The 141021-nt window shown below is 33.2% G+C and overlaps 13 protein-coding genes, 2 long non-coding RNA genes and 1 pseudogene across 34 annotated transcripts; 11 read left to right on the top strand and 5 right to left on the bottom strand.

Moving 5' to 3' along the window:
• Nucleotides 1-5621: 5621 nt before the first annotated feature.
• On the top strand, nucleotides 5622-11770 carry LOC107890903 (alpha-mannosidase I MNS5). 3 transcript variants are annotated; one of them, XM_016815506.2, is made up of 16 exons: nucleotides 5622-5897; nucleotides 6315-6357; nucleotides 6439-6504; nucleotides 6573-6634; nucleotides 6780-6879; nucleotides 7085-7267; nucleotides 7679-7727; nucleotides 7813-7992; nucleotides 8211-8331; nucleotides 9086-9167; nucleotides 9256-9341; nucleotides 9464-9564; nucleotides 9712-9853; nucleotides 9972-10122; nucleotides 10228-10472; nucleotides 11454-11770. In XM_016815506.2, the coding sequence occupies exons 1-15, from the start codon at nucleotides 5785-5787 to the stop codon at nucleotides 10450-10452; spliced, it is 1704 nt and encodes a 567-aa protein (XP_016670995.2). In that variant the 5' UTR covers nucleotides 5622-5784; the 3' UTR covers nucleotides 10453-10472; nucleotides 11454-11770. The 3 variants fall into 3 exon arrangements, with proteins under 3 accessions (XP_016670995.2, XP_016670993.2, XP_016670992.2); XM_016815504.2 differs by having other exon boundaries at nucleotides 5666-5924; XM_016815503.2 differs by lacking the exon at nucleotides 5622-5897 and adding an exon at nucleotides 6005-6201.
• Nucleotides 11771-12996: 1226 nt separating this feature from the next.
• LOC107890905 (snakin-2) lies at nucleotides 12997-13827 on the top strand. Its single transcript, XM_016815507.2, has 4 exons — nucleotides 12997-13166; nucleotides 13246-13293; nucleotides 13360-13411; nucleotides 13487-13827. The coding sequence occupies exons 1-4, from the start codon at nucleotides 13113-13115 to the stop codon at nucleotides 13669-13671; spliced, it is 339 nt and encodes a 112-aa protein (XP_016670996.1). The 5' UTR covers nucleotides 12997-13112; the 3' UTR covers nucleotides 13672-13827.
• Nucleotides 13828-18483: 4656 nt separating this feature from the next.
• LOC107890906 (uncharacterized) lies at nucleotides 18484-26610 on the top strand (annotated as a pseudogene). Its single transcript, XR_005918237.1, has 5 exons — nucleotides 18484-18996; nucleotides 21265-21636; nucleotides 21716-24347; nucleotides 24466-26186; nucleotides 26332-26610. The product of XR_005918237.1 is annotated as an uncharacterized protein (transcript).
• Nucleotides 26611-29824: 3214 nt separating this feature from the next.
• Nucleotides 29825-31195, top strand: LOC107892853 (peroxidase 31). Its single transcript, XM_016817889.2, has one exon. The coding sequence runs from the start codon at nucleotides 29856-29858 to the stop codon at nucleotides 30936-30938; it is 1083 nt and encodes a 360-aa protein (XP_016673378.2). The 5' UTR covers nucleotides 29825-29855; the 3' UTR covers nucleotides 30939-31195.
• A 12033-nt stretch (nucleotides 31196-43228) lies between these two features.
• On the top strand, nucleotides 43229-51480 carry LOC107890907 (uncharacterized). Of its 5 annotated transcripts, none has more exons than XM_041101023.1 (6): nucleotides 43229-43339; nucleotides 43455-43862; nucleotides 45627-45998; nucleotides 46078-48688; nucleotides 48824-50539; nucleotides 50702-51480. In XM_041101023.1, exons 2-5 carry the CDS (start codon nucleotides 43719-43721, stop codon nucleotides 50497-50499), a joined length of 4803 nt encoding a protein of 1600 aa, XP_040956957.1. In that variant the 5' UTR covers nucleotides 43229-43339; nucleotides 43455-43718; the 3' UTR covers nucleotides 50500-50539; nucleotides 50702-51480. The 5 variants fall into 5 exon arrangements, 2 of the variants coding, with proteins under 2 accessions (XP_040956957.1, XP_016670998.2); XR_005918236.1 differs by having other exon boundaries at nucleotides 43274-43862; nucleotides 50702-50770; nucleotides 51200-51480; XR_005918235.1 differs by having other exon boundaries at nucleotides 43274-43862; nucleotides 50702-50770; nucleotides 51146-51480.
• A 2005-nt stretch (nucleotides 51481-53485) lies between these two features.
• Nucleotides 53486-56011, top strand: LOC107890909 (two-component response regulator ARR6). Its single transcript, XM_016815512.2, has 5 exons — nucleotides 53486-54190; nucleotides 54294-54370; nucleotides 54508-54585; nucleotides 54698-54768; nucleotides 55453-56011. The coding sequence occupies exons 1-5, from the start codon at nucleotides 54073-54075 to the stop codon at nucleotides 55736-55738; spliced, it is 630 nt and encodes a 209-aa protein (XP_016671001.1). The 5' UTR covers nucleotides 53486-54072; the 3' UTR covers nucleotides 55739-56011.
• Nucleotides 56012-58947: 2936 nt separating this feature from the next.
• LOC107890911 (uncharacterized) lies at nucleotides 58948-62884 on the bottom strand. 2 transcript variants are annotated; one of them, XM_041101022.1, is made up of 4 exons: nucleotides 62607-62884; nucleotides 62461-62521; nucleotides 61433-62367; nucleotides 58948-60339 (listed from the first exon to the last, which is right to left on the bottom strand). In XM_041101022.1, the coding sequence occupies exons 1-3, from the start codon at nucleotides 62679-62681 to the stop codon at nucleotides 61460-61462; spliced, it is 1044 nt and encodes a 347-aa protein (XP_040956956.1). In that variant the 5' UTR covers nucleotides 62682-62884; the 3' UTR covers nucleotides 58948-60339; nucleotides 61433-61459. The 2 variants fall into 2 exon arrangements, with proteins under 2 accessions (XP_040956956.1, XP_040956955.1); XM_041101021.1 differs by lacking the exon at nucleotides 58948-60339 and having other exon boundaries at nucleotides 61182-62367.
• Nucleotides 62885-78469: 15585 nt separating this feature from the next.
• LOC107890913 (angio-associated migratory cell protein) lies at nucleotides 78470-83265 on the bottom strand. Of its 2 annotated transcripts, none has more exons than XM_016815516.2 (10): nucleotides 83064-83265; nucleotides 82904-82975; nucleotides 82126-82245; nucleotides 81628-81770; nucleotides 81393-81540; nucleotides 81196-81279; nucleotides 80477-80592; nucleotides 79520-79599; nucleotides 79025-79115; nucleotides 78470-78930 (listed from the first exon to the last, which is right to left on the bottom strand). In XM_016815516.2, the coding sequence occupies exons 1-10, from the start codon at nucleotides 83146-83148 to the stop codon at nucleotides 78703-78705; spliced, it is 1167 nt and encodes a 388-aa protein (XP_016671005.2). In that variant the 5' UTR covers nucleotides 83149-83265; the 3' UTR covers nucleotides 78470-78702. The 2 variants fall into 2 exon arrangements, with proteins under 2 accessions (XP_016671005.2, XP_016671006.2); XM_016815517.2 differs by having other exon boundaries at nucleotides 82126-82230; nucleotides 83064-83218.
• A 4525-nt stretch (nucleotides 83266-87790) lies between these two features.
• On the top strand, nucleotides 87791-90786 carry LOC107890914 (probable cyclic nucleotide-gated ion channel 16). Of its 3 annotated transcripts, none has more exons than XM_041101020.1 (7): nucleotides 87791-87950; nucleotides 88056-88505; nucleotides 88686-88898; nucleotides 88981-89276; nucleotides 89391-89502; nucleotides 89589-89825; nucleotides 89897-90786. In XM_041101020.1, exons 2-7 carry the CDS (start codon nucleotides 88056-88058, stop codon nucleotides 90644-90646), a joined length of 2058 nt encoding a protein of 685 aa, XP_040956954.1. In that variant the 5' UTR covers nucleotides 87791-87950; the 3' UTR covers nucleotides 90647-90786. The 3 variants fall into 3 exon arrangements, with proteins under 3 accessions (XP_040956954.1, XP_016671007.1, XP_016671008.1); XM_016815518.2 differs by having other exon boundaries at nucleotides 88981-89297; XM_016815519.2 differs by having other exon boundaries at nucleotides 87806-87934; nucleotides 88981-89297.
• Nucleotides 90787-92037: 1251 nt separating this feature from the next.
• LOC107890915 (uncharacterized) lies at nucleotides 92038-95241 on the bottom strand. Of its 3 annotated transcripts, XM_041101019.1 has the most exons (5): nucleotides 95149-95172; nucleotides 94629-95041; nucleotides 94212-94292; nucleotides 92727-92866; nucleotides 92038-92626 (listed from the first exon to the last, which is right to left on the bottom strand). In XM_041101019.1, exons 2-5 carry the CDS (start codon nucleotides 94941-94943, stop codon nucleotides 92377-92379), a joined length of 786 nt encoding a protein of 261 aa, XP_040956953.1. In that variant the 5' UTR covers nucleotides 94944-95041; nucleotides 95149-95172; the 3' UTR covers nucleotides 92038-92376. The 3 variants fall into 3 exon arrangements, with proteins under 3 accessions (XP_040956953.1, XP_016671009.2, XP_016671010.1); XM_016815520.2 differs by having other exon boundaries at nucleotides 94629-95241; XM_016815521.2 differs by lacking the exon at nucleotides 94212-94292 and having other exon boundaries at nucleotides 94629-95241.
• Nucleotides 93638-94205, bottom strand: LOC121220956 (uncharacterized). The gene is made up of 2 exons (XR_005918233.1): nucleotides 93904-94205; nucleotides 93638-93797 (listed from the first exon to the last, which is right to left on the bottom strand). It is a non-coding gene; the product is annotated as an uncharacterized lncRNA (long non-coding RNA).
• Nucleotides 95242-97132: 1891 nt separating the features above from the next.
• LOC107890916 (nucleolar GTP-binding protein 1) lies at nucleotides 97133-104887 on the top strand. Of its 3 annotated transcripts, none has more exons than XM_041101017.1 (14): nucleotides 97133-97395; nucleotides 97474-97595; nucleotides 98118-98238; nucleotides 98511-98575; nucleotides 98684-98797; nucleotides 99153-99227; nucleotides 99865-99903; nucleotides 99984-100055; nucleotides 101180-101293; nucleotides 102797-102868; nucleotides 102941-102977; nucleotides 103673-103782; nucleotides 104098-104304; nucleotides 104550-104887. In XM_041101017.1, exons 1-14 carry the CDS (start codon nucleotides 97314-97316, stop codon nucleotides 104634-104636), a joined length of 1317 nt encoding a protein of 438 aa, XP_040956951.1. In that variant the 5' UTR covers nucleotides 97133-97313; the 3' UTR covers nucleotides 104637-104887. The 3 variants fall into 3 exon arrangements, with proteins under 3 accessions (XP_040956951.1, XP_016671011.2, XP_016671012.2); XM_016815522.2 differs by having other exon boundaries at nucleotides 103670-103782; XM_016815523.2 differs by having other exon boundaries at nucleotides 97135-97395; nucleotides 98124-98238; nucleotides 103670-103782.
• A 516-nt stretch (nucleotides 104888-105403) lies between these two features.
• On the top strand, nucleotides 105404-108430 carry LOC107890918 (thiocyanate methyltransferase 1). Of its 4 annotated transcripts, XM_016815524.2 has the most exons (8): nucleotides 105404-105766; nucleotides 106058-106188; nucleotides 106343-106429; nucleotides 106550-106650; nucleotides 106724-106823; nucleotides 107051-107097; nucleotides 107270-107348; nucleotides 108064-108430. In XM_016815524.2, the coding sequence occupies exons 1-8, from the start codon at nucleotides 105592-105594 to the stop codon at nucleotides 108115-108117; spliced, it is 774 nt and encodes a 257-aa protein (XP_016671013.1). In that variant the 5' UTR covers nucleotides 105404-105591; the 3' UTR covers nucleotides 108118-108430. The 4 variants fall into 4 exon arrangements, with proteins under 4 accessions (XP_016671013.1, XP_016671014.1, XP_016671015.1 ...); XM_016815525.2 differs by lacking the exon at nucleotides 107051-107097 and having other exon boundaries at nucleotides 106550-106652; nucleotides 106725-106823; XM_041101018.1 differs by lacking the exon at nucleotides 106058-106188 and having other exon boundaries at nucleotides 105626-105766.
• Nucleotides 108431-112020: 3590 nt separating this feature from the next.
• On the top strand, nucleotides 112021-117513 carry LOC107892486 (type I inositol polyphosphate 5-phosphatase 12). 2 transcript variants are annotated; one of them, XM_041101016.1, is made up of 11 exons: nucleotides 112021-113167; nucleotides 113357-113609; nucleotides 113848-114658; nucleotides 114968-115092; nucleotides 115187-115271; nucleotides 115348-115513; nucleotides 115616-115656; nucleotides 115780-116047; nucleotides 116138-116261; nucleotides 116345-116705; nucleotides 116792-117513. In XM_041101016.1, the coding sequence occupies exons 1-11, from the start codon at nucleotides 112351-112353 to the stop codon at nucleotides 117116-117118; spliced, it is 3378 nt and encodes a 1125-aa protein (XP_040956950.1). In that variant the 5' UTR covers nucleotides 112021-112350; the 3' UTR covers nucleotides 117119-117513. The 2 variants fall into 2 exon arrangements, with proteins under 2 accessions (XP_040956950.1, XP_040956949.1); XM_041101015.1 differs by having other exon boundaries at nucleotides 112049-113167; nucleotides 115348-115656.
• A 4425-nt stretch (nucleotides 117514-121938) lies between these two features.
• LOC121220955 (uncharacterized) lies at nucleotides 121939-122550 on the bottom strand. Its single transcript, XR_005918232.1, has 2 exons — nucleotides 122339-122550; nucleotides 121939-122190 (listed from the first exon to the last, which is right to left on the bottom strand). It is a non-coding gene; the product is annotated as an uncharacterized lncRNA (long non-coding RNA).
• A 2097-nt stretch (nucleotides 122551-124647) lies between these two features.
• Nucleotides 124648-126255, top strand: LOC107890919 (polygalacturonase). The gene is made up of 3 exons (XM_016815527.2): nucleotides 124648-125169; nucleotides 125280-125798; nucleotides 125875-126255. Exons 1-3 carry the CDS (start codon nucleotides 124726-124728, stop codon nucleotides 126091-126093), a joined length of 1182 nt encoding a protein of 393 aa, XP_016671016.2. The 5' UTR covers nucleotides 124648-124725; the 3' UTR covers nucleotides 126094-126255.
• Nucleotides 126256-141021: the final 14766 nt, after the last annotated feature.

Raw genomic sequence — 141021 nt, 5'->3', positions numbered from 1 at the left:
GGGATCCAATCCAAGGGCACAAAAAAGCTTTGTCATCATATAAAAATGCTTAGACAAATCTTTTTTCTTGTAAGAGAAACATCTTCTCTTAAAGAACTCTCTTCTTTTTAGAGTTAACAGATCATTAGGATTTTCAATAAAGTGATTATGGATAATCCTTATTGCTTGAGATAAATCTGTTAACACTAAAAATTGCATCTGGTTTGCTTGGTCAATGGAATTTCACCAGTCTTTTAGCATTCCTGTTAATCGTGAAACAAATTCAAGCAGGACATTATAATGGCTGTCTTCTGTCAATTTTCTGGTTTCAAGCCATGCATGGAATTCATGTAGTCTTTCCGGCCACTTGTTTGTTGGAATGTCATCAAGAGTAAAGATAATTTTCCCTGTTGAAACATGGGATGTAGATATTACATTTGAAGGTTCTCCAGCTTCAGTGGTTTATTCTTCTGACATTTCATCAATTTTAACATCTGGATGTGTTGTGGCCATTATTTCCGGGGCTTCCAAGTCTGCCTCAGAATAACTTGTTGATGTCTTTGAATCTTCTGAAACGGATTCTGAAGATTCTGATACTTCAACTGGGGATTCTGGAGATATTCCAGTTTCATTTAGAACAGATATCTTTGGAAGTACTTCTCGACTATAATCCCTCAAAAAATTTGTCAAGGGATTATTAGTAGATTGTTTTTCTTTCTAGATCATCAAGGATTTTAATACCTGTCTAGGCAGGGATGGAGGAGGACTCTCCTGTTCATCTTCCTGGTTTTTCTACTGGTCTTTTCCCAGAGCCTTTTCTTTTTGTTTCTTTTCTTCTGCAATTTTTTGCTTTTCTTCCTCTTTTTGGGCCTTGATTTGTAAAAACAAATCATAAATACTTGGTTTCTTCTTTTCTTCAAGTGGAGGAAAATCTATCTTTACATTTCCAGATGATCTTGGCTTATCTAGCTGCCTTACCAAGGGGAATAATTCAATACCATTTTTCAGTGGTTGAGGAGATGGTATTTTTCTCGTTTCCAGGGCTTTGATATGTTCATTGAGTCTCTGAATTTCTTTTTCTCTTTGGGCAATATGAGAGAAAAAGTCTTGTCCTGGAGCAGCTGGTTCAGTTGCAACCTCTTTAAGCCTTTTTTGGAAAAGCTTAATGTGATTCTTGATCATCTCAGAGTTTGCATCAGTTGACTTTTCTATTTTTGAGACCTTGGTGTCAATCTGGCTAACTTTTTGATCTATCTTTTTCAATGCAGAATTTTGGGCCAATGCATTTTCTGTTTGCCAATTCAGAGTGGCTTCTGCTGCTGTAATCTTCACTTGTCGACCTTCTGCATCTGCTTGTAGTTTCGAAGGAATCTTTGGGGCATGAAGATATTCCTTCCTTGAGAATTCTTCTAATGGTGGAAATTCATGCTCATAAGAGAAAGTTGTCTCATACATTTGGACTTCTGGAATTTTTTATACAGGGGCAACAATTTTTTCTTCCTCTTGAACACACAACTGTAATTGGTTGTGCTTTTGGACCCATCTATTAATTCTTTTGTAACATGGTTGCTTCAAAGGCTTACCTAACCATCGTTGATCTGAGTCTTTTTTGGGTGGCGACGGCGGAGGTATAGGAGATTGGTTTTTAGGAGGCTGTGGTTTTAATTTTCCTGTAGAATAATCTACTAGGAAGACGTACTTGCCATTGTCTTCTCCTAAGGGACCAATGTTTGGATCTCCATTCATCCATCGCTCATAAAATTCTGTCTAAGTTGATTTTTTGTGGTTTTTCTTCTTTCGAGTTCTCTGGATCTCCTCATCTAAATCTTCAAAGGCTGCATCTTGACATCCATCACAAGAACAATTTATATCCTGAGGACAGTGTCCTGTAGGATCTTTGAAGAAATACAAAGACTTTCCATTAGACTGGAAGCTCTGTATGAGATGTGCTTCTGGGCCAGGTTCTGAATTGTCAGAAGGTATTGGCTGTAACATTATCTGGGTGGAGAAAATTGGAGGAGTTAGGAGTTGCTTTAAGTGGCTATGATCAAATTTGATCTCACTAGTTCCATCAGCCCTAGTGATGATCTGACTTTTTGTGGATCGGATCGGCTGGTCATGTTGGTGGATCTGCTCGTAGTTGGTTACCCACTTTTCTGGAAAAATGTAATAGCCCGATTTTAGGCTTAGTCGGAACAGTGGTTTCGGGACCACAAATCCGACGAAAAAAAAATATAATGGCTTGAATTTTCAGAGGTGTCGGAACGGTGATTCGAGATCACTAAATTCGACAAATGGGTAGAAAATATTATTAATTTAGTAAGTATAAGTTAAATATGAAGTTAGGAAAATTTTTGAAATAGTGAATAGTGCACTAGAAATAAATATTAAAATAATTAGAATCGAAATGAGGTATCAAGACCTCGGGGATTTTAAACTCAGCCATAAATATTTTTATAAATATTCATGGAGTGTTAAAAAGTTAGTATTAAAGTTTCGTTAAGAAATTTTAAAGTTCCGATAATTAATTGAACAAAAAGGACTAAATTGTAACAAATGCAAAATTTTGGGAAATGATTAAATAGCTTAAATGATAAAAGGAAGAGGGCTTTAAAGGCAAATAGACCCAAGGTCTATTTGGGCTGGACGGCAGAGGCATGAAATCAGCAAGAAAGTAAGGAGAATTAAGGGCAAAATTGGAAAATTGCAAAATTTGCTTAATAAAGTTAGGACCCAAGTGGAATTATCCAGATTTCTCTTCATTTTTCTGAATTCTCATCAGCTAAAACACCATGGAAGGGCTTCTTCAAGCTGGTTCTTCATATTTTTATTACAAGTAAGTTCAATTCTTGACTATTTCTTGAAATTTTTGTATTTTTATGACTTTTACAACTAGGCCCACTTGTTAAATCCATTAGTTTTTGATTTTATGAAAGAAGTTGAAAGTTGATATGAATATGTGCTGGAAGTATATGATGATTTAGCATGAAATTAGAGCTTTAAATTGTTCATATGCTGATTTTATTGAAAGAATTGAATAGAAAGTGAATGTTTGGGACCTAATAGTAAAAGAGTTTGAAGATAGAGTTATATGTGGAAATTCTGAATTTCAATAGTTGTGTAACAACTTATAATGTCTAGTAAAGTACTAATTGAGAAAATTAGATTAATTGAGGGGTTAATTGAGAAAGGACCGAATTGTATAAACTGTGAAATTTGGGGCAAAATGGAAATCAACATTTTGCACTAAAGCAGTTTTGGACAGCAGCAGTAGTGTAACTTTGAAAAATCACCAAAAATTGTAGAGATTGAATTAGAGGATGAATAAAATGTGAAACTAAAGCTTATTGAGTCTAGTTTCTTATAAAAGAAATGATGTGAGCAATGGAATTGTAAATCATGAGATATAATAGATTTTGTGAGACAAGGTCAGAATGAATTCGGGTTCCCCTGTTCTGACTTTGGAAAATCATTAAAAATTGTAAAAAAATGATTATGAGTTATAGTTTATATGGTTAGAATCCTTAATGAGTCTATTTTTAGAAGAAACAAGCTAAAACATCATCCGAATTCTGTACAATGAGATAATTAATTTTTAGTGAAGAGTGGTCGGAACTGTCAGACAGCGAAACAGGGGAAACTTTAAAGAATAAACTGTATTATTTGGCTGAACCAAAAATTATGAAAATTTTATGGTATGAAGATATGTGAGTCTAGTTTCAGGGAAAATTAACGGATCTTAATTCGGAGCTCTGTAGCTCCGGATAAAAATAATTTAGTGACTCTGACTCGGATAAACTGCTTTGAATATACATGTTAGTGAATATTGAAATTATGGTTAATGTTGTTTAAGTGTGTTATACACATTAAGGATGTGGAATGGAGAGGAGGAGGAGGAAATTGGGAAATATATGAATGATTCGTGTATAAATGGTCATATGTTTGATTATAACTCATAAACGATGAAATATGAATGATGCTTATTTTTGTGCATTATTGGTCATGGTTTAAGCTCATGTGTGAAAATAAAGTTTCATAGTATGTGTGTATGGTATATTCAGTATATGATTTGGCATGAAATAATACCATGAATGGTTTATGAATTAACACATGTTGGTAAGCCTGATATATGAATAAATGATCAAATTGAGCGGAACGCCGGATTTGAGTACTTCTGATCAAGTGACAAAGTGATAAGTGGTAGCTTTAGCTACACTTATCTGATCAAGTGACAAAGTGATAAGTGATAGCTTCGGCTACACTTATCTGATCAAGTGACAAGTGAAAAGTGATAAGTGATAGCTTTAGCTACACTTATCTGATCAAGAGACAGAGTGATAAGTGGCTACACTTATCTGATCAAGAAACAAAGTGATAAGTGGCTACACTTATCTGATCAAGAAACAAAGTGATAGGTGGCTACACTTATCTGATCAAGAAACAAAGTGATAAGTGGCTACACTTATCTGATCAAGAAACAAAGTGATAGGTGGCTACACTTATCTGATCAGGGACAAGTGATAAGTGATCATACGTAAGACCATAGTTATACTATGGCAAAGTGAAAGTGAAGTACTCAATTTTCCGTGACCGTTCCCTAATTTGATTAAGGATGGTAAGTGACAAATGGGCCCAAAAGAATTAAAGTAAATGGATAAGTGGTAGTGTATTTATATCAGGACGATGTTGTTATTCAAACTAAAGTGATATTTTCATTGCTAAATTGAGAATTTCATAAATGTGTTATTGAATGGTATAATCAATAAACATTGAGTTAAATGGTAAATACGTATTAGTTTTGAATTTGATGTCATTGAATTGCACGTGAATTAAATGGAAATTGCTAGTGATATGATTTAAATTATGAGCATGAGAAATTGCGAATTGAATGAAATGGAAATGAAGCATTAAATTGCATGAGTATGTATCGGGTCTCGCGGGCCCTAATTATTATGATTATAATATTTTGAGGATATATTGGGAAAAGTTATAGAAACATGTTAATTATTTTGAAAGTTTTAATTTTGATGAAATTTTATAACTCGGTTAAATACGTTTACAAGTGTATGTGTTTTGGTAATGCCTCGTACCCTATTCCGGTGTTGGATACGGGTAAGGGGTGTTACAAAAAAGCTTTAACAGCTCGTGCTTGGGTACTTGTTTTGGAACATGAACACAATATGGTTCTTCTCTTGTATTTACAGAAATGAGAAGAGAATCTTCAGATCCTTGATTTGATAGCTTGAACGCATGATCTTGGACTTGACCTTGAGAGCATCCATCAGATTCGGGTCTTGTAGAGACATGGTAAAATTAATACCATTAATACCATTAATATTATTTTATAATATTAAAATAATAATTAAAACTCACTATTAATCATAATAAACATTTGTTTTCGGAAATAATTTAATTTTATTATTTAATTTTGAAATTAATTTTATTTAACTTTAAAATCAATTCTATTAATTATATATTTTTCTTTTAAATTATTATAAATATTAATGTATCATTTTATTTTTTTCATTTACTTTTTATTACTTCAGTAAAATTTTAAATTACTATAAAACCAAAAAAAATACTGTTCAGTTGGTTAGCAAATTGTAAATGGTGAATTATTTCCAATCCATGTCATTTGCCTAATTAATTAATCTCTCAAATCTGATAAATATTCGCATTTGTTCCAACATTGATGTAATATTAGCTTCAAATAAATCCTCTCCGGATCTACAGCGACACCCACCGAGCTCATTTGCCTCTCTCACAAATTCGCTTTCTTGTCCAAATTCAACCCAAGACCAGACTATGCTGTTATCTCGCAGTTATGGAGCTTGGCTTGTCCTCTTCCTCCTCATTTCACCCGCCTTCATTGCTCCTTCCATGTCTCAGCTCGATTCCCATTGGGCTGCTAAGAAGAGGTACATGAGAGAGAAAGTTAGAAAAATGTAAGCCCAAATTCCCAATTTCTTTTATGATCAAATTCCGATGTTAATTCATGGGTGTTTGATATTTATGTGTTTGGGTTAATGGGTATTGGTCAATGGTCAATGGTCAATTTGGATCCCCCCTCTCCCTCTCCCTTTGGTTGTTTCTGTTTGGTTCCCGAGGAAATGTAGTGGAAAAGAAAATTTTATATGTTTATTCACTTTTTTTGAAATTGATACAACCAACGCATGTTTCCTTCAACTTGAGAACTTTGCATCCTGGGAATGAAATTATTTTGTAAGCAAAGGAAGATTAATTTCTGATTGAAATTGTCCAATTACCTGAACTTTGTGCTTCTGGATTTGGCATCTATTTTTTATATAATTTTTGGGCCTTTTTTTTTTTTGCAGGTTCTATCACGCATATGAAAACTACATGAAACACGCGTTCCCGGTGAGTCCGTGTTTTCATTTCAATAAGCCAGACTATATTATTTCTCGCATTTCATATTGAATTACATTTAATTCTTTACAGCATGATGAGTTGAAGCCTCTTACCAAAAGCTTCACAGACTCTCTTAGCGAGCTTGGAAATTTAAAGGTAATATATTATTAGTTGAGAATAACAGTACTTAATGGTATACTAACAATTTATTCTTTCATTTGCAGCTTCAACACTTACCGCGAAACTATAATGGATCTGCCCTTACACTTATTGAATCATTGTCCAGGTATGACCTGTTACCTAAAACAAATTTGTAGGCAACATGTTAATGCTGTGAATCAAACCACCTATATATTCGCTTGTGCATGACTGAATTTTGCCAAGTCTTATGCCGAGTCCTTGTTCTGATACAAGCTTTCTGCTCTTCTCAGCCTTGTTATCATGGGAAACAACACAGAATTTGAAAGGGCAGTTACATGGCTATCTGAAAACCTGACTTTCAACATTGATGCCAGGATAAATCTTTTTGAGGTATCTAATATGGTACCTTATGCAGAGAGAATTAAGTAGGATGGGCTTGTTTAAGATTTTCATAATCTAATTGATTATATTTGAAACTTACTGTTATGGGATCAATGGTTCTATCTTTTAGAGTTGTAGGTCACATTCTCAGAGAGATCAACTTACATGATGCATTTCTAATTACATCCCTTTTCACTTGATTTTTATTGTGTAGTGCAACATAAGAGTTCTTGGAGGACTTATTTCTGCTCATATTCTTGCAACTGATTCCACAAACAGGTTGGTTCAAGGGTGTTACAAAAATCAGCTGCTTAATCTTGCTGAAGATTTGGGGCGCCGCTTTTTACCTGCTTTCGATACACCAACTGGGTTACCATATGCCTGGGTTAACTTAAAGGTAGTACCGGAAACACACTAGTGATATCTGTAGCATGTATTGAATTCCAAAATATAAGATACATTCTGATGGTTAGTGTTGCATGAAGACATTTGGAGGTGTTAATAAACACACTAGTCGCATTGCTGTTAGGGCTTTGCCCTCCTCTTATAATTCACCAAAAAAAAAAAAAAGCAAATGTGCTTAAAAAGTGGTGCAGCTAAACCATGTAGCAAACAACCTTTAGAAACGCTAAGACACTTTGATACTGGCTGATTCTCTCTTTCTGACATGTTTGAGACTTCCCTGATCTCACATGATGTTTTAATCAGAAATGCACCTTTTAATTTCTTGGAAGTATGAATATGCTCTGTTGATTATGTTTGTTAAGAGGATATATGACTCCGCATCAATGCAAAATTCTGTGGGCAGTACGGAGTAATGGAGGATGAGACGCCTGAAACAAGCACTTCAGGGTGTGGTAAGAATCTTATTAGAACGATGTAAGCTGTGTACTTCATAGAATATCTTATCCTTAAATAGTCAAATTTTCCTTTTTTGTTTAGGTTCTCTGATTCTTGAAATGGGAGCATTGTCACGATTAACCGGTGACCCCAGATACGAATCTGCAGCTTTACGTGCTCTACGAAAATTATGGAGCATGCGCAGTTCCTTAAATCTACTAGGAACAACACTAGATGTAACAACTGGAGAATGGATTGAATATTCATCTGGCATTGGTGCTGGTATGTGCAATCTGTGCTTTGATGTCATGCAAGATCTTCTATTATGCGGTATAGAGAGTTGCTAAATATATTGGCATCATCTGGTCATATGGGTAACATTTATTTTCTATTTCAGATCTGAAACACTTCTCAATTGAATTCCATGATTTGCTTCATCAAACCTTTTCTGTTTCAGTCATCAACTTTCTGATGTTAGCTTTTGAATGGGTTTTTCTAAGGGGTTGATTCATTCTATGAGTATCTGTGCAAGGCGTATATTCTATTTGGAAAGGAGGACTATTGGAGAATGTTTCATTCTGCTTATCTTGCAGTACAGAAGTATTTCAGACATGGTCCATGGTACTGCATTGATGACACTTCTTCAACTTAGTTGAATGTTCTGTTATGCTGTTGCATATTGAATTTTTTTCTAAATGCATTGAGGCTGAGCTCTGGTACTCCCAACCTCCAAATTAAATGTGTCATTTGCTGATGCAGGAGGATCCTAAAACTCTTTATTGTTCTTGAAGCACCCATGTTCATAATGTAACCAACAGATGTGGTATAGGGAAATTTTCAAAAAAGTGAATGTACCTATATCTGTCTCTTACTCCTGCATTCGAGCAACATTCTCCCATAACCATTATATTTTGTTCATCTACACTGTCACTTAACACCCAGGATATGTGAACAATATATTTCCTAGCTTAATTCCACCGACTTGTAACTTTAAACTAGAAAACAAGTTTATGTTGTAGAATCATATTAGTTACTCGCTATTTATATTTGCAATGACATGCAATAATCAGAGAAGTGGTTGAAATCCTTAAGCGCAAAGCTTTTAGGATTTTTCCTAAGAGACCAAGGTAGTAAATTTGCAGTGATACATTACTTTCTCTTTGATATTTTTTTCTTTTGTTGTAGATCTCATTGACTTGCTCTATCACTATTTTCCATGACTCTTTGGTAGTTTGAATTTTAGAAGATTTATAATTTAAAGACACATCTCAAGTTCTTAAAGAATCAACTTCTAATAGCTGGCTATTGCAATAACTATACTTGAGAGCTTTACAAATTAGCACTAACTGGTTATGATCATTTTATTGTAATAAAGGTACCATGAAGCTGATATGAGGACAGGAAAAGCAACATATTGGCAACTTACAAGTCTTCAAGCCTTTTGGCCTGGTTTACAGGCAAGTAACTGAAGCCCCTGACATCAGGTGCCTAGTTATTTTACAATGGAAAGGCTCCTGTGATTTCATGTTTGAATTCTTGTTTTAGGTTCTTGTTGGGGATATTGGAGCTGCTAATTCATCACACCGTGAATTCTTTTATGTATGGAAGAAATTTGGAGTTATACCGGAAAGGTGTTTGACCTTTTGAAGTTTTATGAGCTTATGGTTTATGTTTTGACTAGGGACTAGTGGTTAGTTGATCATTTTCTTTTTCCATCGGAATAATAGTAACTTAAAGTATAGAATTTCTGTAGGTATTTGTTGGACCATCAGATGTTACATCCTACTGAAAAGTATTATCCCCTGCGGCCGGAGTTGGCGGAGTCCACATTCTACCTCTATCAAGCAACCAAAGGTCGGCATGGCAATCTTTTTTATCAGTTCTATCTTCTAAGTTTTTCTTCTACTTATGTTTAATATTTGATCGAGGGTTTTGATAGCTCTTGATAGTAATGAATTTACTAGTTCATTTTAAATAAAAAAAAGAACTCTTTAAATACAGATCCATGGTACATACAAGTTGGCGAATCAATTGTCAATTCTCTTAATTTGTACACCAAAGTAAAAGGTGGTTTTGCAAGTGTTAGAGATGTGACAACAATGCAATTGGAAGATCATCAACATAGCTTCTTTCTCGCTGAAACGTAAGATGACATTTTTTTTAATCTATTTCTTTCCATCTTCGGCCTTTCTACCATAATGATACAAAAATACATCCCTCAAATCTGCCGTTTTTCCTGATCTGTCTTCCATTTTCTATAGGTGTAAATATTTGTATCTTCTTTTTGATGATTCTTTTTTGGTTGATCGGAATTATATTTTCACAACCGAGGGTCATCCTCTTCCAATATTAAGTTCTTGGCATGAGAGGCTTCCGGCAGCATACATTCCTACCAATTGGACTTATGCAAAGGTCTTCCTTCTGCTTTTCTCTTAATCATTCATTCATAATATACCAAGTTTTACCATCCTAATTGGTGATATAGCAAGTAAATGTGTGCAAGTGTTTATGGTGCAGAGTGAACAGCAAACAAGACGTGCAAGTGCGATGTCTCTACAAGTCTGTCCTGCAATAGCTTTGAGATCAGGATATGGTGTCCAACAGGTTGAGAGTGCATGCCACATCCCTGATTCTCGTGCCGATCATAGGTGTTTCGGTGATGAGGAATGTGGAATTGACTCTAGTACGTGTAGAAGAAGATCATGCAGCATGGCTGGTTACTGTGGGTTGTGGATCCAATGATCACTGAAGATCAAAAGCAGGTATTCTTTCTAGCATAGACAAATACATTGAAATCACAAAACAAAAAAGTCAAAAAGTATTTCCTCAGTTTGTAAACTAGTTAGATGAAACAGAAAAAGCAAGCTTAGAAACACATGTAGCACTTGCAAGATAATATGGATACGCATTGTCACCTAATTTTCCTTCAGGAATTAGCTATTAGGCTGCCATATTGTCCCTGAATCCATTATCCAACAAATACAACCTATTGGTCGATGCTTTTTCTTTTCTTTTATTCATTTTTTGAGGTTTAATAGTGTGTAGTCAATATTGAACTGGTATCATTGTAAAAGTTTAAACATTATCAATATCGTACTCTTTTGCTCTTTGTATTGATCTGAACCGACCATAGCTGTCAATATTAGTCAATACTGAGTAAAGGATTTTGATTTTTCTTTTTTTAGTTTCACTTCTCGTTTTGATCATTTTTACTTTTAAATAACTACGTTTAAAAATAAAACATTTCATTAAATTTTGACTATTTAACCTAATCATTAATAATTTGTTATAATTTTATATATTTTTATCTAGTTGTTTAAATTTTTTGATATAAAATATATGATATTATAATATTATAAGTAAAAAAATGTGTATTGGATAGAGGTGCATTTGCATGTGTGTGTATATATATATAATATTTTATACTTAAATATTTAAATTGCCCAGTGCACAATGGAGAAATTATTTAAAAAGAAAATAATGTGAATAAATAACCAAATAAAAACTTGAAACATGTAAAAAAATATTACATTTAAAATTGATTATTTCTATTTGTGTGTTTGATTCAAATTTTAAATGTTGATATTTTATTTTTATAATAATAAAAAGAATTGCAATAAAAATAAATTATTTAAATATCATTTGATTAGAAACGTGGGGAAAAAATAGTTGTGAAGAAACATGAAAATAACGTGTGGCAGTGTCTAAAATAATGTTGGGGTTGTGATCCCAAAACAATGCAGGCCAGGGTTTGACAAGCTGGAATGGATAGGGTCATCAGGAGACTTGAAATCCAGCTGGAATAGAGACGCCGATGTTGAACAGCGCAAACTGCCTGCTCTTCCCATTCCCCAAACAAGTTTTTGTCAGTGTCCTTACTCTCGGGATTAGGATTTTGTTTATTCTCCATCCTTGTTAACGTTCAATGTTTGCTAAATTCAATCGGTGCTGGAACATGTACTTCTTCAATTAGATTAATTTAATTGATTTGTTTAAAACAAAATTGAGTCTCAATTTAGTTGTATTAAACTGTTTTTCGAATTAATATTTTAATTACTTATCTCTCGAGTTCGATTTAAATATTTTTAATTAATATGGAATAAATCTTAAATTTCTACATTCAATTTGATTTATTTTATAAAGTAATATATAAAAATTTTAATAATGTAGTGTTATATAAATAAAGTTTTGGTTTTATGCACATAAATTTTAATTCTGATATTTTTTTTATAGAAGAAGAGGGCTACACCCTAATTAGCAAGCGGCTAAGTCACTACTGCATTCATTATCCCGCAATATATGACCAACACTCACTCGAAAAGGAGATTAACAAATGTTAGATGTAAATTACATTATGCTTTTAAAAGAAATCATTAGAGTAAATTCTTTGGTACAATAACCCCAGTACAGAACGTACATAATTTTGGAGTACAGAGCACAAACAGCTGTCTGCAATAACAATTTACGCCTGTCCTATATAAAAAGCTTAGAAAAAGTTCGTAGGTCGACGGTTAAAAAAATTTATCCCCTTTAACAACAAAATTTCAATAAAAATACTCAATAATAATAAGTCCATATCTTATAAAACCCTTTGAAGAATTATCTTTTTAACAAATTCTACAAATAGTTCTGACCTAAGACTGAACCCTAAAAATTTGGAGGGTAAAAATTTTTCCCAAGGCTTTAAAACCAATAACAAAACTCACTTCAAAAAATAAACAAAAGAGAAATCTCACAAATAAAAATATTTGTTTCTAATGAGTAATGAGGAGACCTTTATGTAAACTAGCTCTCTAAATGTAATAAAACTCTAATTAATCTAAATAAGAATAGTTTTAGAAAAATTAAACTTTATTTTTAACTAAGAAATATAAAATTCTTAAACAACTTTAAATATTTAAAAATATCTTAAATTTTAGAATAAATAATAAAAATTAAGCCTAAAAATAAAACCTGTGATTTAAAGTCAATTAAAGCTTCAAATTTATAATTTTCCATAATAATTTAGTGTAAAAATTCTGCTCATGCAATTTTCATTAGATCGTCATAACTTGAACTCTCGGACTTAAAAATAACTCTTCAAACATTATACAAACATGTCAACTCATAAATTGGCCGCAAATCAACGAACTTAAAAATTAATAGGTTAATTGAATTGTTTTTCACCCATCCATGTGTCATAATTGGGTTCAACAAATTTCATTTTAAACCGAATCGACCAACACGACACCCTGAGCTTACCAATTCTTTGTATTTATCCAAAGCCGAAATGGTGGTCTAGTGGTAATAACAATGAAATTGAATGTCCAATTAAGTAAGGTCACCATGAACAAGACCACTATAAAGATGAATGCCATGTTAAGCAGACTTTGTACTAAGCTCACTTTAAAAACATAGCAGCCATGGCAGTCCGTATGCTTCTTGCGTTAGGTGTCCTATTACTCTGCCTTGCAGAGGTAAATTAGCTTTCAGTTTTGCTTTCTGGGTTTAAGTTTTAACCTCTTTATAAATTATATGTGACCGTCTTCAATGTAGGTTTCATCTGATCTGAAGGCAGAAGAAGATATAACGAATGTCGGTGAGGTATGTCCACAAAATTTTGCTTTCTGTGTTGTATAGGTTCACTGAAAATGCCGTTGCTTTCTTCAGGTGGGTTCTTTGGTTACCAGAGGCGGAAACAGAAGACTGATGCTAGAGATTGGTGGGTTTAATCAGTGAGATATTGTGAGTAGCGCTTCCTCTTATTATTGTTCTCATGTTTGCAAATGTTTGGCAGATTGTGGAGGATTATGCAAGAAAAGATGCAGTCAACACTCGAGGCCAAACAGATGCAACAGGGCGTGTGGGACTTGCTGCTTGAGGTGCAAGTGCGTGCCACCGGGGACTTCAGGGAACAGGGAGGTCTGCGGGACCTGCTATACTGGCATGACCACCCATGGAAACGTTGCCAAGTGCCCTTAACCTTTACGTCGCCCAATATGTGTTGCAGCCATCAAGGGAAAAAATGAAATGTTTGTTTGTGTAATATGTATGTTGTAGCTCAGACCTCTCACCTACTCCTAAAATTATTAGTACTTGTAATATATATTTTTAAAATAGTAGTATGCTTTTAGCCTCCGTTCAGTATTACAATGTGGCTTGCGGTTTGGTATTATATTTAATATGATATCTTTAAAACATGATAATTCATTACTTATCCAATGGACCACCGTTCTAACTGAATCCAATACTTGAACCTGAATTTTACGTTGGGAGATGAACCTTTTTAAAGCATAATTGTACCATTTGACCCTATTCCTTTGTCTACATGCAAAGATAAGAGTAGTGAGTTGAATCAATTTACTAAAGATTTTTAGTTGGATTTTTTTATAAGAAAAAATCTTATTTGTTATCCTCCCATTAAAAATGGATAAGGATAAAGGCCAAGCTGTAGAAGTTATCGAGAGATAACTCGAGGCGGAGGGAAAAATACGAGGTACTTTATTGCTTAGTTGGACTTTTATGGAAGCTTTAACAATTTATGGGTTAGTTGTAGTATTTACACTCTTATTTACAAATCTTTTTGTTTAATCTCATAAACATGAGAATTTTGTATTTTTTTTTCTTATTGTGGAATTACAATTTCTTACATCCTTTTTCGCGATTTTTTTGTTAGTGTTTCTATTTGAGTATTGATTATTTCCAAAATAGATTATAATCCACTGGTTTTGATTCTTCCCAATTTGCGTCTTCTTATAGCTTATTTCTATGATCTCTTCCTATATTTATATTAGTGAAAAAAACTATAGATCTTTTGAAATTAGATCTTTCTCACCATATTATTTATGATTTTTTTAATTATTTAATAATATTTCAACAATTTTTTATGTCAATTATATATAATTTTAATAATTTTTTTATTCTAAATTTCGAATTTAAAACTTTAAATCTCATTTTTTTATTCTAAATTTCGAATTTAAAACTTTAAATCTCACAGAACTCTGAAGATTCAAGTTTCAATATTTAAGATTTAAAGTAAAAATGTTATCAATGATATAAAAGATTTATTAAAATATTATTAAATAATTATAAAAGACATAAATAATATAGGTTCTATAAAATAATCTTTCCTAAATATACCTAAAAACTGAGAAAATAAATGGGCGACAAGGGATACTGAATTTAGATTTTGGGCTTGAATGGCAAACGAGCTTGGACATTTAACACCAGACCAGAAAACTATGAGCTTGAGTCCAATTTTGAAGTTTAAATTTTGATTAAAATGGTCTTAGGCCTCGTCTTTAAGCCTTGATTAAATTCAATCTTTTAAAAGGGATAAGCTAGAAAAATGGAAAAACATGGGACTGAATTTCTCATTGGTCCACATATTTGGTCTTTCAAATTGGTTTATTCCAAGACAACAAAATTGGACACCTATCTAGTCGGCCACCCAGTTTGATTTTTGTTAACATGGACAAACAAATAATTAATATGTAATTTGATTTATAAACTTTTATTTGATGTAATTATATGTGTGAAATTTTTATTATGGTTCAAATATATTTATAAAATTTTAATTTTAATTCAATTATTTACATTTAAAAATATAAATATGTCAAATTTTTCATATTAAATAAATATAATTATTTGTGTACGTAATATATAAACATAAAACAGTACTATATTAATAATTTGTGAGAATTTGATTAAAGGGAAATTTCATGTATAAAATTACACATTAGACCAAATTTTATGTATAATCTTAAGATTTGTCCCTTGATTTAAACTTAAGTAGATGAAACTCGATTTCGTATGCTTTTTTTTAACAGTTCAATTTAATCCCTGATTAAAACTTCAAATTTCAGTTTAGTCCTTAAGTTTTTGTAAATGATTTGGTACAAAATTTCATATAAAACCCATTTCAGTCCAATCATTGTAAAATCAAAATAAAAAGTCTCGAAATCGTGTTATAACGGTATTTAACATATTTTGCATTTTTATAAATTTTGATATATCCATAAATTGCCTTAGGAATAATTTGAAATATCCGTGTCATGCTATTTCTTTTTCATGTTCTATTTTTTTATACAAGATTTGGTGATAAAGGTTGAGAGTTACTTAAAATTATTTTGAGAGTTATGAAGAGGTCCTTGCACATATATGTTTGGATGTGATTTGATATTTTGCAGTCTTGCTAAAGAGCCTTCGGTTGAGTCCAGAATGATTGTCAACGTGTTGAGCAGCAGTAAATAGATATTGTAGAAAGACGTAGCCTAAACATGATGATCATGGTCGATGCAATCATTTTGGATGAAGTAGCCTCTCAACTATAAGTAGGACGAACTCATCCTCGTTCTCTTTTATAGTCTAGGTGGTTGACCAAGGTAAAGTTGTCATATATAACAATTGCCCCTCAATAAGATTATAAAATACATTTCTCGAGATGATATGTTTTGGTCAAATAAAGTTTTACATTGGTGAAAGAGAGATGATTGAAGAATTTTTTTATACTTAGTAATTCTTTTTCCATTTTGAGAGTATTTTTTCCCTTTTGAGAGTATTGTTATTAGAGTGTTGTTTGAAGTACGGAGATGATATGCTAGATATCCTCTGTTATTTGTTTTGTGCAGCTTTACATAATTAATTGGAGTGATGCGTGTACAGACATCTAATTTTGATCATGTCCCCTTATCATAATTTTATGATAGTTGTGTCAAAATACGTCATAAAAGTTTCAGGTTAGTTTAACATCGCTTCTCAAAAATGCTTTTATGTCAAAAAAACATCTTAATAAAAGCTAAAATTTTCTGCTTTTACTTTTGGCTAAAAAAGGTTTTACAAAATATTTTTGAAAAACTCAACAACATCTTATTTAGTAATGTTTTTATTTCAAAGTATTTTTTATTTCAAAAATACTTTTTATGCTTCTTCCGATGACCTATGTCTGCTTTGTCAACAGGGCAAGGCGATAGTTCTGCACGTGTGTCGTGATTGCCCATCTGTTTCTCAGATATGGTTTGATTGTATGAACTTGGTATCTCATGTCACATAACAGTAATATAGATAATTCCAAAGACTGGTGATCTATTTAATTTGTTTAAAAAGATGATATGACGTGCACTGGAATATCTGTTACTATCTAGGATATTTGGCACCAGGAACAAGTTAATTCATTAAGATAATTATACTACCCTACTATCACGTTTTATCAACTTTTACCTTCTCACACTAACATTGCAGGGGTTCCCAATTTTGTTCTCGGTCCATGACGTTCTGAGCCTTAGCCTCCTTCCCATTTAGGTGTCTATAAGATCAATTTGATACGGCTTTTTAACCGTCTGAAAGTCTTGGTGCCATAGAGGGATTTCGAGGGAGAAGTTACGAGCATGTATGCTTCACAGTTGAGGCCTTGGTTGCCTTTTTGCTATTCTCTTTGCACCAGATCAGGTTTTATGAGATGTAGTTTTCGAAGTTACTATAGTGAAATCTAAGACTATAGACCGTTCACTTATCTCAGCATATATTGTTGATGGCAGGCGGTTGGTGTGTGGTTTTCGTTATTGTTCTCTCTGGTATGCTCGGTGAGACGCGAATTAGGCGGCTCAATTTCTTTCTCAACAAGGCCGACACTGAACAATTATGGATGGAGGATGCTCCCCATTGCATCTCTCACCAGGTTGGGCTAGAGAAGCCCACTGCATGATTTCGAAAATTGCTTTTCATCATGGGTTTTCTGGTTTCATGGCTTGATCGGAGAAGAAGGCTGCATGAGGCTAGCTTTTTGGATTATGGGAACGAGCATCTGAAGTTTGTTCATTTCCCAAAGACTTGCTTTCTCTAATGGAAGTCTCCAGGAATATCACTGACATACAATTGGTCTCCAAATTCAATCTGCTGATTTCTATCTTCACACGTCCTTTACGTTTTGTTACGTTTTGTTGTTTCATTCGTGTACTCTGTTATCTTTTAATGAAACGCGCCGTTTTATTCTAAAAGAAATGACCACTTCTACAAATCCAACTATAGGCGTAGATCCATTAGGATGCAAGCTAATATCACTATCAACATTCTTTAAAGAACAAGTTGGCACAATCCAAGATTCTGTAGCTCTACAAATCAAAACAAGATCAGATGTCACAAACTCCACATTCAAGACAGTCCTTTAATCCTAGGAGAGGAAGAGCCCTTTGGATTAATGTTTATTTCCAGTGCAATGAGTTTAGTTTTTATTATTATTTAATACAATATTTCATCTTATCACTACTGTTTTTATATTAATCACAGATAAAAACGTTATCTATCTAAAAAATCCCGAAGCTTTTGATATTTCTTTTGGCTAGTTGCTTTTTTTTTTGTTGAAATTACATATATTTTTTAATTAAGTACCATATCACTCACACATGTCAGTTGACATCAATCCAAAATTGATGGATTTGGAAAAGGAAAAGAGTTACAAAGTGTAATCAAACAAAAAGAACAAAGGCGAAACTTAAAAAGAAGACACTCAAATGTTGGAAGAGAAAATTGCAATTATGCCTAAAAATTACTTAAAAATGAAAAAAAAAATTAAAACAGAACTTTTCCCTTGGTAAGCACACCTATCAGTCAACACTTTCTAAATTTATATCTAGTCGTCGAGTGCCATTACAGAATCCCACAAACGTTATCTTAATTCTGTCACCGCCCGTGACTTTATCTTGCCGTTGTTACGAACTCGCCCGAACTACCCGATCTGCCCAAACCCATTGCCCGTTCTGCCCACCATGTACCAAAGTACACCTTTTCTTTTGCCATCCTGCTCTATATATCTCTCTCTATAGATATAGAGCAAGTTTTTTCTTCTTTTTAATTTTAAACTTCTCTTTTTTATTTCCCTCTGTAGATCAAAAGCCGGCTTAAGAAATCGAACGCAGTGGATGGATCTAAGGTTGAATTAGATTGGGTAAACGGGAGAATCACGGTTAAAGGGAATTAGGTTTTTAGATTTGTGATTGGGGAAATTAGGGTTTGGTTAAGGGGAGATTTCTCATTTCCGACAGAGGTAAGGTTGGGGTGGATCTAACGCTTGAGTTGGTGAAAGTAGGGAAGCTGGAATTCAAGAGGGGAAAAAAGATAGATATTAGGAGGGCGGATTGATGGTACTCGAAGGGGAAAATGCAAGACTATGCATGGGCGGGGAGAAGATGAGGAGAGGAAAAAGGTACACAGATGTGGACAGTCCCTACACGTGCAACGGAGGTTCTGAATGGTGGTGGTGTTGCTTCGCCCTCTTTTTCTTCTTCCTTTACTGTTAATTCATTTTCAAAGGTATAACTTTCTAAAGCTATTTTACTTAATTTGATTTGATTGTATTAGATTTTTCTTTATTTTCTAGGTTTTCCTTTTTGTTCGCTTGTTGGATTGTTTATCTGGTGACTCGGTGAGATGGGCTTTATCATATTGATTTTGGTAAACGAAGAGGATCGGTTTTGCTTGTGAATTTTGAGATGGTGTCTTGATTGATGGGGAAGTGTTGAAATAGTCGCGATTTTCTTGGATTTTGTTGGCTTGGTTCTAAATTTGTGGATGATTTGTTGAGCTCGTTTGGAGTAAAATTTAGTCAACTGTTTGGATTGTTTTGGAGAATTTTTGAATTTTGGACTAATTTGTATGAAGGCATTTAAGTTTTTATGTTTTGGGTTGATTGTTTTCCTGAGGTATATGTGCAAGACATTTTTGTTTGCCTTGATTTTGTGGATCATATAGTGTTGGAGCTGTGGAGAGCGATTGCACTGGATTATAAGTTGGCTAAGATAGGGAAACGCATCTCTCCTTGGATGAAATTATTTGTCCTAAGATAAAATTTGTGTGCAAAATTTTTTATACCAAGAATAACTTCTTTTTAATTTATTCATCTAGAAGCTATTCTACAGCTGAAATGTTTAGCTAACTTATCTGAAAATTTTAAATTGTGGACTTGGGAGTAATTGTTGCTTAGCATGCCGCGGGGTGGTTTTTCTTCGTCCAAGCTGAAAGGAATTTTGGGCAGAAAGTGTTTCTGAGATGATAGAAATAACCTGAATTTTGGCAATTTGCCAACTTTCAAGAGTAATGATGATTAAGGAGTAATCATGAGCATTATGATATTTAATTATCTTTGAAAAAAATTCCAATTTAGAAGAGCTTGAGAAATAAGGAAATAGTTTCTGGTTCATCATCTTGGAGGGAGAGATGGTAATCACCTGGGTATTGTTGTTCAAACTATTGGAATTCCTATACTTTGGATGTTTGAATCATGAATTGATTTAAGTCTATTAAAAAAATTGATACTTTTTTATTGTTCTAGAGATGGGGAATAGGAATTAACCATTTAAAGATCTATTACTCTTACTAAAGGTGAATGCACTTTTATTACCAAGGAATCAGAGTAGATATTGTTACTTATTGTGGATTGACCTAGGCAACAGGTTCTTACTTTCTTAAGTGCTACTGGTAGCAAGTTTGTACTTCATAAGTTCTTTGTTCAAAATTTTCAACTTGAAGGTATGCTAGCCATTTTCTATAGTTTGTGGGGAGTTATTGCTTCAATAGATGACCCGGAATGTGGAAAATGCAATATTTTCTTCTAACTTCTAAGGTCTTTCTGTATAAGGCAAGTCTTGCAAGTTCCTTTTGATGCATCCAGTTATGTAAAATGTTAGTTGTCCTATATATAGCAAGTGTATTGGTCTTCCCATTTATAATAAGGTTTTAACATTCTTGTATATTAGTGAGATGGAACATAATTTTTGTTATGCTTGGTGTTTCTCTGGTAAATATGTCAAAAATTGGTTTAGAGAAATGTATTGGACATCTTTAATGGAGCCATATTTATATGATAACGATGTTTGTTGAAGCAGCATCTTAAATATATCCAAGGATTTAAAGAGGGGCATGCGCAATATAAACAACACATTTTCAGTAAGTGTAGCGTCAAGTTTTCCTTGATTGTAGATGTATAAAGGTTTCCCTGATGAGTATAGCAAGTTTTGAACGCATATGAAACTTGTTCCTGTTAGTGGTGAAGGCTTGTGGAATTTGCTCATATAGTATTATAATTGATTTACGAATTATGGTTGAAATGTCGGTATATGCTTCTTCTTCTGCAGGTGTCTTTTATGTTTGTTCTGTCTGTATTCAGTTACCTTTTGTGTTGTTTGAACTGGACTGGACCCCTTGGTTGGATAGGGAACCAGCCGAGGTACTGGTCCGGAGATAGGCATCAAACAGGTGTACCCGGGATCCGGTATGGACCGGGCTAAAAAACCAGTTGAACCAGATTTTTTATTTTTATGAATTTTTAATGATCTATTTAACCAGACTGACGAACCAGTGGCTTGACTGGTTCAACTACTGGTTTGGTTTTGAAAACCTTGGTCACCATTTGCACTGCTGTTAGGTTGTTAGTCTATGAAGCTAAGTTGATAGTTCTTAAAAGTAACTGCTTAATGCAAGTTTGAGTTGTTGATCAAGCTTCTTCTTCCTTTTTATTTTTCCAAATTGTTTATATATATATTCTCACTGATGAAGTTTGCATACTTGGTCTCCCCCTAATAGGATGGACGCAAGATCAGTGTTGGTGACTGTGCTCTTTTCAAACCACCTCTAGATTCTCCACCTTTCATTGGAATAATTCGTTGTCTGTCTGCTAGCAAAGAAAATAAGTTAAAGTTGGGTGTTAATTGGCTTTATCGACCTGCTGAAGTAAAGCTTGGTGAAGGCATCCTGTTGGAAGCTGCGCCAAACGAAATCTTTTATTCCTTTCATAAGGATGAGATTCCTGCTGCATCATTACTCCATCGGTGTAAAGTTGCATTTCTTCCCAAAGACGTTGAACTTCCATCAGGGTTTTGCTCATTTGTTTGCCGGCGGGTTTATGATATTACAAACAAGTGTTTATGGTGGCTAACTGACCAAGATTATATTAATGTGAGTTGTAGATGCTCTTTGAGGTATGTAAAATACACTAAATTTGAACTTCCATAATTGATGTCTTTTCCTTTTACAGGAACAACAAGAAGAAGTAGATCAGCTATTACATAAGACGCGCTTAGAAATGCATGCTACAGTCCCGCCAGATGGATGTTCACCAAAGCCACTGAATGGTCCAACATCAACATCACAGTTAAAACCTAGTTTAGAGAATGTACAGAACACTGCTTCATCATTTCCTTCTCAGGGTAAGGGAAAGAAAAGGGAGCGTGGTGATCAAGGCTCCGAGCTTATAAAACGGGAACGCACTGGTAAAATAGATGATGGGGATTCTGGTCATGGTAGACGAGAAATTAATTTAAAATTTGAGATTGCAAAAATCACTGAAAAGGGGGGCCTAGAAGATTATGAAGATGTTGAGAAATTAGTTCATCTCATGGGGTCTGAGAGAAATGAAAAGAAAATAGACTTGGTGAGCCGGTCAATGCTTGCCAGTGTAATATCAGCTACAGACAAGTTTGACTGTCTTAATCGTTTTGTTCAGCTGAGAGGGTTGCGTGTTTTTGATGAATGGCTCCAGGAAGTTCACAAAGGGAAGATTGGTGATGGTAGTGGTTCCAAGGATGATAGATCGGTTGATGATTTTCTTTTAACCTTACTCCGAGCACTTGATAAGCTACCTGTAAATCTCACAGCTTTACAGATGTGTAACATTGGTAAGTCCGTGAATCATTTGCGTACTCATAAGAACATAGAGATACAGAAGAAAGCAAGGAGTTTAGTTGATACATGGAAAAAGAGAGTTGAAGCTGAGATGGATGCCAAGTGTGTCTCATCTCATGGTGTTCCCTGGTCTGCAAGGTCTCGACTTTCGGATGTTTCTCAGAGTGGAAGCAAGCATTCTGGGTCAACTGAGGTTGCTGTGAAGAGTTCAGCCACTCAGCTTTCTGCCTCTAAAACTGTTTCGGTTAAGCTTACTCAAGGAGAGACTGCAACCAAGTCTGCTTCTGCATCGGTGGGATCTACGAAGGCAGCAATATCGCCTGCTTCTGCCAGTGCAAATTTAAAAGATGTGCAGGCACGAGGTGCAACTGTTGTTGGCACCTCTGATCCTCCAACAACAGCAAAGGATGAGAAAAGCAGCAGTTCGAGTCAGTCCCACAACAATAGTCAATCTTGTTCTAGTGACCATGCAAAGACTGGTGGAGTTTCTGTGAAGGAGGATGCAAGAAGTTCTGCAGCTGGTTCTGGATCAGTGACTAAGATCTCGGGAAATTCTTCCCGGCACCGGAAATCCAATAACGGTTTACCAGGGTCATCTGGAGTTCAAAGGGAAACTGGATCAGGCAAAAATTCTTTGCACAGAAATCTTGATTCAGAAAAAGTATTACAGTCTGGTTTAACGTGTGAAAAGGCTGTGGATGCTCCTGTGGCTGAGTCTAATAGTCATAAGTTCATTGTTAAGATCCCAAATCGAGGTAGAAGTCCAGTACAAAGTGCCAGTGGAGGATCTCTTGAAGATCACTCAGTCATGAATAGCAGGGATTCTTCTCCTGTGCTTTCAGAGGCGCATGAACAATTTGATCGTAACTTGAAGGAGAAGAATGATAGTTACCGGACTAATGTTGCTACTGATGCGAATACTGAATCATGGCAGAGCAATGACTTAAAAGACATGCTAACAGGGTTTGATGAGGGAGATGGTTCACCTGCAGCTGTTCCCGATGAAGAAAACTGTAGGACTGGAGACGATGCTAGGAAAACAAATGAAGTTACTAAAACTGCTTCATCTTCTGGAAATGAACATAAATCAGGGAAAGTGCAGGAGCCTTCTTTCAGCTCCATAAATGCTCTAATTGATAGTTGTGTCAAGTTCTCTGAATCAAATGTGTGCATGCCTGTTGGAGATGATGCTGGAATGAATCTGCTTGCTAGTGTGGCTACTGGAGTGGATGTGGCTTCACTGATTGATTCTCCACAAAGAAATACCTCCCTTGTTGAGCTCTCTTACACAGGCAATGATACAAAACTAAAACCTTCTTCTGGGGATGAGGTTGTGCGAGATCAAAATCAGTCTGTTGAGAGTGCCAATGAGCATCTGAAGCAGGCAGTTGGTGGTAATTCATGGGTTAAGAATGCAGACAGCCAGATTGGTTCCTCTCAAGAAAAATCTGGAGAGCTGAATGAAAATTTAACGTCTTCAAGTATTCCGTACACTGCAGACCCATGTCTTGAAAATGATAAATTCAAGGAAAATGTAACCACCGCTTTAATTAATTTGCCCTCTACAACCACTGTAGAGAGAACTACTGATATTGGAGATTGCAAAGAGCATCTGGAGAAAAAGGCAGGTGGAGTGGATGGCGATAGCAGTTTGGGTACTAAACAAAAATGGTGCTCTTCTGTGGCCAATGAAGATAAAGTCATAGATCCATTTGTAGAAGTTGAGAAAAAAGAAGTTCTAGGATCTTCATCTGTACCTTCTGTTGAAGTTGATGTTGACAATAAGAAAAATGTCTCTGAAGGTTCAGAAAGAAGTTCACAGACTCATCAGAAGTCACCAGTTGTTGGACATTCCCCCAAAGGAACTGAGAAAGAAGCTTTGCCTCCTGGATTTGGTAAAGATACAGTTTTCGAAAATGTTGATGAAGTGAAGGCTGAGAAGGATGTCGAGACTACGGCACCTGCTCATACTGGTGAATGCGAAAGTAATGTTTCTCTTATTGATCTCTTAATAAAATACAAAGTACATATTTATTGAAGTCCTTTTTTCTTTTAATATTCATTCATAATTAAAATTGGTAATTAGTTGTATTTGTTCTTCAGCTGTCAGTGCCCAGAAAGGCGAGCTTGTGGAGCAGAAGCTAGAAGATAATGAGGGTATTGAACCATGTGCTGGACCATCTCCTTGTGTATCACCTACTGTAAGGGATAAAGAGAGGCCAAGGGGGCCTAATTTGACTGGTGAAGAGGCAGATGAAGCTGAAGAAGGGACATCAGCTACTAGAGATGCTCCTGTTACAGGTGGTACAGATACAGATGCAAAAGTAGAATTTGACTTGAATGAAGGCTTTAATGCAGATGAGGGGAAATTTGGAGATCCTAATAACTTGACAGCATCAGGATGTTCAGCTCCTGTTCAATTAATTAGCTCATTGCCTTTCCCTGTTTCTTCTGTGTCTAGCGACGTCCCTTCTACAATTACTGTTGCTGCTGCTGCTAAAGGGCCTTTTGTTCCCCCAGATAACCTTATGCGGACTAAAGGGGCACTTGGTTGGAAGGGATCAGCAGCCACAAGTGCATTCCGGCCAGCTGAACCCAGAAAGATTCTGGATATGCCTCTGGGTACAAGTAACATCACTATTGCTGATGCTAGTACTAGGAAACAAAGTCGTCCTCCTTTGGATATTGATTTGAATGTACCTGATGAGAGAGTCCTTCAGGATCTAGCTTCCCGAAGTTTTGCTAAGGGCACAGACCCTGCACTGGACCTTACAAGTACTCGTGATTTAGCATGTGGGATGGTGGGTTCTCCACCCACTCTGTCCTCTGGGGGACTTGATCTTGATTTGAATAGAGTTGATGAGCCTGCTGATTTGGGTAATCACTCAACTGGGTATAGTCGTAGACTGGATGTCCCTATGCAGCCTATAAAATCATTGTCTGGGATTCTTAATAGTGAAGTAACCGTCCATAGGGACTTCGATTTGAATAATGGTCCTGCTGTTGATGAGGTAAGCACTGAACCATCACTATTTAGCCATAATGCTAGAAGCAGAAATGCCCCATCTCAACCATCAGCTTCCAGCCTCCGGATGAACAGTACTGAGGTGGCAAATTTCTCATCATGGTTTCCTACTGAGAATACATACTCATCTATTGCACTACAATCGATCTTACCTGATAGAGAGCAGCCTTTTCCAATTGTTGCAACTGGTGGGCCACATAGGGTGTTGGGCCCACCTATGGGTGCCACCCCTTTTAATCCTGATGTCTATAGGGAACCCATGTTGTCATCTTCACCAGCAGTGCCATTTCCATCAACTCCTTTCCAATATCCTGTTTTCCCCTTTGGAACAACATTTCCTCTTCCTTCTACTAGCTTTTCTGTCAGCTCAACTACTTATGTTGATTCATCTCCTGGTGGGAGGTTTTGTTTTCCTCCAGTTCATTCGCAATTGTTACGACCTGCTGGTGCTGTTCCATCCCATTACCCGAGGCCCTATGTTGTTAGCCTTCCTTATGGTAGCAATAGTAGTGGTGCTGAGAACGGTAGGCATTGGGGAAGGCAAGGTCTAGACTTAAATGCTGGGCCTGGAGTTCCAGACATTGAAGGAAGAGATGAGTCGGCACCTCTTGCATCAAGGCAACTGTCTGTTGCCAGTTCACAAGTCCAGGCAGAGGAGCAAGCAAGAATCTATCAGGTTCCTGGTAGCATTTTGAAAAGGAAGGAACCTGAGGGAGGATGGAATGGATACAAGCAATCTTCATGGCAGTAGGAATCAAGAAACCTTAAATGTCACATCTGATGACTCAACTCAAGGCATGTAAGTCATTTGTGTTCTTTTCAGTTTCTTTTGGCAACGCCCTTTTTTCTTTTTCTTGCATTCTGTCACTAACACACTCTTGAGCCAAACAATATTATTAGAATTATGGATTTTCTGTGACAAATTATATTTATTTTGTTTCTAGGTATTCAAGGATGGGAATTGGCTAACCCCCAGAGGTCATTTACCCTGTGTGGTCTTAAGAGGATGGGTGGTAAGTGAGCCATTTGATGTTTATAGTCTCTGACCCCCACATCTTACTCTATCAATTGTATCCTAAATAACTGTTCAGTGTTTTCAAGCCATTGTTCCTTGAATTAGTTTTTGATTCAGATCACCTTCCCCTTTGTAGATATTACAACTGTTGGAAACTTAAATTCTATGCTGCGTAGGCATTAGAAATTGGTGCCCAAATTGGTTTTTAGTGCAAATCTTTCTTGCCTTTTTCTTTCAGTTTTATTTTGTTTCCCAATTAAAGTGATCACTAAAATTTGATACTGAACCCTTTTTCCTTGCATGACTGGGGTTGATGTTGAATTCTAATCCTATTTAATTTATGAACTGTAATTGTAGTTCATCTGCAACAGTTGTGATTCCTGCCAACTTTGATATCAATGTTTTTATAAGGTGTTGGCACAGAGGTAGCGTTGAAGTCTGATGTTGCACTTTCACCTCTATTGGCCCTTGTGATGACCAGTGACTGGCAACAATGTTATTCATCTTTTGCTTGTGCTTCGCCTTGATGTTTCTGTTGACCGAATTTGCAAGGTAGGTGTCATGAAGCAAAGCCTTGCATGTATTCTGGAACTTTTGGTCAGCTATTGGGAGTTTTTCTTTGACCGTTCTATGGGTGGATATTTTCTACTAATGATATATAACTACAGCAGTTCTAGGTGATTATAACGTTTTCAAGACGCATTGGCACTGTTGTTAAGTATGACTAATTTATTTTGAAGGGAAACTACTCTCAATCCCTTTGATTTGCTGCCTGCAGTGTTGGGATTAGAAGTCAAGTTCACGAGTGAAACTCAACAATAGGGTAATATTTTGGGAAAAAAGAGAATGGGGTAATGACTTCTGTACTAACCGACTATTGGGCTTGAATGTAGTTGTTCAAAAGGTGTAAAGCAAATTCTGGGTATGTTGCATATACATGGTGTAGTTATGCTTATAGATCATGCATTGTTTTATTTATAAATATGGGATGACAGAATCATAATTCTTACTGCGAGTTAGAAAGTGTATCTTCATGATGTCACTATACCTCTTACGGAAAATATGCAACAGAAAGTGGGTACAGTACAAGCAACAAACAGATTGCGAGAACATAGAATGAATTGAGTCCAAAACGACCACCTCTGGTGTCCAACAGAAGCCTTTATTATTTTTCTTGACAAGCGGTATCTCACATACCCTGTCCAATTTCAACAAATCTTCAATTAGGATTAGGCAACTCACCAGTTCAACTTTGAGTTATTTTGGAATTCTCTGGGCCATGCTGAAATCCTCTCCCACCTTTGCGAAAGATTTCATTATAGAGATAGATCAGATACAAACATGAAAAAGCCCAAAGCTTAGTCTCAATTCAGCTAAAACCAAAGCCTTACAAAATAAACAGATCATATATAAACATAAAAAGGAAGCTCCACAGAAAAGGCCTAAGAATTTATGTTTAGGCTTATTTATTATGTAAATTGTAAGAATGAGATGTTTATGTTATAGATGAAATGAAATTAGTTGAGATTTAATATAACGTATATTAGAAAATATATATATAGAAACAAAAATGTTTTAAGAATTTCAAATTTATTATTAAAATAGTAATCTAATAAATTCAGGGATTTGAGAAATAATGGTTGAGGCAAGGGGATGCATCTGTTTTGACAGCATTAGCATTTTCGGAAAGACCATGCCATGGTTGGAACAAAAAAAAGATGCCGTTGACCAATTTGGGAGCTAATCAACGGAAAGGCGGTGGAGGAGAACTTCTGGCCAAAAGACCTCAAACCACCTCTGGTGCGACGAAACTCAATGAGCGATGTTACTCCGGCCAATGTGGAAACTAGCGGCGGCAACGTCAACAAGCATGGAAATCATAGCTGTCACTGGCGAGATCCAAACCAGAAAAAAAAGAGACGGAGACATCCTTTCCACGATGGTCGGAATTAAGGAAAAAGGAGGTAAGGGACCAACTTATTTTGCGGAAAAATGGAAAACAAAAAGCACCTGACGGATAAAAGAGGGGAGCAAGCTTAGCGGAGAAGAAGCCTTACTTTAGAGAGAAGGCAGAGAAATTCTGTGTTGAGAGAGAGAATTAGCTAGGATAATGTATGGCTTAGATTTTACCCCCACCTAATGGCTGTCAACATCATTAGAAATTGAATCTATGCTTTCCCATCATCACTATGATTGTGATAAAAGGGAGTTATTAAGACAAATTCGAGTATGTTTTGAACAATTTACAAGTCCAAATGAGTTTTATTTATTTATTTTCTTCTCTCTTTCTTCCGTCCTTTATCTTTCTTTTAATTTCACGTTCTCACTCTCATAACAACTGTTCCACGTGACCCAAGCACAAAGTTTGTTTTTTGTCTCGAAATTGAAAGAAAATATATGTCCTAGCGTCATTCGGATTGCACATAAAACCCAGTAGTATTATCCCCTAGTTCACATCAAGTCCTGATTAAACATGATCTTGCAAACATAATAATATTCAACTACATGAACATCCAATGAAGAAAAAGCTTATACTAAAGCAACAAAGAATGGTAGTCAAACAACCTTGTCAAAAAGGGGAAGTTTTAAGATGACAGAACAGGTTGATCAATCATGGGTCTTGATTGAACTGTATTAGTAGTTATCCTCAAACTGCCATCGAGTCTGGAATAGACATGATCATCCAAAAATCAATGAAATATATTCCAACCAATGTATCAAACGCTCCGCATGCATCATAGTAAAAGAAAGAAGGAAAATTTGAAAAATGAACAACTCGTATAAGCTACATTAAAGCGGCAAAGCCTCGATTGAATGATCGTCAAACCAGTGTTATCAAAAAGGGGAAGTTCTAAGATCAATTAACTAACAGTGAGGCTTAAATCGAACCACAAACACCCAACATTAGCATACCATTCATATTTCATATTTCATATTTCATATTTCATATTTCATTTTTGTTGGAGTTCCCTGCTTCTGCAGCCCATATCGATGGTTGAACTTAGCTTTCTGTCCTACACTCGCACGTTTCGCCCTTCCCCAACACTATGTAATTTTGTCATCATGAAAATTATAAATAGGGCACAAATCCTAAAAATTTTCCTCTTTTCCTAATGATATATCCTTCTCAAAACTTGTAAATTTTGGTATACAGATTCACATAAAGTCGTCTGTTTATGTGCTTGCTGATGCTGTCTGGGAAGCATTTGGTAAAGATAGATATCCAAGATGGGAGAGATTGATGCATCAACCATCTTGCAGGAGCGTAAATCATTTTTAGATAGAGATTAATAATTTGTTAAACCATCTAACAAATTACTAGAAATTAGTTTGAATAGAGATCAACAAAATACTAGAAATTCTTCTAATATTATAATATTAGCACTGCCACATGTTGTGCACACAATCAATCAGCCAAAATTTAGCATGCAAACATACGTATAAAATAGGGGGATGACAAATGAAGCAAGCCAAAACATAAATTTTCTTCTCTTCAAACCCTTCTGGAACTTGAATCCAGAAACAACAAACAAAGCCTTGATGGTCGCCATGGTTTCTCCTTCTTCCCTTTTCCTCATTCTCCTCTTCCTCTCCATCCCTTTCTCGGAATGCAACCTCACCACTGATTATTACAAGAACTCATGCCCACAATTGGAGAATATCATTCGAGAAACGGTGACCAGCAAGTACATCAGCGTCCCCGCCGCCGCCGCAGGTACCCTTCGTCTCTTCTTTCACGACTGTATGGTTGGAGGCTGTGATGCTTCGGTCCTTATCTCCTCCAATCCCTTCACCAAGGCCGAGCGTGACGCAGACATCAACCTGGCTCTTCCAGGGGATGCTTTTGATGTCATTGTACGCGCGAAGACAGCTCTGGAGCTGTCTTGCCCTGGCATTGTCTCATGCGCTGACATTCTCGCCCTTGCCACACGCAACTTTGTCTCCATGGCTGGCGGACCCGTCTATACTGTTATGCTAGGCCGCAAGGACAGCTTGGAGTCGAATATCTCTTCCGTCGAAGGCAACATACCGCGGGCCAATACGACCATGGATGAGATCATCAGGATGTTTGAATCCAAGAATTTCACAGTTGGAGAAATGGTTGCCCTTTCTGGTGCCCACACCATCGGGTTCTCTCATTGCAAAGAGTTCGCTTACAGGCTTTTCGGCTACAGCAGAAGTACCCCAACTGATCCTAGTTATCATCCAAAGTTTTCTGCGGCTCTAAAGACATTGTGTGCAAATTATAAGAATGATAGTGATATGGCAGCTTTTAATGATCCCATGACTCCATCAAAGTTTGATAACATGTATTACCAGAACTTGAAGAGAGGGATGGGGCTATTGGAATCGGATAATGGGCTATTGAGACACCCCAGAACCAACCATTTCGTGGATTTATATGCTTTCAACCAGACTGCATTTTCCAATGATTTTGCTCGAGCAATCGAAAAGCTTAGCCTCTCTGGGATTAAGACTGGAAACCAAGGAGAAGTGAGGCGGAAATGCGATGCTTTTAACACATTTCAAACTTAAAATTTTAAATCAATTCGGTTGGATTTGTATTGGATTTTATATATTTTGGTACAGTTTGGTAATAATTGGAGTGGGGACAGGGATCAACACCAGCACTAGCTGAACTGATTCATATTATACGTATATGATTCATGTAAATTAAGGATGCTTGACATTTATTAAGATACATGCCTATTAAAAAGTTTTTCAAATACCAATTTTAGACATCATACATTCATTGCCTTCGGGAATTTAAGATTATCTCAAGCACAAAACAATTTTCCTCTTCAAAGTATCACAAATAAACAAATTAATGCTTCACTGAGTTTTACCTCTTTTTTCTAGTATCTGTGTTTTTTTTTATTGATAAAAATTATATTTTTTAGCACTTGAAGTTAATAGTCTTTAATTCAGGTTTTAAAGTTAATTCGATAAAAATTCAAAATTAGATAGTAATAGTATTAATAATTAACTTTAATCAAACTTACCCTAAATCCGAATTAAATTTCATCCATTAGATTGTATTTGACAAATCAAATGAAAAATTAAATAAATTCACAATTAACACTAAATTTATTATATTAACAAGATCATGAAAAATACAAACCTACTAATATTGACAATTAACTTTCATCAAATCAACTCTAAAACTTAAATTAAACACTAATAAGTTAACATCATTACCTTTAGGTACCAAAATATATAACTTGTCAAATATGTATATATATCAGATTGGACCAAAAAATAACACATGTATTATATTAAAAAATTTGTAAAACTTGGCTACCAAAAATTAATGTTTAGTTTAATAAATTTGTAAAACTTCAACAACACACATGCTACTCAATGTTTTTTGAAATTCATATCTAGTCCAATCCCATTTCAGAATCCTACAAGCATGATCTTATTTCCAATTATATGGAAACTTAAATTAGAAATTGTTTGTTTGGTAGTTCAATATTGTTAGAGTTGTGTGACCCAAATTCCTCTTAAAGAAAATACAGTGGTAAAACTAGGGGATCTGTGGAGAGCTTAAGGCCGAGGGTCGATATGCATAAGTAGAATCTGTATAGAATTACACTTCGTCTATTTGACATTGATTAGAATAAGGTTTTTCAACCTTTAAATGGATGTAGTCGCAACTCCTCTTGCAAAATATTAGTAAATTTTTCCTCCTCTACCCATGATTTTTTTCCCGAGAGAGTTTTCACGTAAAATCTGTGTATTTTATTTTTCTCTTATTTTGCTTTGAGATCGTTCTATATTACCATTATCAATGTTGTTTTTAACAAAGATGACATATATAACAAAAAAAAAAGGAATTTGTGAAAATTGATAAAAACTAGTTAAAATTTGAGAATTAGGAAGGTTAAATTGTTAAAATCCATCAAACCAAAATTTCTATAACTACACATTTGTTTTTCTTAATCTTCTCTCGTATTGAAACCATCAAGAAACGAAAGTAAATGATAAGAGACACAATGAAAGGTGATGTGCGTTAGAGGTGCTCATGGGCCGGGTCGGGTTCGGGTCCGGCTCAACTAAAAATTAAGGCCCATTTACTAGGCCTTAGCCCTGCCCAGCTTGAAAAATGGGCCTAAAATTTTGCCCAAGTCTGACCCGGCCCACCCGTATTAATTTTTTATATTATTTTTATATGATTTTTAAATATATATAATATATCAAAAATACTAAAAATATCAAAATAAATATTTCCCAACAAATTAAAAATAAATTTTTAAAAATATGTAGACTTAAATAACTAAGATAAATGCAACTTAACAAGCAAATTCTTCTAAAATAATAACAAAATTAACAAATGCCTTTAAAATAATAACAAAATTAACAATAAAATAAGTTTTATACAATATCCAAACAATAACAACAAAAATAGTAGCACCATAATAGTAAAATAGTAGCAAAATAGGGAGAAAACAATAAGAAAATAACATTCAAAAAAAAAAGATAGCAGATTTTTTGTCCTTTAGTAAATTTGGGCTGGGCCCGGACAAAAATGTCTTACTCGAGGCCCGACCCGTTTTTTAAACGGGCCTTATTTTTTTGTCCAAGCCTATTTTTCGGGCTTATATTTTTGCTCAAACTCTCCCACATTTTGGATGGGACTTCGGGCCGGGTCGAATGGCCCAACCCATATCAGGTCTATGTGCGTGTGAATAATCTTAATTTACATTCTCTAGTTCGTTAGAATGAAAAAAATATGAAGAGAGAGAATATGAAAGAAAAGGAAAAAAATCTAAAAAGATCTGAAAAATTAAAAATTAGAATGTGTAAACTATTTAAAATTAGACTTGAGGATCAAAAAAGCTATAAAAAATAAAATCAATTAAGCTTTTATGAAAAAAGTCTACACACTTAGCCCTCAATGATTCCAAAAAAAATAATTAACCCTTTTCGTTAATGGAAATCGTCATTTGACTAGTTTAACAATTAACCACACTAACGTGACAGATAGAAGCCACCAAAAACTGCCACATGACAATAGGCTAACGTGGCATGCCGTGCCGTCAATTATGAGAAATCATATATAATGGTAAGTAGGAATTTTCATCTGAGATTTTTGGAACTTTTCCATCAAAATCTTGGAGTAATTGGTCATCATCCCAGCAAGTATTTGGGCTTCCCACCGGACAATTCAAATCAATACTGGGTTTTTTCCAATCGGTTATGGATAGATTACAAAGCAAACTGCAAAGCTGGAAGGCGAATCTTTTATCAACAAGAGGTAAGGTCACCCTCATTAAATCCATGCTCAGTAATTTACCCCTATATTATCTATCATGTTTTGAAACTCCAGTTAAAGTTTGCAACTAGATAGACAAAATCATTAGAAACTTTTATTGGAATGATGGAGTGGGTAAAACATGAATTCATATGATAATCGGGGTTTGGTATGCAAACCAAAATTAAAAGGGGGCTTCAGAATCCCTAAAACGATATTAATGAACCAAGCACCGATAATCACACAAGTGTGGCGAATTTACAATGCAGATAACTAGCTAGTTCAAAACGCAATTGTTAAAAAATATTGCTGATAATGGATTTTGATAGTGTTACAAGAAAAAGCTCTGACTCGTGGGTATGGAAAAGCATTCTAAGGGTGAGTTTGGATGGGCGGTGCGTTTACCTGCGGTTAGTGTAAAAATAGCGGTGGCGGTGAGATTAGATACTGTAGTGATACTGTAGCGTGAGACAAAAAGTAAACTAAACGCACCGCACCGCACCCAATCGTCCATCCAAACCCACCCTAAATGGAAGAGATTTATGTAAACAAATGATGGATTGGCAAATAAGGAATGGTAATGACCTGGTCATTTTAAATGGACGTATACAGTAAAATAAGGGTGGTGTAAGCAATGGTTCAAGCGAGTGTGTTACATTGACAAAACTGGTAACAAATAGAGGAAGGGAATGGGATGAAATTAAATTAGCTAGGTTATCTGATCAAGAGACAATAAACAAGCTTAGATCAAGATATTTATCAGCTTTTGGAGTTTCAGATAGGAGGGTGTGGGCTCTGAATAACAATGGGGAATATTCGGTAAAATCAAGATATGAATATCTAGTCAAGAATGAAATGACAAAAAGAAGACATGATACAATATAGGAGTGGGCAAAAACAAATTGAAAATCACTAGGAAGTTGAAAAATCCTTATAAGATTATTCTTTTTTTTATGAAAAATTTGTGTGAAAGTACTACTTTGCAAGGAGGATTTAGGAAATAGAATCAATGGATTGGACATAACGTGCAGATTGTGTAGACAACAAAATGAATCGTATGAGCATCTTTTTTGTTTTGTGATTTGGCTAGGGCAATCTGGTTTGGATCAAGCTTATGAATTAAATCAATGGAACTAAATTTTTGAACTACCAGGAGTTTCATTTTGAATATAATTATTAGAAGGAGAAGGCATTGACACAAATTCTGGGTTTCTTACACAAATACTATAAAAAAAATACTGAAATAGGGTGTCAGAAAAAGAATTTACCAAAATAGGTTACTTTTTCATTGGAGCCTATTAGATAAGCGCCAATGAATAAATAATAATAATTTTTTTTGAATAAAATATAATTTTATATTTTCCCGGGTCAATATATAACCCGTATAATACATAGTATTGGCGCCTATCTCAGAGGCGCCAATGGTGGTGCCTATCTGGGAGGCGCCATTATTGGTGCCATACTGAGAGGCGCCAATGCTCTGATTTTTCCCTATAAATACCCCCAACACAGACATAAATTTTACTACAGAAACGGAAGAAATAATAAGGAATGAAGCAGAAGAAAAGAAGGAAGGAAAAGAAGAAAAAAATAAGGTATTTTGGTTTATTTCTTTTTAAATAGAATGTAGAGTCTTGTTAGTAATTTTATTATTTGAAAGTTATTTTGTCAGGTTATTAATTTTGTTAGCTTCTGAATGAAAAATTTTGCATTAAAATTTTTATGTAATTTGTTTACATTTTGAAACTGTTTTAAGAAATTTGAAATTCTTTTTAACAGATCTAGTATTGAAAATGGAGAATCAGTTTTTTGTATGCGTTTATTTCGATGGAGAAATTTTGATAACAACTGTGGGATGTATATTTGAATGTCGCAAACAAGTAGCAATGAGATTTGATAGAAATATCTCGTTTGATGATATGAAGGAAAAAATTAGTAAAAAAATTTATAGACGTTGTGGGAGAAGGATATCAAAAGTTTTCTACAAGTTTCCAGTTTCAACAGATCCAATAAAATTTACCGAAATGGAACTTGTAGTCGATGAAGACGTGGAGACAATGGTCACTCTTTATTGTGGGACTCAGAGTAACAAAAATGCACCGATTCAGTTATTTGCTGAGTTAGCTGGTGTGGAGGCAACTGAAGATTCCACTCCATTAGGTGAAGAAGATGGAGTTGAAGCGCCGTGTATGGTGGTTCCGGTATCGTATGTTGATAGTCAATCAACTATACATGGGATAAATATTGATCTTAATGCTGCAGCCGAGACTGATGTGGTTGGTGATGATGTATACTATAGTAGTGATCCTGTTGATTACGAAGTGGATAGTGAGAGTGATCCCGACGCAGACGAGGTCCTGGATGATATTGACAACGAAGGCGTGAATGAGGATCGAAACGTTAATGCGTCTTCAGTCGGAAACTAAATTCGTCGTATTGTGATACACAATAATTCGGGGGCACACATGTCTCGGATAGACCCCGATACGGCACGGGTAGCTAAGTTTCCGGAGTACCCTGAAATACCACATGCTAACTGAATGGGCGTATATTCTGATGCAGATGAGTTATGCATGGGCCAGAGATTTGAAAGTAAGGAAGAATGCATGTTTGTCATTAAGCGGTATAGCATGAATATATCAGTAGATTACAAAGTCATCGAGTCTAAACCAACATTATATATTGGAGAGTGTTGGAGGTCGGCAGAAGGCTGCAATTGGTGGATACGAGCTGCATTTATGTAGAAGTCGCAGATGTGGGAGATACGAAAATTTGTTGGGCCCCACACATGCACTTCAACACGTATGACAGAAGATCATTGAAAACTTGACTCCAAAACTATCTGTACATGCATCATGCCAATGGTGAAAGACATGCCGACCATTAAAGTTTCGGTACTGATTGCTGAAATACAAGCACAATTCCAGTATCGAGTATCATACCAGAAGCCATGGATAGCTAAATAGATGGCAATGGAGCAATTGTACAGAGATTTCGATGCATTGTACAATGAATTACAGGGATGGATAGCCGCCATGAGGGAACACGTGCCGGGGACTGTAATTGAGTTGCAGACACGATCTTATTACGGGCCAAATGACCAACTACAATCGAGAAAAAGAATTTTCTATCGGATGTTCTGGACTTTTGATCAATGTGTGCGCGCATTTCCCCACTGCAAACCATTTGTGCAAGTAGATGGAACCTGGCTATATGGAAAATACACACAGATCTTATTTCTTGCGGTTGCTCAAGACGGCAACAAGAATGTACTCCCGATAGCATTTGCCATCGTCGATAAGGAGAAATGGAATCGTAGGAGTTCTTTCTTACCAACCTGCGGAGGTATGTTATTAGCAATAATAATATTTGCATCATTTCTGATAGAGGGAAAGGATTAATTGCAGCCATTAGGCGTTCTGGTGTACCATGGAGATCTGTTTACTGTATCAGGCACATCGCGGCTAACTTCCAGCGAGATTATAAGAATGCAGACTGGAGGAGACAAGTTGTGAGAATGGGTAAAGAATTACCTTATCTTTTAAATTTAAGTTTTAATGTTTTAGAGCAATATTGTAACTTGAATTTTTTTAAAACATATGCAGCGTACGAGCTAGAGCCATACATTTTCGCCAAAGAATGACCCGACTTGAGAATGACATGGAGGGTCAAACCAACACATCTTTCTGGCAGTGGCTGGGTACCATGGAGCCGTGGCAATGGGTTCAATGTTTTGACGAGGGCTTCCGTTATGGTCAAATGACTACAAACTTAGTGGAGGGGATTAACGCTGTGTTATTAAAAACACGACATCTTCCAATTTCATCTGTCTTCTCGGCAACGTTCTGTAGGTTGGCTACCTTGATGCCAAGAATGGGTCAGCAACAAGTAAACCAGATGGAGGCGGGACACGTATCTGTCGAAGGCATTAGGGATGCAATGGTTGTAAACCATCAAATGGCGAGGTCGATGACAGTAGAAGTATATTCACGACATAATGAAATGTTTCGAGTTACAGAGACCATCGGTTGTCGACCCAGTATACCACCTAGGTCCTACGGAGTTGATCTCCTAAATAGACGTTGCGAATGCAAGAGGTTTCAAACACTTCATTTTCCATGTGCACACGTCGTGGCAGCTTATGCTAAAGTTGGGCTCAATGTAGAATAATTTATCGATGAAGTGTACACCATCGAACGCACGTTGCGTGTATGGGAAAACGAGTTCCCCGTGCTTCCTGACCTATCTACTTGGGAGGTACCTCCGACGACTTTCGAGCTAGTCCCAGACATAAGGTTGCGTAGAAACCTGAAAGGTCGTCCGCAATCATCCAGAATCCATAACGAAATGGACATTAAGGAGAAATCTGATGGGAATTTGTGTGGCGTATACAGATTACCCAGTCATAATCGGAGTAAATGTCCTCTCCGAAACTACCATGTTGGACAATCGTCTCAATCGGGTAGAAATTGATATGTACTTTATTACATAAAGATGGTTTGAATCACAAAATTGTCTACAATTTATTGCAGTTATGGAGCATTTTGAAATTGTAAAATAAAAAAAAACATTATAATTTTATTTACATTTTTAAACCATTATAATTTTATTTACATAAGAACTATCATTACATAAATATGAAGTTGTTTATTACAAAAACCCCTAAAATTGATAGTTTGATGGTGTGGTTCTAGGGGTATATTTTTGTGGAGCTCGACGCTCACGTTGTGGGCGATTACGGTTATCAACAGTATGTTGGGGTGTGTGAAACATAGATGAATAATCATATGTCTCAAATGCCATCGATGAACTTGATTCGGGAGGAGAGGAGTACGACGACGGATATTGGCCGGAAAGAGCGGAGTACTAAGGTGGATACGAGGCCGCGAAATAGTCATCGCCCCCTAATTTTGGATGATAAGAACTATCCCTAGAATGTAGTTCTGTCTCTGGCTCTAATGCATGATGCGGATCTGGAAGGGGTTGCGTAATTCGTGTCGTATGTGGAGGAACTACAATCGACCGCCCACCAAATAGAAATGGTTTCCCTGTCTCATAGTATCACTGTATGTACTCTAACGAGGGCTGCAAATCCGGAGCACGATCCATCTGAGGTACCCTCTCGAACCAGTTGTTCCATATCGTAATATATTCTTCGTGCACTTCTCCCCAATTATCTCCATACCTCACTCTCTTGCTCATCCCATGGATCTCCCCCAATTGTACTGGCAGTATCGGGATATACTGTATGCAATCGAACTACCAGAGTACTCGATTTCCATGATACCACTCCACTACGTTAAAATTGATAATGGGTGCGCTAATGCACCATAGGTTTGAGTGGACGTGGGCAGATGATGGCATAACTGCCATAATTTCAGGAGCAGAATACGGCATCCAAATGAACTACACAGTTAATAATATTGTTATATTAACGCGGGTCGAGTGAGATAAAATAATAAAATTAAGTTTATATTCGAAAAACTTACCCCCTCTCCAACATGATTCTCAATCATTAGACGATATATCGGAACCGTCGGTGACCTCCCGATACCCGGATTAGCACTCCACCTACGAAAACAAATTGTTAGAATAATATAATATAAAAAAGTCAACTAATTATTATAATGAGTAAAAATTCATCACCTATTAACGAGTGGAAATACATATGATTGATGACTAATGGATGCCAAGAATGGCATCCGGTAAAGTGCCCAAAACTGCAGCAGTATGAGGCATCCGCCTATGTCAACCGCAGAAGGATCTGTTGTCCGACAAAGTTCGCGATACAGCATGGCTAAAACTGCGGACCCCCAACTGTATGAACGAGTGTTATGCAAATTGGATAATAAGGGTAAGTGCATCAAGTGGACCTTATTGTCGTTTGTATCCGGCATGAGTACACTCCCTATAAGGTGCATAATGTAAGCTCGAATAGCCTGCATCACCTCCCATTCATTAGCAGTACTTGGCAAATGCTCAAAATTGGCATGTAGCCATGAAAATCTCAAACTGGTAAATTTCCCCTGACTTGGCGAGCGTCCAAGTAATTCATTGCAAAGGGTAGCCGGCCTAGAGATTGAACTTACGCCCGTGACAGCATTCCCGTCTATGGGAAGCCCGAGCTGTACTGCAACATCCTCTAGAGTGACGGTACACTCTCCGCACGGCAAATGAAATGTTTGGGTCTCCGGACGCCATCGCTCGACTAAAGCGGAAATCAAGTCGTATCGCAGATCAAAAGTCCGAATCAATGCCGCTGATCCGAACCCGGCTAACTCTAAGTATGGTATTAGGCGTTCATCTGGCTGAAACCCTATACTATTAACACGGCCCCTCAATGCGCGGTACAGACCCTGACATTATTAAATTAGCAAAATAGTTAATACAATATAATTTAATTCAACAAATAACATGAATATCAAAAACAAATTTTATTACCATCTCATTAATAGTACTTGATATGTGATTATTATTAATTAAAGAACCCATTTATTGCAAATCTGCAATAAAAAAATGAATTCAGTTAATTTGTTTCAAAAAATCAATAATTACTGTTAAACAAATACAAAATCAAATAAAATTTAATTATATAAAAGTTACATTATATAAAAATTAAATGAGTTAACAACAACTATATGATTAAAAAAGTCAGTTATAATTAAACTTTTAATAAAATAATTTTTAATTTTTTTATAATTAAACTTTTAATGAAATGATTTTTAATTTTTTATAAACTTTATATGTTAAACTCACCAAATACTAAACTAAACACAACAACTTATAGTTTAATCCTAAATTACTAATAAATTAAATTTTAAATAATTACAAACACAAAAATTTATAACATAATCCCAAATTACTAACAAATTAATTATAAAATAATTACAATATTCATACAAAAAATTACAATATTACAATATATCCCGACATTACAATATTCATACAAAATTACAATATTACAATATTCATACAAAAAAATTGCAATATTCATACAAAATTATAATATTACAATATTCATACAAAATTACAAAATTACAATATTCATACAAAAAATTGCAATATTCATACAAAACTATAATATTACAATATTCATACAAAAAAATTACAATATTTATACAAATTACTAATCCAAAACTATAAATACAAATTTAATTATAAAATAATTACAATATTCATACAACATTACAATATTCATAAAAAAATTACAATATTCATACAAAAAAGTTAGAATATTCATACAAAATTCTAATCTAAACTATAAACACTAAATATAGATAATTTATAATAATTAATAACAAAAAATTCACAATATCTTCTAAAATATCTTCTAAAAAATTCACAAACTATAAACTTTTTAAATTATAAACAAAATTATTTACTAAAAAAATACATTACCTTTTTTTTTTTCTTTCTTCTTCTTCTTCTCCTTTCTCTCTCTCTTTTTTTTTCTCTACCGTGTGGCATGTTGGGACCATTTACATTTACTTATAGGCAAAAAAAAACATGCATGAAGAGACAACACATGCAGCAGCATGCAGCGGTGGGCAGAAGGTCACCATTGGCGCCTCTCTATGAGGCACCTTCATTGGCGCCTCTCTATCAGGCACCTTCATTGGCGCCTACCTGATAGGCGCCACCCGACTCGACCCGACCCGACCCTTTGACCGTATTTTGACCCGTATTTTTTTAAAAAAATATTAAAAAATATAAAATTATATTTTATTCAAAAAAATTTTATTATTATTTTTATTTATTGGCGCCTATCTAATAGGCTCCAATGAAAAAAGTAACCCATTTTAGTAAATATTTTTTTTGACACCCTATTTCACTAAAAAAAAAATTTTCATCCTATTTGTGTAACCCCCCCAAATTCTTAATATGATTATTAGGGCAGTCTAATATTTGAGGATATCCAATATATGATGATATGCATCTTATGGAATATCTGGATATATAGAAACGATGTTATGTTTAAAGGAATGAAAGCAAATATTATTAATTCATTCAGAGAGCTAAGATTTTGAATGGTTAAAAGAAACAAGCTTTTCAGGAAAAGCAAAAAGGAAATGACAACACAAAATATAATTGGGGTTCACAAAATAAAATTACAAGAACTATCCATCCCGATCACATCTTATATGGAGTTGCTATTATAACTTGAAGGAAATAAATTGTGTGATATAATGTGTCTCACTAAAATCTTTCTACGTACCAAAAAAAATAGTACTATAAAATTTAATAATGAAAATTCAACATTTAGTTTTTCTGTTTATTAAACAATACTTTAGTCTTTGAAAAAGTAAAAAGTTTGAAAAATAAAGGGTAAACTACATTGGTAGTTAGTATTTTTTTGGGACACCCAATTATGAAATGTTACAAATGGTCACCAGATTATTCAACTTTTTCTTTTTCAGTCACCCAACTATTCAAAATTTTATTTTTTGAACACTAGTCATTAAATTACTAATGGAAAGATAACTTGGTAACTTTTAAAATTGGTATAGTAACAAATTTAACCCTAAACATTTACACGTTATATAATTTGGTCTTTTTTTTTGCAGTTTAATTTTTATTTATGACATTAATAGTTAATTTTAAAAGAATGAAAAAATATGAAAATTATTATATTGAATTTTCGGGTGTTTCTATTTTTGGTATATTCTTTTTATCAAATATAGTTAATATATATTTTTAGTTTTTTAAGTGAAAGGGTAAAAAAGAAAAGCAATTTAAAAAAAAAGATTGGATAAGACAACGTGTAAACGATGTGAGTTAAAATTTTTATAATCAAGACTAAATTGACACAATTTATAAGTATTTAGGGTTGAAGTTGTTATTATGCTAATTTTAAAAGCTGCCGCATCATCTTTTCGTAAGCAAATTAAGGTTGATGACCAAAAAAGAAAAGAAAAATCAAATAGTTGGATGATCATTTTATAACTTTTCACAATTGAGTGACCAAAAAAGAAACTTACTAATATTTAGGTGACTACAAATGTAGTTTGCCCCAATCTAAATAAGATAGGGATAAAACAACATTTAGTCTTTAAACTTGACAACTTTTCCCAACTTGGTCCTTGTGTTTTTTTTTCTACATTAGTCTTAGAACTTGACAGTTTTTCTCAATTTAGTCAGTTTTTCTTAATTTAGTCCTTAAACTTGGATTCCATTAAGGTATGATTATGTGGTACTCCAAGATTGTTACATGTAATTATATGAAATTTTTTATAAAATTGAAAAGAAAAAAATTGTAAAAGAAATTTTAAATAAATTTTTATGGAAATAAAATTTAGATAATGGCGTGATAAAATTTTATTTTAATTTATAAATAAACTGAGAAAATGTACTAAGTTTTGAGAGTAATGCAAGGAAAAGAAAAACCCAAAGTAAAAAGAAGTTTGTATGTCAATTTATCTGAAAAAGGTATTCAAAATTCTTAGTAAAGGCATAAAGGGTATTGTTTGGGCTTGCAGAATTTTAATACGAGCTTAAAAGTGTTTGAACTGGGCTTCCTAATAATTTATAAAATAATTTGAAATGAACCGAACCAAGTATAAACGACTTAACTAATGAACCGATTTTTAAATCATTGCTTATCCGTGACTTTATCTTGCTATTGCTAAAAACTCGCCCGAACTATCCGATCTGCCCAAACCCATTGCCCGCTCTGCCCTACCATGTATCGAAGTGCACCTTTTCTTTTGCCGTCCCTCTCTGTGTCTCTCTCTCTAGAAATAGAGCAAGTTTTTGCTTCCTTTTAAATTTTAACTTCTCTTTTTTATTTTCTTATGTAGATCGAAAGGCGGCTTAAGAAATCTAATGCAGAAGGTTGAATTAGATTGGGTAACGGAAGAGTCACGATCGAAGGGATTTAGGTTTTTGGATTTGTGATTGGGGAAATTAGGGTTTGGTTAAGGGGAGATTTCTGACAGAGGTAGGGGTTGGTGATCTAGGGCTTGAGTTGGTGAAATAAGGGGAGCTGGAATTCAAGAGGGGAAAAAGAAAGATAGACATTAGGAGGGCGGATTGATGGTACTCGAAGGGAAAAATGCAAGGCTATGCATGGGCGGGGAGGAGATGAGGAGAGGAAAAAGGCACGGCTGATGTGGACAGTCCCTACACGTGCAACGGAGGTTCTGAGTGGTGATGGTGTTGCTTCGCACTCTTTTTCTTCTTCCTCTACCGTTAATTCATTTTCAAAGGTATAACTTTCTAAATCAATTTCACTTAATTTGATTTGATTGGATTAGATTTTTCTTTATGTTCTAGGTTTTCCTTTTTGTTCGCTTGTTGATTTGTTTTATCAGGTGATTTGGTGAGAGGTGCTTTATCATATCGATTTTGGTAAATGAAGAGGTTCGATTTTGCTTGAGAATTTTGAGATGGTGTCTTTATTGATGAGGGGAAGTGTTGAAATAGTCGCAAATTTCGTCAGTTTTGTTGGCTTGGTTTGAACTTTGTGGATGATTTGTTGAGCTCGTTTGGAGTAAAATCTAGTCAGTTGTCTGAATTGTTTTGGACATTTTTCGAATTTTTAACTGACTCATATGAAGGCATTTAAGTTTTTATGTTTTGGGTTGATTGTTTTACTGAGGTGTATGTGCAAGACATTTTTGTTAGGCTGGATTATTGTCAGCTGTGAAGAATGATTGTACCACATAATAAGTTGGGTAAGATAGGGAAGGGCGTCTCTCCTCGGATGGAATAGTGTCCTAAAATAACAATAACTTCTTTTTCGTTTTCTCCTCTAGAAGCTATTCTACAGCTGAAATATCCTGCTAACTTATCTGAAACTTTTAATTGTGGACATGGAGCTATAGTCGTTCAGCATGCCATGGGGTGGGTTTTCTTTGTCCAAGCTAATATTAATTCCAGGTAGAAGGTGTTTTGGACACGATAGAAATATTTGGATTTTAGACAGATTGATGTAAATGAACCTGAATATTAGGAATTCGCTAATTTTTATTGTAATGATGATTAAGGAGTAATCACCAGCATTATGATTTATAATTGTATTGGAAAATTATTCCAATTTTGGAAGAGCTTGAAAAATAAGGATACATTTTTTGGGGAGTTATTGCTCCAATGGTTGACCTGGGATGTGGTAAATGCAATATTTGCTTCTGACTTCTAAGGTCTTTCTGTATATGGCAAGTCTTGCGAGTTTCCTGTAATGCATCCTGTTCTATTATATGTAAAAAGATAGTTGTCCTAGATAACACAAGTGTATTGGTCTTCCCATTTGAAATCAGGTTTTAACATACTTGTATATGAGTGAGAACAGACATGATTTTTGTTTTGCTGGATGTTTTCTCTGATAAAATGTCAAAATTAGTCCAGAGAAATGTATTGGACATCTTCAACGGAGTCATATTTATATGATAATGATGTTTGTTGAAGCAGTACCTAAGACATATCCAAGGCTTTAAAGAGGACTGCGTGATATAAACAACATATTTTCAGCATGCGAATTGTTAAGTTTTCGTTCAGTCTAGATGTATAATGGTTTCCCTGATATGAGTATAGCAAGTTTTGAACGCATATGAACCTTGTTCTTGCTAGTGTTGAAGTCTTGTGGAATTTTCTCATATAGAATTATAGTTGATTTACGAATTAGGCTTGAATTGTCATTATATGCATCTTTTTTCTGCACTTACGCATTTAGACGTTCTTATCTAATAAAGATGGATTCTTGGAATCATCATCATATCCAAATGTTTAAGCAATTACTAGTTGCCATTTGTGTTGGTTTTGTCTGTATCGAGTTGCCACTTGTACTGCTGTTAGGTTGCTCAGTCTAAGAAGCTAAGTTGATAGTTTTTAGAAGTAACTGATTAATGCAAGTTTGAGGTGTTGATCAAGCTTCTTCTTCTTCCTCTTCTTCTCCCTTTTTATTTATTTTATCCAAATTAATTATATATATATTCTCACTGGTGAAGTTTGCATACCTGCTCTCCCCCTTATAGGATGGGCGCAATATCAGCATTGGTGACTGTGCTCTTTTCAAACCAGCTTTAGATTCTCCACCTTTCATTGGAATAATTCGGTGTCTGACTGCAAGCAAAGAAAATAAGTTAAAGTTGGGCGTGAATTGGCTTTATCGACCTGCTGAAGTAAAGCTTGGCGAAGGCATCCTGCTGGAAGCTGCGCCAAACGAGATCTTTTATTCCTTTCATAAGGATGAGATTCCTGCTGCTTCGTTACTCCATCCGTGTAAAGTTGCATTTCTTCCTAAAGACGTTGAACTTCCATCTGGGATTTGCTCACTTGTTTGCCGGCGAGTTTATGACATTACAAACAAGTGTTTATGGTGGCTAACTGATCGAGATTATATTAATGTGAGTTATAGATTCTCTTTTAGGTATATAATCTATTCCAAATTTGAACTTTCACAATTGATATTGCTTACTTTTCCAGGAACATCAAGAGGAAGTAGATAATCTATTATATAAGACACGTTTAGAAATGCAAGCTACAGTTCAGCCAGATGGATGTTCTCCAAATGGTCCAACATCTACATCACAGTTAAAACCTAGTTTAGAGAGTGTACAGAACAGTGCTTCATTTTCTTCTCAGGGTAAGGGAAAGAAAAGGGAGCGTGGTGATCAAGGTTCCGAGCCTGTCAAACGGGAATGCACTAGTAAAATAGATGATGGGGATTCTGGTCATGGTAGACGAGAAATTAATTTAAAAATTGAGATTGCAAAGATGGCTGAAAAGGGGGGCCTAGAAGATTATGAAGCAGTTGAGAAATTGATTCATCTCATGGTGCCTGAGAGAAATGAAAAGAAAATAGACTTGGTGAGCCGGTCAATGCTTGCTAGTGTAATATCAGCTACAGACAAGTTTGACTGTCTTAGTCATTTTGTTCAGCTCAGAGGGTTGCGTGTTTTTGATGAATGGCTCCAGGAAGTCCACAAAGGGAAGACTGGTGATGGTAGTGGCTCCAAGGATGATAGATCAGTTGATGATTTTCTATTAACCTTACTTAGAGCACTTGATAAGTTACCTGTAAATCTCACAGCTCTACAGATGTGTAACATTGGCAAGTCTGTTAATCATTTGCGCACTCATAAGAACATAGATATACAGAAGAAAGCAAGGAGTTTAGTTGATACATGGAAAAAAAGAGTTGAGGCTGAGATGGATGCCAAGTGTGGCTCAAACCAAGCTGTTCCCTGGTCTGCAAGGTCTCGACTTTCGGAGGTTTCTCACAGTGGAAACAAGCATTCTGGATCAGCTGAGGTTGCCATGAAGAATTTGGTCACTCAGGTTTCTGCCTCTAAAACTGGTTCTGTTAAGATTGCTCAAGGAGAGACTGCTACCAAGTCTGCTTCTTCATCACTGGGATCTATGAAGGCAGCAATATCGCCTGCTTCTGCCAGTGCAAATTTAAAAGATGTGCAAGTACGAAATGCTGCTGTTGTTGGCACCTCTGATCCTCCAACAACAGCAAGGGATGAGAAAAGCAGCAGTTCGAGTCAGTCCCACAACAATAGTCAGTCTTGTTCTAGTGACCATGCAAAGGCTGGTGGACTTTCTGTAAAGGAGGATGCAAGAAGTTCTGCAGCTGGTTCTGGATCAGTCTCTAAGATCTCGGGTAATTCTTCCCGACACCGGAAATCCAATAATGGTTTCCCAGGGTCATCTGGAGTTCAAAGGGAAACTGGATCAGGCAAAAATTCTTCTTTTAACAGAAATCTTGCATCAGAAAAAATATCACAGTCTGGTTTAACATGTGAAAAGGCTGTGGATGCTCCTATGGCTGAGTCTAATAGTCATAAGTTCATTGTTAAGATCCCAAATCGAGGTAGAAGTCCAGTACAAATTGCCAGTGGAGGATCTCTTGAAGATCACTCAGTCATGAATAGCAGGGCTGCTTCTCCTGTGCTTTCAGAGACGCAGGAACAATTCGATCGTAACTTGAAGGAGAAGAATGATACTTACCGGACAAATGTTACTACTGATGTGAATACTGAATCATGGCAGAGCAATGACTTAAAAGACATGCTAACAGGGTTTGATGAGGGAGATGGTTCACCTGCAGCTGTTCCCGATGAAGAAAACTGTAGGACTGGAGAAGGGGCTAAGAAAACAAATGAAGTTACGAAAACTGCTTCATCTTCTGGAAATGAACATAAATCAGGGAAAGTGCAGGAGCCTTCTTTCAGCTCCATAAATGCTCTAATTGATAGTTGTGTCAAGTTCTCTGAATCAAATGTGTGCATGCCTGTTGGAGATGATGCTGGAATGAATCTGCTTGCTAGTGTGGCTACTGGAGTCGATGTAGCTTCACTGATAGAATCTCCACAAAGAAAGGCCCCTTTTGTTGTGCTCTCTGACACAGGCAATGATACAAAACTAAAACCTTCGTCTGGGAATGAGGTTTTTCGAGATCAAAATCAGTCTGTTGAAGGTGCCGATGATGAGCATCTGAAGCAGGCAGTTGGTGGTAATTCATGGGCTAAGAATGCAGACAGCAAGATTGGTTCCTCTCTAGAAAAATCTAGAGAGCTGAATGAACATTTAACGCCTTTAAGTATTCTGTACACTGCAGACCCATGTCTTGAAAATGATAAATTAAAGGAAAATGTAACCACCGCTTTAATCAATTTGCCCTCTGCAAGCACTGCTGAGAAAACTACTGATATTGGAGATTGCAAAGAGCATCTGGAGAAAAAGGCAGGTGGAGTGGATGGTGATAGCAGTTTGGGTACTAAACAAAAAGGGTGTTCTTCTGTGGCTAATGAAGATAAGGTCATAGGTCCATTTGTAAAAGTTGAGAAAGAAGTTCTAGGATCTTCATCTGTACCTTCTGTTGAAGTTGATGCTGACAACAAGAAAAATGTCCTTGAAGGTTCGGAAAGAAGTTCACAGACTCATCAGAAGTCACCTGTAGTTGGACATTCCATCAATGGAACAGTGACAGAAACTTTGCCTCCCGGTTTTGGTAAAAATACGGTTCTGGAAAATGTTGATGAAGTGAAGTCTGAGAAGGATGTTGAGAGTGATACTCCTAGTAATGCAGGTGAATGGGAAAGTAATGCTTCTCTTATTGTTCTCATAATTAAATATGAAGTACACATCAATTAAAGTCCTTTTTCTTTTCCAATTTAGTTTACATTCATCAATTGGTAATTAGTTGTATTTGTTGTTGGTTCAGCTGTCAATGCTCAGAAAGGTGAGCATGTGGAGGAGAATTTAGAAGATCATAAGGGTAATGAACCATGTGCTGGACCATCTCCTTGTGTATCACCTACTGTAATGGAAACAGAGCAACCTATGTGGCCAAGGGGGTCTAATTTGACCGGCGAAGAGGTAGATGAAGTGGAAGGGACATCAGCCACTAGAGATGCTCCTGTTACAGGTGGTACAGATACAGATGCTAAAGTTGAATTTGACTTGAATGAAGGCTTTAATGCAGATGAGGGAAAATTTGGGGATCCAAATAACTTAACAGCATCAGGATGTTCAGCTCCTGCCCAATTTAGCTCATTGCCTTTCCCTTTTTCTTCTGTGGCTAGCAGTGTCCCTTCTACAATTACTGTTGCTGCTGCTGCTAAAGGGCCTTTTGTTCCCCCAGATGACCTTTTGCGGACCAAAGGGGCACTTGGTTGGAAGGGATCAGCAGCCACAAGTGCATTTCGGCCAGCTGAGCCCAGAAAGATTTTGGATATCCCTCTTGGTACAAGCAACACTTCTATTGCTGATGTTAGTACTAGGAAACAAAGTCGTCCTCCTTTGGATATTGATTTGAATGTACCTGATGAGAGAGTGCTTCAGGATCTAGCTTCCCGAAGTTTTGCCAAGGGCACAGACTCTGCACTGGACCTTACAAGTACTCGTGATTTAACTTGTGGAATGGTGGGTTCTCCATCCATTCGGTCCTCCGGGGGACTTGATCTTGATTTGAATAGAGTTGATGAGCCAGCTGATTTTGGTAATCAGTGTACTGGGTTTAGTCGTAGACTGGATGTCCCTATGCAGCCTATAAAATCATTGTCTGGGATTCTTAATAGTGATGTAACTGTCCGTAGGGACTTTGATTTGAACAATGGACCTGCTGTTGATGAGGTAAGCATTGATCCATCACTATTTAGCCATAACGCTAGAAGCAGCAATGCCCCATCTCAACCGTCAATTTCCAGCTTGCGGATGAACAGTACCGAGATGGGAAATTTCTCATCATGGTTTCCTACTGAGAATACATACTCATCTATCACAATCCAATCGATCTTGCCCGATAGAGAGCAGCCTTTTCCAATTGTTGCAACTGGTGGGCCACAAAGGGTTTTGGGCCCACCTGTTGGTGCCACCCCTTTTAATCCTGATGTCTATAGGGAACCCATGTTGTCATCTGCTCCAGCAGTGTCATTCCCATCAACTCCTTTCCAATACCCTCTTTTCCCTTTTGGAACAACATTCCCTCTTCCTTCAACTTGCTTTTCTGCTGGTTCATCTACTTATGTTGATTCATCTCCTGGTGGGAGGTTTTGTTTTCCTCCAGTTCATTCGCAATTGTTACGACCTGTTGGTTCTGTTCCATCCCATTACCCAAGGCCCTATGTTGTTAGCCTTCCTGATGGTAGTCATAGTAGTGGTGCTGAGAATGGCAGGCATTGGGGAAGGCAAGGTCTAGACTTAAATGCTGGGCCTGGAGGCCCAGACATTGAAGGAAGAGATGAGATGGTACCTCTTCCATCAAGGCAACTGTCTGTTGCCGGTTCACATACCCAGGCAGAGGAGCAAGCAAGAATCCATCAGGTTCCTGGTGGTATTTTGAAAAGGAAGGAACCCGAGGGAGGATGGAATGGATACAAGCAATCTTCATGGCAGTAGTAATCAAGAATCCTTAAATGTCACATTCTGATGACTCAAGGCATGTGTCATTTGCATTCTTTTCAGTTTCCTTTAACAATACCTGTGTTTTCTTTTTCTTGCATTCTACCACTTCCATACACTTGATAGTGGCAAAGGGGAGCCAAACTATATTATTAGAATTATGGATTTTCTGTGACAATTTATATTTATTTTGTTTCAGGTATTCAGGGATGGGAATTAGCTAAAACCCCAGAGGTCATCTACCCTGTGTGCTCTTAGAGGATGGGTGGTAAGTGAGCCATTTGATGTTCATAGTCTCCGACCCCCACATCTTACTCTTATCAATTGTATCCTAAAAAATCTCTTCAGCATTTTCAAGCCATTGTGCCTTGAATTAGTTTTTGGAGCAGATCACCTTCCCCTTTGTAGATATTGTTAACTGTTGGAGAACTTATGTTCTATGTTGCCTAGACATTAGAGATTGGTGCCCATACTGGTTTTTAGTGCAAATCTTTCTTGCCTTTTTTTCTTTTTCAGTTTTATTTTGTTTCCTGATTAAAGTGATCACCTAATTTTGATACTGAAGCTTTTTTCCTCACCTGATATGGTTTCTGGGGTTGATGTTGAATTCTAATCCTATTTAATTTATGAACTGTAATTGTAGTTCATCTGCAACAGTTGTGATTCCTGCCAACTTTGATATCAATGTTTTTGTAAGGTGTTGGCACAGAGATAGCGTTGAAGTTTGATGTTGCACTGTCACCTCTACTGGCCCTTGTGATAACCAGTGACTGGCAACAATGTCATTGATCTTTTGCTTGTGCTTCGCCGTGATTTTTCTGTTGACCGAAGTTGCTAGGTAGGTCAAACGGTCTTAAGAAGAAATGCCTTGTATGTATTCTGGAACATTTGGTCAGCTATTGGAATTTTGTCTTGGACCGTTCTATGGGTGGATATTTTCTACTAATGATATATAACTACAGCAGTTCTAGGTGATTATAACGTTTACAGGACCCATTGACACTGGTTAAGTATGACTAATTTATTTTGAAGAGAAACTACTTTCAATCTTAAAAGTCAATCCCATTGATTTTCTGCCTGTAGTATTGGGTTGATGTCAAGTTCATGAGTAAATCTCTACAGTAAGGTATTGTTTAGGGAATAAACAGAAAACGGGGTAATGACTTTGGTACTGTTGACTATTGGGCTTGAATGTAGTTGTTCAAAATGTGTAAATTGCAAAGTCTGGGTATGCTACTTCTGCGTGATGTAGTTTTGTTTATAGATGTGGAATTTGGGTTTGCATGTTGTAATTTTCGTTGGGAGTTGAAAAGCCCTAGCCATCACCATAGCTTATGGTTTCATGGGTTATTGTACTGGAAAATACTGAAAGTGGTACAATATAAGCGACAAAATTAGCTACGTAGACGATTTACTAAGACTTTTTAAGCGAGGAGTTGCTGTTTTAATCTCCTTTCATCGAATAATTATGCAATTTAACTGTGTTTGGAGTAACATTGATATTTGATATTTATGGACTGATTCCACCGGAAACTGGTGATCAAACCAGTTTAATTGGTACCTTGAAAATGAAGGAATATTGAATTGGTGTATAAATATGTTAAATTAATTACGTAATTGGGATGTTACTTTATAAAAATTTAACTGCTGGGGTATATTTAATTTTATTATAATTTATGAAGTCACTGTTAATTCTATTAGCTTTAATTTATAGTTTGACATTTAAAGCATATTTGTTTTTCCACTTCTAAAATGGATTTACTTTAAATATAATCAAAAAAGAAGATTTTGTAACTCAAAGAATTATCTTGGAACTCAAAGTTTCTATATATGCTCTTATTACTTCTTTTATATATTATACACTAGTTTACATACTCCTGTGATGCATCAATTAAAATGCATTTAATTAATTTTATGTATCTATTTATTTTTTATAATTTCCATTAATAATTTATTTACGAAACTAAATTATGTTGATTACAAATATTTTAGAACTGGCTTGGAAGTAATTGTTATTAAAATTATTCCAAAATTTTATTTTATTATATATGTGTATGTATGTTATCATATATTTAATAAACAAAATGAGATTTTTTTTCATTTCTTGCCCGATGAATTATTATTATTATTAATAACAAGAAAATCATACTTAAAACTTAATTAAAAAAACAGGATTCACTTTAATATAACTAAAATGAAGTGTTTTGGAATTCAAACAATTATCCCAAAACGGAATGTTTTCATATATGTTCTTATAATTCTTTTATATATATATATAATTACTTCATTAATTGTCAATTTTGTAACTCCCATTTTAAGATACTATAAATAAGAGATTTCACAATTGGTGAAAAGACTTTTGCTACTTTGACTTTCTATTTCTCAAAATTCTCTCTAGAATTGTCTCAATTTTTTTTGTTTAGTCATATCATTAATCACAATTTTTTTTCTTCACCTTACCAATCATTATTTGCCGCTGCGCTTAATGCTACAGGATCTACTCCAATCCTTTTTTTGGCTACATTCCTTGCTTGCAATACTTCCTCTGTGACTTGATTTTCTAAGTCCTCACTCGTTAATGACATTGGCCTATCGAGTTTTTCATGGGAACTTGGTTTTTTTACCTCGCTGCAACTATTCATTAGGTTTAGGAATTCATCTACTACCTGTTTAGAGACTCACTGCATTAAAATTTATACCTTATGTTTGGGTGTGCCATGTTCATACCGCAATCTCTTCTTTGTTTCCTTTTAGGTGGGTTCTCCACATTTGTCTTGTAGGAGAGCTTTCTTTATTGCTTCCTTGGTTTTGTTGTAATTGTGGAATGAAATTATGAAGGAGAAAAGAAATGTCATGTATATGATTATGATTAAAAAATGTGAATGATTACACGGATTACCTTTATGTAATTCAACCATACAGTTTAGGAGAGTGTTGAGTTATTCTTTTAAGACAAAAAGGCCATTTGATAAAACGGTGGTCAAAGAGATGACGCGTGGGAAAAAAAAGCCCATCGAAACTGAGCCACCAGTAATCCATGCCTGTTGGACAGAAAGACGGGAATTTTATTTCCATTTCCAAATACCACTACAAACTGTGCCAGTTTCAACGACTCTACGCTCCCAGTATCTAGCAGACAGAGTCAAAGCCAAATCTAAAACCCGAAATCTTCTGTTAAATTTATTTTATACGATTTGACTTCTGCCTCCATTTTCGGTGATTTTTACGTACAGTGTTAACACTGCCATTTACTTTTTCTTTTGCTTTACTACAATATATATATTTACATGGAAGTATTTAGTCAATTTGACAGGACAAGAGACAAGTGGGGGATAATGCTCCCTCTCCTGCTTTAAAAGATTTGCTAAGATCTTACGATATTGGATTTGGATGGATCTTCACAATCTTCGCCTTTACATCTCCTTTTTAAACTCTCTTTCTCTTTCTTCTTTATTTAAAAACCCAAATCCAACCCCACCCTTGTTTCCTTGTTTCTAAAACAAACACATTTACAGAGAGAGAGAGAGAGCCTCCTCTTCTTCTTTTAACTCATCACTCTCATACTGGATTATGGAGGTTGCTGGTGAGGTTTTAGCATCTGAGTCTCAATTGCATGTTCTTGCCGTGGATGATAGTCACGTCGATCGTAAGGTTATTGAAAAGTTGCTAAAGATATCCTCTTGCAAAGGTACAGCTTAGTTTCCATTTCCCCACCTTGTTTTGGATCAATACTTGTGGGGTTTTGTTGATTTTGAAGATTGGGTCTGGTCTGATTCTTTGTTTTCGTGCAGTCACAACTGTGGAGAGTGGGGCAAGAGCCTTGCAGTTTCTTGGTTTGGATGAAGAAAAAGGCTCTCTGGGTTTCAATGCGAGTAGTTCTATCTGTTTGGGTTGCTAAGAAAATAGTAAAAAATAAAAAATAAAAAAACAAACAAACTATTGAATAAAATATTAGATGAAATTTAGGATTGATTGTGTGTGGTGTTAAAATGGCTGCTATTACAGGGTTTGAAGGTGAATCTTATAATGACGGATTACTCCATGCCCGGAATGACTGGATATGAACTCCTCAAGAAAATCAAGGTCTTTTTTCCTAAGCTTATTTAATCATTCTAATCCTAAAATTGATTTGAAGATGGAGATGAAACTATCGTGAATTCCATTACTGATTATGTTTCATTTGATGTTGGAACAGCGATCATCAGCCTTTAGAGAAATTCCTGTGGTGATCATGTCCTCCGAGAACATCCTCACCCGTATTGATAGGTATATCTCCAAGTCTTAGTTGAACACCAGTATGTTGTTCTTATGATTTTCTCGGGAAATCAAATCTGTTTGGATCTGGGAATATATGCCATATCTTGGCTATGACATTCATTTAGAGGAAATCTGGGGAAATTGATATTATGATATGGAAGCATTTTTCTTTTTTAGCCTAATAATCCCTTTGGCTTGGAGCTACTGGACGATAATTGAGATGGAGGAATATTGCATATGATAAGATTTATCAAAACATATCAGTCATTATAAGATTACCCAAATCTCGTGAGTACTGTAATAAGACAAAACTGATAAGATTCTGTATTTTGTTTGAATTTGTGTGGGAAACAGACCACCCAAAATCTTGATAATAATGAAAGATTCACTTGTCTTTTCTCTTAAATAATATTCTGATTTTTATTCTCCGGATCTCTTGGTTTCATTCATGTAATATATATTCTGTTTCACTGGAAATTATTGACGTTTCAGGCATTTTCTTTTATAAAATCAGAGATTCTGCATGACATATTTCAACATGTACATCAAAGAACAAAATATGTGGAGACCCTCACTTAAAAGAGACTGTTGGCATACTTTGAACCCTTGGTTGTTCTGAATCACTTTAGATAATGCATCTGCACTTTGCTTGATCATGCACAACTAGGCTAAAAACATTATTTTCATCTACAGCTGTTTGGAGGAAGGGGCGGAGGAGTTTCTAGTTAAGCCCGTGAAACTATCGGATGTGAAACGGGTGATGAATGATTGCATAATGAGAGGAGAAACAGAGGGAAACAACAGGAGAAGAGTTGACAAAAGAAAGTTTGAAGACGATAACCATGCTTCATCGTCATCGTCGTCATCATCATCAATACCATCATCACCGTCATCACCATTACCATCCTCACCATCGACTGCAGCAACCTCATCACCTCTGCATTCATTGAAGAGGGCAAAATTGCGCGACGATAACTAGTTCCCCTCATCCGTTTTTTCGATGGTAAATTTTTTTTTTGTCAATATCCTCGCAATTTCCCTCATATGGATAACTTGTGTAAATGGCACTTATCAAGGCCTCTTTAGAAGCTGATAACAATTAATTAGGGCCTGAAACAGAGAAATGGAGATACAGTTGGTGTTCTTTTTTGTTCCGTTTAGGTAAAGAAAAAAAATTCATTAGAATCACAAAAATGATGGGCTTTTGTTTCCTATCTGTGCGCATAGTTATGAATTTGGTGGATTCTGATTTCGTTGCACCTTCCATAACTTCTAGGCACATGCTTGCCATATATCATTCCAATTTTTACTAATATATTTTAATGTGTATATGATTCAATATATATATTAAATACTTGTATAGAAATATTGATCCTTAGAATAATCACTCAAGTTTGTATTACCTAACTTGCGAGAATGAGACATAAGCTTCTTGAATTCTTTAATACTTACTAAAATGAGTTTAAGCTTAGCAACTTTAGTTATTGATAAAATCAAGTTCAAATTTAATCAGGCTGGCTCTCTTTTTCAGTTAGATCTTTTATATTATATAAAATTTTAAATTAATAATGGTAAAATTACAATTTGATTCTTTTAAAATAATTTAACCTTTTAAAAATAATAAATGTATAGTAAAATTATAATTTTTATTATTGTAAAAATATATAATTTAATTTTAACTCTCTCAAAATTTTTCTGGTTCCGTCATTGAATTTAATAACATTTAATAACATTTCACTTGAACGACTTGAAAGTTTTATCGAATCTTTTATTTTTAATATATATTTTAATTTTTTTTATGTTATTTTCCTTTAGTATATATTTTTAACCTTAACTTCAATTATTCGGTCCTTCTGTCCTCTTTCAAATGTTACCATTGGATCCAAATTGTGAGAACTTTTTTAACATTTTAAACTATGTTTCATATTAGGTGGTAGTAGTAGCTTATAAATTGGAGATGATCTGTGATTCATCTTCACAGTTGAGAATAGAAGGTTTTGCATGCTGGGAAAGAATTCTCTCTTTACAATATTAATTTTGTGTATTTCATTTTTTATGGTTTGAATCGAACTTCCCAATCTTCATGGTTAACTTTTTAAATGCTTTGTTGAAGTTTTGATTGAGAAGAGCTAACTGCTCCTGTAAGTCTTCAATGGTAGTTTCCCCTTCAATTATAATTCGGCCTGCAATTTGCAATGCTACTTTCTTTTTTGCTTTGTGCTTACTCTTTTTGGTCTATTCAAGGGTCATCTTGAAAGTTTGCAATCAACTAATGAGTTCATCAATCCTTATTGTATCAATATACTTTGCTACTCTTTTTACTTATAAAGATGTAAGCACCTTTTTTACCAATTTAGCATTGGAATACTCTTCATCAAAAGCAAATGCTCGATTTGTGATGTCACACAAGCCTTAAACTTAGTTATCAGCATCTCGAGCTTGGGTTACTTAACGGATTAGTTCCTTCATGAATAATTTCAAAGATGGTCCAAGCTTTTTTGTCACTGGACTAGATTGAATAGAAAAAAAGTTTGTCAAGTTCTCATTATGAACTAGGCAAGTGCTCTGATATATAAAATAATGAACAGACCCTTTAAATAGACATGAATTAGCTTGTCAATGATACAATCAATGTGAAGCTTTATTTTCTTAAAACCAACTTTGATCAAATCTTTCATTTGGAATGAAGTAATTGAAATAATCTCTTTTAAAAATTAAAATTTCTTCAGAAAAGAAAATTCGATCACATCAAAAATCATTTTAAAATCCTTGTTTAACTTGAATATTTTCACATTTTAACTCAATAAAGTGTTAAAAAAAATTCTCGCATTAAAAATTTTAAAAATTTTAAATAAATAGAAAAAGCCAACCAAATGACAATTACACCATGTGTCAATGTAACTAGCACTAACCGTTTGAACTATAGATTAAAAAAAAGAGAAAAAAAAAACAAAAGCATGCAAGGCATACGCCCGTTTCCTCAAAACAGAGGACTCTTTTCTCTCCACAGATTTGTCACGTTTTTATGCTATATCTCGGAAGACCCAAAGCTTGATTACACGATTAGCCACGTATACGAAGCACCTATTTGTCTAAAGGCCACCTATCTAAATGGCAAGTTTGAGGTCCGTTAAGACAGTTTCATCTTCGTCTTATTCCCATTTACTTTCTTGGCATAAATTAGCACCTAAAAACAACGTCATTTAATGTGTTTTCAGAAAGGAAAAAAAATCACGTATTAAACAGAGCCCCCATTTGAAAATTCTTCTAATCTGTAGATATAGATATACCTCTCCCACTTTTTTTATCCTCTTTTCAGCAAAGCTCAACACTTCGGTATTTTATGATCGCATATAAAGGGCTGAAAAAATAATAGAATTTCCCTTTATTCTTATTTAGTTCCAACACAAAGTAGATAAACTTAATCATTTTTATATATCATCCAACCTTAGACTTTCTTATCTTCAATTTTTATATATATTATTATAAATACGTTCGACACAATTAATTACGTTTATACGCAAATGCTAATTTTTAAAATTATTAATATTTAATAGCTAAAAAATTTAAGTTAAATGAATAAATAAATAGGGCAACTATATATTTTAGTACTTAATCTTGGTTTCAAAGTTCAGATTGATACCTAAGTTTTCTTTTTGTCCAATTAAAAACCAAAGTTTTAGGAAATTAAAGGAAAAATATAAAAAAAAAATAACATTCAAGAATAAAATTTTCCAAAATTGTTTGTAAATAATAAAACTCTAAAAAGTTCAACTAAATACAATGATGCTAACAAATCCTACTGCAGAAGAATGAATTAAATTTAAAAATATATATATAATGTTTTCGATTTTTATATTTGCCTACATTTTTTTTGACACTTTTCGTTTTGAATTTTAAGTGTTTCCCAGTTATCTCGAATTTTTCTTTTAACTTTTAAATTTTTTAGATTTTCGATGTTGTTTTTGGAAATTTCAGAAAATTTTTATTTTATTTTTTTGTCAATTTAAAGTATATTTCACTTTTTTATTTTTTATATTTTTGAAAAAAATTAGAATTTTTATATATTTGTTTTATCCTTTTTAAAATTCATAAGCATTTTTTATATATATTTGCAAGTATATGATGACCTCATGCCCAAGGAAGTTAGAGGGTATGAAAAATAAATAATTAGTGCTTAAATAGGAGCAAATGTTGAGGGAAGAACTTAATTAATTTTAGAATTCTTATTATTCAGGACATTTTATATTTGAGAGCCTCAAAAAAAATGCCAAAGCAATAACAGAACTCACTTCCAGGAGTGAACCTATGTTCACAAGCCAAAGAGTTCAAACTTCAAACACATCACCATCGTATATAAATCAATTTCTAGAGATCAATACCATGACAAAGAAATACACATATACAATTAAGTACTCATAAGCCAAAGAGCATAGCAGAACCAAAGAAAAGGAGCAAAAATTAGAATTACTAGGCAGATGACATTAGAAAACAGTCATGCGTCCGTGCACGTGAAGGCAAACACATCCTATTTAGATCGACTCTTCATTAAGTACCCATGTTCAAAGCACATCTGATCATAAAAATGGGGATATGAACTTTCAAGACACTTTTCAAATACATGAAAAAACTTGGAAAAAAATTACTCATGCTTTTGTCGGAGACATACCTGTATCTGACACGCCTTGAGTCCAAGTAACACAGAACACAACCATTGTAACAGAATGTTTGGTAGCATATGACAGTGAGAAACAAAGGGAATTACCAGATGACATTAGAAAACATTCATGTGTCCTTGCACAAGTGTAAGCAGACATAAAGGCATAGAGGTATCAACATCAGAAACATCATGGTTGAGAAACAAGATAAATTAGATAATAGTTGAATTTGATCCGACACAAACAACAGAAACATCAAAAGGACAATTGTTTACAGTAGCATTTCTGTAACTAAGATATGTAGTATATTTGAAATTGGAATTCTAGTCTTCATCTGTTTTCGCCCTCAATATACAGCTTGTACAGACTATAAGAGTGGAATGCCAAAAGATTTCATAGGAAGCCAACAACAGTAGCTATTCACCATCATTTAAAAAAAAAAAAAAACTTATTTTGGCTTTGCTTGGTACCAGGGATGGCAAAGAGTAAGGGTGGAAAATTTGTTAATCAAATGGTTAAGATTCATAATCATTTCCCTACTTTGTAGCTTAACCATTAGATTGAAATATTTTCACTCTTTTCCATCCTACATACCAAACAGAATCGAAATCTTTTGACATGCGTCAGCAAAATACTCAAGAAATGAGCCCTAAACATTCCATAGGTTGAGCACATTTACTTCACTAGATCTTTCAAAGAGAAAAGCTGAAAACCTAGAAAAATCATCCAGGTTTGGCATACTAAGATCAGCAATTTGCTCAAATATTAACACAATGATATATACCAACAAATCGGTAAAATTATAAGATGCCTAAGCTTATAAAGTACCATTCCCATACTAGTAGTAGTCACTTACTTTTATCCTCCTTTTAAGTGCTGCATTTCTGAAGTATTGTATCCCCTACTAAAGATCATCAGTCATCTAATTTATCATTAAAGGAAAAGAACAAAGAGAAAAAAATATTAGACGCAACTTTATTTAGCAGTGAGGACCGGCCTAGAAAGTTCAAAGTAGTGCAAGAATAAAAGAAACCGTGGCAACAGAACAGAGAAAATGGTATAAATTGAGACATATATATCAATGTCTTAGGATATCATCTAAAGAGAGTTCAATATATGTTCTAATTGGCAACTTTTGTGCAAAATTGAAAGAAATTTAATTACTAACCTCTCAACCACTCTTCAAGAAGACAAAAGGCAAATAAAAGTGTGATTATTGCATTTAGACACCCATTCAAATTCTACATTTCGAAATTGTCAGCCCAAATGCAACCAAAAAATGTGCTCAAAAAGTAAAAGCAACCAGTTAACAAAAATTGTTTTCCCTTGTCCATCACCCATGTTCAAGTATCACTTCGGGGAGAAAAATAGCATGCATAAATTACCAAAAGCACACATAGATTCAGCAGATGAAACAAAAGAAATGTGAATATTCTCAGTAAATCTGGCTTAGCGCACTTACAATATCCTTTCTAGGATAAAAAGCTAAACCCAAATAAGCCTTACCTCAAAGTGAAAACAGCACACATCCGAGGTATTGAAAGAAACTAAAGCAGTCATATTAATTAATGCCAGTAAACACCACGGGAATGCATTAAATGGGAAAAATATTACAGGAGAACAGTAAAAAGCAGAAGCAGAACTTGAGTGATAAAACTACCAACAAAACTGAATACTCAAATATTCACTTGATATTAAAAGCATAATCAAATAAAATTCAGAACTTTAATATAGAAAGAAACATAATAGTAGTTGGAAACACAGTGAGGCACAAAACTTATTATACTATTCATTATGTATTGAATTTCTATACCACCTTATCTATTCACATGCCAAGATGAGTACATCAACTCATGCACCAAACAGATAAGAACCAAACTCATAGAAACATAGCTCAATTCCCGGGTGCCAAAAGAGATAATGCTATACTCACATCTAAATCTACGGAAACCAGAGTCTATTACTAAGAAAACACACAATTAAGAAGGAACAAAGAAAAGAGTAATCCAACATACATAATTCGCGAACAACAGAAACTGCTCCTAAGACCTTGCAATCATGCTACAAGAACGAGCCAACAGCCTAGTCGTAAGACTGCCTCCTTGAACGCTAGCTTCAGCCTCCACGGGATCATTCTCATATGGCTTCCTGCAACCAGGACAACGCCCATCCTCCTCAAGAATCCTCTTGTGGCAGAAAAGACAGAGCCGGAAACCACATAAACAGGGCAAAAAACTTGAGTCCGTGAAATCCAAATCCTCGTAGCATATGGGACATGAGGATGGCACCGAAAACGCACTGCTACGCATCCATGACACCCCTCCTTGACCAAAACGCCGGTCAGTAGCTGGAAAACTTCGCTGCTTTGACAAATTAGGAAGAGTCTGCGGACGAAAAGTATCATCAGCCCTCCATGCCCTGCAGCTCCCTGTCGCCCTCTGCACCATTCTTGGACACTCAGGTTCAGAATTCTTCAAATCTGATCCTTCCCCATTCGAACCTAACTGGGGATTTGGCTCAAGCCCAGGGGTCGACCCTAAACAAAGGTTTTCCTTGATATTCTCGTTTGGATCCAATTCTTGCTTGTCATCATCAGCAGCCAATGCATCAGCAACCGCCTCCCAATCATCCAAGCATCCATCACCGCCTTCCTCTTCCGTGATGCTACCGGAACAGCATCCGCCACTACTTGTGCTGCTGCTGCTACTATTGGTGAAGCTTGTTCCGGAATCCATTCCTCCTAGCAGGCTGCTGCTCGTGTGGCTATTAGGAGGAAAAGACTCAGAATCGCTCTCGTGTTGGACAGATACATTTTCTCCCTCTCCGTTAGCCTCAGCAGTTCCCCTCATCTCAAAGTTCTCCAAGGAACGGTCCCTTTCACCCCGCTGAGTTTGCTTCGAGTCGCCATCGTTGGTTCCCTCCTTGCAACAAACCTTGTTCTTCACCGCACCTACTCAAAATCAAAATTGGAAAAAAAAATTAATGATAATAACCATCAAAAACCCTAATTCGAAAAGGGCAAAAACACAATTCAATAACACACTTTGAGAAAGCCATTGCTCGCGGCGGGCATCGAGTTTGCACTGCTTCAATTTTGCAGACCTCTGAAAATCCACAACGAAAAAAGAACATCAATAAAAAAATTAAAAATCGAAAATGAAAATGAAAACAGTACAATGAAGTCCCTACTCTCTTCTTTCTGGAGATATCTTTGCAGTTAGAGGCTGAAGGAGAAGAAGTGTGGCTGATCGAATCAGATTCCATAGCTCCAATGAAGAAAACAGAGAGATTTTCTTAAAACAATTGGGAGATTAAGAAACCCTAATTTTTATATTTTTTTCAATTTTGTTGGAGAGAGATAAAAGAAAATGAAAATAAATAAATAAGGATAACGGAAACTCCTTAGCTTCGCTCACCCTTCCGATTCAACTGAACCTGCGAAAAAGGCCCAAGCCTCTCATTTATATACAATAATTAAAAGTAAAATACCCTATTTTTATTTATGAAGAGGATTTTCCAATGATTAGATATTGCACATCCATTGGCTGAAAATAAAATAAAATAAAATATTTTTTGAAATTCTAATATAAGATATAAGGTAATTTTTATTTCTTTTGGAATTTCTTTGAAATAGGAAATTATTTCATATGTCACGAAGTAAATTATAGAAATATCTTTAGTTGCATTCTTTTGCTGATTTTGACTTCTGGATGATGATATTTAAAAGAGGTTTCAAGAATTAATTACAATAATTATATGTAAAAAAAAGGAAGTATTAATTAACATAATTAATGCTATGTACAAAAGTAAATCATAAAAGATTAACCACTTAATAATTTTATAAAATTATTATTTAAATTATTGATGAAATATTATTTAAAAGATATAAACAATTTACAAATATACTTTAATTTTTTTAAATGTAATATATTTGTAATATTCTCAATATAAATAATCTTATAATTATGAAGAAGAAAATTTGAAATATAAAACTGTTATAATATGTATATATATCATTAATGTTTATAAGTACAAAAGGCCCTTAAATATATATTATGACATATTTTGTCCTACAACTTTATAAAAAAAAAGTCATTTTAATCCTTTATTTTAGTTTTCATCTTTTTTGACATCTAAATTTATGTTTTTTATTAAAATAACCCAAAATAAGCGAAAAAGTTAATAACTATTAACTTTGCCGTGTCGTGACATCTACGTAGTAATTTATGTATACACATTAGTAGTTTATTATTTTTTTAAAAATTAAAAAATACAAAATTTTATTAAAATCATTTTATTTTTTTTAAACATCCAAATTTGTTAAAAAATTTCAAAAATTATTAAAATTTTATTTACATTATTTAAAAATCAAATATTTATTTTAAAATTTCAAAAAATATGAAATATTATAAATTTCTTCCATAATTTATTTTCTTCTTTTCTGTTAATTATTTTCTTAACATTATACAAACTAATTAGTTCTTTTTCATCGATTATTGCAACTAAAATCTTAAATCCCAATAAAATATTACAAATGAATCAACAAATAAATGAATAATAACTTGTAATAGGCCCAATTTGCCCGGGCCCAAAAGCACAAACACAGATAAACCAAATAAAATAAAAAACCAATAAGCAGTCCATTTCACATGTCCATTTACGGACTTTAGGCCCAATACAAACTAACTCAATGTATAGCCTAACACCAGCCAAATTCTACCCTGACCCAATACAACAGACCCAAACCCTAGCCCAACTCGAAGTGGCCCATTTGCTTGAAACATCCAGAAACCCTAGGGTTTCTGGAACAATTTGCGCCGCAGGCAAGTCAGGTTCCTCTCGCGTGTGTACCACCACGCCTCCCAGCCGCGCCACGACATCGTACGACCATTCCTGCAACAAACGAGAGATGAACAGCACAACAAAGTCAGACCCCGCATGTTCTGTGCCTCCGCGCCAAGTCCACACACGCCTTCTCCAAGCTGGCCACGTCCCTGACACTATACGGCCGTACCTGCAACAAACGCAAACGAAAAACGCAGCGAAGAAAAGGAAAATTGTATTCTTTTTTATTTATTTTTGTTTTAGATTTTCGGCCTATAAAAAAGAGCAAAAAAGGCCGTTGTAATACACAAAAAAAAACCACACAGGCATTCAAAAAAATACAAAAGATATCAAAAAGGTGATTTCCGATTTTCTTTTCTTCTTTCCATTCGTATTCCGTTTCTTATTTTCGTTTAGGCATCTACTGTTTTTCATTAAAGATAGAAATAGCAGTAAGAAGGGGAGAAAGGTACCTTGTGACGAGATTCGGGCCTCCTCCGTTGCCATCGGGGAACAGGTCTGGATCGGAGATCACTTGAGCCCCCTCAGTGCGCAGAACGGCGCAAAGAACATTAGTTCTCTTTCGGTTCTCTAGAATGAAAATGTTTAGGGTTTTTAGTTTTTTAAACACGGGACTAAAACGTTGTCGTTTGCTGCTAACATAATAGCTTCAAAACGGCGTCATTTGACGACCAGATCCAGGCGGTGACCCGACCCGGGGTAGGATTCGCGCATGCTAGATTAATTGGTCTATTTGCTAAATAGGACCCTGTGTGTTTACTATGATTACGATTTGATTTCTTTAATTGTTTGTAATTTGTACGGTGCATCTAACTTGTTTTCATTCAGGTCCAACTTGAAACGGTACCGTTTTATGTGGCTTTCTAATTATTTTAATGTTTGCGTTTAATTGCTAGTTTAGTCCTTCAATGTTGAAACCGATTTCGATTTAATACAAATTCAGTTTTCTTTTTTAAAATTCCAAAATATTTTTAATTAATTAAATCCTACTTTCGTATGTTGTAATATTTAATATTATTTGTGATATTTATTTTTAATAGTGTTTAAATTTATTATTATAGTTCAAAATGTAATAAATTATTACTTTTTTTGTTTATTTTTTATTCATTATACACCAATATTTTGAGTCAATTGCATTTTAATTTTGTTCTAATTTATCATCATTCAAATTTTATTTAAGTCTCGATTTGAAATTTGTTGATTATTGTTCTCAATTTCAAAAAAAAAAGTTTTGCATATTTAATTTTGATTTCAAAAGTTAAAAAAAAAATCAAGTTTTATACCAAATCATTATTTTTAAAAGTATTGTAATATTGGCTTAACATTTTTCAAAATTATTATTGATATGATTTCTAAAATATAATACTTTACCCTCTTAAATTATTATTAATATGTTCTAAATTCATTGGCATCATTTTTAGATTTTCATGATATGGAATTATTTTAATAGATATGTGTATAAAATGAATTGTAACTTGTAATTTCTAAAATTTTATTCTACGCTTTAAAATTGTTATTCATTTCGATTATGTTGATTGGTTTACTTGTGATTAAATAATTTGTGTATTAATTATTCTCATTTTGTTATTTGTAAGATTGTTTACTAGTTTATTTGATTATTAACGTCGATGTATTATATATGTGGTTGCTCCAAATTGTAAAATTAACTTGCTATTCATCATTCGCTTCGTATATTGTTATTCAATTATATTGTTTATAAGAATTGCATTCCATTAAAACATTATAATCGTTCTATTTCAAAACTCCAAAAAAGGGCTTGGTGTTTAATAATTCTCGAGAGAATTGTGCCCTAACTTACTGGGCTTCAATTCTATTCGATAGATTTATATTATCAAGTTTCCATTTTATTAAAACCATACCGTTATTAAAATAAAGCTCTTACTATTACAAAATGTTGGATCCTAACTTACTGGATGTGGTATTTTGTTATCTCGATTTTAAAAAATAAAAGGCAATATTTGAGGTTTAAGAATTTCAAGAAATTGAACCCTAACTCACTGGATTCTAATTTCTCGATTGACTTAAATAATCAAATAACCTTCTTTAAACTCTTTTTTTTAAAAAGGGAACGTACTTAATTTTGATGATTGAATTGTTGCACTTTAACTTACTGAGTGTGGCAATTTATTTATTCAAAATAAGTACGTCTTGTTATTCATTTTGGTTTATCCAAATTTAAAATTTAAAAGGATTGTATTTTTTTTAAATATTTTCAAAAACTTCCACCCTAAGACATAAAACAATCAATTTGGTACCAATTTTGGGCGTTACGAGGGTGCTAACCCTTCCTCGTGCGTAACCGACTCCCGAACTTGTTTTCTCAAAATTCACAAACCTAAAATTATTTTTAAAGTAATCCGATCTCATCTCAACAAAAGATCGGTGACGACTCCCATTTTATTTTTAAAATCAATCCCCGATTTTCAAAAAAAAAAGTGGTTTCGACAAAACTAATAGAAACTAGTTTTTTTTTAGATAAATTTGTTATAAATTAATGAAGAACGGCAAATATAATAATTTTCAACACCAAATACAATAATATCTGAAAATGAACTTGAAAAGGCCATGGCTAGTTCTTCAAATCTTCATCTTGAACTTCGTGACCTTCCACAATGGCATAGTTTCACAGCACGAAAGCAAGCCCTAACAATATAAATCAAGAAGTCGGATTTATTAAGGCAATGGAAGACAAACTCAAAGCAAAAGATAAGGGGAAAGGAATGAAGAATGACAATCAAGAAGCAGAGGGTTATGGCTGAAACATCAAGAACAAAATGAAGAGTTATACACTAAATAAAATAAAAAAAAGTAAAGGTGAGAACACAACCTGTTTGGATTTGACCGGTCCAAGGGGTTTGAGATGTCCATTTTGACGATCCCAACGGTGAAAAGCTTCGTTGGATGGTGAAGAACTTCATACTGGAAAACGAGACTGATATCAGGACAGACGACGGTGGATCAAGTTTCTGTTTATTCCATTTTTTTTTGGATTTTTCGAAGGTTTTGGTTTGGGTTTGAGGAAATCTAAACCGAGAAACATGAGTGAAGGGACAAGGAGCGTCACTTTAGGGGCTTTCGATCAGTGGGGGTCAAATGGCGTTGCGATGGTTTGGAGGGGCGAGACGAGAAGAAGGAAAAAGATAAAGAAAAAAGGGAAAAAAAAATATTTAATTATAACATATTAAAAAAAAGTATTTTTTTATACTTTTATTTTATTTAATATTTAGATGAAAATAAATCCTAGAAAAATGAAATAATTAAAAATATAATTTTTAACATTTAAAATTTTTTAAAAATATATACAATAAATTTCTAAATCTGTCTGTTTTGGGCTAATTTGACAATAAGTATAAGTTTAAAGGTTAGAAGAGACGAATAATTAAATAAATGGCTAAAATGATTTTTTATTGTAAAGTTAAAAGATGAAATATCTCATTAAGTAAAAAATCAATTGAACTCCTACACTAAGGGTGCGTTTGGTTCGCTGTATTGGATTAGAGGTGTATTGGATTAGAGGTGTAATAGCAAATCAACTGTTTGGTTGAATGTAATGGAATAGAGGCGTAATAGTAATCATGTGTTTGGTTGAATGGAATAGAGGTGTAATAGCATAATGGAAAAAAACTAAAATGACTAGAATACCCTTAGCATAAATTTGTTTTGGTAAATGATTATTGTTATTGTTATTTAATTTTTAATAAGATTATTATTATCAGTAATAAATATTTTAATCATATTTAAACATAATTATTATTAAATATATTTTAATTAAAATATATAATTTAATAAAATTTTTATAATTAGCAGAAATTTGTTTTGGTAAATTATTATTGTTATTGTTATTTAAATTTTAATAAGATTATTAATATCAATAATAAATAATTTAATCATATTTAAACATAATTATTATTAAATATATTATAATTAAAATATATAATTTAATAAAATTCTTAATAATTAATATTCTTTTATGAATTTACTCAAATCATAATATATGATACTGTAAAATATAAATTAACATAATTATTATTAAATATATTATAATTAAAATATATAATTTAATAAAATTCTTAATAATTAATATTCTTATATGAATTTACTCAAATCATAATATATGATACTGTAAAATATAAATTAACATAATTATTATTAAATATATTATAATTAAAATATATAATTTAATAAAATTATTAATAATTAATATTCTTATATGAATTTACTCAAATCATAATATATGATACTATAAATAAAAATTTGAAATAATTAATATTAAATATATTTTAATTAAAATATATGATTTAAAATAATTTAAAATAATTATAACTAATAAATTATATTTTATGAATTTGTATAATTTAAAATAATAATTATTACATATAATTTAATAATTAATATTAAATTTCATAAAATTCTTGATAATAAATTTTCTTATATGAATTTATACAATTTAAAATAAATAATATTAAATATAATTTAATAGTCATATATAATTTCATAAAATTCTTAATAATAAAATGTTCTTATATGAACTTACTAAAATCAATATATAACTTGAGAATTATATTCTGCATAAACATAATTAACTTATATTAAGAAAAAGTTAGATGAAAATGAAATTGTACATCATAATCCATATGTTATATAGTTTTATAACATCAAAAAGTTTGAACATTGATATTTAATGGTGAGAAAGAAATCTTCTGACCCATTCCAATCGGGCAACAGAAGGTAAACTAAAGAAAACGATCATTTGAGTTGGATGATCGGGAATTTTACTTAAAGCATCATACCGCTGATCGTCGGTTAAACCTTCAATTGACCATAAGGCTGAATATAAATTTGAAGCTTTCTCTTCCATCTTTTGATGTTCTTCTGACTTCTGCTGAACTACCACCTCGGAGGCAATACTCCTACTGATTTGATCACCAACGGCCTGGATTTTTTCCCCCAACAAAGTGGCAGCCTCATCAAATGAAGAATACACATTATCACGAGCATCAGATTTCTTCTTTCTCTTGTTTGAAGATGAGGAACCCCCTTGGTCTCTATCTCCTCGCGGATCTGTACCAGAAACATCCATGTCGTCTAAAGAGACATTAGCTTCGCAGTCATAGAATGTGTTTCTCTCTTCATTCATATCTGTAGTATGTTCATCCTCAGCATGTATTTCTTCAAGAACATCAGCAGCTGTTTGAGCGTCTTTCCCAATCGCCCGATCTTTTGCGTATATGGCAATAAGCTGGTTGTAGTAAGGGAAAGAACGATGTCTGAACTGAGAGGCTTCTTTGTGACTCTAAAAAAAACGAGGAAATCATATTAGTTATAAGTTTTGTAAAAAAACAAATAAATACTTGAAATACATTTTACCTTAACATAGGATTCCCAAACTGCATCTTCAGCAACAACGAGCTGCCTATGCTCGTCCCAACCAAAACCGCTGTTGTTTTGACCATTAAACATGTCGTAGACGACTGACCATTCCCTTTTTAGGCACCTAATCCGAGATTCAATATTTGGTCTCGCCTTCAACATTGCTCTTGGTAAAGCATTTTCTAGCATTTTCTCTAGCTCGTTCAAATAACCGGCTTTGAACCCGGTATCAGCATTAAATGTTCCTACATTGTGCAAATCCACCATGCAAGAAACCAAGGCTGCATCCTCTTCTGGAACCCATTTTCTTTTGCTTCCTCAAGAAGCTTGAGAAGAAGCACCCGTTGGTGGAACACCTGACATATTGTTCTTAAGAAAAAAAACAAATTAACATTATTTACTATTTTGAATATCATGAATCAAAAAGTGAACAGTTTATAATATTATATCGGTTGTTCAATACTAAATTTAAATTTATAACACATGCTGAATGAAAAGATAATTAAATTATAATTCAACAAAGTTTAGTACAATACAGAATTTTAATCAAAGACCACCAAAGTTTCATAAACTAGATACATAAAATAACATCAACAAATCAATTCAAACTCAATTTATCCCTAAACCTAACTAATTTCTAGATGCTTGCCATTCATCGAACATTCGGTTGGCTAGTTCCATCCTCCAAGTTGCCCAAGCATCCGATGGATGAATATTTGTGATATTCGGTTCATCGTCATCCACCACATTAGTAGGTAATCCTTCTCCCACCTCCGCTTCAATGGGATCAATACTCATATGGGTTCGAATAAAATTATGGAGCAAACAACATGCAATAATAATTCTATTCTGCACCATTACAGGATAAAACGATGGACTCCTAAGTATTCCCCATCTAAGTTTTAATAAGCCAAAGCATCTTTCAATGACATTACGTGCTGAGGCATGTTTCATATTAAAAAACTCTTGCGGAGAACTTGGTTGATAACCCTGACCCCACTCGTTTAGATGATATCGCTGTCCTCTAAATGGTGCAAGAAATCCCTCACAATTTGTGTATCCAGCATCAACTAGATAATAACAACCTATAAAATAATTTTTTTTAAAAATGATTAATTCAGCAAACAAAGTTTGATCTTAATGAATAATTCAAATTCCTCTAACTATACACTGTACCATGAAGAACTTTTAGTCCATGTCTTCTACTAATGGCATTTCGAAGCACCCGTCCATCGGCAACTGAACCTTCCCAACCAGGAAGAACATAAACAAATTGCATCTCAGGTGTACAAACACCTAGCATATTTGTTGCTATGTCACCTTTTCGGGTTTGATATCTAGGTTTATCAACTGTTGGCACCCTAATCTTGATGTGGGTTCCATCAAGAGCACCTAAGCAATTCTATATCACATGATATAAAACCTTGAGTTAGAATACTAATTTAATTCTAAGTCAACTAAATGTTGTACAATGTATATATAAAACTCAGTCTATTACCTTAAACCATTTTCACCTTGTGTCAGAAGAATCGGCTGTAATTGGCTCCAGCTTTTTAAATAAGACATCTTGTAAGCGTATAACAGCATTTAAAACACTATGAAATGCTCTTCTTACAGTTTCCCCGGACCTTCTAAAGTGATGCTTGATAACTCAATTTTTAAGGTGATGGGAGATGATATGTAAAAACATTGCTACTTGCTCATCAACAAGCATGAACTTCGACGACTTCAATCCCCCTATCGATTCTAACATCTCACATAGTTTTAAAAAGGCAGTTCTATTCATCCTAACTTGTTCAATACAAGTCTCGTCACTAGCATATACAAGCCTCTTCACATAATCCCGTTGTGCATAAAAATCTACGGTATAGGACCTAATCCTTGGTCTATAAGTATGTAGGCTAAGGCTGGCACCCATTCTAAATAAGAACCAAATCGCGATTCTACAGATTTCCAACCAAATTGTCAATGCAGCACCGATTCTTTTACGCCTCACACTTTGTGCAATTAAGGGCAGACGAGCCATTACTGCACCATATTAAAATTAGAACTCAGTATCAATCCCCTCACACTTTAGAGATGCAAATTTATTAAAATAAATATCGTATAAGATATCTTTTTCAATTAATAAAATAGATAATTCATTCAATTTTTGTTGAGATATTGTTAATCTTCAGTAAGATTTTATCAATTTTAAATTTTAGAGCATTTTCTCCGTTGAAGCAACAAAAACATGAGTAATTAACATTATACGCATTTGAAAAAGGAATAAACTCTTTATGAATAATTATGTCAATTGAGTGTCATTTTATAATTTGATAATTTATTTGAAAATAATATTATAATCAATTTGAATTAAATAAGGAATTTGAATATTATTAATTTAATAACAATTATATAAGCATCGAAATTGGAACTTGATTGATTGTTTATATAAGTACCGAATTATATTTTAATTAAAATATGCAGATTTAATCTTAAATTTGGATATTATATAAGCATCGAAATTGGAACTTGATTGATTGTTTATATAAGTACCGAATTATATTTTAATTAAAATATGCCAAATATATATTATTATCATTACCAAATTTCTACTTGGGACTTGGGTGATTACTTTTCTTTACAATTAACTCTCTTCAACTTTTCAATCTTTTATTTTATTTTATTTTATTAACATTGTAGCCTTAAAACAATTACCTATTTTATAATCGATTTAATCAACACGTAGTTGAGGTTCGGGATTCGAGTTTTGATTTATTTTAACACATGGGTTCTTCTTAAGGGTAAGCAGGAAAATTCGAAAAACCAAAAATTAACTTGAACTAATGTGTTTGGACGGTTTATGAAATGCTAGTTTTAAAATGTGAAACCCAAATCATTTCTATTTTTATTTATTATATAATTAATTTTAATATTTTATGATATAAAAATAAAATTATTATATTTACAGTAGTGAAAATAATTTAAAAGTTTTTGAAAGATTATTATTTTCTAGAAACATTTATGAAAATGTTTTGAAATTTTGTCAAATAATATTCAAAAAGCCATAAATAAAGCTCTTTTTGTTAAAATAAATCTAAAAGCTCAAAACAAAAATATTATAAGTAATATAATAGACAGTTGAAAAAATTCAAAAGACTCAATTAAATCAAACCAATAGAACCCTAATTTTCCCCAAATTTATTATAAGTAATCAGTAATCGAGTTATTTTGCATTGAAGTTGATTTAAAAAAACTATGAAAATTTTAAAAAATAAAAACTTTTTAAAGAAACATAATACAATCTTAATTACAATACAAAATAATACACGTTAGAAGCATTAGCCTTTGAAATTTTCAAAAATACAGAATACATTCAAAATTATTAATAAATGGTCGGGTATTGCGTTCCTAATGGAAAGACTCAAATTTAAACTTTAGAGACTGACATTATTAAAAGAGCAAACCACAAACTCTAAACATAAAAATATATATATATAAAATACATTTAAAACTTAAACCGAAATAAATATTAACTAAAAATTCGCACATAAATGACATAGGATGAGACTCTAACATAAAATTTTAAAGATTTTTAAAACTTCAACCATACAAGATACTGTTTAATTTAAAGAATTTAAAAATAACAATTGAAAGAAAAAGATTACATGTTTTTCCCATCCCGTCAAATCAAATTAACTTTTTTTCTATAATTTTATAGTAGTAGCATAATTTATTGAATCCACTCATGAACAAGCATGATAAAAGAATGCGAAAAATTCAGCAAAATCATGCAAATAACATCATTACGCAACTACCTTTAGATTCAAGTAGATTGGACATTCATGATGACTTGGATAATAAAATAACTATAATGAGAAAGGGCAATGCTCAGAAAGCCTTCAAAGTCGATATATATATGAGATGGAGAGTAGGTTAAAGAGTTACATGCAAATAAGACATTACCAGAATTATATTCTATCCAATAATTGAAGCGGAGTGGGTTGAAGGATGTTTTATTAGATGGGGCTATCAAAGTAGGCTTTCTTATTTCTTCTAAGGGAGCTTATAATGTTAGAACCATGGAAGAATGATTGAAATGACAATAGGTAATTATTTTGGTAACTTGGAGTGCTGCTGGTTTTATGTTCTGGTAATGTAATTTTTTATGGTAGAGTTAACAATCTTGCCAGTATCATATTAGAGAGAATTAAGTTAAAAGGCTCATAGTTCTTCAATACTAATCTCAATAACAGTAAAAAAAAAATCAAATAATTTAATTGCAAAAAAACTTACAGTGACTCAGTGAATACAAGAGGCTTAGTTATGGGTGGAGCAAGCAAGCCAAGGGACTAAGGGAGTAGTGCTAGTGGCCGGAGGCGAAGCAAGCAAGGGAGGTTGGGACTGAGAGGTGAAAATAAAAATACAATTTCAATAATAAAAAAAGAAGAAGAAAAAGTAAAGCAATACGTTTGAAGAAGTAAAACAACATGCCCATAACATAACGAATAAGAAACACATAAATAACATAACCCAACAAAGAAGAAAAAGCTAAATAGGAATATTTCATGATGTGTAATAGGAGATGACTAGCACTTCGAATTTAAAGGAATTTATGTTATTTGGTTTCATAGTTTAGGGATTCATCGGCTGACAGTTGGTCTAGATCATTGGTCCAGATACAACTTCACGAATGAGTTTCTATTTGGTTTCAATGATTTTTAACTTGTCTTCATTGTCTTGCTCTGCTTAGCTTTGTTACGGAAAAAAGGTTGCATTTAACTAGAAACTCATGGTGTCAGGGTTTATTCCAAGAAATCCACTAATTACTTCTTCAACTATGTTTAGAAAAAATTATAAATAAGGACATACATTCTTAGTAAAAATACAATTTACTTATCCAGTTCAGCTAGCAATATACACATGACTAGAAAGTAAGAGGGCAAAGAAATTAAGTAAATTAACCTCAAAAAATGTACTCTTACAGGAATTGTAGCTTTTGAAGCTTGCCCAGAGTAAATGGAATGTGTCCGGTTAAAGTATTCAAGTAAAGATCCAAGCTCACTAAGTTGGTCAAATTTCCAAGATCCTCTGGGATTATACCAGATATGTTATTACTATAAAGCTCCCTGTCATAAAAAAAATGGTAATCTTCAGCAAAAGAAGTTCAATAGAAGCACATAAACCATGCATGTATCTATGAAAATGCAACCAAATCCAATGGAAAGATGACAACAGATGCAAACCATTGTGTAATGACAAAAGCATAGAACATCATTGTTTACAACTATTTCTACTAGTATACCTGAATAACTCAGACATTCTGGTCAGTTTTGGTTACTAGGATGACAAAAGCATGCTGGTGTTTTGTTTTTCCTTTATGTATGTCTCAATATTCTAACAATGAGAGATAGCATGTAAGAAATGAGTTATCTATTTTGGGGTCAACCAAAAATAGACTAGGCCTACACTATCGACTTACAAATTCTGCAAAGCCGGAAGCTGTCCAAGCTGTGGAACCAAATGACCAGACAGATTTGCATTCCCGAGGTCCCTAAATTGAGAAGGAAGAAAGCGTTTACTAAATGCTTATCAGGAATGACTTTCTATTTGGTTTCAATGATTTTTAACTTGTCTTCATTGTCTTGCTCTGCTTAGTTTTGTTACGGAAAAAAGGTTGCATTTAACTAGAAACTCATGGTGTCATGGTTTATTCCAAGAAATCCACTAATTACTTCTTCAACTATGTTTGTAGGTACCACTGAAAACACATGAAAAGAAGTCTATTTTAAAGTTTTTCTCAACAATGAAAGTTAAAAAGGAACAAGAATCAAACATGGAACAAAGTGTGTGCGATGAATATGTCAAAAAAAATTTGCTGAATAACTTAAAAGAGGAACCTAAAAGCACAGATGATAGACTTGCATCCTTAACAGATAAAACCGTTCACCTCTTTTAGTAAGCAATTCACCATTCACTTTAGCATACTTTAAATGACAACAAAATCAGTCGCTCGCAAAATAAAACCAATCAAATGCATTGCAAATAACTTCAATTAACACCAAATGCTTTCTTTTACACAACAAATCAATAAGAACAACAGAAGAACACATGCAACCCCAAATCCCCCTTAAAAACGCTTATTTTCCTTTGATTAATTAATGCTTTTAACAATTTAAACCCAAAATGAAACAACTTCCAATTCCCTGTTAGAACGAACCAACAAAGCATATATACTTAATCATGAAGTAAAGAAAAAAAAAAGAAATCACCCACTAATAAAAAACATAAAGGTCTTTTTTTTAAAATGGTGCAATATAAAACCAAAAGAGCTAAAAACCTCAGTAAATGAATGATATTAAGTTATTAACATACAAGGAAAATGATCATAGTTTATATGAAGAAAAAATACCTAAAACTAGGTTAAAACTTCTGGGTCTGTTACAGAAAACAAAGAAAGAAAGGAGAAGCCTTTGTAAATTTTTACTTAGAGAGAGAAAAACAGAAGCAGCTCTCTTCTTGCCTTTCTCTATGGCATGCTCGAGAAGAATTTGGGGCTACTGGCCGAAGGCGAAGCAAGCAATGAAGGAGATAAATGAGAGACAAACCCAGGAAACAGAGGGCAAATTAGGGCGTGAAAACTAAAACGGATGTAAACTGAGGAGAAGGCAGGGATTAGAAAACAGAGAATTTCGGGGATTAGGGGCGTAATGTATTAGGGGTGTATTAGGCAATACATTGAACCAAACACCTGCTTAAGAGGGGCTTAAGTGGGGCCCACAGATTAGGGGTGTATTGGCTAATCCAATACACCAAACCAAACATAGTGTAAATTCACATCCAATTGAGTCCCTATCTTTAATGGTTTCTATTTTTGACTACGTTGATCGTTGAAATCTAACAAACAAGTTAAATGGTGACACATAGTAATTTCTAACTTAATCTTATATTTTTCTCATAAAAATATAAAAATAAATATATTAAATTTCATATAAACTTATAAAACTCATAAATTTTATGAAAAAAAAATCCAAGAACTTCTAATACATTATAAATTAATAAAACATTCAAAATCTTATAAAAGATTTAAAAATTCATAAAACTTACAAATAATGTAAAAATTATAAAATATATAAAAATAAAAAAAATTGTAAAAAAATAAAATTTATAAAAATATCATTTAAACCCTGAAAATCATAATAAACACACGACATCAGACCAACTGTTAGATAATAAAAATAGTCATCAGATCGTTAGTTAATAATTATGGGACCCCTTTTTTTGTTGATAAATTATTATTATTTTTAAAATGTTTATCTCTAGTTGATAAATTATCTCCAATTTGGACTTTGAAAATTGTTTGCTAACTCGTTTGATAATACTTACAAAGCAACCATCAAATGAAACAAATAAGATAAAACAACCCTAGGTCTAAATAAAAAAGAAAGAAAGAAAGAAACCTAGATACCCCAGCCGCACCCAAGAGTTTCGCCGTCTACAAACAAGATTATCGGTAACCGAAAGCTCCGCTACTCCATCTTTGTCTACATTCGTTGCAAAATCTGTGATTACTCCCTTCTCCAAGTATCCCAACCAAGGGCCCCTACTAGCCCATTGACTTCACCACTGATTCATTATATTAAAACATTACATACCATGATTTGATTATGAGTTTTGTTATTTTTTTCAAAAAAAATTCAAGTGTTATTAATAAACTTTTATAATAAGTAATACTCTTTTTTTTCAAAATTTCAAAATTATATAATTATGTAACTACAATTTATATTATTAAACATAACATAAATAATTACTATGTAGTTAAAGAACACGTCTAAAGATGAAAATATAACTACGTGAGTAGTAAGTACACCTTTTTGTAATTATAAGGAATTTTAATTACTTGTGTGTGTTTGACCTGTAAAATGTAATTATATCGAAATTCTCTACGTTATGTTTGGTAATATAAATTGTAAGTGTGCAACTATATACTTTTAAATTCTAAAAAAATATTAATTATGTCGATTGAGTCTTAACTTGACTGACATGAGTATAGTTGTCAATATAGGAGGACGTGAATTTAAATATGTTAAAACACATTATCCTCTTATTTATGAGTTGAAAAAAAGTTATGAGTAATTATAGACACGTGTCTAAATAAGAGATATTATCAAAATCTATAATGAGATTTTTCAAAAAAGAATATTGATTATTATAAAAAAACATAAATAATATGAAAAAATTTTCTAAACAAAAAACAAAACTTAAACTGAAATATTTGTTATCATCAATAACTTTTAACTGAGTATAAATAAATAATAATAAATATTATATAATTTAGTTAAACTTAATATAAATACTATCTAATTTAATTAATTATCTCTCATAAATAAAAATTTCAAATTATTCAAATGAGATTAATAAAATAACATATAATTATATTTAAAATATATATATCCTAAAATAAAATTGTATAAAAATAATTTTTTAAACTTAAATCATATATAATCATTTAAAAAAATGTAGAATAATCATATTTGGATGAAAATATTTGTAATTACCTCATTTTTTCCTTTAAAAATTGAAGAATGTAATTAAAATATTCCAATTATATTAAATTCCATGAGATCCACTTATTATATTAGTTACCCAAACATGTCACAAAAGTATTATAAATAATTATACTCTAGTCCTCAGAAAAAAATCAATTGAATAAGTGATTCATTCCAAGCACCAGATAAGATAATCGATTTCTAATTCAACCACACCAAACCTACAAGTATTTTTGATCCATGATAATATTACGAAATCATAGTAAATGGAAAGCTGGAGAAGGGTACTCGTAAAAATTAAATTTTCTTTAATCTGATGCAAAAGACGCACTCATAAAAGCTTACAATTAGGAGATATTCTTTTAAATGTTCACTGTTGCCCGCAACTTATAAAGATTTGAAAAGAAAAAAAGAATACAAAGTATTTCAGTATACATACTTGTAAGCAAATTCCTCACCGTAAAAAAAAAGAAATCACTAATTAATCAAGAAGTGAGGATCTTGGAGGCTTACTTTTATCAATGGAAGTTCCTGATTTCGAATACACGTGCAGTGCTGTCCATGGAAACAGAAACGAGAAATTCCAGATTGGAAGATACAGAGAGAGACTGGATAGCATGTTCATGCCCTTTGAAGGTTATGACACATTCCCCAGATAGACAATTCCATATGCATATTCTCCCATCACAACACCCTGTAGCCAAGAATTTAGATGCTCCAAGCCAAGCTAAGCATGTCACTCCTTCCTGCAAAGGGTGAAGGCTCTTTTTGTTTGTCCGTATCATAACACAATAAACTTTATCAAAAAATATTAAGACAGATTTAAATGATTCCACTAACCTCGTGGTTACATATGAAACGTGGTGATGAGTTTTGTAGATCCCAAATTGTAAGGTTTCGATCCATGCCACCAGAAACAGCCCAAGGGAACCTGTCATGCACAATTTTAACACAAGCTCAACTCAAACATACAAAACCATGAAATGTACTGTACTTTGGTAATATGATCATAGGTATCCCCAACCTTAGGGTGCACTCCTACGAGCAATTTGAGAAAAGCTCTTTATCTCACCAATGAGCTTTGTCAGGTTTACTTATATAATCTTATGGTGAATATTTTTTACGTTTGAAACCAAAACACTTGCTTTTCTATCTGTTTCCGAAATAGGTTTAGGGCATTCATCAAATGACTTGATAATCTAGTAGTCATAAAATCACGAATTCACCAAAAATCCAGAAGAGAAAAAATATTTGATGAAAAAAGGCAACCAAATTCTAACTGGTAAAAACAACAAAGTATTGGGTTAGTTGTATGAGGGAGCATCATATACATACTTTGGTGCAAATGAAACGCATTCAATCGACTCTGGATCGCCTTCAGTTGAACTTGTCTGAGAAGCCCATGAACTAGCAACCTGCATAGATGGCAATATTTGCAAGCATATTGAAAGAAATAAAGAGAAACACCAACATTATGTTTAGTTAATGGAATAGAGGAGGAACAGAATAGCTTTTCAATGGCAATGGAATAAAAGGAGAATCTGTATTATGCAGTGTTTTTCATTGAATAGAATAGATAACAAATAGGAATATGTTGTTTGTTTGGTTAAAATGATGTTAGGGAATAGGCAGATAAGGAATAAGCATACCATCACATTGTACTCGCACTCCCTAAAAAGGAGGGAGAATATAAAGGGGGCAAATATATTTTTGCAGTTGTGAACCAAAGCATAAATGGAACAAAAAAGAAAGTTACTATCTTATTTTTAATTAAACTAACTTGTTTGGAAACCCAACTCTTAGCCTAGTGGCACTGGGTGTTCAGCTCATAACCCACTTCATGGGTTTGAATCACAGGGGCAGCCCTGTTTGTGGTGTGTGAGATGGCAATGATTTGCTTCTGACGGGTATGAGAGTCAATTGTAAATGTACCCAAAAAACACCTATTTGAAAAGTAAAAACGAAAAACTAGGGACTAATTAAAATGTTAAAAAGTTCAAATTCAATGCCAAAAGTAGTAGCATAATTTAATTCCTTAGGCTCCCTTAATCAACAGTAAAGTTTTAGTATTTATATTCTGCTAGTAGAAATTAGAAAAATATTAAATCATATAACATCACTAAATTATATTTTTGGTTGGAGCACAGAGAGAGAGAGTAGTAAAAAATATAAGAAAGTTAAGATGAAATTATGTCGAAAAATAAGAAGGTTAAAGAAATTTTTTAAAGAAAAAATGAACTTTAATTAGGTACTAGGCTATCCATTTTTTTTAAGTTGCATCAGAAGCCATACCTTCCCAGTTGTGATTTTCACAACGTGAACAGAGCCATCCTTTGAACCAGTAACAGCAAAAGTTGAATCAGAACTTATAGACAAGCATGTCAATCCTTCAGTATGATATGGATAACCTACGGAGAAAAAAGAATTTAGTACCAACAATTTAAAAGAGAACTATAAAAATGAGGGCAAATAAAATACTCTTTTACAAATTAAATAAAACTAGCCCAACAGACAAGGAATGCTTATTAACCTCCTCTAACCATATTTTAGAACATATGAATCCAAAACATTCCAGCACTAATGTGTTTGCAAACCTGATAAAAAAACTTTTAATAGAATGAGTCTGTCATGGTAAAACCATGAAAATAAAGAAAATGTTTCATTGCATGTCGTAAAGGGCAGTACAATTTGAGCAAATGGTTACCACTGGCAACAGCCATATTCATCCAAAAAATAGTAAAACTTCAAATCACCACTTTCTGCAAAATAAGTCCACATGACAGCTAGCAGTTTTGGATTCCACAATGGCTCACATATCATAATGCAAAATTTTAGGCTAAACCATGAACTTTGAGAGCTAAAGATTCTAATGCTTCTGCATCTCTCTTTAGCTACTTGATTTCAATGGTATTTTCTCAGATCAATTAACTTCATGGTCTTTTATAACCTTATATTTAGGTTGGGTCTGAAATCTCAATTAGGACATTTCAAATACGATTTCATATTAATACCTCTTACAACATGAATGCTTTCACCACTTCTTGGATTCCAGATCCTCAAGGTAGCATCTTCAGAACCAGTACATATTGTTTTGCCTAGTTAAACCACATATATTTATTAAAGTTCCCGTAAACAGAAAGCAAGATGCAGAAAAAGAAAAAGAACTGCAAAATAAACAATCTAATAGTAGAGAATGGAAAGTTAATACCATCAGGGGTAAAATCACCACAAGTTACACTGGCACCATGGCCTGAGAATACATTAAGACAGCTCCCATTATCAGCATTCCACATCCAAACAGTGCAGTCCTCAGATCCAGCTAAGATCAGATGTCCTTTAGGGTGCCACCTAATCCACTGTTAAGCAACAAGTCCGTCATTAATTAAGTTCAAAAGGAATCATATAATATTAATAGTCAGCATCCAAGTATTATGTAGTTTTACCTCAATGCCACCTCCAGGGCCCTCAAGAGTGCTTTTGAGATTTCCAGAGGTATCCCAAACTTTAACAAGTCCATCAAAACCTCCAGATGCAAGTAATTGCCCATCATGACTAAAGGCCAAACTAGAGACCGAATCAGTATGGCCTGCACAAGCATTGCATTTACAAGAAGTTTAATGGAAGAATAAGAAATGAACAATGTTACAAAGGTCAAACTAGTCCATCAAAACTTTAACAAGCCCATCAAAACCTCCAGATGCAAGTAATTGTCCATTATGACTAAAGGCTAAACTAGAGACTGAATCAGTATGGCCTGCACAAGCTTTGCAGTAGAATAAGAAATGAACAATGTTACAAAGGTCAAAGGGATGTGTGTGCGAATTACATCCACTTCGGCAATAAAGCGCAAATGCAAAAATTATTTTGGTTTCAATGAAGAGGAAGACTTATACTTCAAGAAGAGAAAGAACCGTCTAAATGTTGTATTATCAAGGCCATACCTTGGAGCTCAGAAGCCCAATCAGCATGACCTATCTTCCAAAGGAACCCCTTATCATCTCCACCCCCAGTTGCCACTAACACCGGATCTGTTGGGTTACAGGCAACTGCATAAAGTTCACCTGGAAAAATTGTGATAGAAAATAAATCCTAAGCACGTAAAACATACAATAAATTAAGATTCACTACAAACTCTGGTGAATGTTGAAGGTTTATTCATTAATTTATTAACTGCTTTCAGTCTGTCACTCTAAATTCTTTCGGTCGCATATAGGATGACTTTCTTAATGTTGTTCATCTACAGTGAAAAATAGCCTTCACAGAAAGCCTGCCTTGATATCCAATGGAGGGACTTTATAAAATCAGTGTTTCCTAGCAGTAGAATGTAAATCGAGATAAAATAAAAATTACAACAATTTGATCAGACAACCGGTTCTAAACATTCTAGTCCCTAGTTCTATATTGATGGAATAATTTCCGTCAGCATAAACATTCTTTTTTTCTTCCTTTACAGAAATGCGAACTAGTTTCGACATTTGAGCTAGTGATGCAAGCAAGTTTCTCTGGAGAGAAACACTACGGAAAACATCAATGATTGTTTTCAGGAACTAATATTGAACCTCGAATTAAACTTAAAACAAGATAAATCAGTCTGAACAATAAAGTTAAGCTGTTTGAAGCTACCACGAAATGTTCTACTTTACTCCTAGTGTCGTGAAAACAAAAAAAGCAAAAATGGAGCTGAAAGACATCGATAACCAAAACAATAAATGTTAATACCGGTATGGCCAGTGAATATGTGAATAGAATCATCTGAATCCTCAACAATATCATCTTCAGCATCAGGAAGGTCTGAATTAACCCAAACACAAAAGAAAATACAAGTGAAATAACAGAAAATAACTAGGAAAACGTAATTGAAGACAGAGAGGCATAGAACCTTCTTCATCGACATCAATTTCGTCGATTATATCGGATTCGTCGAAGAATACCTCGCCTTGCTCCTCATCTTCGTGGGCTGTCATTTTTTGGTAGGGTTTTTCAAGGGTTTCTCGACATAAATATCTGTGTGGGTTAGATCTTGAGCCCGCTCGCCTCAGCGGGCTTCTAATGGATCTGTCCCATCACAAATCACAATGCATAAGATTTTTTACTTCGTGTAAATTTGATTTAATTCGAATTATTACTTGTTAAATTAAAAATTTTATTTAAATTTAATTATAAAGTAAATAAATATTAATATAAATTTTTTTATTGTTTTAAATAATGGTATAAGCTTTTAAACATGATTAACTTAGGCTTTGTTACATAAATTGAAATTTTAATTACTGATATATTTAAGTATCGAATATTATTAAAGTTATATCTTTTTACATTTTTATCTTTAATTTTTAAATTTTATATGAATTTAAATATAAATAAGAAATATTTGAAATAAATTCCATATTATTAAATATAAAAAATAAATATTATATTGAAAATAGTGTCAAATTCAAGATCAACCTCTTAAAAAGGTAATTAATTCAATTTATTTTATTATTTATTCTCTTAAATTAATCATAAAATTTTGATGAATTTGTTATATTGGCCTTCCTTGCACTAAGAAAACTTTCGAATAAGCCTCAACTATTGAAGCCGTTTTTTATTTTGCTCAAATTTAGCATCCTAAAGTTTATGTACTGTAAATAATACTTAGAATAACTGACTGAGTTTTAATTTGATTAGTATTGATATTATTACTAATGTAGGAGAACGTATGTTTAAGTGCGTTGAAGTATATTATCCTTCTATTTAAAGGTTAAGAAGAGACTATGAATAATTCTAGCATCGTATAAAAAAGAACAGATACTATAATAACATATAATTAGATTAATATTTAAAAAATACTTAAAATAAATTAAAAAAATAAACAAAGATAATGGAGTCAAAATAAATAAACCTTAATTAATCAAAAATATAAAACTAAATATTAAAATAAAGTGTAAACTACATTAGTGATTACTCAATTATTAGTATTATTTTTTTGTCACCCAATTACAAGAAGTTACAAACTGGTCACCTGACTATTAATAAATTTATTTTCTAGTTACTCAACTATGAAAAGTTATAAAATAGTCACTCAACTACTCAGTTTTGTCTTCTTCTTCTTTTTTATCATCAGCTAGCTATCGTAAAAATGAGAACACCAAAAAATCCAAGAGGGTTGGGTGACCAAAAAAGGCAAAATTAAATAGTTGAATAACCATTTTGTAATTTTTTATAGTTGGATAACTAATTTTTTTATTAATAATTGGGTGACTACTAGCGAGACAAACTGGTGACACAGAATTTGTCAATAATATTATATAAATATAGATATATAAACTTTTAATATAGATAGATACTAACTAGTTTGTATTCTTGCGGTGCACGGGTCAATTGTGTATGTTAAATTTATAATTTTTTATTTAAAAATTGTAATTTGTTCTTTTTAATATTATTAATAAATTAAAAATTAATGTAATTACAAAATATTTTTAAATATTTTTAACTAATTTAGAATAATTATATTAATGCTATTTAATATTTAAATTACTTAACATTAAAATAATACAAAAATTCATTGAATATTAATATTAATACGTTATAATTTGAATAATATTATTAATAATTTATTGCAGATTATTAATTTATATATTGTTAAATTGTTTTTTTATATTAAAATTGTTCATGTTTAATTTTTCTAATTTTATCTTTATCTTTGCTCAAAGATTGTAAACTCTTATTATATTTGAAAAATATAAATATAAATTAATAAATGTTATTAATATGTGTCTTTTTAAAAAATTATATTTGAATCTTAATGATTTAATATTCATTAATTTTAATATTACAATATTAAAACATAATTCAATTAAGTAAAATTTTAAAATAAATAGATAATTTGTTTAAAATCAACTTTATATTTAATAAATAAAAAATAAAGAAAAACTTTAAATAAAAAGCATGAACCAACTTAAAAATATTAAAAGGTAAGGAGTAAAAGAGTAATTTATCTAAATTGTAAATAATTGTTTTAAATAGAAGTGTCATGTGTCAAAAATGTATTGGAACTTGATTATTTAATTTTCTTTTGTAATCTCGTATTAGTACTTAAGGTTAAATATAAAATTGGTATCCGAATTTGTTCAATATTTCTCAAAAATTGGTATTTAAGATTTTTTTTGTCACGAATTGATACCCAAACTTTTTTTTATTAATTATATTGGTATCCGAGTCTAACACCTTAACTCTAGGACAAGTGGCAGTATCAAACAATGACATCATGATGATATCATTATTTCCCTTTTCTTTCATTTTCTATTTCTTTTTTTATTCTATGTTTTATCCTTCCATTTCTTTCTTTCACATTCCCTCCCCTCCCTCCTCTTTTCTTTCCGTCTTCTCTTTCCCTCGTTTTTTCTCATTTTTTTGCTTTGTTGCCATTATGGTCACGGTTGTTGATATAAACTGCCACTCTTTGATATGAACAGTTACTCTCAAAATTTCATCCATGTCAACAGGATAAGATCATATAATGATTCTAATATTATTTATGTGTTCGAAAAGGATTATGTGTAGTTCTAATAATTTTGTCAAAAAGAATAAATATAATCAGAACTTATAATAAAATTATTTCAAACATATATATATTTTTCTCAAAAATAATTAAGTGAATAAGATTCTTTAAATATTTCAATGATAACAATTAATTGATATGTTTTAAATTACTTTAAAGTATTACAAAAACATAGGTAAATTTTTAATTATTGGCAACAACAATAATTAATTGACTATATTTATTAGTTGTGACTTTTTAACAACGTCGAATAGGCAGAAAGTTAAGAAAAAAAAATTCAAAAATTTTGATTTCTTTGAATATTACGACAAATACAACCAAATTTGAATTAACAATTTATTTAGCTTCAATATTGTTTTTAAATATCATATTTGTTAATTTGATTTATATGAATATTGTTGTCAATGCAGAAGGATGTAAGTTTAAGTACGCTAAAATGCATTATCTTTTTATTTATAGGTTGAGAGACTTCAATGTTTATTATATATTTATATATATAATTAATTTAATTAAAAGCAATAAGGGTTACCCTTACATGTTAACGGTATATTACTTTACTAGTTAGTTTTAGATTATTGCTTGTTTATATAAATGTTATATAAAATAATAAATTGGAACGTATAAATTAATCACATATCAATAGTTTGAATAATATTTATTTTTCAAAAGAAATATCCAAGTACAATAGTCTTATATAATAATATTATTTTTAACTTAAATATAATCATTTAAAAAATCCAAACTATTTTAAAATTGTCTAAATTCATGACTAAAACACTGGAATTAAAAAAAATTATCGTTGTTAGGAAATACTTGTAAAATTCCGAAAAATTCCATCAACACTGGAATTTCGACTTTGATAAACTAATATAATTACTAAAAATTAAAATATAAAATACCGAACGTTAGCAATAGTATTTATTCATGAAATAATAGGCAAAATCATTCTGAATACAAATTTGCTCTGTAAATAAAATTGTAAAACTAACACGATTTTGTTTTGATCATCATTTCACACATGAAATTTACATAATAAATAAAACTCGAAACTATGAAACTTGGATATAAAAATAAAATAACACGTGGAATTGTAATCACAAAAAATTCTTAATAAGAATAAAATATTGTTGCGTAAATTTGTTGTCCTGCAACTAAAACAGGTATTTGTGGATGACAATAAATTTAAAGAAAATGATGAGATTAAAAAAAAGTTGTGCAATGACCATAGTTACAAAATGATATTACTTAATTATTAATTTTTTTATTTTATTTTAGGCATTCAAAATATATATTTTTTTCAATTTAAGCACTCATGTTATATAGCTCGGTCATTTTAGTTATTTTTGTTAAAATCACAAATGACAAGTTGACATGGTAGTTAAAAAAAGGTATAATAACAAATTTAATTCTCAATTTTTACATATTATATTAATTTAGTCATAATATTTTTTAAAAATTAACTCTTAAAATTTACAAATGATCTCAATTTGATCTTAAATCTAAAAAAATTCAAAGACATATATAAAATACATAAATATTTTTAAAAAAAACTTACTAATTGAGATTGTTTTGTTTTTGTCTATTTCTGTTAAGTATCTAAAGGAAGGGTGACGTGGTAGTTAAAAAATTAATATAATAATAAATTTAGCCATCAACTTTTATATATTATATCGATTTAGTTATTATTTTAGAAAATTAACTCCCAAAATTTATATTTATATCTATATTAATAATCTTAAATTAAATACCATAATTATTTTTAAATGTGAATTTAGTAATAAGATGAAAATAAAAGATATTCTTGTCAGTTCAAAATTTTTTTCAAACTCGTATTTTTAAATATATTATAGATAAATAATAAAAATGGTATAATTATTTTTTATTTAAAAATTTCTTAATAAATAGATATTAAGGGGGAATTTATAATTTTTTTGAAAACAGTATTTTAGGAGTAATTTAAAAAATATTTGAAGTTACTATTGTCTTTCATTTTTTTCCACCGGTGTGCAATATCTAACATATTTGTTTTGATTAAACAAGCCAATAATAAAAGTTGCATTAATTAGTTTATTGCTTTGTTTGGCGCTCAAATTGCCCATGAAAATCCGCAGAAGTAGCTAGGCCTTCCATACTTGGAAAAATCTCTCAAACCCAATCCTCTTCTGCTTCTCTCTTTACCTTTCCATCGTCCATGCCAAGCCGGGGTTTTGCAGGGAAATCCCTACCACCGTAAGTAATTTCTAAACACTTTTTTTTTGTTATTCGTAATTATCTGATGGAAAAAAAAGAGTTTAATATGAGTTATTAATTATTGATTGTTAATATTGGTGGAAGATGAATCACCTCCATCGGTACGCGTCCACCCGCTTCGGACGGCTCCCAAAGACCTTCTCAGAGTTGTCAAATCTGAGGCGGGAAGTTCCATGGTGGAATCAAGTCCTTGATCCTGGAAGCCCCACTCTAACCAAATGGAACTACATTATTCTTTGCACATGCCTCGTTGCCTTGTTTTTGGACCCTCTCTACTTTTTCCTTCCCGTTATTGGTGCCCCAGGTTGCATGCAAATCGATCTAGGCTTAGGTATCTTTGTCACCTTCTTCCGTACCGTCGCAGACTTGTTCTTTTTCATTCACATCACCATCAAGTTCAGGACTGCATTTGTCGCACCCTCTTCTAGGGTTTTCGGAAGGGGAGAGCTCGTAATGGATCGAAAGGCCATCGCCATTCGCTACTTGAAGTCCAGTTTCATCATTGATCTTGCTGCTGCCCTCCCTCTCCCTCAGGTTTCTCAGTCACTTTTTCATTATATTACCATTATCTTTTTTGTACAATATCCTTTTATTTTTCCCCATGCCAAACCCTATGAACCACAACTGGAAAATTGCTTGAACAACAACTTGCAGCTAGAGGTTTGTTGATTGATATAGTTTTGCAGGCGTTGATTTCGTTTTATTGCTTCTCAGATTGTCATCTGGTTCATAATTCCGGCATCGAAAAGTGCAACGGCTGCTCATGCTAACCATACACTTTCTTTCATTGTCCTCCTTCAATATATTCCTCGATTCTTAATCATGTTTCCGATTAATCGACGGATTATTAAAACTACGGGAGTTGTCGCCAAGACTGCTTGGTCAGGGGCAGCATACAATCTCGTTCTGTATACGCTAGCTAGCCATGTGAGTGCTGTTACACGATGATGTTAACATGAAGCTGCCATGCTAAGGTATCTGTAATTATGGTTTTAAATTGTCAGTGCAGGTGTTGGGAGCTTCATGGTATGTGTTGTCGATTCAACGGCAGTACGAGTGCTGGAGAATAGAATGTTCAAAAGAGATGAATTCCACACATTCACCCTCATGTAATCCTTACTTCCTTGATTGTAATACCGTCGGAAAGTCTGCACGGAACGCTTGGCTCAAGAAAACTAATGTGATCATCAATTGCGATGCTTTGAATGATGATGACAAAGATTTTCAGTTTGGAATGTTTTCTGATGCTTTTACCAACAATGTTGCCTCATCGGATTTCCCTGATAAATACTTTTACTGCCTTTGGTGGGGTTTGAAAAATTTATGGTATATATTTAGTTTGATTGCATTAGGTATTAAAATTAGTTTTTTTGTTGTTGTTTTTCTAACACCTGCAACAATTATATGTTATATATGCAGTTCTTATGGACAAAGTATTATGACAAGTACTCTGAGTTCAGAAACTTTATTTTGCATTATTATTTGCATATGTGGTCTAGTCTTCTTCTCACATCTCATAGGCAACATGCAGGTAAATTTTTATCATTTTGCTAACTTGATTGTGACTTAAAAAACATAATGGCTATCTTACCATTGAACCTTTTGCATTTCTTGAAGGGCTATCTTCAATCTACTACAGCTAGACTAGAAGAGTGGAGAATTCGACGAAGAGATACAGAAGAGTGGATGAGACACCGGCAATTGCCACCAGATTTGCAAGATCGTGTGCGCCGGTTCGTTAACTATCAATGGACTGCCACAAGAGGTGTTGATGAAGAAGCTATATTGAAGTCCTTACCCTTGGATCTCCGGCGTCAAATTCAAAGGCATCTCTGTCTTGCCCTTGTTCGCCGTGTAAGTATTTGTTGTGTGGTTACCCCAATGTAACCAGTAATACTTAAGTAGATGCCTGGTTTTGGTTTCAGGTTCCATTTTTTGCTCAGATGGATGACCAGCTACTAGATGCCATATGTGAACGCCTTGTCTCGTCCCTGAACACCAACGACATGTTCCTTGTCCGAGAAGATGATCCAGTTCAGGAGATGCTTTTCATCATTCGAGGCAAAGTCGAAAGCTCGACAACCAACGGGGGTCGAACAGGGTTTTACAATTCGATAACCCTTGGACCTGGTGACTTTTGTGGTGAAGAGTTGCTGACATGGGCCTTGATTCCACATTCAGACTCCATCATAAATCTTCCATTGTCAACCCGAACGGTGAAGTCAATTACAGAAGTTGAGGCCTTTGCTCTCCGTGCCTGGGATCTCAGATATGTGGCTAAACAATTTAAGAGACTGCATAGCAAGAAACTGCAACATGCGTTCAGATACTATTCTCACCAATGGAGGACTTGGGGAGCATGCTTTATTCAAGCTGCTTGGAGACGGTACAAGAGGAAAAGGCTGGCCATTGAGCTAGCAAAACAAGAACAGTTGTATGATGACATGTATGACATGGACGATGGGGCTGGTGCAGAATATGAGGATGGCGATGCTTCATCCTCGGATCAAGCCAACCATGCCCAGCATCTAGGTATCACCATACTGGCTTCTAAATTTGCTAAAAACACTAGAAAAGGAGCAAAGAAGACGGTTTCCCGGATTAACCAAGATGATTCCATCTTAAAAATGCCCAAAATGTTTAAGCCTGTGGAGCCTGATTTCTCTGCCCTGTAAATTTGGACTAAAAGTAAGTTGTGATAATTAAAAGATAATGCGAGAGGTTAGAGTGTCAATATTCCTTCATTAATTTAAAAACTATACTTGCTTCAAAAATAGATTATGTCAATATTATATAAAAAACTGAGTTGACCAAATATACATTTTGCTTTCATTTACTGGACTAGGGAGTGATAGACACAATAATTATAATTAACTAGCGATAATATTTACTATAATATTAATCTTAAATATGAAAATAGGACTTGCAAAATGACATGTTGCTCTATGTGCCAAAAAGAAAAAGATAAGTTGCTCAAACATAATCACATAGAATCAAAGTCGGTTTAGTTTGGAGAACTTGCAACTCAGATAAGAGATTATAAACCCAGCTGCTGCGTTGGCAAGGGCTTTATATTCTGCTTCAGTTGATAAGCATGCTACAGTTTTCTTTGAAGGCCAAGAGATCTCATTTTCTCTAATGTAATAACTTGTTTTTGTTTGGGTCACATTTGATTTAGGTTTGATATCAAGTTGATTAGGATTTCTTTGTTATGCCCAATTGTAATAAACTAGCACTTTATTTCAGCTTCAAAACTGTAACAAACGGGCCTGTCACCGGCTCTTGTAACAGCACATCCGGCAAACCCATACCCTAACATTCCCTACCTACCAAGCACACTACAAAAGCTAGGAACCAACACCATACCAAGGGGCAAAGGGGGCTCGGATTAGCATTTCTATGACACCAACACTCACATTACTGAAGCCACCCCCTTTGGCCATTCATAATGACCTGGCTAGGTATCCAAGTCAAGCGACTTATAAAGTTAATAGCAAGAGTGGGAAGGTACGTGCGAGCCCGATAATAGCAAGAGTTGATAGGAATCTAGAGCTTAATTCATGTAAGTGTCCATTGTGAATTAGAAGTGGTAGTCACTAGTGTTCAGATATGCTCTAGAGTGGATCGACTTTGGCAGTCATAAAAACTTAACGCTCTGTTAAAGTGATAAAAGATCTTCTTTCATTTTTGTGGCATGATTAATAAGATCAATAATTGGATGAAGCCCACCAGACATAAGCTCTACAAACGGTTATGAGGATTTATAAGTATAAGATCAAAGCTATGTTTTTTTAAAACATTCGTGATTAATGTAAATATAAACGTATGTTAGCCTTGATGCATACAACTAATATCTAAAGTATACTTGTTGAAGTATACGAAATATTGGGATGAGTTCTTGTTAGGAAACAAATTCATTTGGCATTGCTATTGCAGCTAAAAAATGTTTTTGAAAGTGTTGTGAGAAAATAACACACTTAGCATATAAAGAACATAACAATTGAATTTTAGGACTCCTAATATTCATGCATAAAAATTTAAAAGTTCCCCTCCTTAAGAGTTAATATAATGCCTCAAAAAGTAATTAATCAATCTCTATTGAAATTCAACTTCATTCTTTTAGCAAATGGATGGATAGATTGATTTTATGAACTAAAAATCACATTTTTACCATGTTAAGATGGAATGCTCTCCAAACTTCAGTCAGTACTTTCTAGCAGATACTATAGGGATTCCCCAAAAACTTCAGTAAGTTCCTTTCATCCTTTTCACTAAAAACTTCACCTCCAACCCTAGGACACAAACACAAGTAATTCTAAATACAGAGCAGCCTCTTCCTTTTCTTTTTCCTTTTCGGCAGACACTATTCTTTTTTTTCTTAGCATAAGGTTGCTGAATTTCTCCATTAAAGAGGGATATGATCGGTGTGGAGATCCTCGGAGTTCATGGACAATATACAGAGACCATGGGGAAGAAGAAAGTAGGTAGCCAAGAATACAAGGACTCCAAGATCAGCTTCTTCGCCAACTGCTGGCCGTCGAGGATTAGCCCAGTATATTTGGCTTGCACACCAGAAAGAATACAGGCTTGCTATGATCATAATAAGTTTCATTGATTGGTATGATTGTTTTCTGGTAGATTTTGGCAACCCCACTCTGCAAACAGGATTGTGTAAAATATTAGTTCCTCAAGACTCAAACTCAAAGCTGAAAATGATAAGATCAAACAAACATATCAAATGTGAGAAATAAGCACCTGTTGATGTAAATGAAGCCACCAATTAAACAAGTGCACAGGAATCCAACTACAACCACAGCATCTGGGTTAACAGGTGCACGGTTTATCCACCAGCCAGTGCTCAATATCCAAGTATACATGGATGACTTACCATTTTCCTGTATGTTTATCTTTGTATAAGGTCTACAAAATTATGCAAAAGAAATGCTGAACAAAAAATAAAGATAAGCTATGTCACTTGAAATCGGGTGTGAGCATTGGATATGTATGAGTTTGTAACGAGTATAATACAACTTCTTTTATGTTTATCCATGAATCTTTGAGAGTCATATTGACATTCCTAAGTCTGGATACGTGCAAGGCGCAAATGTCACACAAGGTATTGCAAGAAAACAAAGACTCAGAGCCTTATAGAAAACAAGACATTCAATGATGCTGACCAAAGACATGAAACATAAGCCCTTCCAAGCATTCAATTGTTAAAATTATGCAGAAAGTAACTTCCTAGTTACAAAAGATTTCGTTTCTGTTTGGTTGTAAGGGAAAATCATACCCTAATAACTAGCATTTTCTTCTTGTACTTCATTTTTCAAAATATGCACCCCAGATAAGATACCTGATATTCAAGAGAAGAGAATGCCTTAACAAGGAATGTTCATATCACTCGGTGTAATCATATAAAAGGGCCTCTAACACTATTTAAATCATAATACTCCTAACATGACCAAACCAGATGATCCCTAACATGGTAATCCAGCAAGGTGGCAAGACAATAATTCAATTCTTTTGTATCATATCATGTAGCACTGTGTGATATAGGTGCAATGACAAAGGATGGGAGCAAAGAAACTACAGTAACTCATCTCAAGGAAGCTACCAGAAAAACAAATTAAATCATGCTTAAAAAAGCATTAATTGCTACCTAATGATTGAATAAATTAACCATATCTAATTATTTCAAGGTGGAACAACCATGAAAACAAGTATTGTAACTCCCCCTCTCATAGGATAATTCATATTATTTGCCTTCTTACAAAGTCCAAACTGTTCCCTAACCCAACAACGGCCCTAATGTCCATTTTCAGGAATCTGCATTTAAGCACAAATCATGAATAAGCAACAAACAAACTTTAAACTTCTCAATGAGATCTTAATGATAAATTGGATATGCTTGCGCATGCCAATCCACACATACATTTCCTTAGCACCCAGTACACTGCTGTGCCATACCAAGACAACTTTTACACCCTCCTCTCCAATGAGCCATCGAATCATAATTATGCAGTCAGTATAGCATTTTGACTAATAAGTTCATGATTTCTGTCACAAAAAGAAACAGAATTGTCCATCCTCAAACATCAATTTCCTTTGCATTGGCAAACTATTTTGCAACAATTTCCATCATCATATTGCATAACGACACTTACATGCTAATTACCGGGGAATAAACAAATCAGATACAATTAGCCACATGTCATGAAAAAAGGAATCTCTAAAATTCACCTCAAATAAATGGTCAAGGAAAAAGTGGGAAAAAGAACCAGCTGATATCAACAATAAGCATTGCTTCCTTGAAAGTGGCACCTGACAAATAAAGTACACACATAACAAGATATGACATTACAAATCATTTGATGCAACTGAAACAAATAGTTTTAGCTAAGTAACTTGTTCATAAACAAAGGCAGAGAACTCATTTGATATTCATCACCATTTTCATCAATCTAACAGCATTGGCCATACAGAACTGTTGCAAAAAAAGGTGCCATGTGCACTCAAATCAATAAACAAGAAAACAAAACCTACCAAATCTACGGCTCAACCAACAGATCATTTATCAAAAAAAAATATCTTTCTATTTTCCCACAATAAAAGTAAATAAAAGAAATAAGAATCCTGATCCACTTTAAAACAGCTCACCCCTGAAACAGAATCAAGAAGGCTTCTTTTCACCAAAACACCTGATGCCCAGGAGTAGAAAAGGCATAAAGGAAGCCCCAGAATCAAGACATAATAAACAGGGTGATGGATTGAATCAGCTAAAAAAGCGAGAACGGAAGAATCAAGGAAGAGAACAGAGGTTAGCCACTCCGAGAAGGAGCCTGTGTCAGGGCCGAAGAAGGCGTTGAGAGTATAGGTAAGGGTGTGGTGAGGGGAGAAACGTCCCCTGGTGAGATGGGTCAGAGCTAGGCCCGAGCTCATAGCATACATGAGGTGGGGACCTGGGCCTGGCATTTACTCAGTGGTGGAGATTGCCGGCAACTGTGCGGCTCTGGGTGGAATTTGTTAGTCTTTGACCCGATTTGGTATGTTTAAAATAATGGTGGAGTTTTCTACAAAAAAAAAGTTGGAATTAAAAACTTGCGCTTTTTTCATCGATCCCTTTGCTAATTCTCTTTTGTTTTGCATAATTAAGGTGCGGATTCCGAGCTGGTATTACCTGTATTTTTCTTCCTCTCGTAATTCTCTTTTCTATCAACTTGCAATCAATTCAAATATATCATTCTTGAATTGTAATAAAGCCAATTATTAATGTGTTATAATCTTTTTTTGATGTTAATGTTGAAACTTTTGTTAGGTTGATGGGACTTGTCTTATACCTCCAAATTGTATGATACTAATTTCTCTTTAAAAAACCTAATAATTAACATAAACATACATTATTATTAATATCCAACCAAATTCACAATCAATTGTCATTTTATATAAATTTTGTATTTTATTCAATTTAATCCTTTAAATTAGAACTAATCTAACTTTCTGTATAAAACTCTAATTTGAAATCTAATTTCACTATAATCCATCAACGACCTCTTATTTCTTATTTCTACAGTTAATTTTACATTTTATTCAATTTAGTTCCTAATGTATGAAATTATCAATTTAATTTACGTATTAATCTTTTTTCACATTTAAGCTTAAAATGTATCAATTTAGCACTTAAAACTTTCAATTCTCAACTATTGCAATTTTTAAAACTTTAACAGTTTTATAAATTGATACATGGACTAACTAGATTAAACTCTCATAATCTCAAAAACATAAAAATTATAAAAGAAAATGACTAAATTAAATTAACCAATGGTAGGTTTAAAATTTGAAAACCTTTGGCTAGAACTTCCTCCTTAGCCCCTGAATCCTAGTTAAGCACAATTTCAAATAATTTATTTATCAAAAATTTAATTCACCCATATAAAACTCTGTAAATATCTTAATAAAAATATTTACGAGTTCCATTGATCGAAATGGGATCTCAAAACTGTAATTTTCAATACAACTGACATTCAAATCATTACAATGCGAGGCCTTGTAATGTCCCAACTCACTTAACATGTGATTACTAACAAAGCAACTTGTTTAAACACCAATGACTTCTTGAGGGCCCCAACGTCACACTTTGTGAAACCTTTTGAGGCTCTGGTGCCTCATTAGGCAAGTCTTCTTAAAGCCCCAATGAGGCCTCCAACATAGGCCTTTTGAAGGCCCTAATGTCATTTTCGACAAAGCCTCTTGAGGCTCTAATATCCCATCGGGCTATGCCTTGTAAAGCCTAAACTTGTTAAAAAAACTATTACTAAGGAAGTAGATTAATCAAGCATCAATAGCCTTTTGAGGACCTCAATGTTGTACTTGGCGAAGCCTCTTAAGGCTCAAATGCCCCATCAAACAAGACCTTTTTAAAGCCTCGGTGCTATATCTAGTATAGGACTTTTGAGGACTCTAGTGTTTTTTTTCTGCGAAATCTCTTAAAATTTTATCGAACAACACATTTTAAGTTTGTATATAATCAATTACTATTTTTTTTTTTTAGAAATTGAAATGAAAGTTTGTATAGACAATCATTTAAAGGGCATACTCAACTTGTCAATAGAATGCTCTAAGGCTTCCTTATTTGATCACTGTCCTAATAGAGTATTTTGAGATTATGTAATAATAGTTAAATTTTAATCTTATACTCTACTTAAATTTAAAATTTAATCATATGTTTTATATTTTTAAAATAATTTAGTAGGTCAATTTTTATAATACCGTTAGTTATTTTAAATATTTTATTTTGATTAAAATATTGCGTAAATTTTTAAGAATTGTTAATACCGTTAAATTTTTTGATAAATTTAGATTCATTATAATGTCGAATTTTTTATTATATAACTATTAAGTGAGTATTTTTAAAATTTCAATGTCACAGTAAAAAATTTAATAATTCTTTTAATAGTATTAATAATTGGATCCAAAAATGTGAAGGGAAATAATTCTCGGAAAGAAAATATGGATATAAATTCTAAGTATACAAAGAATATAAATTTTTGACATATTTTAACTTTTAAATTTTCTTAAAAATAATTAACAATGGATAAGAAATATACTACTACTAATAATAACAATAAATAAATAAAAACAATATTTCTAAAACCGGAAGGGCTTGGCCTGCTAGGCCCGTAGTACTAGTATTCATTTCCCAAAGAGAAAAAACACACGCGACGGAACTCACTCTTATCTCAGTTATCTGTCTATCTCTGGCTTTGCCGTGGCGCAGGCAGGAGTCGGAACCGTTTGGTAAACTTTGGGCCTAGTTGCGATTGGCTTCTCAAGTGGTTGGGGGGAATGAGCTGCGCCTTTAGTCTACTTGAGTCATGCCACCTCCCTTGTTCCAGATATCTTTCAACAACCTTCCGCTTCTCAAGAGGTATATAAGCTTCCTTCTTATTTCATTTTTAATGATAAATTACTTTCTCTTGTTCCCATCTTTGCTCTCCAAATTTAGGTTGGTACCAGATGCAGAGGCCTATAAAGCACAAGACCTTGTGCTTGTGTAGAAACGTGCAGACTTTCGCTTGCGAGCTCGTCAAAGCAAGCTATGTACCCACTCCCCAAACTAAACCCAAGGTTATTTGTTCTTCTGAATTTCTGATGGTGGATTAAGCAGCTATTTTATTTATTTATTTATTTATTTATTTATTTTTAAAGCTAGCAAATGCCTCTGCTGCATTGTTGGAAAGCTTTTAGGCAAGATACTGTTTTTCTAAACTTTGATATATTATTGTACCTATGGCTCATGCATTATTGTGTCTTCTATTTTAAGGGCTAACTACGTATCTTCATGGATGTTATTGGAAATTTTTTAAGAGACAAGAAAGTGGTCTGTCACGTGCCCATTATATATCACTAAATACCGAGTTTCATAGTCTAAGTGACCGTTTGTCAATGATTTTGGCATTTTTATGACCATTTCTCATCCTACATGTAGACTAATGTTTGAAATTTCCAACTTCATGTCTTTAATCTGAGATGATGGAATTTAATGATATATGATTATTCTCATGACTATAATTAGTCAAGCACATTAACAATATGATATTCATTATGCTGAAAAATGGATTTTTTGGTGGCTTTATATTTTGTTCTTAGGATCAGTCATTGGCAAAAGTAGAAACTATTGGTGCATTTCAGAAGCTGCCAATGGTGATGCCATCAGTTGATATTTTCCAATCTGCTTCAAGGAAGGCGAAAAGGGTCTTGCCTACAAAAGGTAATTGAATACTATGTCACTTGGGATTTGGGTGCGAGTCCTTGATAAGGGAATGTGTCCGACATTGGCATGGTCAAATTTTTTACAAGTTTTGCCATGTATCTGGAGAATTCTTGGAGGTTATATCCCTATACTCATATGTCAGACACGAGTGCTTCAAGACAAATGAAGAGTCAAAGCAACATAGATTTGAATAAATTCATTTGCTCATGTTATATTTAGTTCAACAAGTCAAACTGTTGGTTTAGCATGACATTTGGTTTCCTACCTAGGCATTGCAAATGTAGCAAAGAGAGAACGAAATAGAGGTGCAAAGCAACTCGATGCACTGATGAAAGTATGATCTTATTCCAGTGTCTGTTCTTTTTGTAATAAAGGAAAACTTGTAGCTTGCAGTAATGAATATATTGCTTGAATTTAACATTTTTTTAAACTTTATCTTCAGGAATTGGCAGTTCCACTGAGAGGGTACATAGAGAATTTCCCCAAAAGAATCTATTTGCATCCTTATGAGCGATCTCTTATTGAGTTGACATTTGGGGCTGGAAATTATGAAGAGGTACTCATTAATAGCTCACTCTTCTTTTTACCTTAGATGGTCTTGTTATATATGCGAAGAATTATGATGCTTTTTATCCATTCATCTATAAGCAAAATGAATGACTTTTAGAAACAAAATTTTGAGCTTTAGTGCTGTCCCAGTGGAATAACATCTAAAACTAAGCAAAATGATATCTGTGTCAGTTTTATTATTGTTTGTGGAAGGTTTATTTACCCATCCCCCCTTTCTTTCAGTGCCATATTTAAACATTATTACTGTCTTACCCTTGTATGTTTTATGGTATTACTATATGTGTTTCATTCACTCTTCCATTCTTTCAATGCCATATTAAAACATGGTTATTGTCTCACAGGTTCTGAAAAAGGTAGATGCTCTTAGGAAGAAGGTGGTATCTGTTGGAAAGGAACATGCTTCTCTTTGTGCCAAGGTTATTTGTGCTTCCCTTAGAACGATGTTTAAAGACCCTTTTCAAGGAAAGATGTCAGAGAGATTTATTTGGGGAAAAAGGGGGGGGGGCTCCCTTGTATTTGATGTGCCCGTTTCATTTAAATACAAATTTAACTTTTTTATGCTTGAACTTGGGCATGGGCTGTTTTACGTTTTCATTGTTTTCCCCCATATATTTTAGTGTCTTACTCATACGCTTACACCCCTGTCCTCTATGATGCGTCCAGTATGTGTGTTAAGAAAATGAAGAGGCAAAGTAACATTGTTTCTTTCAAATCTAATCGAAGGACCATGTGATTTATATATGGATTATAATCCTATACCTTACAATGGAGTTAAAATATTCTACTGGTGAGTTTAATGCTTGCCATGTGCCATTTTTAACTCTAAAGAAGGAAGTCAATACTCAATTACTAACATATTGTTCAACATAAATGTGGCAAGCATATGAACCCACGTATGGAGCTTTTAAACTCCAATATTGGCATATTGAATTATAAATTTATAATCCCCCCTCTCTCTTTCTACGCACGCATATGTATGTATATGGTTTAAGGTACAACTTGAAAGTCTGTTTGAAAATGCTAATTGAGCATCTATTGATTTAATCTTTGCAGTCTTTATCAAAGAAGGAAGCAGAGGAACGATTGACTGAGGTAAGTAATTATCTTTTTGCTATATAGATCTTTTATTGATGTTCAGTACTATCACTTTTGTATATTTTCTGTTATTGTAGGGTTTGGAGAAACTTCAAGAAATCTTCAAGTGTGAAGGACAGGCTATTGATGATTTATTGTATATTGCAAAGGTATATAATCATAAATCTTTTAAATTGTCTAGTTTAACACAAGTATTAACTTAAAAGTATATAACTAAAAATATAAGAACAATTTCTTTTTGAGTGTGGAAGTAGGAACTAGAAATATCTCTTTTAGCATAACCAAGAACTAAATATTAAACAATCTCTGTTTCTTAGGCTCTTCATTTTTTTCAAGAACTCATGAAACAAATTTAATAACCTAATCCATAGCTGGATATGTGGGGTTCACCCCTCCAAATATGAGGTCATTTTATGGAAAGTAAGTACAGAGATGCATATGAGTATTTGACATTTATACCTGAGTGTGAACCTTTGGTCTTAATTTCAGTTGGACATCCAATAATGCTATAATTTGAAGTTTGTTGATATTTAGCCTTGAACTTTTTGACCCTTGTTTTTCACAATATTGAATTTTCTTGACATTTTTTCTCGGCATGCAGATTGGCTTATTACATCACATGTTTTTGAGTTGTCTGTATGTTTTTGCTTGTATACGTGATTTGCTCTGTAGCTGGAAAACCATCTAAGGTGTAACTGACAGATGCATCCTCCTAGAAAATTAATTTCTTCACTGGTGTTGAGGAATTTACTCAGAGATCATGGAAACTTTAACTTTAGGATTTCTTTCTCTTTATGTTTTTAGCATTGGAGGTTCATAGTGTCATATTTATTTACTAAGGTAATTAAGGAAGGACTTCCTTGAACAAGAATGACTGTAAGAATCGGATTGTTTGTATAATGCGGATCAAACCTTTAAACATCTAGAATCATGATCTTTCCTTAGTTTAAGTGATGGTTCATGGTAGTCATTGCTGCCAACAGACATTCTATTTGGCTCTCGTAATAGTGCTTTATGTTTGTAGTTCGTTTTGCTACTTTTCTAAGGTCATATCCTTTCAGAATTTTGTCCTACTTGTCAAAGAAAATACCTCTCATTGTTTTATTCTATGTGATTAACGTGCTTATGCTGCATCAAAGTAGAAACATTTTAGGCCGTTTCAGCTTCTTCTTGATGACTTAAGCTTGAATATCCTTAACTTTAGCCTTGAAAGCTCATTTTATTGCAAGTGGAATATGTAAGATGGTTTATCTTCATATTATTTGGTTTCCAGACTTTGAGAGCCATGCCAGTTGTGGATCTAGAAATGCCAACTCTGTGTCTTGTTGGAGCACCAAATGTGGGGAAGTCATCATTGGTCCGTCTACTTTCAACAGGAAAGCCTGAGGTTTGCACAACTACTTGCAGGTTTTGGTTTGGGTGCTATTTTCTTAGATTAGTACTTTATCGCTTAAAGTAGCATTGCAAAAAATGGTGTTAATTTTATTCCTATGAAAAATAGTCTAGCCCAAAAATGGTTCTTAATGGTAATCTGAGTGCTTCTGATATTGTGGTCTCCCAACATAGTTCAAACAATTTGTCTGCCTTAAGTAAATTAATAAACTTGATATACATACAAAAATCTAAAGTCCTAACTGAAAAAAGCAAAGAGGGATTCATGCTAATAGCTATTCTTTCTTCTTTTGAACCCCACTAAAAGATCTTTTAATATTTTTGAATCATCTACCGTTGACATTTTAGTAAAGACTTCAAAAATTAAGAACTGAGAGGGAAAGGAGTCTTGATAGTTTATGATATCGATCTACATGCCCTCTTCAACATTTTAAGAGCCAGACTGACAAGAAAGCTGCTAATTGGTTGCACTAAACGGTTGACACACCATGTCAAATACCAATTTGTATTGAAAAATTTCCATATGAATTCTAAGAGAAGATGGTCTGTTAAGGTTATAGGTTGTTGATTGAGTCACTGGGCGATTCACTTGAAAGTAAGTTTTGAGGGAGCTTTTTCCCCTGTTGCGATTTCTACCATGAGAAGAACCTCTGATTAATAATATATGGAACTCGTTAAAGGGAGCTCCTAACCTTAGTCTCGTTAGAAATAGAGTCATAAACCTCTATAAATAATTTGTCTTATTTTATTACTAAGAAACTAAAATTAACTTGTAGAATAAGAAACTATAATTAAGGAAACTAAAATTAAAAACTTTTAATTGCAATGAAGTACTAACTATATAAATTATTCTAGTTAGGAATATTAGTCAAAGTTGTTTTTATCGTTTTTTCATCTTTGGTGCTTTTGACTTCTCGTCTTGCCCACAACGGCATCCATAACATAGTCTACTGAACTAGTTGCCAAATACCACGCCTGAGGACCTCCCTTCTTTGTCTTTCTTGTTTTCATATAGCCATGCTGGTGTTTTGCTTTTGCCAAGAATCGTCATTTTCTTTGTCAGATATTTCTTGAGATCTCTCCCCTAGCCTGTTTGGTCCATCTTTTCTGTCATGTTTTGTACTATTATTGTTTAGTCTTGTAATGTTTTGGGCATAAATCTATAAATTTGCTAGTTTTTATGAATTTTTAAGTTGAACATGTGACTGGTTGTGACATTTCTGAACTTGTTTGGTGATTCCTAAAATAAGTGATAGGTAAGTAAGTAAAGAAGATCTGTTCAGGTTGAAGCATTAGCTTTTGGTCTCTTTACATCTGAAACTGGTGATATACTAAGCATAGTCTGGTTTTGCCTGGTTGAAAGAATGAAACAGGCCGAGGATAACTGTATGGGATTTATATGAAATCAACATACCATCAAGTGCCATTTGTACTGAAATGGTATTATCATTTACCTTTTATCTCCCTTTTCCGGACAGTTTTCCTTTTATGTCCTTAGGTGTGCAACTATCCTTTTACAACAAGAGGAATTCTCATGGGTCATATTACTCTAGACTACCAGCATTTTCAGGTTAGTCTTTTTTATAAGATTTTGTGTGCTTTCAGCTTGTACCTTTTATGATTTACTTAAAACTCCTTCCAGGTGACCGACACCCCAGGCTTGTTGAAGAGATGTGATGGTAAAGAATCTTGAAGTTTGTTAGGTTTCTTTTTTCTAGTTTATTGGTTTTATACATTCTGAAGAATTATCTTGGCCAGCATCTCTCCATCTCTCTATTACATTCTTGCTATCACTGTGCACACGCAAACTGGGACAGGTTGGTACAAGTGAGCATGCACGTGGTTCTAAAGTCCTTTTTAATCCCCCATTCCCCTTCAGAATTTGACCACATTTTCTCAAGGCTTCTATGTAATTTCGATTGTTAAGTTCACATTGACTTGATGGAATTAGGAATAAAATCTCGAGTTGATAGGTGTAGTGGTTTTCCCTGGTAGTAATTGAGTAACTAATTCAGATATATGTGGCAAAACTAAGGTCCATAAGGTTGAGACAGAAAAGGAGGAGTAATATATTGTGGGGAGCTAAACTGGCTATAATGTAACTATTCTTTGGTTGTGTCTGCATCATTGTTGAAAATTCTTATACTTGTGGCTTTATTTCAAGTCTATTTATTTATGGAATCTGAAGTGATTAAAGTGTTTTCAAGACACCCAACCTTTTGTTAGATGCTAGTTGACTGGTAAACAGGTTGACTACCTGTCTTTTAAGCTCAACACTAAAAATTGTCATCTGCATCCTGTTTGCAGTTCTTATATGTCTGAAGTGTTTTTTTATGTAATCTTATTTGCCTACTCCCCCGGCCCATTGCAGAAGACAGGAATAATTTGGAAAAGTTAACACTTGCTGTGCTCTCACATTTGCCAACAGCAATTCTTTATGTTCATGATTTATCAGGACAGTGTGGTATGTCACCGTCTGATCAGGTATGCCATGGTCTCTTTCTTTTAGCAGTAAAGAAGTGATGCCAACATATAATCTGTGAGATTTAAGACATCTGGAACATAACCAGAACATATCCTGATTTATGTTTGCTTGAGGGGCACTCAAGTCCTCCTAAGTATTTTGGTCATTTGTTTGTGTTATTTTGATTTTATCCTGTGGTTATTTTATTCTGTTTATCTTTCTTATAAGCAATATGAGATCTGGTTTACTTCATTTCCTGCTTAAAAGGTCGGATAAATATTTTTCTGGGTACTAAAGATAGACATTATGATTATATTTTATACTACTGTATGCAGTTCATGATATACAAAGAGATTAGTGAAAGGTTTGGGAATCACCTATGGCTTGATGTTATCTCAAAATGTGATCTGTTGAAAGAATCTCCTGTAGTCTTCATAACGGAAGATAGGGAAGTCGATCATCTTGAATTGGTTAAGTATCGAAAAATAGGCCCTGAAGGTGCACTCCATGTATCAGTAAAAAATGAAGATGGAATCGATAAGGTTATTTCCTTAAATCTCCATCTAGTTTTCATTATCATGACTTCACATACAATTTTTTTGGAATGGTAACGAACTCCTGCAGCACAACCCTTTTTCTTTCTCACCTGTCATGTGTGCATAAAATGGAGCATTGCTTGTTATATAGCTTACATTCTATGACTTTGAACATTCAGTAAAGATTGGTGATGGTTATTAAGTTGTCACTGATTTACTTTGAAATTGCTTTGTGGTGTTTTTGAGTGCAGCTGAAGAAGAAGGTGCATGAGTTGTTGATGGCTCAGATGGAGAGGATCAAAAGTAAAAGGATCCAAGATAACATAGAAGTTGCATAGATAAAAGAGTTACGTCCATATCTCCACCCCACTGATGTGTTGCACAGGTTGATATGTTGTAATCAATTTTGGGATTCCGAATAGTTTGGTTATTATGACATTGTGAAGAGTGCAAAATGAGTAGAATCCACAAGTTTGATGGTCAAAACTGTAAAGGTCAGAACTAGGGAATTATATGGGTCCACTCCATAAATGTGTTGCATATGGTGAAGTTTTGAAATCTGATTCTGATGGCAAATGGTTGGTTATTATGTGATCGTGACATGCTGGATGGTCCAATTGTTGCCCATCATTTCTTTTCTTTTTCGGGGTACAAACCATTCCATTTGCTACCAGTAGCCTTACAAGGCCACCAAATCTCGGGTCTCTTACCCTTGATTAAACAGGAAGAAAAAAAAAAAGCTAATTATAACTCATCATTTAAAACAGCAAGAGTTACTCCAATCTCTTGCGAAGGGCTTCATGTAGCCCAGTGGTTTATTAGTATTTTAAGAATTGGATCAATGATAAGATTATTGGTTTAATTGATTTGGATAATTTGATTAAAGAAATTATTAATAAAATTATATATTGAAAATTAGTTCAACTTTTAATTTAATCAATTTTTTAATTTGAATCAATTAATATTAATTTGTGACTCAATCTATTTAATTTTTAAAAAAAATCGAAATATCTATTGATTTTTTATCCAACCAGTGAATTCAACATTATCAATGCTATGATAATAAATTAAATAATATTTATGAAATTGTGTAATGTTTGTGTAGTTGAAGGTTAATACTCAGGCAGGAATAGTAAGCCGACCAATGGTTTTCGTCTGTGTTCGGGTATAAATGTGAGATGGGAAGGGAAATGATTTTCAACAAGGGTAGCGTGTGGTTTATTATATATAAAAAAAATTATATAATTTTAAATTTTGTTTTCTTCTTGAAGAAAAATTTTGAAAGTTGAATATATGTTGCGGTCTCTCTTCTTCTCCCCCCGGATACGGCGTGTGGCAGTGCCATCCAGCCCTCTGGGTCCAACCCTTGCCATGGACAACAACAATCGAAGCCGCACTACTGACAGCAGTGTTCAAACCAACCCTCGCATTCAAAAACTCCAACAAATCGTTAAAACCGACGCATCTGGTACTTCTCCTTCGAACTCCCAACAGTCACTCGCACATCCCCATTTCCCATCTCGGTTCCTTTCATTTTTCTCTTTGCTTTTTATTGTGTAGGTAATAGGTATTCTTTTTCTTCTTTTTCGAGTAATTGATTGCGGGTTTAGCTTATGTATTAGACTAGTTTTACTACATGGGTTCTTGGAATGGAATATTTTATTGTCTTGCTATTCTGAGAAAACTTGTATGAAGCTTATCACTTAGAATGATCCCAACTCATACACCATGTCATGATATCTTTCCGCTTAATCTTTAGCTGGTTGGGAAGAGTCCTGGAAGCAGGGAGTCACCCCTTGGGATTTAGGTTGCCCTACACCTGTTATTTTACATCTGCATCACTCTGGATCTCTCCCCATGGGCAGGGTTCTCGTCCCTGGATGTGGCACTGTAAGTTGTATTCTTTGCAATATGCCTTATTGCTTTAAACGACAGCTTCATGTGCTAGTCAAATTTGGTGCGACCTTTTCTGCTGCTCTGCAATTATTTTCATTATATTTATTTATTCCTTAAAAATATCTATTACCGTGTTACTTAACTGCAGGGCTATGATGTGGTGGCAATGGCATGCCCTGGACGCTATGTTGTTGGTCTGGACATATCAGAGGAGGCCATAAAGAAAGCAAAGCAGGTTAGTGTGCCCTCCTCCCACTTTAACAAGATCCATAGGATGCTATCATTGCTCTGGTGTTAGGTATTTTGCTAGTTTTTGTCATTCTGATGAATTGCTTATATTTGGTTGTCAATATAGATGTCTTCCTCATTACCAAATGCAGATGATTTTACTTTCATAAAGGCAGATTTTTTCTCCTGGCGCCCTACAGACTTGTTTGATCTTATTTTTGATTACACGTAAGTTATCTTTAGGGGGGCAATTATCCCATTAGGAAAATCTCTTGATCATCACAATAGTAGGAATCTGCAGGTTTTTTTGTGCCATTCTGCCAGAGATGAGATCAGCATGGGCTCAGCAAATCCAAAACTTTTTAAAACCAGATGGAGAGCTTGTTACATTGATGTTTCCAGTAAGAACTTTTTTTGTTTTATGATTTCTTCCTCTACTTCTTTTTCCTTGTCTTTTCATTGAGGAACCACCTTTTTATGGTTGTTTTCAGTTCTTTCGCAATTATAAGTAGCTCTGATTGTAAAGAACTTTCAATCTACACAAGTTTGTAGTAATTGAAGTGAGATATTGCTACTCTACTCTCTATACAATCACTGAAAGTAAAAAAAAATAATTCCTTGATTGCAGATGGATGATCATGCTGGTGGACCCCCTTTTAAAGTATCAATTGAAGAGTAGTTTTCTGCCACCTTTATATGCTTTTTTCTAGATTGTGTTAAAAGCATTTTCTAGTCCTGTTTCCATGGCATTGCTAGTAATATTCTGGTCAAATAGGGAGGGATATATATATTATCTGCTGACGTAAGAATGATCCATCACAATCTGTCGAACTTTGTAACCATGCAGCTATGAAGAGGTTTTGCATCCAATTGGCTTTAAGGCAGTATCCATTGTTGATAATGAATTGGCCATTGAAGCTAGAAAGGTATGTTAACTTGTTTTTTGTCAGTAAACTTGTCGGACTGAGCTTGCAAAAGCTATATTGTGCCCCATATGGAGCTGAAATTGGACTTTCAAGAATGTGCACTAAATATCACAATGTCATTAAAGGAGCAAACCTAGATTCCACAGCATATATAAGATAATACCTTCACTGGAAGTGAGGACGGGATCTTTGTTGGTAACATGATTGCTATAACTTCTCCTAGTCAGAAATGACATGGAACAATCCTTGTGCAGTGCCATCATAATAGTTTATATTGGATTTATGACCGACCATCCTGTATGTGGTAAATAATAGTAACGAAAAGGAACAGAAGAGGAAGGAAAAGGGGAAAGGGATTATTGGAGCCCCACCAATTTCTGGTGGACATTCCTTAGTATAGATTTCCATTCTTGGTTATATTTGATGCCTTTTTTGGCAAACAGAAGAGAAGATTGAATATATTTTAATGATAAGGAATTCAATGTATAATGCTTTTGGCCAATGACACTGTTACCTTGCCTCAGTACTAGGTTCCTTTCAGAATGACCTTTTTGAGTGTTCTTTCTTCAAAATTTTACTGGCTTTTCTGGACCTCTATTCTGCTCTTTGCTTCCACTTGGATGTACTCTCTTAATGCCATTAGCCATATCTAGGGCTAGTGATTTAATTAACTCGCAATGCCACAAGGATTTCTAAGTACTGGTTCCTTCAACAGGGAAGAGAGAAGCTTGGAAGATGGAAAAGAGGTGTCGGCCACTCCTCTCTATGAATTGTGATAATGATCGTTGGCTAATTGAGGAGCCATGCTTAGGGTTGCTCGAGCTCAAGGTAAAGGGCGATTACTTTCATTCACGAAGTTCATCTGAATTAGAAGGCTTGCAAATGAGATAGTACATGTTAATGATGTTATATTTTTTCTTTCATTCCTTTTTTAACGTTTAAACACAGGAAAATATAATCAGAAAGTGATTGTAATTTAGAGACAGAGTAAACTGCTAGTTGTCATCTCTATCTTTAATTTGTGAGTTGTAATATGTACCAAAAAGATAAAATAAAATGTGGTTTTTTCTTTTTTGCTGTAAGATTATTTTTCTTCTTAAATTGAAATTACCATACCATATAAAAGATTATTTTATATCACAACAATTTGTTCCTATTATTCTAAGCGTTTTATCAAAATCGGTTCATTTCCGTAAATTTTCAAAAATTCGGCTTGTTTTTGTAATTTTAAAAAAATGGCGTTTTCTGGAATTTTAGTCTCATTCTCTATTTCAATTTTTCTATACGCATTTACACATGAATTATTTAAAATATAAATATTATAATATTTTACAATAAATTTTATTAATTAATTTAGTGTAACAATTTTAAGAATATATTTAATTTAATTTAATCGTAACTTAATTTTTAAAATTATAATTTATAATATAACTATATAATTTTAATTAGGTATTACAATCATTATGATATTTATATAAATATATAATTTTTTACTTGGTTAATAAGTTATATAGAGTTTGACAATTTTAATTACAAAACTTATAATTACTTTTTGTTATCATTTTTTTATTTTTATGTTATATATAGTTTATTATTTTATGCATAATATTTTTCACTTGTACTATGAATTATGTATTACTATTTTTATGTTTATATTATTAATTGGTTATAAAATGTTATTATTTATCGATATATTATAAAAAGTAATTATGAATTTAAATATTAATAAAAATATTTAATTTAAAAATGCAACTTAATGCATTAGCCTAATAAATGTTATAATACAAAGTTTAAAGTATAATTCCACGTAGATGTTTTATTATAAAATTAATAAGTTTTCAATAGAGATATTTGTTTATATTATTTATATATTTAACATATATTATAAACATGGTTAATATGATGTGAACTATTAACAAGTTAACTTTTCTAAAAAATATATATTAATAAGTAAACTTAATTAGGCTATAAATTTTAATAAATATAGTATAAATTAATGTGTTATATCAATATATATTAGAAATTTTATTACACGAGTATATGTATGAAAACTACGTATTTAAAACATAGTAAATGTAATGACACGTATGAAATATTTATGAAATTTTAAAAAAAGTTTAAATTATGACACCAACTCAATCCACGATATTATTAATATTAATAATTATATTACACAACTGTGTGGAAATAACATATTTAAAATACATGTGTGTTTAAAAATAATATCCAAATGAAACATATGGTTTGAAGCTAATACTAACTTATATGCAATATGTATGAATTTATAATTTATCAAATAACTTTTAACAAAAATTATCAAATTGGCTTAAATTTAAATACTAATTAAATATATTAAATCTATTCTGATAGCTTTCTAGCTCATATTGTCATTTTTTTATAGAACATTAAATCTCATTGTGTTAGGTAGTATTATTTAATATGTTATCAAAATATCAAAATGTTACCATGTTGGTGAAAGAAAAATTCAATAATAAAAGATTTTTTAAACAATTGAATCATAGGTAGAGTTGTAACTTACTTTAAAAAATACTCTCATCAATCTCGAGATGATGTCGAGTTAATTTGTGACACCAATCCAATAAATGACATTGTCAATATTATAATTTTTATTATATGGGTATGTGTGTGGAAACCACAAACTTAGAGCATAAATGTGCGTTTAAAATAACATGCAATAAATAATGTAATGTAAGGTTTGAAACTAATAATGTTGAAAATATGGAAAGATTAAAGGAGTGCCCACTCTTTGACCAACTACACCAGAGGAGACTGTTTTCATATTTGTGTTAATGGCAATTTATTGAACAAAATATTTGGTCTATATTGATATTGTGGAATGTATCCAACCTATTAATGAAGATCATATCACTTGAGGAAACGTATATGGAGGATCAAATCATGCTTATGTAATCCATTGGATCAAGTAAATTGGATTGAATCGAATCACCGAAGATTTAGCTACCAACAATCCTTGTTTACCTTGTTTGTTATTATTATATTATATCCAACTTATTTAGTTGTTGTTGAATAGGGATTATGATGGATCTTCTTTATTTTAGCAAGCCTCAAAATATTCTATATAATTGATAGACTTGTATAGGTTATTATATAGAATGATATAACACTTAATATGTTCAAGTGAGGAACTTTATTTTATGAGTGCATTGTGATAGTAAAATCTGTTGTGTTGTGTTTTTACTTGCTAAGTTTATAGGGGTGAATTTAGTGGTGAGAGTATTAGTCTTCAATGTGCAAATGTGAGGAAATTATCACATGTGTGTGATAGATTTAGGGTCATTTGTTGTAAGTGTTGAAGATAATGAATATTTCTCACTGAACTAGGCTCTGCAAACGTTAGAAAATTGAATTGGGTAAACAATCTTTGTGCCCATTGTTTTGTTTTTGTTTCTGTTTATCGTGGTGCTTGAAGAAGTGTCCACTTCTTCCAAGCACATAGCTTAGCCTCAGCAACTGTTCAGGCCAACAAATAATACTAACACATTTGCAATATGTATGCAATTAACATAAAAAATCGTTTAAATTATGAGTAAAAGGAAATTTAAATAGCTAAATACAACAAATTAAGAATGCTAAACTCACAACAATTGTTTATCATTGTATTCTCATTTTTCTTGAGTTTGGATCGAGTTGACTCGTGATACTAACTTAGTCACACACTTAAATAATATATATATATATAAACAACGTGGGTGAAATAACTTGTATAATAACATCGAAATGTATAAAATACCAAAATAAAGCTTTGGTTGAAGTGGTAAAGAAATGATTATGTAGATGCTGGTGGCATGAGTTTAAATATCAATATTTGTAACATTTTTATTGATTTTTAAAAAAAAAGAAAAATTCAAAATTATCATCATAACAAGATAATTATTTCAAATATGAAATGATATTTTTGTAATTTCTCTGATCGAGTTGGTGTTTAGTTAACTTGTGAACTCAATTACGGATTTAAATAATAGTATAGAAGTATAGATATACAATTGATGAAGATAGTATGATACGCATAACAAAATTAAAATGTTAAAATAAAATTTTGATTGAGTGGAAAAATTAAAGTTTTATCGATTAAAAGTAGTGAAAGTTTTAGTTCAACTCTTAAAACTTTTAACCAATTCAAAAACTATAAAATTTAAAATGAATCAAATTAAAGTAAATGGACTAAACCTATAATTTACCCGGAGTTAAAAAAGTGTTTATTTATTTCTTTTCCAATTTATGATAAATAAAACTTGTGAATTTTGAAGGAAAGGAATGGATACTTGGGAAATGATATTCCTTTCCTTTCCCTTTAATTTAAGTTTCCTTTGTTGCCCCAATCCACATATAATTTAAGTTTCTTTTATAAGCTGTTCAAAATTTTTGAAAAAATTAATAGGTGTTTAAAATTAAGTTTTTTAAATTTTTTGAAAATTTTAATTATACTTATAAGAATATTTGAAAAATCGTATTAAACTCCTCAAAATATTTTAAAAATTAATTAAATTACCTATTATTTTTTAAATGTCTCATTAAGCCCCTTAGTTTAATTCTAATTTAAAAAAAAAATTTAATTAGAGCCAAAATTATTAACTCGATAGGTGGTGAAGTCGAGGTAAAGAGTATGGGAATGATGATGGGTTGGTATATATGTAGAATGGAGTGGCATGGAGATGGAAAGAACCATTCGTATCCAGTCCTTAATTAGCTCCTCTCCCGCCTCGCCTGCCTCACTCTTCGCCCTCACTTTTAAATTTTAATGCAAAATTTGGAACCTGCGATGCGAGATGATGGATCCTCCCTTTCCGCTGTCCCCTTACACTTAGCACTCTCTCCCTCCCATTTCTCCCTTGCTTTTCATTCTCATTCTCATTTCCATTTTCATTTTTCTCTTCTGATCCATGTCAATCGACCTTCATTTTTCATTCATTAACATCTACTACTAGTAGTAACAGCCAACCTTTTTGATTCCTAATTAATAATGGATGAACATAACATCCAGGACGACGATAAGGACAAAGAGGCCCTTGCCGGCCTCTCCTCCGTCCCACCTCCCCAACGCAAGATGCATTCCTACAGCCAGCAGCTACGCGCCAACTCCGCGCATAAGCGTCACCACCAAGTCCGCAAGCACAGCCTAGATGACATCCCCAAGCCCTCCGACCATTACTACAACCACGAAGACTCTTCCGATGACGACATCTTCGCCCGAAATTCCAACAATGCCTCCGGTGAAGATTATATTATCACTCACTCTCAGAGGCTCGACCAGAACCTCTCCTTGGACAGTGGTTGCCCCCCCGATGATTCCCGCAATTTCCAGCCTCTGCCCGAGTTCATTGGCGCTGGAGGTACCAACGGTATTTTCAAGGTCCCTATGCGCGCCACCGTCCACCCTAGGCGCCCACCTTGCCTCGAGCTCAGGCCCCACCCTCTCAGGGAGACTCAAGTAGGGAAGTTCTTGAGGAACATCGCTTGCACCGACAAACAGCTGTGGGCAGGCCAAGAGTGTGGGGTTCGCTTTTGGAGGTTCCAGGACGCTTATCAACCTGGCCTTGGTACCAAAGTGAGGAGGGGTGATGAGGATGCTGCGCCCTTTCAGGAGTCTGGCAACACCGCCCCTACCATCTGTTTGCTGGTAGATAGCGCGAATAGGTTGGTTTGGAGTGGACACAAGGATGGAAAAATTAGGTCTTGGAAGATGGATCACGCTGCGGATGAACCTTCTCCTTTCAAGGAAGGCTTGTCATGGCAGGCGCATCGTGGTTCTGTTCTTTCTATCGTCATGAGCTCCTATGGTAATTATATTAACTAATCCACTATGTTTCTTTCTTCCTTTTTGTCCCCCGCTTTTCCAATTTTCTTGGCCATGATTATCAACTGCAAGGCTTCTCATATAAAATGACGTCATTTGAGTCGTTATATATATTAATGAAAAATGAACAAAAAGCCCTTTTTAACTTTTTAAGCATAATGCTTGGCTTCAGGTGACTTGTGGTCAGGTGGCGAGGGCGGTGTTATTAAGATTTGGCCATGGGAATCCATTGAAAAATCTCTCTCTCTTAGACCTGAGGAAAAACACATGGCTGCTTTATTGGTAGAGAGGTCATTCATAGACCTAAGAAGCCAAGTCACTGTTAATGGTAACTGTAGCATTTCTTCCTCGGATATCAAGTGCTTGGTTTCCGACCGTGTAAGAGCCAAAGTTTGGTGCGCTCAACCTCTTTCCTTCTCGCTATGGTACGCTTGGCCTATGATTATTAATTATACTCTCTGTATATGAGGTTAACATGTTGATATGTATTTATAAACTTCGCAAGCAAAGTTCTCCTCTACCATTCAGCACCGCTGCTAGTATCATACATGTGTTGAAAGCTTGAAGGATGTAATTTAACGGCAAGAGTAAATGTTTTATATTTAGTTTCCAATTTATATTGTAAGCCAGCACAATCTATTGATGACTGACTTTAATGTGCAGGGATGCTCGCACGAAGGAGCTTCTCAAAGTATTTAATATTGAGGGTCAGACTGAAAATCGTGTAGACATGCCATCTTCAGATCAAGGAGGCGCCGTAGAAGATGAGATGAAGGTGAAATTTGTTTCCAGTTCTAAAAAGGAGAAATCTGGGGGTTTTTTGCAAAGATCCCGGAATGCTATAATGGGAGCTGCAGATGCTGTCCGTAGAGTTGCAACAAGAGGAGCAGGGGCATTTGCAGAAGACAATAAGAGGACTGAAGCACTAGTACTAGCTGCAGATGGGACAATATGGAGTGGATGTACGAATGGCCTACTTGTGCAGTGGGATGGAAGTGGAGTTCGCTTGCAAGATGTTAGTCACCACCCTTGTGCAGTACAGTGCTTTTGTGCTTTCGGTGCACGAATTTATGTAGGCTATGTTAGTGGGATGGTCCAGGTGATGGACCTTGAGGGGAACCTGGTTGCCGGATGGATGGCTCACAACGGTCCTGTGATAAAATTGGCAGCTGGCGATGGCTATATCTTCAGCTTGGCTACTCACGGGGGTATACGTGGGTGGAGCATCTCATCTCCAGGGCCAATTGATAGCTTATTACGAACAGACCTAGCAGAAAAAGAACCAATTTACTCAAGACAAGACAATGTCAGGATGCTTGTAGGAACGTGGAATGTTGGTCAAGGAAGAGCCTCTCAGGAAGCACTCATGTCATGGTTGGGTTCTGTTGTATCAGACGTTGGCATTGTTGTTGTTGGCTTACAAGAAGTGGAAATGGGTGCAGGTTTCCTTGCAATGTCTGCAGCTAAAGAAACCGTAAGATTTTACCAATATCATGTCATCATCTATAATGTTCTCATCTGCCTGGTCTGTTACCTTGTTGAAATTACAACATATGTCCTATTCTACTGGTTCTTCATTAACATTTATTTTTGTATGCATTACTAGTTTTTATACATTCATTTAACATTGTCAAAACATTCCAAATCAATTAAATCAGAATATTTCATACATGGTTGTTAAAGTAAAAAAGAAAGGTTGATTAGATATTTCAACTGGTTTAAAGTCGTAGTAGTTGCTTATACGCATGTATTCTCTTCGATAAACTCTTGTACCTAAGTGTAGGTAGGACTCGAAGGGAGTTCTATTGGGCATTGGTGGCTTGACACAATTGGAAAGGCCTTGGATGAAAACACAACATTTGAACGGATGGGTTCTAGGCAGCTGGCAGGATTGCTGGTTTCTCTTTGGTAAGTGGCTATTACGTCAACATAACACCTTGCGTAAATTATCCTTTTGCATTTGCTATCTAAAATCATTTATAATAATTTTATTGTCACTCAGGGCAAGGAAGAGTATTAGAACACATGTTGGGGACATTGATGCGGCAGCAGTTCCGTGTGGCTTCGGTCGAGCTATTGGCAATAAGGTTTTCCATTTTGATTTTCATGTTGTCTTTAATGGACTTATGCGGGTTCAGTATATAAGATTTAAGAGTGGTGCAGGGAGGTGTAGGTTTGAGGATCAGAGTGTATGATCGGTTAATCTGCTTTGTTAACTGTCACCTAGCTGCACATTTGGAAGCAGTAAACCGCCGAAATGCAGACTTCGATCATATCTTTCGAAATATGTCCTTCTCCCGCTCATCGAATCTACTCAATAATGCAGCTGGTATGGTGCGATTACTGTTTTTCTGTTGCTCTCTTGCGTTCTCCACATATTTATTTAGGCTGCTTTATTCTTCTGGCTTGCCACTGGTGCTCTCTGTTGCAGCTGGAGCCTCCGCTGCTGTTCAAACGACTCGGGTCACAAATGTAACACCCTTGCCCTGCTCTATTTCATTCATATCTAGTTTATTATTTATTTAGTTATGCATGTTTCTTAATATTTCCTTTCACCTGTGTTTCAACATCACTACTACGGCTACATTTCCACAGGCTGCAGGTGTTAACACTGAAGAAACAAAGCTTGATTTAGCTGAAGCAGATATGGTTGTGTTTCTTGGCGATTTTAACTATCGCCTGTTTGGTATATCTTATGATGAAGCTAGGGACTTTGTTTCTCAAAGATGCTTCGATTGGCTTAGAGAGAAGGATCAGCTGAGGGCAGAGATGAAAGCGGGTAAGGTTTTCCAAGGAATGCGTGAGGCCATTATCAGATTCCCTCCCACCTACAAGTTTGAAAGGCACAGACCTGGCTTGGCAGGTACAACTCTTGCTTAACTCATTCACCTACTTAGCTTGCCTAGCCTTTCTACTACTAATCAACAATCGGTTTATTTCACCCATTTTTAAGGTTATGATTCTGGCGAAAAGAAGCGCATTCCTGCATGGTGTGACAGAGTGATATATCGTGATAACAAGTCTGGACCGGTCGATGAGTGCAGTTTGGAATGTCCGATAGTCTCCTCTATTTTACTGTAGGTTTCTTGACAAAGAGTGTTATGTTGTGGCGTTGCTTTTGATATCATTTCTCAAGTGCAATTAATGTGTAATTGGTTAGGTACGAGGCTTGCATGGACGTTACGGAGAGTGACCACAAACCAGTGCGTTGCAAATTCCACAGTACAATAGCACATGTAGATAGATCAGTAAGGAGACAGGCGTTTGGGGAAGTCTTGCAGGTGAATAAGAAAGTTAAGGCTATTCTTGATGAATTACGTTATGTCCCAGAAACAGTTGTTAGCACCAACAACATTGTCCTTCAAAACCAGGACACATCAATCCTCCGAATCACCAACAAATGTGAAAAGGATAAAGCTATATTTAGAATCGTTTGTGAAGGTCAGTCCACTGTGAAGGATGAGGAGGACACGGCTGAGTACCATCCAAGAGGCTCCTTTGGCTTTCCACGGTGGCTCGAGGTATTCCAACTAGTTAATCCTAGTCCAACCATCTTCAAGTTGTAAGAAAGTGGTGTTTGTTATCTTATGTGCTCCTTTTGCCTTAGGTTACACCAGCTGCTGGCATCATCAAACCAGAACAGTCTGTGGAGGTTGCGGTCCATCATGAAGAGTTCCACACCCTAGAAGATCTTGTTGATGGCATCCCGCAGAACTGGTGGTGTGAAGACACTCGTGATAAGGAAGTGGTATTGACGGTGTCTATAAACGGCAGTTGCTCAACAGAAACAAAAAGCCATCAGATCCGCGTGCGTCACTGCTTCTCAGCAAAGACAGTCCGCATCGACTCAAAGTCCAGCACCAGCAAGAAAAGCCAAGGAGGTAGCAGGAAGATCAGCAGCTCCTCAGATGCGATTGATGATTCCAGGAACTGACATAACCCTTGAAGCTAGAAGTGAGGTCTGTATGTAGAACATATATAGGGCAGATGTAGATGCAATGCAAGGCAACAACTGGAAGGAGCTAGCGCTGCCTGTGCTTGTGCCTGAGCCTGAGGCAAGGAGGTCTGTGGTTGCCTCAGTCATTCATTCCATTTTATTCACAACTCAAGTCAGTTTCTTGATGTAAATACTAAAAGAAGCATGGCAACTATTTGAGATGTTGGGTTGGGACTGTTGATTTGATTTGTTAAGTTGTTGTGGCTTCTTTTCTCTTATATTTAGCAATCCATATTCTTTTCATGTATTCACGGACTACTACAAGCATTCCTTGCTTGAAGGCAGCACAGTGTAATGTTTCTGAATGATTTATTTAATTTTCTATTTATTTATTTAACATGCAGAAGAAATAAGCTGGTTGCTGTCTCAATCAGTACTGCTAATATTTTTGGAGGCAAACAAATTTTTAACAAGATCAGCTGTACTGGAATCCCAGTGCGTTAGAATATTTAGGCAAAAACTTTTTCAATCGCAAAGCAAGCTTGAGTGGGGGAGAGTTTGGATATCCTTTAGTCCAACTTTAAATCACTCAACTTGTAACATTTTGATACCTGAATCAATTGTTGGATCCAAGCTATAAGGTGTTACATTCGTTGTCAGAGTAACTACGATCAATCTATATTCTATTTATATAAACAATTAAATTTCAAGCAATACATACATTAAATATGATATACATTCGTTTCTGAGTCATATACGAGCTTACGAAAGTTCTATTGCTAACCCGAGATTGAATTAGGACCAATTTGTAATGTTTTCAAAGTTTTGAGTTGATATCGCGACAATGAAGGTACCTCATTGAGATGCCACATACTGACTTGACCTCGTCATAATGACCATTACTTGACGTTGTGGCGTGGCATATGGGCTAGATCTTATCGCAACGAAAAATGTTCAATGTTGTAAAGTGACATACTATTTTTGAATGGTCAAATTTTGGTACCTATTTTTATCATTCATATGTTCAAATTATCCCTTCCATTTAATCAAATAAACAGCATACCATAATTCAATACTCCATCCTTAACAATTAATACAATTTATGCCTAAATATCACTACCATTTTACCATTTAATTCAAGCATACAAGTAGTTAACATATTACTAACTATTTAGCCCATTTTAGCCAATTCATGTATACAAGTTAAACTTAGCATCATCTCATGTAAATAAAATATGCCAAAATCATATATATATAACTATTTCATTATGCCATTACTCAGAAACTTTCAATTCTAGCTTCCAAAAATTCACAAGATAATATATTATACAAAACTCGACTTAATCTAGGTACATGCCATATAACAAACAAAAAGAGACTTTACAAATTTTGATGAGTTTAGGATCTCTGGCTGGATGCTGGAGTCACTACTCAGAATCTCGAAATGTACCTAAACATGCGTACGAAAAATAAACCGTACATCGAGTAATAAAATTCAGTGATATTTCCATGATTTAAGTCAAAATGGTACAAGTTAAATAACTTGCACATAAAATACCAAGTTTTCAATTCAAATATGATATTCATCCAATCAATATGCCAATCATACCAAGATTTCAATCCATATACCAATTAGCATATGCAACTAAAGTACCAACAATACTATATGAATCAAAATATGCAACTAAAGTACCAACAATACTATATGAATCAAAACATGCAACTAAAGTACCAACAATACTATATGAATCAAAATATACATGTTTCAATTAACCAATCTAATAAATGTATCATATTAACATATTAGCATGATTGATATTCACATTTCTATTTGATTCATAACATATAATCATATTAACATACCATTTTCGAATCAAATCGATTGATTCGTCATGTTTTCACATTGACCCTCCGAGCTCGTATATCCAATCCGCATGATCTTCAACATGCTAACAATATTCATATATTATAACTTATCTTTGTATCACCAATTGTTGGATCTCGTGCCCTAAGTGTAGTATTTTCGTTTATGTACACTTGTAATTCTTTTTGAATAGATTGGTTAATAAAATAATTTCATTAATTATATTAATATACTTTGTATAATTGTCCTCATGTGGTTTTTGCACGTAAAGCAAAATAGAAGCAAATGTTGCTTACTGGTAATCCAATGTTTAAACTAATACTAAACGGTGTTACGTGGTCGGATCGTAATACGAAAAGACAGCTTGTATTAGTAGACCTTCGGATTAAAATCCGATTTCACATATTCATTAGGGACCTCCTACTTTCCATTCTTACTAAAATTTCATAACAATTTTTCTTTTTATTCAATTTGGTCTCCAATGTACGGAATCAACAATTAAACTTTAAAATTTAGTCTTTTTCTTAAACTAACTGTGGGAACTGATCCTAGATAATAGATTTTTTTTCTTCGCTCAATAAGTCGATTATAAAGATCGATGAACAACCTCAAACTTTCTAATTCTTCTTTAGTAGTAAATTAATTACGGGAACAACCTAACAACTAACCCTCTCCAAGCAAATAACCTTGAAAGTAACTTCCTCGATCTAATTCCTCAGCTACCTTACAAACTAAAATAACCTAGCTCAAATTAGCGACTTCAATTATGCGAGTTGTATAAACTTGATCATTAACTCCCTTGATGGATCCAACCACTCACTCAATTATTCAAATCAATTTGTTATTCATTGAACCAAATACGACAATTATGAATCGTACCAATTCACGAATGGTATGCCGTCTAACACTGAACCGAGTACCCTTTCTTGATTTGATGTTAAAAGTTGTGAGACGATTGAGTCTATCTCCTAAATCGGAGAATTAATGAATACCAATGTGAAAAATATTAAGTGCAAATTCAAAGCCTCAAAGTTCAAACACCAGATCAATTATCGGCCTAAAACTAGATCAAAACCATCTATTTAAAATAAAAATTATTAAATAAAATAAAAAAGAAAACAAGTTTTGGTGGGTGTAGGTTTCGCCTCCCCTTTTTCAACTCATGTAATTTTTTTTCTCTCTCTCTATATTATTATAATAATAAAATAAAACCTAACAATTTTTTGGGTGGCTATAGGGTGAGCATTCGATCGAGTCAAATTGAATTGAGTAAAAAATTTCGAGTTAGTCGAGTTGACGAATTTTATTTTAGCAACCAAACTCTGAAATTTTTTCGAATCAAATCGAATCAAGTCAAATCGAGTCGAGTTAATGAATCTTATTATTTATACTCAATGTTGTGTTTACATGGACCAATTATTTAACTAGTAGACGAAGTACCAGATTATTTAACTACATAAATAATATAATTGTTAACTTAATGGGTAAACATTTATCAAATCGATGTAGTTTTACTTTTTTTCCTATTCGGATTTTTGGATAACTCAAATATGTAATTCATATTTGAGTTAAACCAACAAAATTGATTTTTTATTCGAGTTGATCCGAATAACTTAAACTATTTAATTCAAAACTTGAAGTTTTTATAAAATTTTTCTACTCGAATTGGATTTTACTCATTCCTATAGTTAGCTGTTCGCCTCCCCCTCTATTAATTAATGGATATAATAATGTGCCATTAGAGTTATTAGATTTTACAAGTAGAAAGAGGCTGACAAGTTTTTTTATAGGCATATAGTAAAATATTTTAAAAATAAATATTTTAAAAAAAGAGACGCATGTTAAATTTTTTAAATTGCTTTTGAAAAAAAAATACACGGGTAGTGTATCAAATATTAGCCCCAATAATAATAAGCTAATTTAATAAAATCCTAAAATAAAAAGAGATAAACTTAAAAATGACGAGAAGTCTTAATAGAAATAATAATAAAAAATTCTAAGATCTTTCTCTTACGCGCCAATTCGAGTTTTCGTGTCAAATCTTTTGTGCATTCTAAATATTTGCTTGTTTCCCGACATATTAGACAATAATTGTGCTTACATAAGAAATGATCAATTAAGTGTCAATTTAAGTCAAATTCATATCCAAAATTAATTAAAATAAATAATAATGATATTTCAATTAACCGCATTATCAAATTCCCCTCCCTCACTTAGTCAATGCTTAAGTACTCAAGTATTTCTTGCATTTATCAATCCAAACATACTATGATAATTCAAGTCAATTTAATCACCACAATCCCGAATCCAATCAAGCAAATAAAAATTAGTAAAATATCGATCCCAAACTATCTTTCTCAAGTTAACACATCGATTCACAATTCAATTAAACACATAATTATCAAATATTCTCACAATGAGGCTCCATAATATCATTTCATGCTAACTTGTCAATATACCAAAATTAAATAAAAATTTGCAACCATAAATAACCATTTGTCCCATTTCTTGTGTTCATTTCTCTCTTTTTCCCCCCTAATTAAAAAGCTTATCTAGAGTGTCACTAAATCTTTTTACGCGAAGAAGGATGACAACCCAAGCACCCTACCTCGATTACTCAACTTGTCACATCTCTAAATGACTACTAGCTTTAATCATAATTGTTAAGACTATCAGAGTAAGTGAATTGCTTAGAAACGTTACTCAATCTTTTAACGTAAAGACAGATTACAACCCAAGCACTTGACCTCGGTTACTCAATTGATCACAATTCAAAGACTTTACTCATAATTTAAACAATTAAAGGAATGTTTATCGATATTTTTTTTTCAATTTTTTTTCTCAACAAAATAAAACAAAATTTATTTACGGCAATAAAAATCATGCAAATAAGGTGTCTAAATCAAGTTAGCAAAAATAAAGTATAATGGAAGATTCAATTTTGCACACAATATCATCTCAATTAATTAGGCGAATTTAATTGTTTTCTTATCAAAATCAAATTACAGAATCAGAAATTTTCTAATGTTTACATGATTCAAATAGTTGACAAAGTGAATCTTGAATTTTCCCGAATGAAAATAGCATATGCAAGAATGTGAAAAATACAATTTATACTTTAGGGACGAAGCAGGTAGGAAGGTTTTCGTGAAAGCGACCATATTTATCATCCCTGTGGGCACTGAATCCATTGTTTAACCTCAACCTACAAAGGAAAACGAAATTAACTATTTAATTAAGATGAAAAAAATGAAAGAAAATGAAAATGAAACAAGGATGCTGAAAACAAAAATAAGGGAAAATTGAAAATAAAACGGGAAAAATATAAAATAAAATAAAAATAGATTTTGGACTTTTGAGTGTCGATGGTGGTCGGAGGTGCAGATCAGGGCTGTTGATTCGGGTGGGTCGATGGAGGATGGTGGCGAGGTGGTCGTGGGGTGGGGGACTTGGGAGGGTCGAGTGGTGCTGGGAACAAATTGGGAAAGAGACAAATTTTGATTGGTTGAGTGCAATTTGACTTAGTCAAAATTCTCAATATATATATCATCTTTTTTTTTTTTGGTAAAATACCAAAAAAGTCATTTTTTTTTAAATTTACCGAAATGGGCCAGGTATTTTATTATTTACCGGAATGGGCTCTTTTTTCCTAAATCGCGTTCACGTCAGCGCAAAGTCAGGGGACGTGTCAGCAAATCGCGTCCATGTTAGCGCGCTTTGCTGAGGTGGAAACAAATAGCGTCCACGTTAGCGCTATTTGTGCCCACGTCAGCAAAGCGCGCTGATGTGGATGCGATTTGTTGACACGTTCCCTGACTTCGCGCTGACGTGGACACGATTTAGGGGAAAAAGGGTCCATTCCGATAAATAATAAAATATTGGGCCCATTTTGGTAAATTTAAAAAAAAAAGTGACTTTTTTTGGTATTTTCCCTTTCATTTGTTCGACGGATATGTGCTGCTTATCAAGACGAGTCAATTCTCCGGCCATTGCTGAAATCGTACAAATTTTTACGATTTAAAAAAATTTAAAAAAATAATTTTTTAAAATTATTTAAAAATAGGGATTTAAGAGGAAATTGAGAGCAAATTGAGATTAAATATGAATTTGAGAGAAATTTGGAAGGAATTTGAGAGTAAATTGAGAGTAAATTGAGAGGAAATTTGAGAGAGGATTAGTTTGTGAAAAAAAATAAAGGGTGGGGGTATTTATAGATTTTTTTTGACCCGTTGGGGGGGCAACGGTAAAAAAAATGACTATTGCACTGTTCACGCGAGGGAAAATCGCGTCCCCAGGGGCGCGCTACGTGGCAGCAAATCGCGTCCACTTCAGCGCGCTTTGCTGACACGTCCCCTGACTTCACGTTGATGTGGACGCGATTTAGGGGAAAAGGGCCCATTCCAGTAAATAATAAAATACCGGGCCCATTTCGATAAATTAAAAAAAAAGTGGATTTTTTTGGTATTTTGCCCCTCTTTTTTCCCATCAACCTTTCTTTTTTCTTATCAAATATATATATTTATAAAATCAGCACATAGAATTTTATACATCACTATTGCAGTAAACATGGATAATACATATCATGGGATGCTTGGAATCTTTTATAAATAAGAAATTGATGATGAAAGAATATGTATGAGTATGAGGATAAAGTTCAATTATGAGATTGAGACGAGGCATCGTTGTTGTTGTTCCTTCATATTCTTAAGCTTAAAGCTAAGGCAAGCGTTGCGCAAAAGTCACAACATGATAACAGAACAGCTGAAAACATGAAATTTGGTAGCCGGGGGAGGATCCCAGCCAAACCCAATCCTAATGTTAATGCCCAAAGCCAATGGGGGTGACGCCCTTGTTCCATGCTCGCACATGCTTTTTGCCAGTTGCTCACGTTAACTGCATGAAAACACTTCTCCTTGTTTTCTTAAATTATATATTCATTTTGTTTTATTGTATTAAATATTTAACTACTAAGAAACTAACTATCCCTGGAAATCTGGAAATCTCTAATCTTAAGCAACGTCCATCTCATATACCTCCTTTGGAGCACTGCTTGCATGCCCTCTTCCTTCATTTCTTTATTCTTTTTTTGTTAATGTTTTCCTTTCCTTATTTTCTGCTTCCTTTTCCTCGCTCGTATCTCTTCCAACCATACTGCTGATCGGTACATTAACATATATATATATCGGATAGAATGTTTTAATACTTCGAAGACTTTGATATCAGTTTATCAAGAATATCTTTTTCTAGTATTATTCGTTTTAGAAAATCCGACGGTATAGAACTCGCCATGTGCATAACTAATATTGTGTAAACATAGATCAAGTGATTACTTACACATTATCACCTTTCTTGTCCTACAAAGAATCGCAACGTGTCAACAAAATGACAACCAAGCGCTGAATTGATGCTAATTTTACTTGATAAATGTGTTATAGATTTACATTGTTATCGTGATATCTTAGGATACGAATCAAGCAAATAGCGGCTGCATGCCATGCATGCATGGACATATCAAAAGACCAATCCCCACGTAATCGGCAAATAGATCAACAATTTCGGCGTGACCAAGTTGCTTTATTCACTTTGTAGTTAATTACAACCCATTGCGTTTCCAGTTAGACTCAATCAGTCTTTTATAAATACCCCTTTCAGTTCTCGTATCTTCTCATCCCCCCAACTCCCTCCTCTCTTATAGAAACCACTACATTTTTATATCACCCAGAAGGACAAAAGAAAAAAAATGGAACAGGCAGCCAAATCTATTGTTTTTCTTGCATTTGTTCTACTTTTCTTCCCTTCATCTGGGGTAGCTGATCCATTGACTTATAACGTTCTTAACTATGGAGCCAAACCCGATGACAATTTTGACTCAACCCAAGCCTTGGTTGCTGCATGGACTTTGGCCTGTGGCTCCATCAATCCCGCAACTATTTACGTCCCGCCTGGGAGGTTTTTGGTGCGCAATGTTGTTTTTCGTGGACAGTGCAAGAACAATGGTATTGTTTTTCGTATCGATGGCACGCTTGTTGCTCCATCGGATTATAAGGTTATTGGAAGTACCGGAAACTGGCTTCTCTTTGAGCATGTAAACGGTGTTTCGATTTACGGTGGGATAATTGATGGTCAGGGCACTGGCTTATGGACTTGCAAGAGGTCAGGCAAAGGCTGTCCCAGCGGGGCAACGGTGAGTTTGACTACAATTCCTTGCACACATACATGCATTGTATATATATATATATCCTTCAATTTGACTCCATTTCTGCTTTTTTAAAATTTGATTATTTGGCTTTGCAGTCCTTAGGCTTCAGCAATTCGCGGAACATTGTAATAAGAGGATTAACATCGCTAAACAGCCAAATGTATCATATTGTCATCAATGGTTGTAACAACGTAAAAGTGGAAGGTGTAAGAGTGTCAGCCTCTGGGAATAGCCCAAACACCGATGGCATTCATGTGCAATCATCGAGCGGCGTCACCATTCTGAACACCAGAATCGGAACAGGCGATGATTGTGTCTCGGTTGGGCCCGGCACCAACAATTTATGGATTGAGAAGGTGGCATGTGGACCTGGCCATGGGATCAGCATTGGGAGTCTTGGGAAGGAAGTTGAAGAAGCTGGTGTGCAGAATGTGACTGTTAAAACAGTTGCATTTACTGGCACTGAAAATGGGGTGAGAATAAAGTCATGGGGGAGACAAAGCTCTGGTTTTGCTAGGAACATACTTTTTCAGCATGCAGTCATGACCGATGTCCAAAACCCCATCGTCATTGATCAACAGTACTGCCCAGATGAAAAGAACTGCCCTGGTCAGGTACATATTAACATAAATTAATTAAATTTATAACGGCTGGGATTGATTAATTAAATTAGGAAATGAATTAACACAGGTTTCGGGAGTAAAAATTAGCGATGTGACATACCAAGACATCCATGGAACATCAGCGACAGAAGTAGCAGTGAAGTTTGATTGTAGCTCAGAATATCCTTGCAGTAATATAAAGCTGGAGGACGTGAAGCTCACTTACAGAAACAAAGCAGCTGAAGCATCCTGTAGTAATGCTGATGGAACCGCTTCTGGTTTTGTTCAGCCCTCAAGCTGCTTGTAGTAATATTTATCTTCAAAACTATCCACAAACGCCTGATTTTTTTTATCCATAAAAATACCATAAGGACATGAATTTCAAATACCATTTCACTCACGATTATTGCGATTAGAGATGTTTGTAGTGATTATAGACACAGAATGAAATTCGGAATTCAAAATTGAAGTACAAGTTCATTAATTTAGTTTTTTAGTTGAATTTAGATTTCGAGTTTTGTATCTATTTTCAATTTAGTTATCTTTGACCGTTGATATAATTAATGAGTTAATTAAGTATTAAGTCAAAAATTATTTTCAAGAAAATAATAAATATTAGGTTGGAATATGCCCCAATTATTAGCACAGTCTTCGTACATTTAAATTTAGTCCTACTTTTATTTTAAAAATTTTAATCTTTCTACTTTTTAGATTTAAAAATGATAAAAGTTTATATTACATTACATAACGAAATAACCTTTTTGACCGTCTAAGGGTTTTTAGACCTATGTTGACGGAAATATTGTTTTTAGTGACAGTTTCTGAGCCGTCACTATATGATAATTTGTATGTATCTAAGTTTTTTTATTTCAAAATATCATGCCCATAAATTTAAAAAAAAAATTTTTAGTAGTGTTAATAATTAGACTCAAATCTTAAAATCTAAAAAATAGTAGGACTAAATTCCAAATGTGTGAAACATATAGAGACTTGGAGCCTATTTTAACCTAAATATTATTATAATTTATAATGATTTTTTTACTATTTTTATCTTCTAATATTTTTACGTAAAACATTTAAATGAATGAACAAAAAACCACTACTTAACATAAATTACATATTGATGGTCATTAAACTAACTATAATTACGACAAAGGCAAGCGCACCTATCAAACAATAGTATAACTATGGTGAGAAGGGAATAACATATCCACGAGGACTAAAAGTATCGTATCCACGAGGACTAAAAGTATCGTATCCATGAGGACTAAAAGTACTAGTAATTACTATTTTTCTATTATTTAGCCGATAAATTGAAGGAATTGTTTTAATCTAAATTTACTAATCTAAATTAACTAAGAACGCGACAGAGAGTGAATTGGGAAAAATAAACGAAAATAACCAATGAGATAGACAATACCCGGGAAAGAATCCACCTAGACTTCACTTATTAATTTGAATCTGAATTAAACAATTTATTCACTTGCGCCTTAATCCGTAGAAATCCCTAAATTATGTTAATATCTCTTTCGAGAGTAAGAACAACTGACTCTAGGTTGATTAATTGAAATCTCTTTCTAATTAAAACTCCTATTGTCGCATTAATTCGATCTATAGATTTTCCTATTAGATTTGACTCTAATCCGGTAGATTTATGTCGTCCTATTTCTAAGATTGGATGCAACTCCACTCAATTATGCTAGATCTACTCTGAAACAGGGATTTTTGCTCCACTGAAATAAACACATTAAACTTGAATCAATATCTCAAAAATATTAAAATAAGAAATAAACATACATAATTGAGAACAAGAATCAAATATTTATCATGTAATTCAGAAATCAAATAATAAGATCCATCATAGGTTTCATCTTCCCTAGATATCTAGGGAATTTAGTTCATAATTTGGAATAAAATCATCTCAAAGTTAGGATAACAACAAGATATAAAGAAACCCAATAAAACTTCTAAGGAAATTGAATGAAGATCTTCAATCTTAAAGGAAATCCGCTTCTGAGTTGAATCCGGTGGCTTTCTTCGAGTCTTTTCTTCGTTCTTCTCTGTGTATCCCCTTAGGTTCTCTTCTAATATGTATTTATAAACTTTAGAATGCTCAGAAACTCTAAAAATTGAGTTTTTCTGCGTAAAAGAGAAGCAAGGTGTGAAATTGACACGGGCTGACACATGGGTGTGTGGCCAACCCGTGTGGTTCACACAGGCGTGTGCCCAACCCGTGTGAAAATGCCCAGGCCATGTGGATCTTGAAAACAACTATTTTTGTCCAATTTTGGCCCGTTTTTCGCTCCTTTCACTTCCCTATGCTCACCTAAGTATAAAACATGGATTTAAAGGATTAAAAGCATCAAATTCACTAATTTACATGATAAATCATCCAAAAACGCATCAAGAATGAGATTAAAAACATGTTACTTTTATGGCTTATCACATATTCAAGAATCGGGATTGAGATTAAGAAAATTTCATATATAAGTTCTTTATCTCTCCACCTATGATCCAAATACCTTTTTTCTATTATATATTTTTTTACATAAAATTTTTCCTTCCTCCCATATCATGGGTGTGACATTATTCTTGTTATTATGTCTTTAACTAAGTTGGTGACATAAATTAATCAAGCACTAATTGGAAAAATACTTAAAATTATTCTTTTAAAAAGTAGCAAATATCATTATAGGTGTTATGAATATCTTATTAAGTGGATGTCCATCATGATCAAGATAAAGTTTTAATGTACTTTAAATTCTAATAAAATTCTAATAGTTATTAGAATTAGATCTCTACTTCTTTTATACTTCTTATGCCTATAAATGAAGACTCTGATGAAGCATTGTAGTCATCCCTTTTGATCAACAATGTTATCAGCACGATGATTCTCAATTTTTTTTCTTTTAAAATCTTTCGAAGTCGTCCCCCAAATCCAATTCCTCTTTCATCTTAAACTTTCACCCTTACAACTTCATCTTCAAGATGTTGAAAGATTCAATCTCATAATGGATCATGGTGATGACGATGATGTTAAATATCTTCAGGTATATTTTACTATACTTTATTTATTATATCATGTTTATTATAATTGAAGACTAAGAATGACAACATGAACAGATAGATTCTGATTTAAAATCTACGCATGTTTGCGATGGTGATTATGAAATAAAGAATCTATTGAGACGTTTTTAAGTTCGTCATAGTAAATCTATTGCATTCCCAAAGTGGATGCAAACATAAAGAAAATAAAAGATATAACTATGAACCACTAAAAGTGGGAACATAGTAATAAATAAGAGAACATTGAGAGTTCTCAAGATAACTCTTCAAAGGGTAAAGATAACTTATGTTTTATCAATGTGATATGAAATATTATTGGTCACATATGTGGCGTATGCCCAAATATTTTGTTTCTGTTAATATTCATTGAGGAATGATATGAAAATGTAGTAATGAATTTTATCATTATAGATAGAAAATATTTATCTTATTTGGTACTGAAACAAATCAATATTATTCCAATATTTGGTAGTACAAAATTAGTCGAAAGCTCCAGAAGAGCTAATATATTAATAACTTGTGATGGTTAATCCATTAGTTTTAAAATATATTCATAATGGATCTTATATTGAGATTGTAAATGAGGAAAATATTATATTTCATATGAATAAAAAAGGGGATTGGGTTATTAATTTTTATTAATTTTATAATTTTTGTGATATTCTTTTGTCATCATCCCTATTAAAGGGGTTGAAAGCAAAATATTTGATCGTGAAAGATCTACTTATGAGTAATAGAATATGATAATTCTATCTAAAGCTCGTTATGGTTGGATGCACCTGAAGTTGCAAGTTTTTTTAAAAACTGAGTATAATTCTATAGTATTCAGAATAAGTTCTCAATTAAAATTACGTAGAAAAATATTACTAATGAGAACTCTCAAAGTTTGCTTTTAATATATTTTTGGGTATTTGAAGATTTTGACATATTTCCTGAAATGAATACTGTATTTAATTATTTGGAAATTATATTTATTGACTTAGTGGCATTATAGACTTCACATTGATTTAGACATTTCCAGTAGTAAATGTCACAATATTACTTATATGTGGATACAAAGTAAAATGAATGATAGTAAAATTATTAATTTGTTACAATTTAGTACAATTGAAACACATATTAAAGTAAACTAGAAGTTTACTGATACAAATGCATTTACTACTTGGCGTGACCAGTTAGATCATCCTGGATCATATATAATGCGAAAATTAATTAATAATTCATATTGACATTCATTAAAGAACCAGAAGATTCTTTAATTTAAAAGAATTCTCATATGTTGCTTGTTCTCAATGAAAATTAATTATTAGAAGCTCACTAGCTAAAGTTAAGATTTAATGTCTTGCATTTTTTAAACGAATATGGGTCCATTCATCCACCATGTGGATGGTTTTATATGATTTTGGTAGATGCATCTACAAAATAATCACATCAACTTGCAACCTGTCATTTGCAAGATTGCTTGTTTAAATAATAAATTTTAGATCATGCAATTAAGACAATTCATCTTGCTAATACTGGTAAGTTTACATCTCAATCTTTTATTGATTGAGTTTGAAAAACTTTTGTAAAAATTTGTTATTTATGCGCATAATGGTTTAGAGAAATTATTGATTGAACACTTTTGATTAATATCTAAATCATTACTTATGAGAACTAAACTTTCTATTTCAACATGAGATTATGTTGATTTACGTGTTGTACACATCAAGCCAATAAGTTATAAATACTTCTCATTACAATTGGTTTTTGATCAAGAGCTAAATATTTCTCATCTTTGAATTTGTGTATGTGTGTATATGTTCCAATTACTCTACCACAACGCATAAAGATAAGTGAATCCTCAAAGAAAGTTGGGAATAAATATTAATTACAAGTTTCTTTGTATTATTAGATGTTTTGAATGTATTGGAGATTCAATAGTTTTCCCGACATTAGGGGAGAGAAATAATAACTTGTAATGAGCTAGAGGGAGAATAATTTGAACCAGAAGTTTAATATGGATAACGCATCACAAGTTAACTGTTAGATGTATTTACAAACTTAATGAGAATAACCAAGTGTTATATACCATCTAATATTTTAATTTGAATCAAAGTTCCAGTAGGACAATCAGTTAGAATAAATAATAGATTGATCGGTTCTAAAGATGAAAATTCTTCTAAATGGTCATATAGTAGAGGTGGCTGCTCCAGAAGAGACCCAAGACATAACTAATAAGTAAAACTCCAGAAGATCCAGCTACCTGAAACTAAATTTTAAAATAATGAAAATAAGATATCTCGATAAGTTATATCAATTCGATAAAATGTGGAACCGAATAATTAAAGTGGTCGACAATGATTTTGCATGCAATATTATTATTGAAATAATGAAATAAAAGGAAGATCTTGAATAAATCTATTGAGAAATATAGATATGAAATAAATTGATCAAAATAGAAAGACGCAACTCAAGTACAATTAAATTCATGGAGTTTTTGGACCAGTAGTCAAAATATCTAAAGGTATAAAGCCAGTGAGGGTGCAAATGAAGTAGTTTTGCAAAAGCGGAATAAAAATATGAATTTTTTCGCTAAGTACTGGAATTGATTATGAAAAAATATAATATTCTTTTGTGATGGATGCAATAACCTTTAGATATATTATTAAATTGACAATTCATAAAAGATTTAACTTGCATCTAATGGTTGTTGTTACAACCTTTATAAATCACTATATAGTAAAGTTTATATTAAAATCCTTGAAAGATTTAGGATGCTAGAAGCATATTGAAATTCTCGAGAAAATGTTCATTTATATGAATTGAATCTCCTGAAGAGATCAAAATATATTTCCCCAAAATTTCTCTCACTAATGACTTTTAAAATAATGGTAATATAAATGCTTATCAAATACGTATATGAGAAAATATGTGATGTTTTCATGAGGAGTAAATACGCATTGCACTCTTTTTCCCTTAATCGAGGTTTTGTCCCATTAGGTTTTCCTAGTAAGGTTATTAATGAGGCAGCATATTATGCGTATTATAGATTGTGTACATTTTTTTCCTTTATTAGGTTTTTATCCCACAGGGTTTGTCCTATTAAGGTTTTATGAGACACCTTATCTACCAATGGACATCCAATGGGAAGTGTTATGAATATCTTATTAAGTGGATGTCCATCATGATCAAGATAAAGCTTTAATGTACTTTAAATTCTAATAAAATTCTAATAGTTATGAGAATTAGATCTCTACTTTTTTTATACTTCTTATGCCTATAAATAGAGACTCTAATGAAGCATTGTAATTATCCCTTTTGATCAACAAAGTACATTCTCTATTGCTTTCATATTTTCTTTATTCTTTATTCTCTCCATCTCTCTTTATTTTTTTAACAATAGGGATGCTTTTGTCTTTTTAATTTCTTTATAAAATTTATAAAAATTAATTTAAATCAAAAATAAGTCTAGAGAAAAACTTCAAAATCCTAAAATAATAAACTATAATCTAGTTTTAATCTATAGAAATTATTATTTATTACATATTGTTATTTAGATACAAGAAAATAAAATAGAAATAAAATTAGTTATGTAGACACCTTCATTCCAAGTTGCTCAATATATGGGAGTGAGTCATTTAGTGCATACAATTCTTATGCCATATGCTGTCTTTCAAATACATACATTACTTTTAAATAATTTTTTAACAACAATGTAATTTTTTTCAAATTAATAAAATTTACAATTCCTTCTTTGATTTATGAATAGGCTTAATGCTTAATTTGACTCCGGAATTATATTTATTTTTTCATTTTAGTATTTATTTATTTTTCATCTTAATTTAACACTTGAATTATCATTGTAACAATCCGATAGTCATGGGGGTCGAAAAGTGCATTTCTGAGACTCCGTTACCGTAAATTGGACTTGTAAATATTTATTAAAAATGTCTATGAAGCTAGTTGTGTAGTTAATTAGGTTTTGGTTAAGTGAATTTGCATGAATTAAGAGTAATTAGGTATAAGAACTAAATTGCATAAAGGGTGAAAGTTAAATTATAGATTAAAGAATAATTAAAAGGACTAAAGAAGCAATTTTGCCATTGACTTTAAATGAGGCGGCATAAAGTTTAATATTATTATAAAATTTAAGTTAATATATATATTATAATATAAAACTTTAAGAATTAAGTAAATATATAGAATATAATAATAAAGTAAATATAATAAGTAAATGAAATAAAAAGAGAAAGAAAGATACAAAACGAAACAGAAAGGAAAGAAAGAAAATAAAGAAAGAAGAAATGCAAGGGCTTAGGGACTTTTAAGGTTTAAAGTTCAATTGGTTAGTTAATTTAGTTCCTTTTTTTGTAATTTTTATATTTTTGGAATCTTGGTGTTAAATACTACCCGACCCATGTTAAAATTTTAGAAATTATTAAGTTTTTAAGTGATGTTTATGTTGAATAATTTTTGTATTAGGGATTAAATTGATATATTTTTAAGTTAGAAATGAAAAAAAGGATTGAATTGTAGAATAAATTGTAAATTTTGAGTAATAGGGACTAAATTGTGAAAAATCCAAAATTTAGGAATTTAAGTGAGATTAGGGAGTTAAATTTAGTTTAAAGTAGAATTTGTATGAAAATATAAGATTAATTGTGAAGAAATAAAGTTAGTCCCGATTTAGGGACTAAATTGAAATTTAGACAAATATTGAGTAAAAATTTAAATGTTAAATATGAGATTGAATTGTGTTGTATTGATGAATTTTAATTGTTTTAATTTCGTAGCTAACGTTGTACCAGAATCCTCGACTAAAAAGGGAAAAGATAAAGTCGACGGGGAATAACTCGAAATTTTTAGTTTGTATTTCTATAATCTGAATCTAATTATTAATTGTTGTATTTTGATTTAATGCTTATGGTAAGTGGTTGAGGTGAGTATTTGGCATTTGATATTGAATTAAATTCATATGTATATGTGATTATATGAAAAATTGATATTGGATATTGATTGTTTTTGAATTATGAAATTAAACCCTATTAATTGTATCGGGCTGAGTCGGATATAGATGGCATGCCATAGGATTGAAAGATTTCAGGGATTTTTTCGACTTTGAGTCGATGAGACACTAAGTGTCAATTTACTACTTCGGATTAATTCGATGAGGCACTAGGTGCCAATTTACTTCGATTTAGCCGATGAGACACTGGGTGTCAATTTATTACTTTTAATTATCCGATGAGGCATTGGTTGCCAAACTGGTGTGTTTTGGCTGGATCCGTGTATCCGTCCGAGTCTGAGTCGTGTTAATAGGGGTAATTAAATGAAATGGCATTATGATTGATATTAAATGATATTGTATGTGAAATGAAAATGGGACAATGAATTGAAATATGGATTGAGACACATGAATTGTGTATTCATGAATTGGATTTGGAATGAACAATATTGTTGTTTAAATGATATGTGTATCATATTGTGAAAAGCTATTATATAACAAATGATGAGAATTGAGTATAGTATGAATGATGTATTTATGAATTGAATATTGAATGACAAATGTCATTGTATGAATAAATGTGGTTTTTAATATTCAATTGTGCTTATAATTAAAATGTGCATATTATATTATATTGTCTTTAAATATTCGAATTATAGAAACACCACTGAGTTTTACTCAGCGTTCGGTTTTGTTTTCCTTGCGCAGGTTAAGTACTAAATTTTGATCGTCGATTCAGCATCCAACAATGATCCCGAACTCAAACGTGGTGATATTTTTCCTTTTATGTCGGCATGTACCTAGAGTGCCTAAATATTAATCATTTTGTGGATTGATTGTAAATAAGATTATAAGTTAATATTGGATGGTTATATACATATAAATATGTGTTTATCTTTGATGTCATATTATGGCAAGTTTAAATTAATGTTTAAATGAACATGAAATAGGTAAAATAGATTGAATTTGGAATGTTTACAAATTGGATTTGAATGATGTTTTATTGACATGTTTTGATGATATAATTGTGGTACCTATGAGGGTACATTGGTTACGCACCTAGGATGATTGTTTTGACATATTTTGGATGTGTTTGATTGTGTTTTGAATTGGTTAAACGAATGATTTTTGAGTTGCTTAGTGTTCAAGCTTGTAGGGAATGGTAAATTTGTTGTTAAAGGTACATTTTGAGTCCACACGACCTGACTACACAGGCATGTGACTGGACCGTTTGAGACACACGGCCTGACTACACGGGCGTGTGAACCCTACAGCTTTGAAAATTTTTAATATTTTCGAAAAATTCTCTAAGTTTCCAAATTAGTCTCGATTTATTTCTAACGTGTATTTTGAGCCTCGATGGCTCAATTAAGGGACTATATGTATGAGTTTAATTTATTTTTGATATGATTATAGATAAGAAATATTCGTAATTTAAGTCTGTTTGATCAATAAGCTTCGGTAATGCTCTGAAACCTTATTCCGGCGACGGATGTGGGTTAGGAATGTTACAATCATTCTATTATTTGGTTCAATCTATTTTTTTTGTAACAACGTTAAAAAAGTTTAACATATGTATCAAATGGAAACTTGACTTACTAAAATTAAAAGCATTAAAATTAAATTCAAAAATAGAAGAAAAAAATTTAAAATTAACTATTTAAAAAATACCTTTGATTTTTACTTGTTGACCGATATTGACTACCGTTAATCATCCATTGAATTTGAATTTTAAATATGTTCATAAATATCAATTTAAATATATATACTTTTTGTAATTCTTTAAAAAATTACTAAATTTATTTAAAAAATCTATATATTTTGATTTTTTTAATGTTAAACTTTTTCAATTTCTAGGATTTATATATTTTTTAGTTGAACATGTTTCTCTTTTTGAAATTCTGATTTATTTTTTTTAAAATTTTTAGAATTTAGAATTTTTGAAAAAAAAAGTTGTTATAAATTTCTAGAATACATGTTTTTGAAAATTTAAAGTTTTTTTTTACAATTTTCTAAAATTTAAATATTTTTTTCAATTTTATATATTATTCTAAATTTTTAAATTTTAAATATTTTTTTATAAATTTTTTTGAATTATTTATATATATATTGGGTATAATTTTTTTACATTTTAATCAATATAATATACATAATAGTAAAAAAAAGTAAAAAAGCCAACATGACACATTCTAATAGCGCCACATGACAATTTTGATTTTTTTAATTGCCGTGGGATAATTTGGGTAACTGGTGATAGTTTAAGTACCAAACTAACACAAAAAAATTTAAGTACGAAAGTGAAAAAAAAAGTATATAGTTCGAGGGCCAAGATGAACATTAAACCTTAAAATTAAAATGTCATATATATATATATATATATATATATATATATATACTGGAGCGAATTTTTTTATTGAAATGTAAAAATTCTCATATTTAATTGATTTGAGAAAAAAAAGTGTTTTTCTCTCTTTTTTTTAAAGAAAATTGATTCACTCAAATTATTAAATTTTCCCTATTAAATATTTCAATAATTGTAATTAAATACTATTTTTAAGGAAATTAAATACTATATCTTAAAATACTTCATTTTATAAAAGAAAGAAACACATAATTATCAATATACCAATTTTTGGCACGAGGTACTATAACCTTTATCACACCTATTGTGTTTCTAATCCTAAATTATTTTCCCTAGTTTTCACTCATAGATTTAAAATTATATTTTGAAAATAATTTTAAAGTTCTTTTTTGTAAAAGACTTTAATAGTAAAGTTTCCCTTCAACTATACCTTAATTCTCAGATTGGCTATAACTTTTTTTTTTGTTATAATTAGTCCTTAAATTTTTATTCTATCACATGTTATGACCCGTAAATGTAATGTTGTTAAAAATATCTATGTGACACTTTGAACAAATAAAATCTCAACATGTTGGAAAATTACTACTACAAAACAAAAACGTTAGCACTGACAAGTACAAATAATAAGGGATAAATAAATAAATAAATACTACACCATGGAGAACTACTGCCTTAAAAGCAATTTTGTCCTGATCAATGTAATTGGAAATAGACGTCGCCGCCAAGTTTAACATAGTGTTTCCAAATTCGTACACTCAAATGAGGAATATAGAACACAATTGGTACTATTCTTCTCTGAGGAATCGGGAAATAAGATAAAAGTAATGCTTTAAAGCTAGTCGAAAAAACTTGGTCAGAAAAATCACATTAGATTCAATTCCCAGGAAAGGTTGGAAATGTCACAGACGGTCCCACTTAAAATTCAATTTCCTAGACAAAATTTTCATCTAATGTATTTCATCTAATGTAATTTTAGTAATATGTCAAAGTTTTAGAGAGAAGAAAGATGAGAGAATCAAGAAGAATGAGAGAAGCTCTAATTTTGTTGCTTGTAAAAAATGAGGAAAAATGAATCCTATTTATAGGATTCTTAAAGGGCCAAAAGTGGTCCAAAAAATTTAACGGCCATATTGTAACGGTCAGATTCCAACGGTCATATTTTTACATTACCAAAATTCACTCACTAATACAAAAGAAATAATTTTTTTTGAAAAGACGGGAAAAATAGCAAGAGTGAAATTAGTTGCTTAAGTACTAATATTTGTTTGATTGGTAGTAATACATAGTGAAATGAGCAATTCTTCTCTTAACAAGTGAACGAATCTGAAACTTGTTAAAAGAAGAGTAAACTCATAACACACGACTAATCTCATGTCTAATTGTGTTTCGTGATAGATCAACAATTTAGCCAATATACCTCGGGATGTTAGTAAGTGCTCTAGAAAAATGGCCTAACGTCTTTCATAAAAGGTGACTAATCATTCACACCTACATAGGTGACTCCATCAAGTTTATCTCAGTATAGACCACCCGGACCAAGGCTATAAAATCATTAAGAGCATTTAATAAGCTCAACCTTTCAGTTTAAAAATTCAGTGAATTCATCAAGCCCGTCTCACTAGGACCACCCAAAACCTAGGATATGAATTCATTAAGAGCATTTAGTGGCTCATCCTATAAATTTGATAGGTTCATCAAGTTCGTCTTAATAGGATCACCCAAACTCTGGGTTATGAACTCATTAAGAGCATCTAGTAGTTCATCCTATATATTCGATGAATTCATCAAGTCCATCTTAGCAGGACTACCCAAACTTTAGGCTATGAACTCATTAAAACCAATGAGCTCATTCTTATGCATGTACATTGTAAAAAAAAGAAAACTATCCATCGCCAGAATAGAGTTATAAAGTATTACCGGAGTTTACAAATTAATTTACAAACATTTCATGTCATCAAGCATTCATATTTATAATCAATCAAAATCAAAAGATTAATGAGCTAACGTTGGCCGATTTAATTTATACATGCAATTATAACCAGAATCAAATCATCCAAAATTACCGATAGTACCAATGGATAATGTGATATATCTCCGACACAATCGAGCTTCCGATAATCATTTCAATGCATCTAATAATTATACATATTACCAATAATAATTCAATTCGAATAATAAAACACATATTTATATAATATTTATCACCAAATAACATTCACTTTAATTAAAATTATACAGAATATAGTTCAAACGAACTTACCAGGCTAAATTGCAGAAATACCATAATTCAGGGATATTTTGGTAATTTTCTATTTTGCTCGAATTTCCACCCAATCTTGATCTAAATTAATATTTCATTCAATTTATTAATTCAAATAATAAATCAATTCATTTCATGCAATTTGGTCACTTTTTGACATTTTTACAAAGTTACCCTTAAAATTTTACTTTTATTCAATTTAGTCCCTGAACCTAAAACATGCAAATTAACCTTTTTTAATGAAAACTCATGCTAGTTGAATAATCATATATTTTCCTCCTCCTCTCCATTTCACATCCTTAATGTATATAACATGCTTATATGTAACATTATCTATAATTTCACTATTTATTTATATGTTCATTCAAAACTGTCCACTTGAGTCATAGTCACTAAATTATTTATATCTTCAGCCACGAAACTCCGAATTAAGATCCGATAAATTTATATGAAACTAGAGTCACATATATTCTTACCATAAAATTTTTAGAATTTATGGTTTAGCCAATAAGTACAGTTTATTCTTTAAATTCATCCATGTTCTGCTGTCTGACAGTTTCAATCATTCTTCACTAAAAATTAATTATCTCCTCGTACGAGATTCAGATAGCGTTCCCATTTGTTTCTATTGAAAATAGACTCATTAATAATTTTAAACATATAAATTATAACCAACAATTATTTTTATACAATTTTTAATGAATTTCCAAAGTCAGAACAAGGGAACCCGAATTCATTCTGACATTGTCTCAAAAAATTTATTATATCTCATTATTTACAATTCCATTACTTACACCGTTTCTTCTATGAGAAACTAGGCTCAATAAAATTTAATTTCATAATTTTTTTCATCCTCTAATTCGATCTCCACAATTTATGATGATTTTTCAAAGTTAACCTACTGCTGCTGTCCAAAACTATTTTAGTGCAAGATGTTGATTATTAAGTTTATAACTCTCTTATTCCCTTTCTCTATTATATTTCTCATCACTTTCACTTATTTCCCTTCACTAATATATCAAGAACATAAGAAAACTCTACTATAACATCATTTCTATGCTTTTTCAATAATATCAAACTTAAAAATACATTGAAATCTTGATGTTCTTATCTTGTCCTATTAGTTTCAACCTTTAACTTGATTTTCTCTCTCCTCCAGCTTCTATTTCTTAAATCTAACTTGATATTCTAGCTCCTTGTTATCTTTCTCTCTTGATGGATATGGAAATTCTTTTAATTTCTAAGTGAAAATGGTGAGTATTTGGTGAAAGGACCAAATTGTAAAGAAAAGAAAACTTTCTTTCTTTTTCTTCTTCTTCTCACGTGGGAAAGATGATGATAATTCTTCATCTTTCTCTTCTTATATATTAAATACAATAATAATAAAATAATAAAATATCTCATTAAAATATTAATAAACTAATATTTATTTATTTAATTAATCTAAAATATCACCAACATCATCATTGCCTTCTAGATTTCTCTCTCTTCTAATTGACCATTTTGCCCTTTATGATCTTTTAAAATTTCATCATTGAGTCATCACTTAATTTGGTAAAATTGCGATTTAATCCCTCAAAAATTTTCACATTTTCAATTTGGTCCTAATTCATCCATTTTCCTTAGTTTCTAGATCATTCCATCCTTAAAATATTTACACTATTGGTCCTTCAAATTTTTCATCTTTACACTTTAATCCCTCAAATTTTGAGTATTTACTCTTGGACAACAAAACTTTTCTCACTTTGCGATTTAATCTTTTCTTGAATTAATATGTCATAATATACTTCCCAATGTTGTCATAACTCAAAATTTCTCTTTTTGTCACTTTATTTCCTTATTTTACTATAACAATGATATTATCTTACTTTCTTACTGTAATAATTTTCGGGGTATTACATACATAATGCGCATAGGGATATATAAAGATGTGCACTATGAGTTTATCCATGATTTCATTTGACCACATTGAACTTAGAAGACTAAGTTGAGTATCCACCATGAATTCCTCAACCAATAGGCTTACGACTCATCCCCCTCGACGAATAAATACTTAATCTTTGAATATTAATACTACCACTTAAGTATCGATACCAGACCCTATACTATGGATATCACAATCCAAAATTTAATATGATTGAAGATGGGTGATGAGATTTTGTGTATAATGATATTTATTTGTAAGAATCTAATAGATTTAAAAATTAAAGAATGACCACAATTGTAAATGTGTTAAAGTTGATCGTTGATACTTTTGGACATCGAATATGACACTCAATCCGAATAAAAAAATGTTACAATAACAATTTATGTGACGTATGGTGTATTCACTTCGCTTACCACATTTCTATACCAAAACGAAGACAATAACGCGGCTTTATCCAATTTATATTCTTGAGATTGTAACCAATATTTTGTATATGAAATTGAAAACATTGCAATGACATTAGATTGGATTTTTTTTTATAATATACTAATAAAAACATAAAAAAATCATTTGGTGTATGACTCTATCTATATAAAAATTGATTGAGATTTAGTTCAATTGTTATATTTATTA

Source organism: Gossypium hirsutum, chromosome D09 (genome assembly GCF_007990345.1).
Source record: "Gossypium hirsutum isolate 1008001.06 chromosome D09, Gossypium_hirsutum_v2.1, whole genome shotgun sequence".
Lineage (NCBI taxonomy): Eukaryota > Viridiplantae > Streptophyta > Magnoliopsida > Malvales > Malvaceae > Gossypium > Gossypium hirsutum.
The sequence above is the reverse complement of the archived record's forward strand: the minus strand, read 5'-3'. Positions and strand labels throughout refer to the sequence as shown.

Bases quoted from the DNA above. Each gene is read 5' to 3' on its own strand.
- LOC107890903 (XM_016815503.2), top strand. From the start codon at position 6,020: ATGGTCAATGGTCAATTTGGATCCCCCCTCTCCCTCTCCCTTTGGTTG. The intron at 6,635-6,779 runs GTATGACCTGTT...TGCTCTTCTCAG, and splicing joins CTTATTGAATCATTGTCCAG to CCTTGTTATCATGGGAAACA. The intron at 7,993-8,210 runs GTATGTGCAATC...GGTTTTTCTAAG, and splicing joins TTCATCTGGCATTGGTGCTG to GGGTTGATTCATTCTATGAG.
- LOC107890905 (XM_016815507.2), top strand. From the start codon at position 13,113: ATGGCAGTCCGTATGCTTCTTGCGTTAGGTGTCCTATTACTCTGCCTT. The intron at 13,167-13,245 runs GTAAATTAGCTT...TCTTCAATGTAG, and splicing joins TATTACTCTGCCTTGCAGAG to GTTTCATCTGATCTGAAGGC. The intron at 13,412-13,486 runs GTGGGTTTAATC...AATGTTTGGCAG, and splicing joins AAGACTGATGCTAGAGATTG to ATTGTGGAGGATTATGCAAG.
- LOC107892853 (XM_016817889.2), top strand. From the start codon at position 29,856: ATGACAAATGAAGCAAGCCAAAACATAAATTTTCTTCTCTTCAAACCC.
- LOC107890907 (XM_016815509.2), top strand. From the start codon at position 43,719: ATGCATGGGCGGGGAGGAGATGAGGAGAGGAAAAAGGCACGGCTGATG. The intron at 43,863-45,626 runs GTATAACTTTCT...TCCCCCTTATAG, and splicing joins CCGTTAATTCATTTTCAAAG to GATGGGCGCAATATCAGCAT. The intron at 45,999-46,077 runs GTGAGTTATAGA...TTACTTTTCCAG, and splicing joins CTGATCGAGATTATATTAAT to GAACATCAAGAGGAAGTAGA.
- LOC107890909 (XM_016815512.2), top strand. From the start codon at position 54,073: ATGGAGGTTGCTGGTGAGGTTTTAGCATCTGAGTCTCAATTGCATGTT. The intron at 54,191-54,293 runs GTACAGCTTAGT...GTTTTCGTGCAG, and splicing joins AAAGATATCCTCTTGCAAAG to TCACAACTGTGGAGAGTGGG. The intron at 54,769-55,452 runs GTATATCTCCAA...TTTCATCTACAG, and splicing joins ATCCTCACCCGTATTGATAG to CTGTTTGGAGGAAGGGGCGG.
- LOC107890911 (XM_041101022.1), bottom strand. From the start codon at position 62,681: ATGGAATCTGATTCGATCAGCCACACTTCTTCTCCTTCAGCCTCTAAC. The intron at 62,522-62,606 runs GTAGGGACTTCA...GTGGATTTTCAG, and splicing joins ATATCTCCAGAAAGAAGAGA to AGGTCTGCAAAATTGAAGCA. The intron at 62,368-62,460 runs GTGTGTTATTGA...GATTTTGAGTAG, and splicing joins CGAGCAATGGCTTTCTCAAA to GTGCGGTGAAGAACAAGGTT.
- LOC107890913 (XM_016815516.2), bottom strand. From the start codon at position 83,148: ATGACAGCCCACGAAGATGAGGAGCAAGGCGAGGTATTCTTCGACGAA. The intron at 81,541-81,627 runs GTAAAACTACAT...GTTGCTTAACAG, and splicing joins GCCCTGGAGGTGGCATTGAG to TGGATTAGGTGGCACCCTAA. The intron at 80,593-81,195 runs GTATTAATATGA...TTTTCTCCGTAG, and splicing joins AAGCATTCATGTTGTAAGAG to GTTATCCATATCATACTGAA.
- LOC107890914 (XM_016815518.2), top strand. From the start codon at position 88,056: ATGAATCACCTCCATCGGTACGCGTCCACCCGCTTCGGACGGCTCCCA. The intron at 88,899-88,980 runs GTGAGTGCTGTT...TTGTCAGTGCAG, and splicing joins TGTATACGCTAGCTAGCCAT to GTGTTGGGAGCTTCATGGTA. The intron at 89,826-89,896 runs GTAAGTATTTGT...TTTTGGTTTCAG, and splicing joins GTCTTGCCCTTGTTCGCCGT to GTTCCATTTTTTGCTCAGAT.
- LOC107890915 (XM_016815520.2), bottom strand. From the start codon at position 94,943: ATGCCAGGCCCAGGTCCCCACCTCATGTATGCTATGAGCTCGGGCCTA. The intron at 94,293-94,628 runs GTGAGCTGTTTT...TTTATTTGTCAG, and splicing joins TTCTTGATTCTGTTTCAGGG to GTGCCACTTTCAAGGAAGCA. The intron at 92,627-92,726 runs GTGCTTATTTCT...TCCTGTTTGCAG, and splicing joins GGCTTCATTTACATCAACAG to AGTGGGGTTGCCAAAATCTA.
- LOC107890916 (XM_016815522.2), top strand. From the start codon at position 97,314: ATGAGCTGCGCCTTTAGTCTACTTGAGTCATGCCACCTCCCTTGTTCC. The intron at 98,239-98,510 runs GTAATTGAATAC...TTTCCTACCTAG, and splicing joins AAGGGTCTTGCCTACAAAAG to GCATTGCAAATGTAGCAAAG. The intron at 99,228-99,864 runs GTTATTTGTGCT...TAATCTTTGCAG, and splicing joins ATGCTTCTCTTTGTGCCAAG to TCTTTATCAAAGAAGGAAGC.
- LOC107890918 (XM_016815524.2), top strand. From the start codon at position 105,592: ATGTTGCGGTCTCTCTTCTTCTCCCCCCGGATACGGCGTGTGGCAGTG. The intron at 106,189-106,342 runs GTAAGTTGTATT...ACTTAACTGCAG, and splicing joins TCGTCCCTGGATGTGGCACT to GGCTATGATGTGGTGGCAAT. The intron at 106,430-106,549 runs GTTAGTGTGCCC...TTGTCAATATAG, and splicing joins CCATAAAGAAAGCAAAGCAG to ATGTCTTCCTCATTACCAAA.
- LOC107892486 (XM_041101015.1), top strand. From the start codon at position 112,351: ATGGATGAACATAACATCCAGGACGACGATAAGGACAAAGAGGCCCTT. The intron at 115,657-115,779 runs GTAACACCCTTG...ACATTTCCACAG, and splicing joins AAACGACTCGGGTCACAAAT to GCTGCAGGTGTTAACACTGA. The intron at 116,706-116,791 runs GTATTCCAACTA...CTTTTGCCTTAG, and splicing joins GCTTTCCACGGTGGCTCGAG to GTTACACCAGCTGCTGGCAT.
- LOC107890919 (XM_016815527.2), top strand. From the start codon at position 124,726: ATGGAACAGGCAGCCAAATCTATTGTTTTTCTTGCATTTGTTCTACTT. The intron at 125,170-125,279 runs GTGAGTTTGACT...TTGGCTTTGCAG, and splicing joins GCTGTCCCAGCGGGGCAACG to TCCTTAGGCTTCAGCAATTC. The intron at 125,799-125,874 runs GTACATATTAAC...GAATTAACACAG, and splicing joins AAAAGAACTGCCCTGGTCAG to GTTTCGGGAGTAAAAATTAG.